The 104,529-nt window shown below is 43.1% G+C and overlaps 2 protein-coding genes across 7 annotated transcripts; both read right to left on the bottom strand.

The window, feature by feature from the left end:
* Positions 1-22,174: 22,174 nt before the first annotated feature.
* psmd3 (proteasome 26S subunit, non-ATPase 3) lies at positions 22,175-52,762 on the bottom strand. Its single transcript, XM_080213602.1, has 12 exons — positions 52,331-52,762; positions 43,694-43,884; positions 40,957-41,094; positions 38,732-38,868; positions 36,607-36,797; positions 35,429-35,532; positions 35,182-35,296; positions 32,659-32,778; positions 27,942-28,045; positions 26,025-26,180; positions 24,141-24,191; positions 22,175-22,552 (listed from the first exon to the last, which is right to left on the bottom strand). Exons 1-12 carry the CDS (start codon positions 52,506-52,508, stop codon positions 22,475-22,477), a joined length of 1,563 nt encoding a protein of 520 aa, XP_080069728.1. The 5' UTR covers positions 52,509-52,762; the 3' UTR covers positions 22,175-22,474.
* A 5,209-nt stretch (positions 52,763-57,971) lies between these two features.
* LOC145358978 (ORM1-like protein 3) lies at positions 57,972-104,308 on the bottom strand. Of its 6 annotated transcripts, none has more exons than XM_080213333.1 (4): positions 104,221-104,308; positions 72,295-72,486; positions 62,627-62,778; positions 57,972-61,627 (listed from the first exon to the last, which is right to left on the bottom strand). In XM_080213333.1, the coding sequence occupies exons 2-4, from the start codon at positions 72,466-72,468 to the stop codon at positions 61,492-61,494; spliced, it is 462 nt and encodes a 153-aa protein (XP_080069459.1). In that variant the 5' UTR covers positions 72,469-72,486; positions 104,221-104,308; the 3' UTR covers positions 57,972-61,491. The 6 variants fall into 6 exon arrangements, with proteins under 6 accessions (XP_080069459.1, XP_080069462.1, XP_080069461.1 ...); XM_080213336.1 differs by lacking the exon at positions 104,221-104,308 and adding an exon at positions 103,044-103,251; XM_080213335.1 differs by lacking the exon at positions 104,221-104,308 and adding an exon at positions 95,162-95,219.
* Between the last annotated feature and the right edge of the window lie 221 nt (positions 104,309-104,529).

Genomic DNA, 104,529 nt, shown 5'->3' on the forward strand with positions numbered 1-104,529 from the left:
GAGCAGAGGTGTTGCTGCTGCTGCAAAGTATCTCTTCTGGTTACTTTTTATTTTGTTACAATTTCACTCAGCTGTCTGAAAAGGCAACACTTTCGCACACTCTGCGTTCCTCAAGAGCTGGGGAGACTTTTGATGGGGGGTGGGATTGGAGATTTTACCCCTTGCGGGTGGAAGAATTGGAGATTTTACCCCAAAGGGGGAGGAATAGGAGATTTTACCCTTTTGGGGGAATTGGAGATTTTACCCTTTTGGGGGAATTGGAGATTTTACCCTTTGGGGGGAATTGGAGATTTTACACTTTTGGGGGAATTGGAGATTTTACACTTTTGGGGGATTGGAGATTTTACCCCGGAGGAATTGGAGATTTTACCCCAAAGGGGGAGGAATAGGAGATTTTACCCTTTTGGGGGAATTGGAGATTTTACCCTTTTGGGGGAATTGGAGATTTTACCCTTTGGGGGGAATTGGAGATTTTACCCTTTTGGGGGGAATTGGAGATTTTACCCTTTGGGGGGAATTGGAGATTTTACCCTTTGGGGGGAATTGGAGATTTTACCCTTTTGGGGGCAATTGGAGATTTTACACTTTGGGGGAATTGGAGATTTGACTCTTTGGGAGAATTGGAGATTTTATTCTGAAGTGGGGGGGAATTGGAGATTTTACCCTTTGGGGGAATTGGAGATTTTACCCCAGGGGACTTGGAGATTTTTCCCTTTGGGGGGAATTGGAGATTTTTCCCTTTGGGGGAATTGGAGATTTGACTCTTTGGGGGGTATTGGAGATTTTACCCTTTGGGGGAATTGGAGAATTCACCCTTTGGGGGAATTGGAGATTTTATTCCAAAGGGGGAGGGAATTGGAGATTTGACTCTTTGGGGGGAATTTAGATTTTACCCTTTGGGGGATTTGGAGATTTTACCCTTTGGGGAGAATTAGAGATTTTACCCTTTATGGCATTCACCAGGCAGTTTTCAGTCTCCACCTGATACTGATATATGGGGAGGTGATAGCTGAATGGTATTTATCACCAGACTATTAATCTGGAAACTCCGCTAATGTTGTGGAGACCCAGGTTTGAATCCCACCACGGCAGAAGGTGGAATTTGAAATGAATAAAAAATATCTGGAATTAAGGAAAAACCCATCTGATTCACTAATGTCCCTTTAGGGAAGGAAATCTACTATCCTTACATGGTCTGGCCCATGTGTGACTCCAGACCCACAGCAATGTGGTTGACTCTCAACTGCCTGCCAAAGGGATGGGCAGTAAATATTGGCCAGCTTGCGATGCTCATGTCCCAAAAATGAATAATAAAAGAAATTTTGGTTGTGTTAAGAGTTCAGCTTGAGTTGCACATTTTATTTTGTTTTGGAATTCTTACCATCTGATATTTTTAGTGCAAATTTCCAATGCTTTATCAACTTTTTATTTTCTTTAAGAGTGGGTGCCACTCGTTTAAAATGACAACAGGCAACAAAATCATCTTGCGTTTATGTAAAACATCCACGAAGCATTATAAATCAAAATTTGACTGAGACACATAAGGAGATATTTGGACGGATGGGTTTTAAGGAGCATCTTGAAGTAGGAAAGCAAGGTAGAGAGGCAGGTTTTCGGAGTGTATTCCAGAACTTATGGTCCAGTGGAGTGATTAAAATCGGTGATGCTCAAGAGGCTGGAATTTGAGGGACACAGTTATCTTGGAGGTTGAGGGGCAGGAGGAGATTGCAGAGATAGAGAGACATTAGACCATGGAAGCATTTGGAAGCTGGGATAATTTTAAAGTTGAGGAGGGAACCGAGTGTAGGGTGTCGAAATTTGCTGATGACACCAAGATTGGGGGAAAGGCAAATTGTGCGGAGGGTGTGGAGAGTCTGCAGAAGGATCTGGATAGGCTGGGCGAATGGGCCAGGAAATGGCAAATGGAATTTAATGTTGGCAAGTGTGAGGTGGTCCACTTTGATAGGAAGAATGGTAGGAAGGACTATTACTTACGTGGCGAAAAACTGCAGCAGGCGACGGTGCAGAGGGACCTCGGGGTCCTTGTGCATGGGTTGCAAAAACCCAGCCTGCAGGTGCAGCAGGTAGTCAGGAAGGCGAATGGGATGCTGGCCTTCATAGCGAGGGGGATTGAATATAAAAGTAGGGAGGTCTTGCTGCAGCTGTATAGGGCATTGGTGAGGCCGCAGCTGGAGTACTGTGTGCAGTTTTGGGCGCCGCACCTGCGCAAGGATATTTTGGCCTTGGAGGGAGTGCAGAGGAGGTTTACTAGGCTGATACCGGAGTTGAGGGGGTTGAGCTATGAGGAGAGGCTGAATAAACTAGGCTTGTACTCGTTAGAGTTTAGAAGAATGAGGGGAGATCTCATTGAGACGTATAAGATGATGAATGGGATGGATAGGATAGAGGTGGAGAGACTCTTCCCGCTCAAAAAAGACAGTAGGACTAGGGGGCACAGCCTCAAGATAAAGGGGGGGCGGTTTAGAACGGAGTTGAGGAGGAACTTCTTCACTCAAAGGGTGGTGAATATCTGGAATTCTCTGCCCGTTGAAGTGGTGGAGGCTGCCTCGCTAAATATTTTTAAGAAGCGGGTTGATGGGTTTTTGATAAGAGAGGGGATTAAGGGTTATGGGGAAAGGGCGGGAAAGTGGAACTGAGCCACGACAGATCAGCCATGATCTTATTGAATGGCGGGGCAGGCTCGAAGGGCCAGATGGCCTACTCCTGCTCCTATTTCTTATGTTCTTATGTTCTTATGTTCTTAACCAGGAGCCAGTTTAGGACAGCAAGCAAAGGGGTGAATGGGATTTGATGCAAGTTAGTGTGTTAACCGGTGACCATTTCCATTGCTCCCAGCGATAAACTAGGCAGTGGCATCTGCATGTGGGTTCTGTCCCGAGATGTAAAAAAAAACTGAGCAAGTCCTCAAGGGTTGCTAACTGTGATTGAATATATTCCCAGAGGTTTCATCATGTGACTTGCCCGCACACTCCAGCCACTAGTTGGCTAACACAGCCACCCTTGTGATGTACGGCCTCCCTATGCCAATTGCAAAGCAAAAAGGTTCATCACTCAACTGGATGATGCTTGATTGTGAGCGAAACAACTTATTTTTTCAATTGTCAATACTTTAAATCTGGTAAAGATTAATAGCGTAGAATTCTCTACAGTGCAGAAGGAAGCCATTCAACCAATCGAGCCTGCTCCGACTCTCTGTCAGAATATCATATCCAGACTCTCTCCCCTGCTCTATCTCCATAATCCCACATATTTACCAGAGCCAATCCACCTGACCCACACACCTTTGGATTGTGGATGGAAACCAGAGCACCCAGAGGGAACCCACAGAGAGAACATGCAGACTCCGTACAGACAGTCACTCAAGGCTGGAGTCGAATCTGGGGGTCGCTGGCACTGCGAGGCAGCAGTGCTAACCACCGTGCAGCCCTTTAATTCAAAGAAAATAACAATATTTTATAATGTCCCAGTGATTTTTCTCCAGGGTCGCACACAGCAGTGACCTGGGGGTTAATCTTTAATTCCTGGAGACTCCAGGCTAATCCTGGAGGGTTGGCAACCCTAGCCTGAGCAGTAACCTGTGCTTGCGAGTGTGTGTGATTTAAAAATACAATGAAGATCCAGGGACAGAGATTATTTGTTCTCTTACAGCATTTAACTTGTTTGTAGGGTTGCAGCAGTTTTAATGATTTGCATGTAAAAAATGTAAACTTTAGTAAAAGCACAAAATGCTGCAGGTATTTAGTAGGTTGGGCAGCGTCTGTGGAGAGAGAAACAAGAGTTGACATTTCAGGTCTGTGATCTTGAGTATTTTCAGCACTTTTTTCCCTTTTCTTTTCAGATTTCCAGCATACGGTAGCACAGTGGTTAGCACTGCTGCCTCTCAGTACCCAGGAACCTGGGTTCGATTCAGCTTGGGTCACTCAATATGCAGAGTCTGCACATTCTCCCCATTTCCACGTGGGTTTCCTACAAGTGTTCTGTTTTCATCCCACAGTAAGAAAGACGTGCTGGTTAGGTGCATTGACCCGAACAGGCACTGGATTGTGGCGACTAGGGGAATTTCACAGTAACTTCATTGCAGTGTTAATGTAAGCCTTACTTGTGACCAATAAATAAACGTTATCTGCAGTATTTTGCTGTTGCAATACCAACGCAGAAACTTTATTTTAGACGTTAAGTGACGTGCAGTTGTATTACCAGCATGTTCGCTGTTTAAAAAAAAGCAAACTGGGATGTGACTGTGAAGAAATGGCCTTCAACTTGTCTCAGTACAATCCCGGGGATCTTGCTTTTAAAATCCTTGTGGAAATCTGTGTGTAAATATGTATGCAATTGATTTATTATGTCTGGAGTAACTTGGGTTGCTTTAAAATGCTGTGGCAATCTATTTTTTCCCCCAAATTGTGCTTTATTCATAAAATATCTGCAAGAACATTACAAATATTCCAAAATAGACATCACACAAAATGCAATAATAATATTTAGGGGTTTTTTTTACGTACATTAAGTAACACTGTTGAGATGATTCAGCACAGTAAGGGAAACGTCTCAGATATTTTATAATGGTCTTGAAAATGTTGTGTCAATCTCAAGTTCATAAAGGGATTGGATTGCGTTGAATACGGTGCCTTCAAGTTTCATGGACTTCCTTAAGAGGCTTTTTCCCCACCCCCTGAATGGTTTTGCATAGAGTCTGAGAGATAGTGACGCGTTTCCCTCAGGCTGGGTGGGGGAGGAACAGAATGAGTACAGACCCAGAGAGAGAGAGAGGGAGAGAAAGAGAGACAATCAGGCCACAGACAATGTAAGCATGTCTGAGTCAGGGAGGCTGAGAGTGAGGGGGCAGAGAGAGAAAAACACAAAAATACACACACACACACACACACACACACAGCCAGGTCATACACAGACAGATCTGTAAGTTTCCATTACAGCCTCGGAGACAAGAGCAGCAATGAATGTGTGTCTATGTGTGTGTGTGTGTCTGTGTGCTTGGTAGACATCATGAATCAATGGCAGTGTTTAAATTCACTGCAGGGAGGGGGAGGCGAACAGCGCAGTGAATCATAGAGCAAGCAGTTGTGCAAAGGAGAAAGATTTACAAGGACTTAATTTTTTTTTAAAAAATCGGTATCAAATCCTGTTCAGATGAATGCACCGTCTGAAACAAAGTGAGGCAAACAGTGGCAGTCATTTGGAAGTAAGGGAGAACTGACAGCGGCTGTATCAGAAAATAAAGCAGCCAAGTTGCAGCTTTCGTTTTGAGCTAATTGGAAACATATTTCCCAACGCGATGATTTTATCAGACACACCCAGTTTGTAATTTTTAATTCGTTTGTTGTTCTACTTATTGTGTTTTTTTTTGTCCCTCCCAAAATTTCTCTCCCCCCAACTTTTTGATGGACAGGAAGTAACAGTCCACCCCCTGGACTCTTTATAATACAGGACCACTATTAATCTGTAGGGACTGAGGTGGTGTCACTCTATTGGCAGTGATGGGGAGTCTAGGCTAGTGAGTGGCCCTTCTTCATCTCAGTGGGTCACAAGATTAGAACAGTACAGCACAGTACAGGCCCTTCGGCCCTCTATGTTGTGCTGAGCTATGTCTGAACCCAAGATCAAGCTGTCCCACTCCCTAAAATTGAAATCATAGAATCCCCACAATGCAGAAGGAGGCTATTTGGCCCATTGAGTCTGCGCCAACCACAATCCCACCCAGGCCCTATCCCCGTAACCCTGTGCATTTATCCTGACTAGCCCCTCCACCTCCCCCGCACTCCTCGACACTAAGGGGCATGGCCAATCAACCTAACCCACACATCTTTGGACTGTGGGAGGAAACCGTAGCACCTGGACGAAACCCACGCAGACACGAGGAGAATGTGCAAACTCCACACAGACGGTGACTCAAGCCAGGAACCGAACCCGGATCCCTGGGTTCTAACCACTGCTACCCACTGTGCCACTGAGCACCACCCCCCACCCCCCCGCCCCACATCAGGCTTGTTCACTAACCACGACCCCACGAATAAGATTAAATATATGTAATACACACCCAATTCTTCATAACAAGTTGTACAAAATGCTTAATCATTTATATAGTAACAACACTATCAATGTTGAACAATAAAAACAAAATGAATATTTGCACTTTGGACACAGAGAGAGCGCACAGTTCTCACAGTCAATGTTGTGAACAATCGGAACACACTTGCCCTTGCTTTACACGCGTATCGCTTGAATCATCCTGGTAGAAAGGAAAAGACACGGACAGAAATCAGCAGAATGCGAGGGCAACAGTCAACAAAATGTCTAGTGAGTCACACTCAAAACCCAGATGGATCCACATCTGCACCCCCCACCCCCAGGCTCTCTGGTGCCCACCACTGCTCTGTGGTCGGTCTCCCTCTGTGTCGCAGAGCTGTACACTCCATTCTTAAAGCCAGTGCTCAGAGTGAACTGGGCAAACCCCAATCCATTCCTTGCTTGCTCCGAAAACCAAATTCAAATTCCAACTGAATCCAATTCAAGGCCCCCACAAGGGAGAGAAACAAGATCCAAGCTGACAATGTCAGGCATTGATCTGACTCTTGATCATTCCAAGGAAGCACTCTCGAGTGTGAACCAAGAATGGGAGTCAAGTCCTAGGAGGTGAGAGAGTACATCACAACTGGCTGCTGTGCAGGAGACTTGGAATCTTACAATGTTGTCTCTCTCTTACCATTCAAGTCATGGAATCACTCTCTGCCATCCCCTCATCACCGGCACTTTGATTGTGAAGGTATTTACTCCTTGGGAGCAGAGCACCCTGATTCTGGTGGTTCAATGGAATACTCAGCTCTTTTGAGTCAAAATGTTGTTGCTTGGAATCCCACTGCAGGGGCTGAGCACAGATTCCACCCCAACACCCTGTGCCCCATTGAGGAAGTGCTGCACTGTCAGGGGTGCTGTAATTTCAGACGAAATGTGAAAACCTAAGCCCCACTGGCTCTCTCAAGTCAGACGTGAAAGATCCCTTGGTACCAGTTAGAAAAAGAGCGGAGGCATTAAGATTACTGAAATGGATATCTAGTTATTGTCGCGTTGCTGTATGTCGGAGCTTGCTGTGCACAAATTGGCTGCTGTGTTTGATGTACAGTGGCATGGTGGTTAGCACTTCTGCCTCACAGCACCAGGGACGCAGGTTCAATTCCAGTCTTGGGTGACTGTCTGTGTGGAGTTTGCAGTTTCTCCCAGTGTCTGCATGGGTTTCCTCCGGATGCTCCGGTTTCCTCCCCACAGTCCAAGTTAGGTTGATTGGTCATGCTAAATTAACCATTGTGTCGGGGGGATTGGTAGAGTAAGTGTGTGTGGTTGCAGAAATGGGGCCTGGGTAGAATTGTGGTCGGTGTAGACTCAATGGGCTGAATGGCCTCCTTCTGTACTGTAGGGATTGTATGAAAAGAGACTACACTTCAAAGACTGCTTTATTTACCATAAGATTGTGTAAAGTGCTATGTAAAGTTTTCCTTATCCTGGTGACATCAATCCTTAAATTCGATTGCCATCTGTAATATATGAGCCGCACCCAACAGTTACCTGCTATTATACACATTAGGAATGTGTGCTGGATGTGGACACTTCATTTAGGTGATGGGGCAATTTTCCGACCTTGCCACGCCTGCCACAGGGCGTACTGATCCCGGTAAATAATGTATGGGCTTAAAAATCAGTTTCACGCCCGGTGCTAAACGGTTTGCAATCGGCCCGGTCACTTTCTAATAGATCACACCCAGTCAGAGCACAAGGCTGATTAACATATTTAAAGTGATATTTAAATATGCACAGCCAGTTTGATGCCAGATTCTCCCGACATTTGGACACGAGACTGGCGAGAATCACTACTGGTCTCTACAAGTGGAGGTCAGGCGCAGTAGCCACACCAGAGGCTTCTGGTGTGGTTGGGGACGAGGCTGAGCAGTGCACATCTGGCAGCATCTATCTGGCAGTGCACACCTAGAACATACAACATAGAACATTACAGCGCAGTACAGGCCCTTCGGCTCTCGATGTTGCGCCGACCAGTGGAACCGATCTAGTGACCCTCTAACCTAAACTATTCCAACGTTATCCATATGCCTATCCACTGACCATCTGAACGCCCTTAAAGTTGGCGAGTCCACAACTGCTGCAGGCAGGGCATTCCACGACCTTACTACCCTCTGAGTAAAGAACCTACCTCTGACATCCGTCCTATAATTACCACCCCTTAATTTAAAGCTATGTCCCCTCGTGTTAGCCATCACCATCCGAGGTAAAAGGCTCTCACTGTCCACCCTATCCAATCCTTTGATCATCTTATATGCCTCAATCAGGTCACCTCGTAACCTTCTTCTCTCCAATGAAAATAACCTCAAGTCCCTCAGCCTTTCCTCATAAGACCTTCCCACCATACCAGGCAACATCCTGGTAAACTTCCTCTGCACCCTTTCCAATGCCTCCACATCTTTCTTACAATGCGGCGACCAGAACTGTACGCAATACTCCAAGTGCGGCCGCACCTGGCAGCATCCATCTGGCAGTGCACATCTGGCAGCATCCATCTGGCAGTGCACATCTGGCAGCAACCATCTGGCAGTGCCCATCTGGCACACTCTCAGTGTCCACCTTGTACATGTCAGCTTTTTGAAAGAGCTTACCAATTAACTCCATTCCCCTACAGTTTCCCCATAGCCCTGTATAATGGACAGGAGGCAGATGGTGTGATGTTTTTCCCTTCTTTCTACCTCTCGACTGTCCAAAGCTTTAAAATAAAAGTATTCTAATCCCCTGAGTGCTGTAACTCTCAAGAACAGACAAATGACATTGTAGAGTGGGATTTTACAGCCTTGCTCTTCCCGAAACTGTAAAATCCCACCCGAGGATAAGGGACCTTTCCATGGTCCACCCCTTGCCTGCTCCAATTCCCATGGATTCCGTCCGTATTCTCATAGAGTTTTTTTCAAAAAGAAGATAAATGTCCCCTGTTCAATGACCAAAATGTATTCAAAACATCATCCACTCAGATAGACACACCAAACAAAATGATTGCAAAACAGGTAGCATGCACTTAGTCTTTAAAAGTCCAAACAATCACTGTGGCACTTGAATTACTGAGATGAGGTCTTGAAGCCTCTGTCTGTGTGGAGTCTGCACGTTGTCCCTGTGTCTGCATGGGTTTCCTCCCACAATCCAAAACACGTGCTGGTTAGGTGCATTGGTCGTGCTAAATTCTCCCTTAATGTACCCGAACAGGCACCAGAGTGTGGCAACTAGGGGATTTTCACAGTAACTTCACTGCAATGTTAATATTAAGTCATAGAAGTTTACAGCCAGCGATGACCACATCCCGTGAACATGTAGAAAATAATGCTGATTAAACTATTATATCGCCCTGATAACGCCTCATAGAGGATGCAGAAGTGATTTACTAGAATGGTAGCAAGGACAAAAGACTCCAGTTACATGGAGATACTTGAGGAATCTGGGGTTATTCTCCTTAGCTCAGAGGGTATTAGATTGGGTGATTAGAATCATAGAATCCCTACAGTACAAAAGGATGCCATTCGGCCCATTGAGCCCGTGCCGGCAACAATACCACCCTATCCCCACATAAATACCCTGCTAATCCCTCCAAAACTAGGGTCAATTCAGCACGGCCAAACAACTTAAGCTGCACATCTTTGGACTGTGGGAGGAAACTGGAGCACCCGGAGGAAACCCATGGGGTGAATGTGCAAACGCCACACAGTTAGTCACCCCAAGGCTGGAATTGAACCCAGATCCTTGTGCTGTGAGGTAGCAGGGCTAACCACTGTGCCACTGTGTCCCTATTGAAAACCCCAAAGAGTTTTGATTGGATTCTAGTGACCTAAGAGTAGGTTATTTAACTTAATTGGCAAAAACCAGAAGCTATATCGTCAACTTCAGGAAACATAGTGGAGATCATGCCCCTGTCTACATCAATAAGAATGGAGTGAAGATGATCAAGAGTTTCAAGTTTTTAGGTGTCCAGATCATCGACAACCTGGTGCCTCTACAGTGACACTATTGTTAAGAAAGTCCACCAATGCTTCTACTTTCTCAGGAGGCTAAGGAAATTCCGCATGTCCACTACAAACCTCACCAATTTTTACACGTGCACCATAGAAAGCATCCTTTCTGGTTATATAGCTTGGTATGGCTCCTGCTCTGACCAAGAACCCAAGGGACGACAAAGGGTTGTGAACGTAGTCAAGTCCATTACGCAAATCAGCCTCTTGTCCATTGACTCCCTCCACACTTCCCATAGCCTTGGAAAAGCAGCCAACATAAGCAAGGACCCCATGCATCCTGAATATTCTGTCTTTCACCCCCTTCCGTCTGGAAAAAGTTACAAAAGTCTAAGATCACGCACTGACCGACTCAAAACCAGCTTCTCCCCTGCTGCCATCAGACTGTTGAAAGGGTCTATCATTTATTAAGTTGATGTTTCTCTACACCCTAGCTATGAGTGTAACAATACATTCTGTACCCTCTCCTTTTCTTCTCCCCTATGTACTCTTATGAACGGTATGCCTTGTCGGTGTAACGCGCAAGAAACAATACTTTTCGCTGTATGTTAATACATATGACAATAATAAATCAAATCTACATGAGAAAGAAACATTTTAGGCGATGAGTTAATATAATGCTGTGCCTGAAAGGGTGGAGGAAACAGATGTGGAGTAACATTAAAAAGAGGATAAGATAAATACTTGAAGAGGGAAAGAAAAACATGAATATTGGGAAGGAGCGGGGCGGGTGGGATTAACTGAACAGCTCTTTCAAAGAGCTAGCAGAGGCACAATGGCCTTTCTTCAACTTCTCCACAATTCTGTGATTCAGACTGAGAAGTGGGGGGTGGAAGGGGGGGGGGGGGGAGCCAGCGGAGGTGTCACCCCGGGAAAAGGAGGGGAGAGAAAATTTATAAGAAATGTAGTCATCGTGTCCAGCGAACGCGTCTTGAGGCGGAATCTATAATGCGCCCGTGAATTGTCAGGGGTTGAAGGAGGAACCGGCTTGTTCGATCCCTGTTGGGGCACAAAGGGAGAGACAGACACCCAGGCTAATGACTGTGACTCCGAGCAGTCGGCAGCACTTGGATCTGTGCCAGTGCTTTGTGGGGGAGGGGAATAAGCCCCAGATAGAGCTGATACAGTGGGGGTGTGATTGGGTATGTGTGTGTGTGGGGTGGGGTGGGGAATGTGCTGTGGGAGAGGGAGGAGAGCAGACACAACCCCTTACGCCCTCAGTGACTGAGAGAACAGCTGAGGTTTCAGCTTGGTGGTGAGACACAGGCAAAGCTTCGCCGCGGGACTGGCCTCCCGCATGAGTAATTCCCCCACCCGTCATACCGTCCTTTGCACAGTGAGTGATCGGAGACAGTGTGATGCTCTGCCCACTCCCTCCCCCGCTGCATATTCCACCTGGTCATCTTGTTTAGTCAGCTGTACACCCGGGGGTGGGAGGGGAGGTGGGTGCGTGGGAGAGGGAGCAATGACCCAGGGATGAATCAGAGATGAGAAATATTTCATTTAAACTCCAAGTGATACAAGAGTTTTTTTTTTCTCAGTGGGGGTGGAGAGGCAGGATCCCAGCCAGGGTAAGAGTCGGGGTTATTCTGCAATTATAAATAAAAGGCCACCACACCCTGGGAGAAATCAATCTCCATTTTAAAACAAAATAACCTCACACCATGGCGTGGTGGCACAGTGGTTGGCACGGCTGCCTCACAGCGCAGGTGGACCCGGGTTCAATTCCAGCTTCAGGTGACTGTGTGGAGCCTGCACGTTCCCCCCCACCCCGTGTCTGCGTGGGTTTCCTCCGGGTGCTCCGGTTTCCTCCCACAGTCCAAAGATGTGCAGGTTAGGTTGATTGGCCATGCTGAAAAAGTTGCCCCTTAGCGTCCTGAGATGCGTAGATTAGCAGGTAAAATATGTAGAGATTTGGGGTAGGGCCTGGGTGGAACATAAGAACATAAGAAATAGAAGCAGGAGTAGGCCATCCAGCCCTTCCAGCCTGCCCCGCCGTTCAATAAGATCATGGCTGATCTGTCGCTGCTCAGTTCCACATTCCCGCCCTCTCCCCATAACCCTTAATCCCCTCTCTTATCAAAAACCCATCAACCCGCGTCTTAAAAATATTGAGCGAGGCAGCCTCCACCACTTCAACGGGCAGAGAGTTCTGGGATTGTGGTCCGTGCAGACTCGATGGGCCAAAGGCCTCTTTCTGCATTGTAGGGGTTCTATGTGTCTGGGTGGAGTTTGCACTCGGGGTGGAGTTCTCCCTGTGTCTGTGTGGGTTCCCTCCGGGTGCTCCAGTTTCCTGCCACAGTCCGAGGATGTGCGGGCTAGGTTGATTGACCATGTTAAATTGCCCCTTTTAGTATCCAGGGGATTCACAGGATAAACACATAGGGCGTGGGTGGGATTGTGGTCAGTGCAGAGTCAGTGGGCCTCCTTCTGCACTGTGGGGACTCTATGATTCTATTTGCCCTAATAACTTCCACTTTGTGTGCTAGTGAGACAGGGTGTGTGATAATTCCACCTTTAAGGTAACCTTTAGTAAGCGTGTGTTTCAGGAAGTGCTGCAGTGTGATCCCTACTGCACTCTCTGTGACCCAAGTCGCTGTTTTTCATTTCTGAACGTAGAAAGTGAGTGTCGGCGGCTGTTCGACCGTGGAGTCCGTCACAGAGGGCTCAATCCTCCTCACCCAGTGCTTGCTCGTGTATTAGGAATCGCTGTACAGCAGTCAAGACCGAGAGAACACCCACAATGTTTTCAACCGTGTAATTTAGTTTAATTGTGGAGTCCTCCCACTGCACTGGCTGAGATCAGCTGACCCAACACAAACCTTTCAATCGGGGCTTATAGAATCGTAAAATGGTTACCATGGAGGAGGCCATTCGGCCTGGCAAGTCTGTTCCAGCTCTCTGCAAGAGCAGCTCAGCCAGTCCCGCTCCTCTGGCTTTTCTGTGTAGTCCCTGTACATATTTCAGGGAATTATCCAGTCCCCCCTTCGTAAGCCTTGATTGAATCTGCCTCCCCCACACACCCAGGCACTGCATTCCAGAGCTTAACTGAACTGTGTGTAAAAATACTTCCCCTATTTCATCTTTGGTTCTTTCAACATTCGCCTTAAATCAGTATTTTCCTGCTCTTGACCTGTCTGCCACTGGGAAACGCAACTTGATTCGCGGCATCACATCCCGCTCACCGACAGGAAGGGGAATCTGAAGCCAGTGCGACTTGCCTCGACCTAGTGACATAAGCAGGTGCTTTGTATCAATTTGAACAGTTTAAGGCTAAAGTAAATGCGGAGAGATGTCTGACTGACTGATTGATATACTTCTCTTAAAAATATAAGGAATCGGAGTAATCAGCAATTAGAATCCTACAGTGCAGAAGGAGGCCATTCGGCCCATCAAGTCTGCACTGACCTCCGAAACTGCACCTTACCCATCACCACATTTACTGTGGCCAATCCACCTAACCTACACATGTTTGGACTGTGTGAGGAAACTGGAGTACCATTCAACCCATCCAGCCTGCATTGACAACAGTCCCACCAGCCCTTAGTCCCATAACCTCATGTATTTACCCTGCTAATCCCCCTGACACTAAAGGCAATTTATCATGGCCAATCTGCCTAACTCGGACATCACCGGCATGGTGGTTAACACTGCTGCCTCACAATGTCAGGGACCCAGGTACAATTCCCGGCTTGGGTCAGTATCTGTGTGGAGTTTGCAGTTCTCCCCGTATCTGCATGGTTTCCTCCGGGTGCTCCGGTTTCTTCCCACTGTCCGAAAGATGTGCTGGTTAGGTGCATTGGCCGTGCTAAGTTAACCCTCAGTGTACCCGAACAGGTGCCGGAGTGTGGTGACTAGGGGATTTTCACAGTAACTTCATGCAGTGTTAATGTAAGCCTACTTGTGACTCTAATAAACAAACTTACTTAAACTTAAAAAACACTTATCTTTGGATTGTGGGAGGAAACCGGAGCATGCGGAAGAAACCCACACAGAGACGTGGAGAACATGCAAACTCCACGCAGACCGTGACCCAAGGCTGGAGTTGAATCCAGGTCCCTGGCACCGAGTGGCAGCAGTGTTAACCAAAGTTCCACCCTTATATCACAGTTGCAATGTGTATTTGTGTCAGCTTGCAGACACAGGGAGAATGTGCAGACTTCACACTGACGATGAACCCGGGTCCCTGGCCCTGTGAGGCAGCTGTGCTAACCACTGTGTCACTGTGCCACCCATACATTGACTCTGTTAAACTTCTCGCTGCCTCAGAAAAGCAGCCAGCATATTCAAGGATTCCAACACATCCCGGACATTCTCTCTACCATCTTCTTCCGCCAGGAAAAAAATACAAAAGCCTGAAGTCACGTATCAACCGACTCAAGAACAGCTTTTTCCCTGCTGCCATCAGACATTTGAATGGACCTACCTTGCACTAAGTTGATCTTTCTCTACACCCTAGCTATGACTGTAACACTACATTCTGCACTCTCTTCTTTCCTCCTTTATGAACAGTATGCTCTGTCTTTACAGCATGCAAGAAACAATACTGTTCACCGCATACTAATACATGTGACAACAATAAATCAAATTAAATCAAACAATTTGACATTCGGCAACAAAAGGAGATATTAGGGCAGGTGACCAAAAGCCGGAGGTTTTAAGATGCACATGAAAGACAATCAGAGGGGCTATGGAGAAATTTGAGAGCTTAGGGCCCAGTCAGCTAATAGTGCTGTAATCAATAGGAGAGCAAATAAAATTGGGGTCACCTTAGAGACCAGAACTGGAGAAGCACAGATATCACTGAAGAAATAAAAAATTGAATAAATGCTTAAAAAAAAGCCAACACAACTGATCAATTCTTAAAAAGTAAATAGTTCAAATATTTGTACGTTTTGGAGTTTGCATGTTCTCCCGGTGTCTGCATGGGTTTCCTCCGAGTGCTCTGGATTTCTCCCACAGTCCAATGATGTGCGGATTAGGTGGATTGGCCATGCTAAATTGCCTCTTAGTGTCCCAAGATGTGCAGGTTAGGAAGATTAGCCATGGTAAATGTGGGAGTTACAGGGATAGGATGGTGGAGAGGAACTGGATATGATACTCTGTCAGAGAGTCTGTGCAATTCAATTGCGCCTTTGTGTCCCAAGATGTGTAGGTTAGGGGGAATTAGCTGGGTGAATATATGGGGTTATGGGGATAGGGCCTAGGAGGGATGTTCCATTGCAGTCGGTGCACTCGCTGGGCCAAATGGCCTCCCTCTGCACTGGAGGGATTTGAAATAGTTTTAAATAGTTGTTTCTCATTTCTTTTTTTTTGACCCTCACCACAGGGATTCTGCAGGCATTGCCAAAAGAACACTTGTTGATCGAAAAGAATGTGAGACCCGAGTGCCAGCAACAATTGTATGGAACTGCTGATTACTGTCCCCTTATATTGCTTTCTAAGAGATTTACTTCCAATTATGTGCTGAGCTGGGCTCAGGTGGTAGTGGTCTCACCTTGGTTTGAGAAGGTTATGGGATGTTGCAGGAATTTCAGCATGTCAGCTAGACTAACACGTATACCTCAGGGATGCTGCCTTTCAGAATGCCAAACCCAGGCATCTGTGACATCTGCCTGTCCAGGTGGGTGTAAAATATTTATTTAAACAGAGCTGGTGGCCGATGTCTTTTCTTCAGCCAGTTTCTAAAACAGATTATCGGATCATTGCTGTTTGTGGAATCTTGCTGTGCACAAATTGACTGCAGCATTTTTGACATTAGCAGGGCCTTCATTATAGCTGTCAAGTGTTTTGGGGACATCCTTGAGTTTTAAGTGTAAGTTTATTTATTAGTTTCACAAGTCAGCTTACATTAATACTGCAATGAACTTACTGTGAAAATCCCCCAGTCGCCATACTGCGGCGCCTGTTCGGGTACACCGAGGGAGAATTTAGCAAGATTGATGCACATAATCAACACGTCCTTCAGACTGTGGGAGGACCAGAGCACCCAGAGGAAACCCATGCAGACAAAGGGAGAACGTACAGATCAGTGACCCAAGCCAGGAATCGAACCCGGGTCCCTGACGCTGTGAGGCAGCAGTGCTAACCACTGTGCCGCCTCTTAAGTTGTGAACTGGCTGCTATAGAAATGCAAGTCTTCCTTTTCATTAACAATGATATGGTTAGTCCTTCACGCAATTTCTTCACTGCAGCCCTGGTGCAGTTTCCAAATTCCCTTAACCCTCCCTACTTGTTCCCATATACTGTTCCAGAAACAGGCAGCAGGCAGCTCCTCTCCTTCTCTGGGCCATCTTTTCCCAGGTCTACACTTGCACCTCTGTGAGACAACTGTTCAAAACTCAAGAGTGTCCCAGAGAGAGTGACTGCCTGTCCAATTTCAGAGCTCCACAACTGTGTAGAGCAGACAATGGCTAATTTACTGTTAAAACCATGCCCTTTATGTTTCACAAATGGCATCTGCACTCTGAAAACTGATGACTCAATCGAGAACAGATGGCAATACAAATAAAAGGTGGAATTCCCCAGTGATAGTTCATGATGGAATTGTTTGGTGTCATGCTGAGCCATTCCAGAATGTTCCAGATTTGAACCCTAGCTGGTGCTGAATAAGATACTCTGGGCTGGGAGATAATAATTGCAGCACCATCAATTGCAGCACCATCACCCTAGCCAAGGAAGGAGAAAGGCAGCCAAAGCCCCTACTGGTTATGTGTCTGCTGACCCCTACTGGAAAGAGCTTGTCAGCAGCACATTGCCTCACTTGTTATGGATGCCACAGGCATCATCCAGGACTCTGTTTCTTTAATTGGATTTATCCAAACACATCCACAACATTGTGACCATTCCTTTGTATCGCCTGATCATCCCTTTAGCACATTTTAGCAGCAGAGATTAAAGTCCTCATCAAAGACATGAACAGTACTCCGTTACACTAGTACATTCGCTCCATCATCACTTATAAAACTTCAGAAATTAACTCTCAGTTACAGCACAGTGGTTAGCACTGCTGCCTCAAAGCTCCAGGAACCCGGGTTCAATTCCTGGATTGGGTCACTGTTTGTGTGGAGTTTGCGTGTTCTCCCTGTGTCTGTGTGGGTTCCCTTTGGGTGCTCCGGTTTCCTCCCACAATCTGAAAGACGTGCTGGTTAGGTGCATTAACCTGAACAGATGCTGGACTGTGGTGACTAGGGGGTTTTCACAGTAACTTCATTGCAGTGTTAATGTAAGCCTTACTTGTGACACTAATAAATAAACGTTAAACTTAAGACAGTTCATCTCCCGCAACATATGTTAATCTTGAGAACTTCAAAAACTGATAAAAAAAATTTAAGGAACCACTCCATGAGTGAGCCTAAACTAAATGCTCAAACAGAGACAGTGACAACTACATTTGAACTTGAGGATCGACTGATTAATTGAGGCAGTGATCGTTAAAAGTTTTAAAAAGTTTAAGAACTTTATTTGTTAGTTATAGAAGTAAGCTTACATTAATACTGCAATGAAGTTACTGTGAAAATCCCCTGGTCGCCACACTCTGACCCCTGTTTGGGTATACAGAGGGAGAATTGAGCCAACGTGCCCAACCAGCATTTCTTTCAGACTGTGGGAGGAAACTGGAGCACTCGGAAGAAACCCATGAAGACATGGGGAGAACATGCAAGCTCCGCACAGACCCAAGCTGGGAATCAAACCTGGATCCCTGATGCTGTGAGGCAGCAGTGCTATCCATAGAATCTCTACAGCAGTGCAGAAGGCTGCCATTTGGCTCTTCGACTCTGCACTGAACACAATCTCCATAACCCCACACATTTACCCTGCTAATAACCCTGGCACTAAGCGTCAACTTATCATGACCAATCCGCTAACCTGTACAACTTTGGAGTGCGGGAGGAAATTGGATCACCCAGAGGAAACCCACACAGACATGGGGAGAATGTACAATCTCCACACAGTCACCTGAGGCAGAATTGAATGCGGATCCCTGGCGCTTTGAGGCAGCAGTACTAACCACTCTGCCACACGTAGTACTGTACAATTGTCGTCTTTATCATACTTTATTATTTGGGACAAGTATCTAACTTCACTTTTCTCCACACCCCCACTATCAATTTTTGCCCACCCTATCCCCCTTGTTTCTGTTATATATATTCTGCTCGTGTTTTCCAACTTTTAAGACTTGCCAGATACTCTGGTTCTGTAAATCATTGAAAATATGGGAATACTTCAATAGCACTAAAGCTCAAACATCAGAGATGGTTTTTTAACTGCACATATTAACCCTAAAGATCTCCAAAAAAAAACATACATTAAAATTAAAAATATTCCTATACTATTCTCTCCCCAAGCTATTACTTCAAATGTTATTTTGTTCCATTCAGTTTGACCTTGTGTTCTTAAGTTTAGATTAAAAAAGACACTTTTCTTACCACTCGCATGGAGTATTTCAGAGATGTGAGTTCCAATTTTTCTTGAATGTCACCAATGCTCCCATAAGTTCAGCCGATTTAAACGAATGGCCAAGCCTTGCAGAACAGGAAGATCCCAGGACAATCCCAGTTTTGTGGCGAAAGATGCAATTTCATCCGAAGTGGTAACGGTCACACTACAATTGGTGTTCAGCAATGGCCTAGTGGGTATTACCATGAGACTATTAATCCAAAAACTCACCTAATGCTCTGGGGACCAGGGTTCGAATCCCGCCACGGCAGATGGTGAAATTTGAATTCACTAAAAAATATCTGGAATTAAGAACCTACTGATGACCACGAAACTATTGTCGATTGTCGGAAAGACCCATCTGGTTCACTAACGTCCTTTAGGGAAGGAAATCTGCAGTCCTTACCTGGTCTAGCGTGCATGTGACCTTAGAGCCTCAGCAATGTGGTTGATTCTTAACTGCCCTCTGAAATAGTTTGGCAAGCCACTCGGTTTCAAGGGCAACTAGGGATGGGCAATAAATGGTGGCCAGCCAGTGATGCCCATGTCCCATTAACGAATAACAAAAAGTGCATCAAGATTTGGATGTCAGTGTGGGTATCATGAAAAGATGACAGGGAGAGTGCCTGACCTCAGCAGAAACCTCCAATAGATCAGCAAGTAGGAAAGGAAATAAAAAGGAGTTGACTGGAGTTCAAAGGCCCATGCGCTACTAATGAATAGAGTTTCAGAGCCATTATGGCACAGAAGGCCGTTTGGCCCATCAAATATCTACCAGCAAAATAATTGCTAATGTATTTTGCCCTAATGTTGAAACCCTTGCAGCATGGCTAAACCAGATTCTGCAGTCTGATCCTTATTGAAGTTGATCTTTGGCTCATTAACTCCATTGCAAGTTTTGTGTGAGCTTTGCTCTTCACATTTTCCATCTGCATTAGATATTCTCAGGACAGTAAAATACGAGCTAGATTCAGCGTCTATCAATCCTTGGTATGGTTTAAGTTTATTTATTAGTGTCACAAGTATGCTTACATTAACACTGCATTGAAGTTACTGTGAAAATCACCTAGTCGCCACAGTGCGGCGCCTGTTCGGGTATACTGAGGACGAATTTAGCATGGTCAATGCACCTAACTAACACATCTTTCGGACTGTGGGAGGAAACTGGAGCACCCGGGGGGAAACCCATGCAGACATAGGGAGAACGTGCAGTCCCCAGACAGTGACCCAAGCTGGGAGTCGAACCTGGGCCCCTGGTGCTGTGAGGCATCACTGTGCCACCCATAGTACTGTACCATTGTCATCTTTATCATACTTCATTATTTGGGTTTAGTATCTAATTTCATTCCCCTCCCCCCGGCCCTGAGAGTCTCCAGGATGGTACCCTCAACATGTAAGCTACTTCCCTTTCCCAAGCAAACATTCTCTGTCCATCTATTTATACTTACTGCCAAATTACAGATCCTGATAGTCATTGGGAAGTCACTGTATACAGAACCCTGAAAGGAAAAGCCTTTTATTCCTTCTCGATTCAAACCAGAGTCCCAGTGACAAAAGAACAACATTCTTACACATGGTGTCATCAAAACTCCAAGATAAAAGCGAATAAGAGAAAAAAATAGTTTTACATTCTCTAGATCATTGTCAAAAGCAATTTGCAGAGAGCTAGAACCTTGCAGAAGGTTTCCTTGCCATCACATCAAGTCATTGCACTTGAGAAGTAATTCACAGCATCAAACATTTGAGCTATTGACAAGAGAAGGCACTTTCTAAATACAAATAGTATTATTTGTGTGTGAGCAGAGAATCAAGGTTTGGAAGTGTCAGTGGAAGGATGCATTCACGATTCTCTTTGCTTCATTCACAGGCTTTTGTATTACAGATCAGAGTTCATTCCAAACTCTAAACGTCATGTATTTTTTTTATGAAGAGTTGAAATGCAAACTAGTACAAAGTACATGGACCCGGGGTGGGAATGTCTCACTGTTTCTAAATGTTCAAGTCACCCCCCACCCCCTTCCTATAACTCAATGGTTTAACCAATGAGCAGTCAAACAAGGAAAGTCCTCATTCCTAAAATAAAAGCAACACGCAGAGGCTAGAAATCTTAAATAAAAACACAAAATGCTCAATCAAATCAGAGCGATCATATTCAACTCAAAATGTTAACTGCTTCTTTCTTCACAGATGCGGTGAGACCAATTGAGTTTTTTCAGCACTTTTTGCTGAAAATTTTTCATTTTTAATCAAGTCCTTTGTCCTGGTCTGTGCTGATAGCAAATCTTAGCTGGGCAACAATAGAGGTTTTGTAACTGGTCTTACAGGGGCAACATGGTAGCACAATGGTTAGCACTACTGGCTCACAGCGCCAGGGGCCTGGATTCAATTCCTGGCTTGGATCACTGTCTGTGTGGAGTCTGCACATTCTCCCTGTGTCTGCATGAGGTTCCTCTGGGTGCTCCAATTTCATCCCACAATCCAAAAGACATGCTAATTAGGTGCATCAGCTATGCCAAATTCTCCCTCCGTGTACCCGAACAGGCACCAGAGTGTGGCGACTAGAGGATTTTTCAAAGTGACTTCATCGCAGTGTTAAGCCTACTTGTGACTAATAAATAAATAAACTTAACATTACTGAGAGGTAGGAAGGAAGCGAAAATCTCAATTCCAATCACTGATCACAATCAACGTTGACAGTGTCTTCAGACAGCAGGATTCATGTTCCAACATCAAATACAGATCCCGCTTGAAGCTGTCAAGTGGGTTTAACATCTTCATCTGAACACACTGCTCCTCACTGTTAAACAGTGAGTACTGACAGCCAAAACCAAACCAAACGTAATTCAATGATACGCACACACCTGCATTTTCAACACTGGATAATGGTTTGGTGCAAGTTTCATTCCTAGGTGAAAAACTCTCAGGCCAATAGTGCTAACAATCATGAGGCAGCACAGTGGTTAGCACTGCTACCTCACAGCAGCAGGGACTGTGGTCCATTCCAGCTTTGGGTGGAGTTTGCACATTCTCCCTGTCTGTGTGGGTTTCCTTCGGATGCTCTGGTTTCCTTCCACACTCCAAAGATGTGCAGGTTAGGTGGATTAGCCATGGTAAATACAGGTGGTTATGGGGTGTGGACTTGGGTAAGATGCTCTTTTAGAGAGCTGGTGCAGACACATTGGGCCAAATGGCCTCTTTCGGGACTGTAGAGATTCTATGGTTGTAATAGTAGCAAGCCCTACTATCACCACAGCTGAATCAGCACAGACTAGAAATTAAATCTTAAAGCTTTTTTTGTGTGGCTTTTGCTTCTGGCCGTCTTTCTCCATTGACATACAGTCTTACTATTTCTGATACCTCCAGCACACAGGTTAGAAAGTTTATGGAAAAGTAATGTCAATGCTATATTATCAGTTAATAAATATGGTTCATTGGTAAACATTAACCTTGAGTCAGGCTGTGTGTGGTCGAAGTGTTTGTCAGCAATTCTCAAAAAGCGCTCAGTGTTGATGATTCTCTTCTGTTCAAACCGTTCAGAACACAACATACAGCTGAAGATGCTGAACTCTGGCCTGACTGGACTCCGTGGAACTCTCTCTCATTTGAGTAGCTCACGTAAGGAGAAATAATGTAAAAATCACAAATATTTGTAAATGGTTTTATTGACCATATATTTACCATCAGTAAGGTATTGTTTACAAGGTTTAAAGGGACATAGGTTGCTATTCCTAGATAAACATCAGTGAATGAAAAGAAATAAAAGCGGGGTAAACACATATCAAACCTGGACAGAGTATAACAATCCCATTCTCAAACATGCGGACAGATTTGAGTCTATTAAAGGGTTTCCACCATATTTTAATGTCACGATTCTGGCTTTATTTATCTTTACTGATTGCAGTTACAGTATTCCAAGTATTTCAGAATCAATATCCCACATGGGTTCATGGGAATCCATCATCATCATCCTCAGCCATTTCTTTTGCAAACTCCAGGTCTTGCTGTTCCCGCTCTCGCCGCTCCTGTGAAGCAGAGAGGCATTTCAAATCTGTGCAATATATTCACTTTTATTCTACAGAGTTAGAGATCTGAATCATAGGCCATAAATTCCAAGCTCTCCACGATCGAATTTCGGATGGGTGGGGGGAGGGGGGTGGAGTGGAGCAAGGATTGGCGGAGGAAATCCCTCTTGGAACCTTACAGGTCAGAATCTGCACAGCAATTGTCAATGGGTTTGAATTTCCTCTGGCAATTGTGCTGCACTGGGAACCACATGAAAATGCAACTTAAAAACTCAACTTTTAAGCTCTGCCAGGGTTACACCAACATTAACTCTGAAAAAGTTAGAAGAATTAGAAGTTTTTCTAACTTGAACAACTATTGTGAAGATGCAGACTGATCCTTCAACAGGAAAACCCCAAAGTTGATCAAACTTCCTATTTTCATTTAACACCCTTCATTTTAAATTGCTTCCCTGAATCCCATGCCACCAGAACGTTCCCGAATTCAATTCATGCCACGGCTGCAAAATCTCCACAATCTCCAATAAGTCTTGCTCAGTTATAGCGTGATAGCCAGGGAATGCAGCATGGTCAGGAGTTAACGTTATAGCTATCTTTGATAGTCCCAACAGTAATTCCACACCTTGCTTGTAAGACAGAATACCCAAATTAAATACATTCATGCAGCTTTGGCTATAACAAGGTCAGATACAACTTTATGAAGATCAATCTTACAAGTCACACATTTAGCCGTATGTCCCAGTATTCTATTTGTTTTATTTACTGCCTGCAAAATTGATTTTAGAAATTTATCCAATGAGTTTGCTGAAATCTCATTCCTCCACAGTCACAAAATGGTTACAGCACGAAAGAGGTCATTCAAGCCATCGTGGCTCCACCAATCCTCTAAAAGCAGCTTAGTCAGTCCTACTCCCACCTTGTCCTTCAGTTCTGCATATTTCTCCTCTAATAATCACCCCACAATCAAATCAAACTCTCCGACAGTGAGTTCCAGATGATTGCCTAACACTCACTTCTATGCTCCCACATAATTTCATGACTTTGACCATAACACTTTGAACTCCATCTGCCATCTCTCTGCCCATGGATCTTGTTTGCCCAAATCCATTTGAGTGATCCCATATTGTCATTACTAATTGCTGCATCCAATTTGGTGACATTGCAAGCATAGGCACGCTGGAAATCATCTGCCCTCTAATTTAGACTAAACAAAAAATCCCAACATTACCCCGATTAATGGCACCACCAATTCGTTCCAACATGCCACCTTTCTGCATTGTACCAACTTTTCAGTTATGCATCAATCTAGCCTATTGCTTTGCAGCTATCTCACGGGAACACATATTGCGAATCTTCTCCCTATAATCACATTGTTAGTTCCATGAAGTTATATGGACCAGCCATTATAAACATTGTGGCTACAAGAGCAGGTCAGAGATGGGGAATTTTGAGGCAAGTAACTCACCCCTGACTCCCCAAAGCCGGCTACAAAGATCACAAAAACAAATAGGCTTGAGCATCAGATGCTGGCCTAGCCAGAGCCATCCACATCCTATGAAAGAATAAAACTAAACAATGGCAATCTCACCTCGGCTGACTCCAGGTCTTTGTTGTATGATTTGGGTGGGAATCGCATTGCCTGTAAAGCAGAAATGAAGATTTGAGATTTCTAGTTGTTAAAGGTTCTAAACGATAAATCCATCTTTATATTCTGATACAACAGAATTGTCTTGTGGCACATCCTGTTGGTGCTAGGATCAAAGTACTAAACCCTTTCTCCAGCCAGATCTGAATATTTTCCATTACAAAGCTTCACCGATTCCAAAATGTGTTAAAGACAGTCAGGTACTTTGTGGCTACAAAGATCTCTCACTTCAAGGCCAATACTCCCAGCACTGCCGCACAATGCTAGCCTTCGAATAAGATAACTTATAAAGAAAGTGGCATCAGCTGTTGCAAAATAACCTTGTCAAACAATCCTGTTGGTGAATAGGAATATTTTTGCGAACCAGACATTAGAAGTTGTCAGAGAATCAGATTCGCTTGGATGGGCAATTCAGTCTCAATTCTGTCGTCATGGGGAACAATAGCACACGACAATGTTACTGGGCTGTTCCTGCTGAGGCAGACATATGAGTTCATGTCCGATCAAGGCAGCTAGGGAATTTAAATATAATTAATTAAATCTGGAAAGTAATAAACTAGTAGTCTATTAGTAATGGTGATCATGTAACTAGCAGGTTGTCACACAAAGATATATAGTTCACGAATATCCCATAGAAAAATAAATGTGCCGTTCTACCCAATCTGATCTAAATGATTTCAGACTCACAGCAACGTAGGTGACTCTTAACTGCCTTCTGAAGTGGCCTAGCAAACCACTCAACTGTCAACATGGATGCTCACCTTCTCAAGGGCAACTACGGATGACTAACAAATGCTGGCCTTGCCAGCAACACATACACACATAGCCAATAAATAGAAACAGGTGGGACTGTGGCACAGTGATTAGCACTGCTGCCTCTCAGCACCAGGGACCCGGGTTCAATTGATCACTGTCTTGGATCACTGTCTGGGTACAGTTTGCACGTTCTCCTCTTGTTTGTGTGTTTCCTCTGGATGCTCCGGTTTCTTCTCACAATCCAAAGATGTGTGGGTTAGGTGGATTGGCCATGCTAAATTGCCCCTTGAGGTTAGGAGAACTAGAAGGGCAAATGCATGGGGTTGTGAGGATAGGGCTTGGGTGGGACTGTAGTTGGTGCAGACTCGATGGGCTGAATGGCCTCCTTCTGTACTGTTCGGGATTCTATGATAATTCCATGTTTTCACTCCCTTGCACAAATTCTGCACAGGCTTCAGGTGTATAAGCAGAAACGGCAGTGGAAAAAACATGGGAGAGCACTTTTTGCTGAGAAGAGAACTTGGTTTAAACGAACAACAACCCAAACTTCTAAATGAGATACTGAGATAACCAATGCAAGTTTAAGAAAGGCTGAATCACGCATCCCTCCAATCTGTAACTATGTATCAAATTTCCCGCTGCCTCAGAAAAGCAGCCAGCATAATCAAGGACCCTACGCACCCCAGACATTCTCTCTTCCACCTTCTTCCATTGGGGAAAAGATACAAAAGTCTGAGGTCACGTACCAACCGACTCAAGAACAGCTCCTTCCCTGCTGCCATTGGACTTTTGAATGGACCTAATTTATATTAAGCTGATCTTACTCTGCACCCTAGCTATGACTGTAACACTCTATTCTGCACCCTCTTCTTTCTTTCTCCCCTATGTACTCTATGAATGGTACGTTTTGTCTATATAGTGCAAAATAATACTTTTCACTATATCCTAATATATTTGACAATAATAATTCAAAAATAATTCTATATTTATGCTAATCTTAGTTGTTCATTTCTCATCCTAGAAATTCAATTCAATCAACTATAGAAAGAGCTGGGTGTGTTTCTGCCTTACTTTGACAGACATGTTGTGGATATCCAGACAGAAGGAGATTCTCTGGTGAAATGCCAGTTGAGGTTCTCTTGTCCCGTAAATGTCGATGGTCTCTTTAGACTGCACGTATCCCCTCTCATGGTTAATGGAGGCTTCAATCACTCCATCGCGAATGGCCTGGTTGAAAAATAAAATTAGAATGACTCTTTCCCCCTCCCCTCCCACCAACACCTTTCTTCATTTCCTATTCTGAAGGTCCTGTCTCTTGTTAGGTTTGGCAAATGTCAGCAGCCCCCTCACTTTCTGACTTAAGCAGGCACCCTTAGCGTGGGAGGCTAGAAAGCGAATGTTACCAGAGGGTTCAAGAATGCCAGGCCACCACTAAGGCCAGTTCTAATGGACTCAAAGTATACAGTAGGAGTTACTGGATACTAATTGGATGATTTCCTCCACTTGTAACACAATTGCTGACAGGCGGATGTAGAATCACTCAAAACACTCCTCCTCATCAGACTTTCTTCTCCATCGACCCTGTTCATTTTGATCACAACTTGCCTCCTGGACTTTTAATTCAGGGTTTCAGTATTTGGGCAACAACTTGGGCGGCACGGTAGCACAGTGGTTAGCACTGCTGCCTCACAGCTCCAGGGACCGGGATAGATTCCCAGCTTGGGTTACTCTCTGTGTGGAGTTTGCACATTTTCCCTGTGTCTGCATGAATTTCCTCTCACAGTCCAAAGAAGTGCGGATTAGGTTGATTTGACATGCTAAATTAACCTTTAGTGTCCTGGGATGTAATTGGTTAGAGGGATTAGCAGGGAACTAAGTGGGGATAGGAACTGGGTGAGATGGTGGTCGGTGTAGACTTGATGGGCTGAATGGCCTCCTTCTGCAATGCAGGGATTCTGTAAGTTGTTGCCTTAGCCAATGTAGAGGGAAAGCAAGCAAAACATAGAGAAGCTTCTGCCCTCTCTTGCTGATTAAACTCCACTCCGAAACTCTCATTAGGTGAAGCCCCCCCCATGTTATCTTCATTTTCCCATCACCCCTCCCTGAGTTTCAGTATCGCGTTTCATTCTCCAACCAACGGCTCATTTATAACTGGGAGCTGGGTGTTGTTAAGGCCAACCATTGCTAGGGAAGCTATTTCCCAACCCTGGAATAAATATAACGACAGAAAATGTTGGTTTAACTCAGTAGGTCGGACAGCATCTGTGAAGAGGAGCATGGTTAATGTTTCAAGTCTGTATAACATCTTCAGTTCTGAAGAGTCATACTGACTCTAAATGTTAACTCTATTTCTGTCTCCCCAGATGCTGTGGAGATGCCGGTGTTGGACTGGGATAAACACAGTAAGAAGTCTCACAGCACCAGGTTAAAGTCCAACAGGTTTATTTGGTAGTAAACGCTACTAGCTTTCAGAACGCTGTTCCTTCATCAGATGAGTGGAGAGTTCTCCACTCATCTGACGAAGGAACAGTGTTCCGAAAGCTAGTGGCGTTTACTACCAAATAAACCTGTTGGACTTTAACCTGGTGCTGTGAGGCTTTTTACTGTTTTTCCCAGATGCTGCCAGACAGGCTGCAATTTTCCAGCATTTTCTGCTTTTATTTCAGGTTTTCAGCATCCCAAGTATTTTGTTTTATTCAAAGAAACATTACCCTCTTGAAATTTCACCTCAAAATGTCAACCTATCAATTCACAAGACAGTGGCCTTCTAATCCATAACCACATGTATAATATTCAACCAGAGAGATACTGTGGGTTTGAAGGAAATTCTAAAACCCTTCAGAGTTAAAAATAAAAAGTGTATAACCAACCTGAAATGTGAATCTATATGTTTCAGATACTGACTTATCTACTGTCCACCTGCAGCACTTGTTTTTCATTTCAGAGTTCTACCAAACTTTCTTTTTTAACCCCTCCTATTGAAGTTACCTTGGCAACTATAAATTCAGCATCTTCAGGACTGTCCAACTGCAGTTTCTGTGCTATGTCAGTGAGAGAGATGCGGGAATAAGATAAACTAATCATCCTCACACCTGTAGGGGAAAGAGAAGAGATTTTAAAAGTTGCGTGTGATTTTTTAGATATTATCAAGCATTGGCAAAACACACTAAAGGCATCAAGGTTTTTATTTTGAGGGGCAGTGCATTAAATAGAGGAAGACAGCCTTCTAACTGATTCATTTCAGCAGATAATCCTATAGTTCTGCCTCCCATTCTACTGCTTCCAACTCTCAGGCTCTCAATCTCAATCAATAAGAGAATCCGGTGAACTGATGCAGTGACGACAATCTCTCCCTCAATGTCGATAAAACAAAGAGATTGTCATTGACTGCAGGAAGCGTAGAGGAGAACATGCCCCTGTCTACATCAACAGGGACGAAGTAGAGAGGGTCAAGAGCTTCCAGTTTTTAGGTGTCCAGTTAAGAAAGCACACCAACGCCTCTACTTTCTCAAAAGACTAAGGAAATTCGGCATGTCCACTACGACTCTCACCAACTCTTACAGATGCACCATAGAAAGCATTCTTTCTGGTTGTATCACAGCTTGGTATGGCTCCTGCTCTGCCCAAGATTGCAACAAGCTACAAAAGGTTGTGAATGTAGCCCAATCCATCACACAGACCAGTCTACCATCCATGACTCCGTCTACACTTCCCGCTGCCTCAGCAAAGCAGGCAGCATAACTAAGGACTCCACGCACCCCATTCATTTGCTCTTCCACCTTCTTCCGTCAAGAAAAAGATACAAAAGTCTGAGGTCATGTACTAACCAACTCAAGAACAGCTTCTTCCCTGCTGCTGTCAAACTTTTATATGGACCTATCTCGCATTAAGTTGATCTTTCTCTACACCCCAGCTATGACTGTACATTCATAGTACATTCTGCACTCTCTTGTTTCTTTCCCTATGAACGTTATGCTTTGTCTAATAGCGTGCAAGAGACAACACTTTTCACTGTATGTTAATACATGCAACAATAATGAATCAAATCAATCTGCCACTGGCCTCTCTCAGTTCCAAATTCACTCCTGTACTTTTTAATTTTTGGATATTTAAAAATGCTGCCCCAAGTCTCTAAGGCTATCCTGTCTTAAAAGCTGCAACAATAGAAGAAAAGTTCCAGTTTCTATCTCTGTGCTGCAGTGACAGTGAATAAAGCACCAAGCACATATTAAAATCAAACTGTTTACATTCTGGGCAATTGCTGTGACTCCTGAAAAAGCTGCACATTAATTTTCCGACTGTCTCTCCTGCCACTGCTCACAAGAATCAGTGAGGCGATCAGAAACCAAATCTTAAATTTATTACTTTTTTATTCATTCATAGAATATGGGCATTGCTAGCTAGAACAGCATTTATTGTCCTTCCTTAATCACCCTTGAGAGCTGTCTTCTTCAAATGCTGCATTGTGTGAGACACAGGTACACCCAAAGTGCTGTCAGGAAGGCAGTCCCAGAATTTTGACGTGGTGACAGTGAAGGAATAGCGATATATTTCCAAGTCAGGATGGTGAGTGACTTGGAGGGAAACCTCCAGGTAGCAATGTCCCAATGTATCTGCTGCCCTTTGTCCTTCTAGATGGTCATGAGTTTGGAAGGTGCTGTCTAATGAGCGCTGGTGAGTTCCTGCTGTGCATCTTGTAGATGGTAAACAGTGATGCTAATGTGCATTGGTGGTGGTAGGAGTAAATGTTTGTGGATGGGGTGCCAATCAAACGGGCTGTTTTGGCCTGGATGACATCGAGCTTTTTGAGTGTTGTTGGAGCTGCACTCATCCAGGCAAGTGGAGAGCACCCCATCACCCTCCTGACTTGTGCCTTGTCAATGGTGGACAGGCTTTTGGGAGTCAGGAAGCAAGTTTCTCATTGCAGGATTCCTAGCCTCTGACCTGCACTTGCAGCCACGGCATTTATTTGGCTCGTTCGGTTTAGTTTTTGGTCAATGGTAACCCCCAGTCGATAGTGAGGGACTCGTGATGGTGATGTCATCGAATGTCAACAGGGCAATGGTTAAGATTCTCTCTTGCTGAAGGTCACTGCCCGTGTGACGTGAATGTTAGCTGCCACTTGTCAGCCCAAGACTGGATATTCTCCAGGTCTTGCTGAATTTTAATAAGGACTGTTTCAGTAACCAAGGAGTCACGAATGGTGGACGTTCTTCAATCATCAGCAAACATCCCCAATTCTGACCTGGAACAAAGGTCATTGATGAAGCAGCTAAAATTGGTTGGGGTTAGGACACTACCCTGTGAACTGCTGCAATGATACCCTGAAACTGAGAAGACAAGTATTTGATAACGACAACCATCTTCCTTTGAGCTAGGTATAACCAACCGATGGAGAGTCCCATCCCGTCCTGTCCGTTCCGTGTGTCTCCCCCCACGCCCCCCTTGATTCCCATAGGATTCCTTGATGCCACCCTCGGTCAAATGCAGCCATGATGTCAAGGGCTGTCACTCTCACCACACCCCTGGAGTTCAAGTCTTTTGTCCATGTTTGTACCAAGGCTGTAATGAGTCAGGAACTGAGTGATCCTGGCAGAACCAAAGCTGAGTGCCAGTGAACAAGTGGTTGCTAAGCAAGTGTCTCTTGATAGCACTGTTGAAGATGCCCTCCTGTCACTTTACTGATGACTGAGATTGATTGGGTAACCGGCCAGGTTGGATTTGTCCTATTTTTTGCGTACAGGACCTATCTGGGCAATTTTCTGTATTTCTGTACAGGAACAGCTTGGCTACGGATATACAAGTTCTGGAGACACGTTTTCTGTACTATTGCTGGAATAATGTTTGGGCCCATAGTCTTTTGCATTGATATGCTGGGCTCCCCCCCATCATTGAGGATGGGGATATCTTGGAGCATCCCCCTCCAGTGAGTTGTTTAATTATCCTTCCCCACTCATGGCTTGATGTGGCTGGACTAGAGTTTAGGTCTGATCTGCTAGTTGTGGAATCACTTAGCTCTTGTCTATTGCTTGCTGCTTATGCTGTTTGACATACAAGCAGTCCTGTGGTGTGGCTTCACCAGGTTGACACTTCATTCTTAGGTATGCCTAATGCTGTTCCTGACATGCCCTCCAGCACTCTTCATTAAACTAGGGTTGATTCCCTGGCTTAGTGATAATAATAGTGGGGATATGCCGGGCCATATGGTGGTCGAGCGCAATCAACTTGTAAGGATGGAGATGCAGAGGCAGACAACATGTTAATATTAACATAGAGAGAGAGATGAGCAGAGAGAGAAAGAAAGAGAGCAGACCAGAGGCTAGAGAGTCAATTACCACCCTAAACCATTATAATAAATATAAGCTTGTTCATTCTGACATTTCAGCCCTCACTATAAAGCTGGAAAATCATATGTTATTCAGTCATCTGCTGCTGTTTGAAGTTAAGGTTGCGAAACAGTTGAAATGTTGACCACCTTATACACCAGTCATTTATTTTTTTGGGGCTGTGAAGTAGAGAGGCTTATCTTACACTGGGTCATCTTACGTCTGAGTATAAAATAAACAATACCCTCTCCCAAGCTCTGACATTGGACCTTAGGCCTCAGATATATTATTCCACTCACAATTGTTCTATCTCCATACTATCAGTAACTACGTTCTCTGAATTATAAGGAGGGGCTGACAGACTGGGACATTTTTCTGTGGAACATAGGAGGCTGAGGAGTGATCTTATAGAGGTCCTCAAAATAATGAAGGGCACAGATCAGCTAGATAGTCAATATCTTTTCCTAATGGTAGGGGAGTCTAAAACTAGAGGGCATAGGTTTAAGGTGAGAGGGGAGAGATTCAAAAGTGTCCAGAGGAGCAATTTTTTCCAAACACTGGATGGTGAGTGTCTGAACAAGCCACGAGAGGTAATAATACAGGCAGGTACAATTTTTCTTTTAAAAAGCTTTTAGATAATTACATGGATAAAATGGGTATAGAGGGATATGGGTCAAATGAGGACCATTGGGATTAGCTTAGGGGTTTAAAAAAAGGGTGGTATGGACAAGTTGGGCTGAAAGGCCTGTTTCCATGCTGTAAACCTCTATGAATAAGGCTGTCAGTGCAATGCCAACTCACAGCCACTGCATTTTGGTCTCACATCCACATGGGTCTAGACTTTTATAACAAGCAAAACCTTAAATTTACTAACTGCAACCGTATATCAATCAAATGGACTGAGTGGACACTAGTGATTGGGACTAATGTATTTTATGCTGCTTTTACAGGTGCCCTTTTACCAGCCCTGAATTGTTGGTAGAAGCAGGAACTTTGGCTAATCTCTTCCCCTCCCAATGCAGGGACTGTTCCCAACTCCAAACCTAGCCAAGATCAAGCCAAAAGAGAAAATGCTGGAAAATCTCAGCAGATCTGGCAGCATCTGTAAGAAGGGAAAAGAGCTGACGTTTTGAGTCCAGATGACCCCTCGTCAAAGCCAAGATCAACATGGACTGAGAATCAAACTGGATCAGATTTGTGGTGTGTGTATGGCCTAGAGCTGAACCCACTCCAGGTGCTTCAAGCAAAATAACTGGAGCAAACCAATAATGAAAAAATGAATCTTCCAGATTCGAAAGTCAACTAAAATGATGCTTGCCTGGAGCAGGTTCTAGAGTAATGAAACAAGCGGTAGATAAATATTTTAACTGAATTCTGACCTGTTTTGATGACGTTGTGTCGCAGGCGGATGATCAGTGTATAGGTACCGTCAGTCTGAAACTTCTCACCAAACTGCTCCAAAACCTGGTTAAACTTGGCCAAGTTCCCAGTTCGGACAGCTGGTGGAAGAGAAGAGAGAAATGTGAAGCTATTTGTTGTCCTCATTGAGAACTGTGTGAGTGTACAACTCCTTCAGCACAAATGATAATGGATTTCAGTTTAAACGCAGCAGCTTTTGCCTGATTAAAAGACAAGCAGATGAAGGAAAAGACCCCATTAAACTAGAGGATAAAGAGGGTAAAAAAGCAAACCTTCTTACTACGAAACACCGCGGCAAATTCAGTGAAGAACACAAAAGAATAATACTAAGACCCAATAAAATAAGATTTGTTGCTGGTCATGATTGTGATCAAGCCTGAATTTCCAAGATCAAAGCTTTATACTACAGTAATTTTAGCATGAAATTCAACAAAGGTATCTATTTTGGCACCCAGTGCCATTCTAACGGACGGCACCTTAAAACTTCTGCGCCTCCTGCACTCTTCTACAACTAGGGTCGATTCCCTGGCTTAGTGAGAGTGGGAATATGCCAGGTCATGTGACTACAGATTGTGGTCGAGCGTAATCAACTTCTAAGGATGGAGATGTAGAGGCAACAACAAATTAATATGTTGGCTATTATCCAAGCCTTCTGGCTTTGTGGCCTCATGGTTAGGTGTCATGCAGCCTCAGAGGTCACAGCATCTAAGTCTATTTTCTCATAAACTGGTGTGTGTCTCAAGTTGCTGAGAGTAACAAGTAAGGTAACAACACCAAATCAGCCCCAGAAAATTCTCCACAAAATTCAGATGGGACCAATCAACAGATATGACCCAGAAGCACAAAAATGACAGAGCTGTCTACGCTTTAAGGATGCATTTCCAGGGTTGCATGGAGTCACAGACTGAACAACCTCAGCGCAGCAACCTCAGATCAGTCTTTAGTGACCACAAGGGGCATTCCTGTGCTGGCTCCGAGATCTCCTACCAAATCAGGGACAGTTTGCTTCACATTCAGTCTCGATTACCACAATTCTGGTCAAAAGTAATGGGAGTTTAATCTCATCAATTCAGGGTGTTTTGGTAATAGAAAAACTGCTGTTGTTTTAATTGACCAGCAGGTGGCCGTGTTCTGCCTGGCATTAAATGATTAATTGAATAGAAATGATGTGCAGAGGTACAGGGAAAGGACAGGGGAACGGCACTAAGCCATAATGCTCGTTTGGAGACCCAGTACAGACGCGATGGGCCAAATAGCTGCCTCCTGCAATGTACCAGTGCTGTGATTCTCAGTTGCTAATATAGTGGTGCGCAGGGACTAAAAGTAAACTTATAGATGTTAGTGGAATCAAGAGCCCATTTAACATCAACTGACAGGATTGCATCAAATTAATTTGAGTTAAACAGCTTGAATTTTAAAGTGCATTTCATAGAACGATTGAATCCTTACAGTGCAGAAGGAAGCCATTCTGGTCCATTGAGCCTGCACCGACAATAGGCCCTATCCTGATAACCTCAAGTATTTACCCTGCGACACTGTGGCACAGTGGTTAGCACTACTACCTCACAGTGGCAAGGACCTGGGTTCGATTCCCATCTTGGGTCACTGTCTGTGTGGAGTTTGCACGTTCTCCCTACATCTGCATAGGTATCCTCCGGGTGCTCTAGTTTCCCCTCACGGTCTGAAAGACGTGCTGATTAGGTGAATCGGCTTCGCTAAAATTTTCCCTCAGTGTACCCGAACACGTGCCAGAATGTGACGACTCGGGGATTTGCACATACATCATTGCAGTATGAATGTAAGCCTACTTGTGATTAATAAATAAACTTTAACTTTGCTAATCCCCCAACACCATCTTTACAGTGTGGGAGGAAACCGGAGCACTCGGAGGAAACCCATGCAGATGGGGAGAATGTGCGAACTCCACACAGTTACCTGAGGCCACAATTGAACCCGGGTGCATTGCACTATGAGGCAGCCGTGCTACCCATTGCACCCACTGTGCCACCTGTATTTGTTGGTGCAATACATTCATCATCTCAAAAGAGACAATGCAAAAGTCACAGACTCATTGTGGCACATGAAGCCATTTGGTCCATTAAGTTCACGTGAACCAAAAAGAAATTGTGATATAATTTTGCCTTTATGCTTAATTCCACAGCCTGTAATGTAGCTAAACTACTTCTATCCAGTCTTAATACTTCCTCCTCTCAGTGTCGTATAGTGTAATGTTGTGAAAAGTTGCATATTGACTGGTTTGGAGTGGCTGAAGGGATGGCCACACAAGGGGTGAAATGACTTACTTCAACTAGATGGCGCTATTGCATGCTTTGCAAAAAAGTGGCACAGGTACAGGTTCATACAAGGCAATCTTCACTTGCTTAATTCACGACAAAGTTTTAGGGTGACAGATGTTCTAAAGGAACAAAAAATTAAACCTGCTTTAAAGCCAAAATGCTCGTGTTCAGCTGTATTGTACTGACCTTGAGTGAGCAGGAAGTATGGCATCAGGGATCGCTTGAGCGATGGTTGTCGGAACTGTAGCCTGTCGGGAATCTCACCCAATAGCAACTCCACCACAATAAGCAACTTATGAACCTAGCAATGGAGTACACATTCCTCATAAAATTAGTTTTGTTAACGCATTTAAAGGAGGAAAACATCATCGTTAAAAATCACCTCAGTAAACTATAAACTATTTTGAAACAGGAGCTGTAGGATTTTACTCACTGTTTGCTTGAAGCCGACTGCGGTATGCTGTGGTGCCTTACGCAGAGCATTTGTCAGGGTTCTCCGTGCTTCTGAGTATTCTAACTGAATTGCTTTAATACGACCTGAAGGCAACAAACAAGAGGTTCTGTTTTTAGAAACGTAGAAACCCTACAGCACAGAAAGAGGCCATTCGGCCCATCGAGTTTGCAGCGACAACAATCCCTCTCAGGCCGTACCCCCATAACCCTACATATTTACCCAGTAATCTCTCTAAACTATGCATTTCAGGACACTAAGCGCAATTTTAGCATGGCCAATCAACCTAACCCGCACATCACAAAACCTATTTGGATAAACTAATAATATCCTATCAGCATCTATAAAGTGCGCAGTTACAGAAAAAAATTCAACACAGAAAATGAATTATTTACTAACTGACATTTTGTTGGAACTGTACAACATCTTTGTTACAGCAACTTGTAATCAAGCTGTGTATAATATAACGCACGACAGGAGTATTCACTGGCTATTTAGAGTGATGGGAGATCTGCCAACGTGGAAGGTAATTACCAGTAACACTTTAAAAGCTATGATTCACTCATAAAAAGAGAAAAGGCTATGTCGTGACTGAGGAATAACTGAATGGGCATTTCAGAAGACACGACATCTCACAAGTGTCTTTATTTTGCATTCATTCCCAAGTGATTGCATTCGCACAGTGACTCAGCTGGTAGCAGTCTCGCCTGAGTCAGAAGATTGTGGGTTCAAGCCTTGCTTCAGAAACCTTCAGCATAAAAATTAGTGTAGAGCTGACAGAGTGCCACGCATTCAGAGGTGCTGTCTTTTGATGAAAGGCTAAGCCGAGGTTATGACTGGTGTTTACAAAAGATTGAATGGCATTCTCCCAAAGAACAGCATGTTCCCTGGCCAATATTAATCCCACAATCAACATCATGAAGAAAATAGTTTATTGGATCATTATCACATTGCTGTATGTCGGAGCTTGCTGTTCACAAATTGTCTGCCATATTTTCTACATTACAGTAAGGACTACACTTTGAAAATACTTCACGGCTTTAAATTACTTTGGAATATCCTGAAGTTGTCAATGGCACTATATGTATGCAAGTCTTTCTTTTAAAAGTGCACAAATGTTTATCAGTTACTTCACATTGCAGGGTTGGTAAGAGCCTCACCAGTATAATACAGATATCTTGCCCATTCGTTGTTATTAGCTTGTTCTGGGAAAATGGATTTGGAGACTAGTTTCTCTGCCTGATCGTACAGGTTATACTGTAGGTAGTTTCTCAATAACAGATTCAGCAGAGTGGCCTGGCCATCAGCGTCGTGGCGAAGGGTGGCTGTCCTCAAACGTGCATGCAAGAAACTGAGAAATAACAGATTAGTTACTCACAAGGTTGTAAGGTTACACTGGGGCCAAATTGAAGATACCAGTCTTGTCTGTCACAGTACAGTACACACATGCATCTCTCTTTTCCTGAATTATTTCATAGGCATGATGTGGGCAGCACTGGCAAGGCCAACATTTATTGGCGATCCCTAATTGCTGCTTACCATGACCTTCTCAGGGGCAGTTCGGGATGGCCCACACCCCACAAGTGAAAGTCCTGGAACCTTGCCTGACACCCCCCACCCCACACAATGGTTCTCTTTCAAGTTATCCAAGCCAAGGAAAGGAAAGGACGCAAGCTTGATTCACGAGGACGCTGTCCTAGGAGACAGTTAATGAATAATCAGTTTGAATTCCCTGGAACAGAGATCGTTGAAGCAGTTAGAAAAGTTCAAGATTGCAAAAGGGGATTGAGAACATGAATTGTTAAAAAACATTATCCCCCCCCCCCCACCCAGTCTGTGAACGGAAGGCAAGTGGATATGGGTTTAGAATTAACACAAGAAGAAACTGGATGGAAGGTCAGGAGCTTTTTAATCTCACAAAGGATTATTAGCTCATGACACAGCGGCTACTGAAAGCAAATTGATCATTTAATTAAACACTAAATCCTGCAGCACATCAAGGTCAAAATCTGCAGTAATACCATCAAATTCTGTAGTAAGTCTACCAGCATTTGGGGACATTTTAGTCTTAATGAATTTTTTTTTAGGGAACTGCATATCCATCATCTTCAGCCTCTGCCACGTAATTATCTCCTCAGCCACTAACTCATCCCTCACCTCTTATCAACAGAAACACACCTTAGTGTTCAGTTTTTGAGTCTGAGCTGAGTTTTAAACTCCAAAGCTTATCCATCACCACGCTTGTTTACTCTCATCTCTACATCTCTCAACCACTATTTTTACAATCGGGGATTTAGTTTGAAAAACAAAGGAGAAGAAAATGGCAGGGGTAAATATACTCAGGCCTCAGAATCATTGATCTCTAGGGGTTCTGATTAAAAGGCACATGGAAGCAGAATTATATTACCTGGCTCTGATGAGGAACCAGCATATATGTGATAACTCAAATGGCTTTGAGCTGAAATTTCCATGATTCTATGTACCTTCTTGCACTCTAAGCAGGTAGCAAACAGGAATGGGGCAATGTCTAAATTTTTCTGTCTTATTGGTGACCTGAGCTCCAGTTGAGGTATTCCCACTATTAATACCAGCAAACACCGTACAAGAATTAAACTTAACACGTTTTTAAAACAGGAGATGAGGAGGAATTTCTTCAGTCAGAGAGTGGTGAAACTGTAGAACTCTTAGCGCAGAAGGCTGTGGAGCTCAGGTCACTGAGTGTCTTTAAGACTGAGATAGATAGATTCTTGATTAATAACGGGATCAGGGATTATGGGGAAAAGGCAGGAAAAATTGGAATGAGAAAAATATCAGCCATGATTGAATGGTACAGCAGACTCGATGGGCTGAGTGGCCTAATTCTGCTCCTGTGTCTTATCGTCCTCATCACTGTAGCTTAGTACCTATCATCTGGGATAGAATGTGGTAACATTTGCCAATGGGAGAGTATCAGGATATATCAAACTCCCAATATACCAATTCCTTCATTTTCAAATAGTCATTTGGTAGCACAGAACTTGAGCACTGCTGAAAAAAGACATTGTCAAAGCTTTTCAACATGCACTTATCAGGATAATTCACAAGAATACCAAATGTAAAGGGAACAACAATTTACACTTCATGAGAAAAGAGTGTTGATTGGTGGGAAAGTGGACTCGGATTGGTAGAAATATTACCATAATGAATGCACCAGTTAACTGCCAAACTTTAAGTTCAAACCAATCTTTGTCCTTCATTTTCATTATTGTTATATTTTAAAAGTCTAAAATGAAACAACTTTCTCACCTTCTGACTGCATCAAGTTTATTTAGAAATTCATAAACGCGAGCATGGTAATAATAGCACTTAGCCGCAACCAGGTCGAGAGCACGGCGATTCTGAGCAGCGATCTTTTGCATCAGATCATCTGAGCATTTCTGTGCCTGCATTAAAAAAAAGATAAGGCCGTGAGTATTGCATTTTCTTCAGTGCCAACTTCCACTCTATTCTGAAGATGCTAAACCCTATTACAGCTTCCAGTATCACCTGTAAGCCTGCATTTTTTTAAATGATAGAGTGAATAGCCAGGAGTGGCAAGCTTCAATCACTGTGGATATCACAGCTAAAACTGAACTGAAATCAACGTGCTCTTCTAATTCTGGCCTCTTGTGCATCCCCGTTTTCACTGATGCACTATTGATGGCCACGCCTTCAACTGGCTAAGCTGAGGTAGGTTCCCTTCCTAAACCTCTCCACCCATCTCTCCTAAATGTTGTTTCTTTGACCAAACCTTTGGTCCAGTTTCAATAGTTTCTTTATTGCAGCTCAGTTTCAGCACTCCTGTGAGGCCACATTACCACGTTAAAGTTGCTATATGAATGCAAATTGTTTTCTCTTGAATCTACACATGCATTCCAGCAGAGAGCAAGGGACAATATTTCCTGGCAGAGGGCAGTGAGGTCACACATTGTGTGGAAATTACCACATTTAACTCAACAAAGACTTTGAACCTAACCAAGGGCTCTCTGATCTAAGATCTATGATTTAGCGCTAAACCAGCAGTGCCTTTATCCAGCAGGCCTTCAGAAAATCTGGATTTTAAAAAGATTTCCTTCACAGGATGATGCCGCTGGTTTGGTCAGCATTTTTATTACCAGGTTCTACCTGCTCAAGTGATCGCACTACACTATCAAAGGTCAGGGAAGTTCTCTTGGCCTGGCTAGTATCAACCATCACAAATGACAGTCATGGCTCAGTTGGTAGCAAACTCACCTCTGAGTCACAAAGTTCCAGGATCAAACCTCACTCAAGGGTTTGAGTCAAAAGGAAAAATCAAAACGGACATTCCAGTGCAGTACTGGGGGAGCGCCTCGGTGCTGAGGGAGTGTTGTCTTTCAGTTCAGACATTGAACTGAGGCTCCATCTGCCTGATCAGATTGAGGTATAAGGTCCCATGGCACTGTTTTAAAGAAGAGGAGGGGAGTTACCCCTGGTGTCATGGCCATTATGTATCCCTCAACCACCATCACAAGAAGAAAGTTTATCTGGTCATTATTTCAGGGACATGGAAGTTTGCTGAGAGCATTTTGGCTCCTACGTTACTACAGAGATTACACTGCAACAACTATTTCATTGGCTATAAGGTGCTTTGAGATGTCCAGTGGTCATGAAATGCGAGTCTTCCCATAGATCATAAGACATAGGAGAAGGAGGGTGTTCAACCCATCAAGTCTGCTCCATCATTCGATGAGGTCATCACTGATCGCTTGTGATAATCCTCAACTCCACTTTCCCAGCTTATCCCCGTAACCATTGATTCTCTTACTGATTAAAAATCTGTATCTCAGCCACGAACATACTTAAGTAGCCTCTACAGCCAGCTGCGGTAAAGAATTCCACAGATGCATTATTCTCAGAGAGAAGAAATTATTCTGTCCTAATTGAGCGACCCTTACACTGAGATTATGTCCTCTGGTCCTAGACTCTCCCACAAAGGGAAACAACCTCTTGGCATCTACCCTGTCAGCCCCCTGAAAATCCAATAAAGTCGCCTCTATTTTTCTAACTCCAGTGAGTACAGGCCCAACCTACCCAGCTTCTCCTCACATGAAAATCCTTCCATACCCGGGATCAACCTGGTGGGCCTTCTCTGGACTGCCTCCAATGCCAGTATATCTGTCCTTAGCCAAAGAGACCAAAACTGCTCCCTGTATTTTTGATTTTCTTATTATTGAACATACTGTTTGATTATGTATTGCATTAATGATGTGTATAAAGCAGCTGTCACATTTCCCAACGAAACAGTAACAGCATTTCAAATGCATTTCGTTGGTTGTGAAAGAACTTGGGTTATCTAGAGTATGCAAAAGGCACTGTATAAATTTTCTTTAACTGTTACAAAAGGTATAAAATTACAAAACTAATCCTCAAGTGATTTACAAGTTAGTGGGACTCATGTCACTGCTCGTCTGAGGATCTGCAGCGTAAAAGTTTCTCCTGAATGACTATCTTTGAAGCTGAATCTCACTCACCTCAGTGTAGCGTTTGTTGTTTGTCAAGTAAATAACTAGTAAAAGCTGCAGATAGGCCTCTGCCTCAGGTAAAAGAGGCACCGTGGCTGCCTTCCCCGTTCGAGGGCGAAACTGCACATCTCCTTCTGTATCCATGGGCTAAAACAAGAATGATACACGTCATGTAATGTGTTATGCAGTCTTCAGTGTAGTTATTTTTAATTGATCATTTTCAAATATACTGGTTATGCAGGCCTCCTGAATCTCTTTTTGGTGATTTAACACATTGTGTGGTACTGCTTTTCTGAAGCATACCCTATCGGGTGAATCTAACAATACTCTACTGTGTCAGAATGTGAACACCAAGCTTCCAGATAAAGGTGAGGCAGCACTATTTTTTCGGTACTTTATTTCTAATCGAAAAAGCCAATTCAAATCAAGTCTGACTATGGTCCCCACGAGGGACAAACCAGATCCAACCTGACAAGACAAGACTTTGCATCCCACCTTGGGCTTGATCAAACAAGATCCAAACTGACAGGATGAGGCATTGCATCCCCACCAGGGCTTGATCTAACGCTCCATCTTAGCCAAAAGGCCGAGGTGGCTTTAAAAAATTGCATCAGGTAAAGCCTCAGTTTAAGCTCACTGGCTACCCTGATCCTTTACTCTACCCAAGCTGAGGGAAACCACAATCTCAGGCATCAGCACACCCCCAGTGCAATGGGCTAGCCGCGTCCCCTGCTTGATCATGATTTGACAGCTAAGAGTATTTCACCTACTCTGGTTAACAAAGACATGATTGCATCAATTCTTGAAACATTACTAACTAAGAGCATGTGGATTTTATTCAGTAGTTTAGCTATGCGATCTGTGTTAAGGGCTGGCACGGTGATTACACTGCTGCCTCACAACGCCAGGGACCCAGATTCAATTCGCAGCTTGGGTCACTGTCTGCGTGGAGGGTGCAAGTTCTCCTTGGGTCTGCGTGGGTTTCCTCCGGGTGCTCTGGTTTCCTCCCACAGTCTGAAAGACGTGCTAATTAGGTGCATCGGCCATACTAATTCCCTCAGTGTATCCAAACAAGTGTCGGAGTGTAGCGACTAAGGATTTTTCACAGTAACTTTATTGCAATGTGAATGCAAGCCTATTTATGACTAATAAATAAAAAATATACCAATCTGATATCTAAGGAGTTGAATCCTAATTTAGTCGTACTCATATCAATTTCAGACCACTGATCTCAATTGTAAAATCAGCAGTTAATACTGAAATTACACAACATAACTGAACTTCCTTTATTCCATCAATTCATCCTACTAGCTGGTTTAATACTTTTGATCTTTACATCAATAACTCTAAAGTCAATAAACAATTGTTAATTCATGTCTTTGATAATCAGTAATGAGGGTTTAATTAATTAATTCATTCATTCATCCTGTGCAGATCCTAAAAGCAGATTATTGCTGCAAATGTTAATATAGTCCAGACCGGTTGATGCAAGACAGCTTGACAAGTCAAATTTAGGTTTCAATGCTAAGCAGACAGAGTGGCAAATCCCAGATGATTCTTTGAGAAGGAATTCAGGTGAACTAGTTAAGGATTCCATTTTGGACACCATGGACAGTGGCACAGTGGTTAGCACTGCTGCCTCCCAGTACCAGGGACCTGGGTTCAATTCCGGCCACGGGTCACTGTCTGTGTGGAGCTTGCACGTTCTCCCCGTGTATGCGTGGGTTTCCTCCGAGTGCTCTGCTTTCCTCCCACAGTCCAACGATGTATGGGTTAGGCTGACTGGCCATGCTAAAGTGCCCCTTAGTGTCAGGGGGATTAGCAAGCTAAATACTTGGGGTTATGGGGATTAGGGTCTGGGTAGAATTGTTGTCAGCGCAGGCTTGATGGGCCGAACGGCCTCCTTCTGCACTGTAAGGATTCTATGGGAATCAAAGATATAGTGATAGGGAGGGAGAGAAAACAGAGTTTGAACAGAAGTTCAGCCATCTGGCAGGAATGAAACCATGGTCATGAAGGCTGTCTGCCCAGGATGAGGCACTTTAGGTGTGCTTACTTACACCTGTACCTGTATCCTTTCTTGAGAAAGGATATACTGGCACTTGAGGGGGTGCAGAGGAGATTCACTAGGTTGATTCCAGAGTTGAGAGGATTGGCTAATGAGGACAGACTGAGTAGACTGGGGCTATACTCATTGGAATTCAGAAGAATATGGGGAGATCTTATAGAAAAATACAAGATTATGGAGGGAATAGATAAGATAGAAGCAGGGAAGTTGTTTCCACTGGCAGGCGAAACTAGAACTAGGGGGCATGGCCTCAAAATAAGGGGAAGCAGATTTAGGACTGAGTTGAGGAGAAACCTTTTCACACAAACGGTTGTGAATCTGTGGAATTCCCTGCCCAATGAAGCAGTTGAAGTTACCTCCTTGAATGAGGAATTAAGGGTTGCGGTGAGCTGGTGGCTAAGTGGAGCCGAGTCCACGAAAAGATCAGCCATGATCTTATTGAATGGTGGAGCAAGTTCGAGGGGCCAGATGGCCTACTCCTGCTCCTAATTCTTATGTAAATGCGGAATACTCAACTACATTTTTTTTAAAGAACAGCATGTTCGAGGGGCCGAGTGGCCAACCTCTGCTCCTGATTCATCTGGTACTTTTGTTGAATTCCTTGTGCAACTGAATAATCCCCTCTGATTCACACATTTACAACTAGTAAAGCATCCACTTTTAGCACACAACACCAACCTCCTCAAGGAAAGCCAGCAGGAAATCCCGCATTGATGTGTTTGACACAAAAAAGCCATTGATGGCCTTGTAAAGAACGGTGGGGTTCAATCTGCGACAGGTTGGAGGAAGAGCTCGCAGAGCCCGCAGAACAAACCGTGGCTCTTTGCTCGACACAGCTTTCTCAATCTGCTTTACATGTTCTTTGATATCTGTGAAAAAAAAGCAAGCATTTGAAGGTGATCTGTTCCAACTACGTGGAATCGCATTAGCTTTCTTGTGGTTTTGACTTGATTTTGATTTGATTTATTATTGTCACATGTATTACGAAGTGAAAAGTAGTGTTTCTTGCGCACTATGCAGACAAAGCATACCGTACAGAGAGGAGGAAAGGAGTGGGTGCAGAACGTAGTGTTACAGTCATAGCTAGAAAGTAGAGAAAGATCAACTTATTGCAAGGTAGGTTCATTCAAAAGTCTGACAGCAGCAGGGAAGAAGCTGTTCTTGAGTTGGTTGGTACGTGACTTCAGGCTTTCATATCTCTTTCCCAATGGAAGAAGGTGGAACAGAGAATGTCCGGGGTGCGTAGGATTCTTAATTATGCTGCCTCCTTTGCCGAGGCAGTGGAAAGTGTAGACAGAGTCAATGGATGGTAGGCTGGTTTGCATGATGGACTGGGGTAAATTCAGGACCTTATGTAGTTACTTCGATTCCCACTATCTAGCTCCACAGCCCCTGGGACATCACTCACCCACACTTGGCTGCATCTTGCAAAGTTCCACCTCTGTATATTTCAACAGGGAGACAGAATCTTAAAAAAGGAATCAAGTTTACTTCTTTTAACATTCCCCCCATCACACTTTGTTGATAACACCCATATTGTTGCAAAACAGTGTATAAGCACCATGAACCACTCTATGGGCATCTAACACACTGCACAGGTCTGCCAGATATTGCAGAAAACTAATTTTCCTTCAGTCTCCACTCCTGCAGCATGGGTTCCATATTCGGGAACATTCCATACAGGCAGATTACATGGATCAAAATTCACTTAGTTCCCCAGTGTTCACAGAACATGAGAAGCAACAGCCTTAAATGTTCACTAGTCTCTGCAATACACAATGCTCTCTGTGTGCTCTGAAAATCTATCAATTCCAATCGATTACATCCACCATAAACGGAATCACTCTGATAGTATTCATTTCTAGGGCAAGTTCTTGTAATTTTTATTGCAAGCCTAGGAATGAAAAATATACTTGGTCATTCCAGAGGCATGTTATTAGCTGGCCATCAGATGTGTCCCAGAATGCAATGTGTTACACTTGAAGGTATCCTTCAGAAGACCAGCAGTAAACACCTCTGTGGGATCAAGTAACAAGGATGGGATTAATTACTCCTACATGAATATCTGAATTCTAAAACACTTAATCACGGAATCACAGAATTGGTACAGTGCAGAAAGAGGCCATTCAGCCAATGAGTCTGCACCAGCAACAATCCCACCCAGGCCCTACCCCCATAACACCATGTATTTACCCTGCTAATCTCCCGAGACTATGGGGCAATTTAGCATGGCCAATCTGCTGAACTAGCACATCTTTGGAGTGTGGGATGAAATTGGAGCACCCAGAGGAAACCCATGCAGACACGACAGGAACGTGCAAACTCCATGCAGACTGTCACCCAAGGCCAGAATTGAATCTGGGCCCTTGGTGCTGTGCCACCACTGCTGCAGGATTGTGCAGGAGTGTTTACCACGGTGCCACCAAACAAGGCTATTTTTAAACTAAGTTTCTAGAAATCGCAAGAAAACTGCCCTGTGCTTACACTGTCATTAAAACATAAATTGAATTGAATATGTTAATCCACAAATCTAAATTCCTTTGTGGTCTTGACCTCAGCCAGCAAACTCTGTAAGCTCACCTGGGCCTACAAACAGTCCTATGCCCCCTCCTATACCTCTGCCCCACCATTTGACATCTATGTTTTCAACTGACTGACAATCTCAGAGATTCTCTCCCAAAACCTCTCAGTTTCACCCCTACCTCAAAGGCCCCTTAAAACTGATTTATATAATCCTCCTGATGTCACCATCTTAGGTTTGGTGTCCATTTTCTTAATTATACACTGAAAGCTCAATAACATAACTAAATAAGTTATCGATGGGAACCAGATTATTTCCAGTTTTTTTCCTCCACATATCTTGTACAAACAACCATATTGGTAGAAATTAGATAGATATACAATGCAATGGTTCTGGGTATTAGAATAACCATCTAGAGATTGAGAATTCAAATGCCACCATTGCAAGTGTAAAACTGAAGTTATCAAATTTGTTAACCTGCAACAAAGATGAGGCATTTGCATGAGGTGGTGGTGAAGAGGAAACGTCCCAACTGACTCACTAAGAGAATTTGATCTTGCCTATAAACAGCAACCTAACTCAGAATGATTCAAAGTGGGATCTGCTGGATGCAAAAAGGTCACGGTTCATCTGAGAATGGAACTGTTGATGAATCACAGCGAACAACCTCCATCGTTAAGCGGCAGTGTACAAAAGACCCAGACATGACGGGAAGGAAACCTCAGTCATGGGGAGCTTTAAGATCCAAGGTCAAAAGTCAGCTGTTTCCCTAAGCTTACTACCATTTGGAGCAGCACGGTCGCACAGTGGTTAGCACTGCTGCCTGACAGTGCCAGGGACTCACGTTTGATTCTGGCCTTGAGTGAATGTCTGTATGGTGTTTGTACGTTCTCCCATGTGGGTTTCCCCTGGATGCTCCGATTTCCTCCTACAGTCTAAGATGTTGATTAGCCATGCTAAGTTCCCCTTTAGTGTCTAAAGATGTGCAGTTTAGACGGATTGGCCATGATACTGCAAAAAACTAGTATGTGCATAAAATTATCCCCAGATTATAGGGTGGAGGCGAGGGCCTGGGTGGGAAGCTCTTTTGGAGTCTGTGAGGACTCAATGGACTGAATGGCCTCTTTCTGCACTGTAGGCATTTTATGGTTTACCACATCTCGTCTCAAATTACTCATATGGCATATTCCAAAACCTTATTTTCTGAAAGATATCCATCTAAATTGGCACATTGCATAGGTAGATCAGAAGTTTCTGAACGATAGAATTGCCACACAAGATCATTATACTCTGCTACCATACAAAAATCCCAGAATAACATTACCAGTTGCAAACAGCTGCAGGTTTCACAGTGCAGTTACCACTTCCAACACAACATCCATGCTCAGTTTCCGAACAACTAAACAGCCAAATAAAAGGGAAGGCAGCAATACAACAACTCCAAAGCAAACAATTAGCAGGCAGACATACCAAGCAGTAATAGGTTTGAATGCTGATGCTGCTGTAATTCTAGCACATTGTGGGTCATTTGCCTGTCATTCCTTATCTAAAACTCGCATGGGAATCATAATGATTCAAGGCAGTGGCTCATCACCCTCTCAGGGCAGCTAGTGAGAAAAGGCAAAAAATGTGGTCTGGGCAGCATCATCCACTGAACAATTAAAAAAATCCACCTTTCACCATGCTGTTCTGACATATCATTTTTAATCAGTCACCAACAATCTGCTCAATTAGAGAACTGCATCAGATAAAATCCTGGAACTCCCTCATTAACAGCTGCAGTTCGAGAAGATATCATCACCTTCTCAGGAGCAATCAGAGATGGCAATAAATGGTAGCCTAGCCAGTCAGGCCCACAGAGAATCATCATAGAATCCCAACGGCGCAGAAGCAGGCCATTCGGCCCATTGAGCCTGCACCAGACATGATCCCATCCAGGCTCTATTCCCGTAACCCCACACGAATGTCCTGCTAATCCCCCCTGACATGAGGGGTCAATTTGGCAAAGGCAATCAACTTAGCCTGCACATCTTTGGAGTGTGGGAGGAAACCTATGCAGACATGATGAGAAGGTGCAAACACCACACAGCCAGCCACTTAAGGCTGGAATTGAACCCAGGTCCCTGGCAGAGTGATGCAGCAGTGCTAACCAGAGTCACCGTGCTGCCCAGTGGTAATACATTTGACCATCACCTGCCCCTAAATCCCGTGAATGAATTAAAAAGAACATTTTTGAAGTGGAAGGAAATATTGAATTGACATTAAAAATAAGTCATGTAGCTCTGTTGACCAGTTTCCTGCTCTCTTATTATGTATAATGTATCACAATGTACAATAAAGGGGTAAAAAGATGAGCACTTCCATCCTTCTTGAATTTGGATTGTGAACTAGTAACAAATCATTACAAGTGCTTGTCCTTGAGAACGAACATTTCCTTCCAGCCATATAGGGCACATCAGCAGTTAAGCTACAAATGGCCACTTTAGTTATCAGTTGTTGGAAAGCAATTCTGAATAAAATACATCCAGTTTCACTTATATGCATTAGGAAATAATAGGTGGCTGTAAGGACTTCAGCTTAACCTCAGAATTTCAGCTGAAATGGCAGCAACACAATGGTAGCCAGCTTACTCCACTGAGATAGTGTGTGTTAACCACAGTGCAGGATTGGGGAAGGTTTCTCAAATGGTAATAATAAAGCAATGCCTGTTAAAAATTGTTGAAACAGTCAGCCTTTGGATGAAATGTTAAATCGAGGCTCTCTCAGATGAATGTAAAGATTTCAAAGCACTATGTAGGGGAATTCTCAGTGTCCTATCCAACATCAGCCATGATCAAAATGAATGGCGGAGCAGGTTTGAAGGGCTGAATGGCCTACTCCTGCTTCTAGTTTGTTTCTATGTTATCCCTCGGTCAACATAAGTCAAAAATAATGATTTGGTCACTTTCTGCACTTTGTGAGCCCTTGCTGAGTTTAAATGTTTTGGCTACATTACAACAGTACCTACATTTCAAAAGAATTTAATTGGCTGTAAAGTCAGAACATCCCAAGATCCTGAAAGGCGCTACGGAAATACAATAAAAACAGAACTCAAGTTCTTCTTGAATATTACCAGTGCTTTGTTTTTATTTCAGATTTCCAGCATCCACTGTATTTTGTTTTTCTTTGCTGTGGAAATGCAAGTTTGTTTGTTCTTGTTTTCATCAGCTACTACTTTCTGTTCTTAAACCCGTTATAAAATCATAGAATCCTTATAGTGCCATTCAGCTCACCAGGCCTGCACCAACTCTCTGAGTATCTTACCCAGGCCCTCTCCCATGGCGCACAAAGGCAGTATAATTTCATTTATGTTAGAGGTGGAACATATACACAATTGGGTGGCATGGTGGCACAGTGGTTAGCACTGTTGCCTCACAGCGCCAGGGACCCAGTTTCAATTCTGGCCTTAGGTGGCTATGTGGAGTTTGCACATTCTCCTCGTGTCTGCGTGGGTTTCCTTCAGATGCTCCGATTTCTTCCCACAGTCTAAAGAGGTGCAGGTTAGGTGAGTTGGCCATGGTAAATTGTCCCCGAGTGTCCCAAGATGTGGAGGTTAGGGGAATTAGCCATATAAACGTGCAGGGTTACAGGAATAGGACAGAGGCGCGACGTGACTAAGATGCTCTGTCAGAGTCGGTGCATAACCAATGAACTAAATGACCTCCTTCTACACTGTAGGGAGTCTGTGATTACGCTCTATAAGCTTCGGATTCCAGTGACATTCCCAACATCAGGTATCAAGATACCAACAACTGCGCCAATCCACACAGTGGACTTTTGATTTTGATGCAATTGATAAATGTTTACTGACTGATAATTTGCAAAGGATTAACTGCCACAAACAACGCAGTTCTATAATATTTTAAAAAATTCTGTGCAGTGCTCTCTCTCGCCATAGATCTACTGCAAACCAGATTTATTCAAGGCTAGAATTAAAGTGTAGATATCTTGGAGGTTAGTAGGACTGGAGGTGATTACAGTAATAGGGAAAGGTGAAGTCATGGAGGCATTGGAAAAGTGAGAATTTTAAAATCAAGGCATTGCTTAACAGGGGGCCAATGTATGACAGTGAATGCAGTGATGATGGTGAATGAGAGCTGGCGTGAATTATGACACAGGCAGCAGAATTTATGGAAAATTATACATTTCATAGTGGACATTTTACCCATCAGGGTTAACAGAACCATTTCTCTGCAAACATTCTTACTACTTTCATTCATGACATTCCAGGTGATACTTTTATTAATTAAATGTTGGTTATAGTGTGTTTTTCTACCACTCATTCAAAGGGTATGGATAGCACTGGCAAGGCCAGCACTTACTAACCATATGGACGAAAAGGGATTGGTATAGGCTAGTGGGTCATTGTTTTTGTAACTGGTCGGCGCAACATCGTGGGCCGAAGGGCCTGTTCTGCGCTGTAATGTTCTATGTTCTATCCCCAATTACTCTTTAGGAAGGTATTAGTAACCTTTTTTTATGATTACAACTGAGTGTCATGGTAGGTCATATCAGAGGGCAGTTAAGGGTCAATCATCTTGTTAAGGGTCCATGTAAGCCAAACCAGGTAAGAATGGCGGATTTCCTTCCCTAATGGACATAAGTGAACTTGATGGGTCTTTACAATAATCTGGTAGTTTCATGCCCCCCATTAGTGATCATAGAATCCCCACAGTGCAGAAAGAGGCCATTCAGCCCATTGAGCTTGCAACAATCCCACCCAGACCCTATCCCCGTCAGCCCACGTATTTACCCTGCTAATCTCCCTGACACTGAGGGGCAATGTAATATGGCCAATCAATCAAACCTACACATTTTTGGACTGTGGGAGGAAACCGACGGAGACATGGGGAGAACTTGCAAACGCCCCACAGTCAGTGACCCAAGACCGGAATTGAACCTAAGTTCCTGGCGCTTTGAGGCAGCAGTGCTAACCACTGTGCTGCCATAATGTTAGCTTTTTTTTATTTCAAATTTGTTTAATTAACTGAATTGCCTTGGCGGGATTTGAACTCTAGGTCACTCTCCAGCAACTTAACCATTACACTATAAGTCCAACATTTGTATGTGTGATAAGTACCATTTTCTCCAAGTAAGACCACCCAGTTCTCTGGCACTAACTTATTAATATAAACTTTAGATGTCTATATTAATTTTTTGCCCATAATAATAATATTTTATACTGAGGGGATCAGATCCATCCAGACTTCTGCCCCTAGTTCCACATTTTATTACCACATTTTTTGTATCATTCAAGTTATGCATGATGATGAGCCTTATGAATGATGACCTGTCTATATTGTTGATGATGAACTACAGGTAGCTGATCAGCTTTCTGTCCCTAACTCTCACTATTTATCTGGGATATTTTACTTCAGTGGGGCTTTTATTTAATATGTGGGCTTTGGTGGCTAAGTCAGCATTTATTGCTGGTGTTTTACATTACACTAACTGTAATATTGTTTACCTTCCAATGTGGTCAGATGCATACACCTCACAACCCCACTAACTAAATGTTGAATTATCCCAGCCTAACTATCACTAAGATAATCTTGTGTAAGGGTCTATTTTACGGGTAGGGTGGCCACACTCTGTCCTCAAGCCCCACTGTTTAACTGGATATTTCAGGCTGGGGTTTGTACTTAGTGCATATTTAACCCTTCGGAGTGATGAGATCAGCTCTCAGTCCCACTCTGTTTAGACTGGCATTGTTAGGTTTATGATTTGTGGTTACTTATTCTTCAAGATTATCAGATTTAGTTCTCTGCCGGAATACCTAATATTTATCTGGAATCATTTAGTTTAATGAGTTTAAGCTGCACTGGTGCCAACATCCAGGGTGATCAGATCCATCACGCAAACCAGCCTCCCATCCATTGACTCTGTCTACACTTCCCACTGTCTCGGAAAAGCAGCCAGCATAATCAAGGACTACATGCACCCAGGACATTCTCTCTTCCACCTTTTTCAATCAGGAAAAAGATACGAAAGTCTGAGATCATGGATCAACTGATTCAAGAACAGCTTCTTCCCTACTGACACCAGATTTTTGAATGGACGTATCTTGCATTAAGTTGATCTTTCTACACCTTAGCTATGACTGTAACACTACATTCTGCACCCTCCCCTTTCCTTCTCTATGAATGGTATGCTTTGTCTGTATAGTGAGCAAGAAACAATACTGTATCCCAGTACATCAACAATAATAAATCAAATCAAAAAGATCCAGCTCTCTACTTCCAATGCCCCTATAGCCTAGCTGAGTCATTTTACATTGGGTTTATTAGACATTGTTATTTGAGGCTCTTTTACCTTTCACAGTATTATAGCTCTCTACCCCCAACCCCTCGCTGTTTTAACTGGGTTATTTTACTCTCCAGGGTGATCCAGTTATCTGCTGTCAGTCCCTCGTTAATGGGGTAATATATTTTGGGTTTACAATTTGAGATATTTAGCCTTCTAAGGTGATATACTTCTCTGTCCCCTAACCCCTCACATTTTAACTGGGTTATTTGGGATATTTTACCCTCAGAGCGATCCAGCTCTCTGTCCCTAGTCCCTGGTTAACTGGGTTATATATTTTGGGGTTTATAAGGTGTATATTCTACCTCAGGGTGATCCAGCTCCTTGTCCTCAGCCCTTGATTAAGTGGGTTATATATTTGGGGGTTTATAATGTGTATATTTTACAGCATATTTTATCCATCTCTCTGCCCCTAAGCCCTCAGTATAAGTGGGTTATTTGGGATATTTTACCCTCCAGGGTGATCAAGTCCAGCTCTTTCTGACTCTTCTCGCCGCTCTCCGGTTGCTCGCTCTCGGGCTCGACCGACACGTCTTTCATCTCCACATCGGGGGCCGGCGGCCCGGCAGCCAGCTTGGCCTTGTCCGGGGCCGGCTCCTTGGGCTTGTGCTTCCCGGCCGTGTCCTTCATGGCGGCGGCGGCGGCAGCTGGGGAAAGGCCGGGCTCTGGGCTGGGGAGGTGGGGGTGGTTCAAGCTGCGGCCTCGGGCTCTCCGGGGGGGAGGTGGGGGGGCTTCACCGGGCTCTCTGTGCGGCTTTACCGGGCTCTCTCACTCCGCACGATGACTGGGCACAACCCCCCCGACTAGGCCGCGCCACCAGTCACTCACAATCAACAGCAGCATCATCCAACGCAGCCCCAGCTCATCGAGTGCAGACTGATCAATAGCCCAGAGACTTGTCTCTATCTGGTCAGCACCACCCACAGGCAGGGGCAGTGGCGCAGGAAGAATGTACTGATCTGGGAGCCTGAAGACCTGGGTTCAAATCCCAGTGGGGCAAATTTCTGGTACTGTGCCACCCAGTCTTAAGAGTAGATTAGTCGCAAGCAGGCTTACACTAATGAAATCATCGAAACCCTACAGTACAGAAAGATGCCATTTGGCCCATTGAGTCTGCACTGACCACAATCCCACCCATGTCCTACCCCCATATTTGGGCACATTTTACCCACTAATCCTCTAACCTATGCATCTACAGCCAATTTAGTATGGCCAACCTAACCTGCACATCTTTGGACTGTGGGAGGAAACCAGAGCACCCGGAGGAAACCCATGCAGACATGAGGAGAATGTGCAAACTCCACACAGTGACCCCACCTGGAATCGAACCCAGGTCCCTGGAGCTGTGAAGCAGCAGGGCTAACCACTGTGCTACTGCGCCACCCACAGTAATGAGTTTACTGTGAAAATCCCCTCATCACCATTCTCCAGCGCGGAGAATTTAGCATGGCCAGCACATCTTTCGGACTGTAGAAGGAAACCCACACAGACATAGGGGGAAGAGTATGCAGACTCCATAGAGAATTGAACCCAGATCTCTGGTACTGTGCCACCCAGTCTTAAGAGTAGAGTCACATGTAGGCCAGACTGGCTAAGGCTGGCAGATAGTGAACCAGAGGGATGTCACAGCAGTTAGCATTTCACAGCATTAGGGGACCCAGTTTCAATTCTGTGCTTGAGTGTGTGTGTAGGTTGGACACTAAGGGGTAATTTAGCACGTCCAAAGATGTGTGAGTTAGATGGGATTAGTCACGGTACATGTGTGGGATGACAGGAAAAAGTGGGGGAAAAGATGGCCTGGGTAAAATACTCTTGATTACCTGTAAAGACTCACATTCCAACTATTATCTTGTAAATTGAGTTTGTGTGGTATATGCCCTGTTTGTGAACACAAGTCCCTGCTCACCTGATGAAGGTGCGAGACTCCGAAAGCTTGTGCTGCCAAATAAACCCATTGGACTTTAACCTGGTGTTGTAAGACTTCTTACTGTGCTTACCCCAGTCCAACACCAGCATCTCCATATCATAAAATACTCTTGTCAGAGTCGCAGTGCAAACTGAATGGACTCTTCTACATTAAGGGATTCTATGATTCTGTAAATCAATGATAATTTTGCAGTCACCATTACTGAGAGCAGCTTTCAATTCCCAGATTTTATTTATTAATTTTAAAATCCATCAGTCTGCCATGTTGGAATTTCAATCTATTTCCCCACAGCCCAGGCTTCTGGATTACTAGTCCACGAACATTACCTCAATGTCTCCCCCGCTCTGCCCCCCAAGTTTATGTTATATTTATGTTAACGGATTAGAGGATGCTGATCAATTATTTTATCTTCGCTCACGACTTTGAATTCAATACTTGAAAATAAGCTGTATAACCCTCATCACGCTTAAGCCAAAACAACACACTTAATCAGCATCCCATATGCTCAGATTTCTCAAAGTGCTTTGCAGCTAATGAAGTTTTTTTTTTAAGTATAGTCACTGTTTCAATACAGAAACCACACCTGCCAATATTCGGCGAGCAAACTCCCACAAAAAGCAGTCTGAGAATGTTAAGGGCATGGCTGATGGGACATAGGTTGTTCAAATCCCAGAACAGAAACTTGAAACAACTATCCAGTGTCTGCAATTTGTATAGTATGAGGAGAGGTTTGAAATACATAAATTATATCCTCGACTCATTATGATGATTTTGTAGTAAAGCAAATGTTTAGAGAAATAGAACTAAAAAGGTGCTCTCCAATAAGACGATGGCTTTACACAGTACCACTACTTTAGACAATTTGAACGATCTTAACTACTGAGCTAATTCTCCCCAATCTGTTCCACAACACCTCACAGACTTTAAGATCTATAAAAACCCAGCAACTTTTACCACATTCTGTTGGGGTTGCTTCTGAGGTTCAATCAGCAGTTTGCTTTTCAAGACTGGCCTTCTTCACTGTATGCTGTATAGCTAGCTACTCCTGCTGTTGGAGATCTTCAGCAGCCACTACATAGGATTCAGTGTCCCCTTAAATAAGTTTCCCCCTTAGTTTTGGACTGTGGGAGGAAACTGGAGCACCCAGAGGAAACCTATGCTGACATGGGCAGAACATGCAAACTCCATTGAGACGGGTAGTCACCCAAGGCCAGAATCAAATCCAGGTCCCTGGCACTGTAAGGCAGCAGTGCTAACCACTGTGCCACCATGCTGCCCATAAGTCTACATTAACTAAAGGACAGGGGAGTGGGATTAGCTGAGTTACTCATTGCAGAGAGTAGCATTGAGATAATGGGCTGAATGACCTCCTTCTCTGTTGTAACCATTTTATGATGTGGAGATGCCAGTGTTGGACTGGGGTAAACACAATAAGAAGTCTCACAACACCAGGTTAAAGTCCAACAAGTTTATTTGATAGTAAACCCACTAGCTTTTGGGGTCTGCCCCTTTGTCAGGTGAGAGTTCTGGTCACAAACAGAGCATATAAAGGTCATGAGCATTCAGCCTCTGATCTTCAGGTAAACGTTCTCCAGGGCAGCCTTCACGACATACAACAGCGCAGAGTCGCTGAGCAGAAACTGATAGCCAAGTTCCGCACACAAGGATGGCCTCAACCAGGATCTTGGGTTCATGTCACACTATCTGTAACCCCCATGACTTGCCTGGGCTTGCAACATCTCACTTACTATCCTGTCTGGAGACAATACACATCTCTTTAACCCATGCTTAATGCTATCTTCACTCACATTATCTGCACCTTTAAGAATTAATTAGCTGTAAAGACTTGCATTCTAATCAGTATTCTATAAACTGTGTATGCCTTTACATGCTCTGTTTGTGACCAGAATACTCCACTCACCTGACAAAGAGGCAGACCCCGAAAGCTCATGGGTTTACTATCAAATAAACTTGGTGCTGTGAGACTTCTTACTGTGTAACCATTTTATGCATAACAACTTTAGTTGCCAAGTTTTTTGGGATTTCTCTGTGCTCTCCCTCTTGCTTCTTGTTCTGTTAAACATGTTTGAAACTAATGCCAGAATTATCAGCATTCTTTAATCTTATCTTTCATTTTGCAAATCAGAAAGGTAGTCCAATAGTACAGAATTGCAGGTATAAATGATTAAGTTGATCAAGAATCTATCTAGATCCGCCGTAAAAAAAATTAAAAGATCGCTTCCAGTGCCTTTTGAGGAAGTGAGTTCCAGAGACTCTGACTGATTGCCTTAAATTTTTCCAAGTGCCCTGCTATAACATCTTTAGTAATGGCTTCTAACACTTCTTTGAAAATAAGTGTGTAAACTGCTTTTGCAAGTTATGTCTAACTACTGTCCTAACATGTCTTAGTCCCAAAATGTGGAACAGCATTGGTGCAAATATGATTTGCTTTGCCTTCAGCTCTGACAAAGGGCAATCCAGACTCAAAATGTTGGCTCTATTCTCTCTCCACAGAGATGGAATTTCTCCAGCATTTTCTGTTTTTGTGTTGGTACCAACATTTCCAGGCACACACACCCACCCATAAGGTTTTAGATTCTCCCAGCAAACAGCAAAAGGATACTTTTGTGCTACGGTGCCACAACCCACTTAGAATTTGATCAGACCTGCCCAACTTTCATTCATTACATAGAAATTTAGAAAACAGGAGCAGGAGGCGGCCATTTGGCCCTTCAAGCCTGTTCTGCCATTCATTACGATCATGGCTGATTGTCCAACTCTATAACCTAATCCTGCTTTCTCCCCATAAACTTTGATCTCATTTGCTCCAATGCTATATCCAGCTGCCTCTTGAATACATCCAATGTTTTGGTATCAACAACTTTGTGGTAACTAATTCCGCAGGCTCACCACTCTTTGGGTGAAGAAATGTCATCTCACCTCATCTCCATCCTAAATGTCTACCCCAAATTCTCAGACTGTGCACGCTGCATCTACCCTGTCTAGTCAAGTTAGAATCCTTACAGCCAGAAACTTTTGCCACAGTTTCATCCCCATAGGAAAGCAAAATACCATGGACACTGGAAATCAAATAAAAACTAAAAATAATGCAAATACACCAGTCAAGCAGTTTTGGTGGAGAAAGAAACTTGAGTTAAGGTTCAGATTGGTGACCTTTCCTGGCGGCAGATGTGACCAAGAAAACCAAATGTGAACAATATGATCTGATGAAAGGCTCTCAACCTCAACTGTTGGCTCTGGCTCTCTCTCTCTTTCCATTGTTGCTGTCTGACCTGGAGTATTTTTTCTGGTTCATACCCATATCAGAGATTAAACTACTTTACTCCATCTACTGAATTGGCAATCCTAACTGGGCAACAAGGAGTAACAAAGATTCACTGATAGAAACACAGGGCTGCTAGCAATCAGTACCTAAAATATGAATTAAAAATTTGCCACTCAAACTTGAATACATCACACCGTCCCTGAAGTCAGTCATTAGTCTCAATGGAAGTTATTATCCAGAAATCTCGATGCTAAATGATTAAGACTTTACAGAGAATCCTTTTGGTACTGAATTACTTCAATAAAAAGTAGTATTGGTGAAAATGACTTGCTAAGCTCACATCTTACCATGGCTAATGAGTGTGATAAGTTATCTGGAGAAAGTTAGGGATATTTCCAGTGCTAAATCTTCAAATACTTGAAACTAGCATCATAAACCACAAGAAAAGGAATTAAACAGGGTAAGTGATCAGATTTTGAACCTTCTGCACTTTTAATTAAGTTTTATAAGTTCGGCATTTACCGTAAAGGAATTGGAGTTAAAATGCTGCCATATCTTACAATAAAGTTGCAACTGTTAAATGAAACAAGCTTCAGTGATTAGGGGCACAGTGGCAATTACCATAGCTTTTTTTAAAACATTCTGCTTACAGCAATAGGTCATGCAACATGCTGGGGTTGTGGGGCTAAGGCATGATCTCTCACTTATGTTTCAGACTACTTTTGGATGTATATATTGGAAGGAGGGAGGGTTTGGGCAATCAGGCATCTCCAATCTTACACCCAACACACTCATCGTTGAAAGTTCCAGTGAACATCGTTGAATGCAACAGGTCGCATTCAACTGCGTTGTAATGCGAGAACAAAAGAGACTGCACAAGTTTACATGAATACTGACCTTTATTAAATATCAGAATACTGTACAAAGGAGTAATAAAAATATTATTCACACTTTCTTACAAAGATCTAGATGAAAAACATCTGCGTGCAGAAGGGCAGTTGGCTTACAGGACCCTTTTGCAACCAGATGCTAAATTAATTCTTATTTACAAGATGTTCAAATACACAAACACACTAGTCCCCAATGCAAATAATTCTTCAAATGGTTAATATCACAACTGATAGACTGGCATAAAATTCAAAGGCCCAGCCTGGCACATATTTAATTTAGATTCCACCAAAATAATTTTGGTATTCGTACCTCTTACAGCCACTATAAAAATAGTGCAGGTGTTTGACCTGGGTTGTCCTGAACTTGAATCACTCCATCAATTCCCACATTTGCTATGTTGAGGGGGCGGGGCGCATTAAGCACTGATACTGCATCAGCCCCAACCCATCACCCATTACTATTTAAGTTACGTACTGAAAGTGGAAGGAAGTTAAACAAAAAAAAATACTGTACTTTCACCACAAAGGTTTGCAAGTTTTTGACAATCCGGAACCCAAAATACTATAAAAACAGCCTTCCATGATGTCTTTATTTACCAGCATTCAAAAAACTATAAATTCAAAGCTTTAATCATCTTGTACAAGGCATCGGATTAGAATAGTCAAGCAATATTTTAAAATGTTTAACAATTCCTGATTACAGCAGATTAACCTTTTCACTGGTTCATCCTTGCACTGAGTTTGAACGACTTGACAAAATGCCTGCAAGCATTTTGCAAATAAAGATCAGCAGACAGACTTTAGCAACTTGCAAAAATAAATCAGAGGTTTACACACACACACACACACACACACACACGAGTCTGTGCTGCTGCAGGATCAAAGGTGACAGGGTTACCTGCTGCAAGTGTTAACTTGTTTGATAAGTAATGCTTCAGGTAGAATTACAATCGATTTGCAGAACATTGTTCAATTTCGCACAGGACTTTTTAAATGCGAGTCTGCAGTCCAATTGCTTTCCTCCTACTTTCCTTTTCACTGCAGAAAACTGGTGTCAGTTTGTAAACATTTTAAAAAGTGCAACTTTACCATTTCTTCTACAATTGAGTAATAGTGCAAGAGAGAGGATTATGATTAAATTCCAAGATTTAAAAATATGTAAACTTTCAATTATTGCCAATAATGTATTCTGCTCATTAGGTTATACTGGTAGACAATTCCACGTTGGCTCTCAACCCAAAACACCTCAGGATACTCTTCCCAGTGAGTATAACAACTTTTTAAAAGACAAATATATGGCAGATTTCTTTAGAAGCTCAGCATCATTCAAGGTCTAATTGAAAAGTAGTAACATATTTGCATGTGTACCTCAGCAGGGAAATACAGATGGTAATGGAAATTGGTTTACTTGCTCTCTAGCTTTCTCCTTTATGCCGCCAACACCATCAAGCCCTCACTGGCGTAGGGTTCCACACAGCAATAAGCTTTGTCCAAGGTGGAAGACACTATTCACGATTGTGCGTTATTTCAATCAATTCCTGTGTTTGTTCCTAGTTATTAATGCGTGGGTCTTCAGAGTTACTAGTTCAGTCATTAAAGGGACACTTTAGCAGCGTTCAATCATCTTGCCCAACATCCACACAAGCACATCTCCAGAAGAGGCTAGTTGCTGGACTCTGTTTATGAAGAGACTGTTTTCTCCTCTGTAAACTAGAGTCAATGAGACCAATTGTGGGTCTCTACCACTGCCCTAGCTAGTTAGCTGACACATTTAAAACAGGGCATGTCCCTGGCTTCTCCCTCCTTCCTGATCTATATGACTCAATTAATCGCGATGGAAACACACTGAACCAATGTGAGTGGCTGACAACTTTTTTGTCTAAAATCACTGGGGGAAAATAATACTTCACATCTCCTAAAGCACCCTGTACCAGTATCAGACAGTCAGATCAGGGATGGCACAAATCAGATGTTCACTGAAGTTGCAGCAATCTGTCTTAACCCCAACTACACTATTATCATAGCATTTCCCAGATCTGTTAACTTCATGGTCTTGACAGATTTTGCCAAATCAGACAGACAGTCTTAGGAACTGGGTTGAGAAGTCAAAATCTAACTTTTCTTTCCTCCCACCACGCGTTGGCTTCAAAGCCCAATTCCTAAAAGCAGAAGTTCAGCAGTCTAACTAACCCACTATATCCCACCCAGGCATAGTTTCAATCCCTTGCTGTGGTACGTCTCCATATGTTATTGCTTAAAACAATTCACAGTGCTATGATTTTTGTAGTCCTAGCAGACTGCAAGCAGGACCAGCAGAACGAGCCCGTACTTCAAGTATGCAGCAGGAATACCATAGAATATGAAAGTCATATACATTGCTACCATCCAGGGGGGAAAAATCAAATGAACTTCGTACATATTTCTTCAGCTGGTCAAATTACAACATACTTTGACAGAAGACAACCAAAATTACATTTTTGTTAAAAAAGGAACAAAAGTTAGGCAAGTGGCAAACTTACAGGAAAATTGCATGATTGCTGATGTTTTGCAGTATTCCAACAACTAACATCCTGATTTGGTTTTGAATGTCAAAATAAAAATCATATTGAGATTCCGTACAAACAGGTCCTGGGTAGACAAATTTAAGTATCCAGCCTCAATCACTGTCCTCATTTAAACACACAGGATCTAAATTATTTAACACTTCAGATGCTTTATAAAAAATCCAACAAACACCTCTTTAAATCAAACATTCATATGTTGTGCTTCAAAACACATCCTCACTAGTGTTTACATTCTCCCAAGTGAATTTTTCCACACACAACACTGAATGCATGAGATAGAGAAAAAAGAAAACAAAATAAATAAAAATTATCTGCAAAAGATGGTAATTAAAATGCACAGTAAGACCAGCACTGTCTCTTTAAAGAGGCTACTAAGCCATATAGACCATGTTTCCAAGTACCTTAACATCGTGAAGGACAGCTAATCCTGCCATATTGGAGCATACATATAAATGCATTGATTTTATAGCCTTCAGCAACTGCTTCCATTGTGACACTGAAAACAAATCTTCTGCAAATATCAAACAGCATATCTTCATAAATCTACTTTCATTACAGTATTTACATATTATACTTTTACATCCGTTTGGTCACAATAGACAGCAAAATTCGCACACCGTATCAACTAAATGTCTACCACACCCAAGTTTCCTCCACTTAATATGGCAATCAAGGCGTCAGAAATATTGTCTGGGAGAATAGGATCTACAGGCAGTAAACAAAAAAAAAAGCAGGCTTTCTACTCCGAGCACTGCAAATATTTAATATGCGATACCTGAGCAACCAACGTGAGCTGCTTCATTCACAAAGATACTACTCATAATTAAAACGTCCATGATAAGGGATTATAGGGTGCCAGGTATAAGTCCTAATATCTGAACATGATGTGTCCTTGCTGCTGATGGCTGTTCCAAAAGCGTTTTCTTTCACACTTGTATTGTCGCATTCAGTACTTGTTGATGCCAAAGATTCTGACTCCATGAAGTTGAGGCAGCTTCGGGATGAGGACACTCATCAGCGAAACTGTATTTATAACAAAATGTAACTTGTCGTATTTTGTGTAAAAACTGGTAAGAAAATACCTGTTTTTGAAATGAAAAGACAAAAATAAAGCATCAAAACCTTCCTGAAGACTTGGCAACATTTTCACAACAAAGCCCAAATCTAACACTGCAATAAAGTTACTGAGAAAATCCCCTAATTGCCACACTCCGGAGCCTGTTTGGGTACACTGAGGGAGAATTTAGCATGGCCAATGCACCTAACCGACATGTCTTCCGGACTGTGGGAGGAAAACAGAGCACACAAAAGGAACCCCACACAGACATGGGGAGAACATGCAGACTCCACACAGACAGTGACCCAAGCCAGGAAGTGAACCAAGGTCTTTGGTGCTGTGAGGCAGCAGTGCTAACCACTGTGCCACCTTGCTGCCCTATTTACAGATCTTTGAATTCAGATCATAAAGATTCTAAATTTTGATAACTCATTGATAAATTATTTGTTTCTTCTATTTTGTAGAAACATTTAAACATGACAAGAGCACAGCCAATAATGGAACAGCTTTCTTGAACTTTTTATCTCCCCTTATTTCTCATGAAGGCAGTGAGTTGTGTCGAAGTGTGTTGCTGTGGGTGATAAAAGTCCTCCAATTGTTCACCACCTTGAATACTAATAGCATTGTCAGACTATTTGATCTTGGAGGCCACTACAACCAAAAGGCCACTGTGTACCCTGACAAGGGAGTTCCAGATTTCATAGCTAACTAACAACAATGGGAATCCTGGCTGATGTCCAACCCTAGCCCCATCTCTTCTAGTTTTGATAAGAGTGTGTAAAGCAATTGTTGAAACCCCAGTGGTGCTCTGGTTGGACCAGAAGTTGGTAGTTTTCTGAAGTGTACAGCTCAGGATCAAAGGTTTTGTATAATCAGTGATGGAAAAGAAGGGAAGTTTTCTATTATTTTTCAGGGATGATGCATTACAAAGTCTATGCTTAAAAGGAAGATAAAATCACGAGTGCCAGATTGGTCACTGCTCCTTGGACTGACTCAGTCTTCAATAGTTACGTCTCAGACTCACAAGATAATAGGTGTGATTGTGAGGAATTTGCGCGAGGCTGTAAACTGCACTCCATAATCCATCTGCTCCCAGTGAGTCAACAGCCGTGCCTTTCCTTGGTCTGGAGTTTCAAATGGTGTTCCCTTTACGGTGTGCAGGAATATGTACATTCCCTGGAGGCAGAGAGGAAAAAGAGGATTACAGATACCTGGAATGCTGTAAACATGCCAATACATTCCTTCAATCCAGTTTACAGCAAAAATATTAAGATAGGTTTATCTCAAGATGACTGGTACTGACACCGATATGCAAGATATTAGTGTTTCAGTTCAAAGAAATATCCAGTACAAATCGCAAAAAGCTTCTCAAGTCTGTTGACCTCGACAGCTGTCATGTTTTACTAAGTGGTGGGTGCCATAGAATAATGAACTTATCTATAAATTTGGAAAATAAGGCCTCTTGAATTAGGGAAATTAATTCCATATTTTACCACAAAATATTTCAAATCCATCTTCATTGAATCTATCAGCATGGATCAGATCTGATATTGAATATGTTCAAGATGGAGTTAGACAAATTTTTGATTGACAAGAGTTCAGGGGTGGAGGGGGGGGTGGGAAGAGATGGCACGCAGAAAGGTGTTGTTAAGGCCTTAAATCAGATCAGTCAATTGGGCAGCACAGTGGTGAGCACTCTCAGCGCCAGGGACACTGGTTCAATTCCGGCCTTGGGTGACTGTCACTATGGAATTTGCACGCTCTCCCCATGTCTGCGTGGATTTCCAACGGGTGCTCCGATTTCCTCCCATGGTCTAAAGAGGTGCAGATTAGATTGATTGGCTATGCTAAATTACCCCTTAATGTCCCAAGGTATAGGTTAAGGCCAATTAGTAAGGCAAATATGTGGGGTTACGGAGATTAGAGCCCAGGCAAGAATCAATGCAGACTTGATGAGCTGAATGGTCTCACTGTCAGGATTCTATAACTCCATGAATGATCTTATTGAATGGAGAGCAGGCCCAATGGACTGAATGGCCTACACCTTCTATTACTTCTTATGCCCTTATACTTTGCAATGTATCTGGCCCAGTTGCTACATGGGTACTCACGTAGGATGCAATCTTTTCTCCCCTCAGGCAGAAAAAGGTTTATACTGGGGCACAGTTCAAATGCTCGTGGCAACCTGACATTCCACCCAGGTGATTATTCACCACTTACATGATGCATGAACATCTGCAGGCCATTTAACCAAAGCAGGCTAAAGATGTGACCTTGAGTTGAACTTTACTACCAGACTCACAATAATCTACTCAGTGTCTTTCCATCCTCCCTTTCATAAACCTGTTCTTTCATAATTCCACCGCCCGTTCCCAATCTTACTCCTCTATTGTAGATCTTTTGATCTGTCTCCCAACAGCTTAAATTTGATATTCTCATCTTAAGTGTTCAAATCCTTTCATGGCTTCACCCCTTCCTATTTCTGTAACCTCCGGTAGCTATACAGAGCCTCTCAAACTCTTGACTCTGACCTGTTATGCACCCTAACATTCCTTCACCCCACTTATCAGCCAAGTTTTGAAATTCCCTCGAGATTGTGCCATCTTCCCTTTTCCTTTTATGGCCTTTAATCTTAAACGTACTTTTGGTTACACATTATAATCTCTCTTCCTTTGACTCATCATCCATTGTTTCCTTGCATTTTTTAATTTGTTGTACACAAATTCTACATTAAAAGGCAGCAAAACACATGAAAGTAGTTGTTAACTAAATAGTCAGCCTACATTTACATTATCCATGCCTCTCACCATTCTGAAGATCCAGAACATAATGATTGTTAAACTCTTATTCAATCACTGATGTTTACTTGAGTCGCTTCCTGAACTACTGCCTCAAATCAGAGCCATTCTGATTACTTTCCTCCAAATTTTCTCCATGCATCCATGTTCTTTCACAGGGTGGAGTGGCTTGCATTAAACAGATCTCTTTGAACCCAAGGCCTTTCAGTCTACTTGACTGAACAGTGGACTACGCAGGCTTTTACTCACCAGGGCACCAGGTGGATTTTTAAAGAAATCTATTTGCACTCCAACAATCGAGTAATTCTCAGTAATTGATTATCCCTTTCAACATCTGGGCTTCACATTTACTATATACTTTGCGAATATCCTGCAAACACATCGACATTCTGTCTTGGTCAAGGAGCACTTCATTGTGTACACACTTCCATGCATGTAACATGCGAGCCATCTCTACCTACGTCCATCATTTAAGCACACTCACTTGTCTAGATCCTTTGAGGGGCACAATCTCCATTAGAGTCTTCACCTAGCCATAGCTTATTAGTTCATTTATTCTTACTGTACTTCATCTAATGTTCTGGAAACCTGGGTTTGAATCCCACTGTTGCAGATGGTGGAATTTGAATTCAATAAGAAATATATGGAATTAAGAATCTACTGATGACCATGAAACCATTGTCAATTGTTGGAAAAACCCATCTGGTTCACAAACACCCTTCAGGGAAGGAAACGTGCTGTCCTTTCCCAGTCTAGCCTACACGTAATCCCAGAGGCACATCAATGTGGTTGACTCTCAACTGCCCTCTGAAATGGCCTTGTGAACCACTCAGTTTAAGGGCAATTAGGGATGGGCTACCAGCTTCGCCCACGTCCCACAAATGAATTAAAAAAAAATCTCTTTGCCTCCACGTTCCAGATATTAGGTAGAGGTCTAAAAATCACCATAACCCTTCCTCCCCCAAGCTAAAGTCTTCTTCTATTTCCAGCTGCTCATTTGTACTGGTCAGCCAGTTTCCAATGTAGCTAAATCTGTCATTTACTCCACCAGTCTCAGTATTTAGGAGCTTCATTAACCAGGCTTCAAACATATTCCAAAAATCCAGATAAACTATCTCCATTAGATATCGCTTAACCACAATTTACCTCTTTTGTTAGAGTTGTAACTTATGAACTTGAGCTGTGTCAAACACATAAGTATGCTCATAGCAAGCATGATTTGCTCAAAAAACAAGGGGCAATTACAAGCAATCCACTTATTTTTTCAACATTCTACTACATAACATTGCAATCAACACACACTTCTTGCCCTGCAATGTTGACCTCCACACCTCTTCTTTCTCAGTAACCTGTCAAGTTTCAAAATCTTCCCCATCTTTCACCTCAGCTCTCACCATTGTGCTGTGCTATTCAATGTTGCTGTTATAGTTGTCTCAAATTTTCCAACCACTATCTTAATTTCATTCCTCGGTTCACACATATACTGTTACCCTGTTCTGTGCACATCTAGAAGACTACTACCTCACTTCATAAAATCCCACTTCAGAGTTTCAACTCAATGCCATTTACTCAGGGTGACACAGTGGTTAGCGTGACTACCTCGCAGCTCCAGGGACCCAGGTTCCATTCGGCCTTGGGTGACTGCATGGAGTTTGCACGTTCTCACCATGTCTGTGTGGGTTTCCTCTGAGGTGCTCCAGTTTCCTCCCACAGTCCAAAGGTGTGTGGGTTAGGTTGATTGGCCATGCTAAATTGCTCCTTAGTGTCCTTAACCCCTTAGGTGGATTATCTGTGTAAATGTGAGAGGTAAAAGGATAGGATGGGAGGGGGCCTGGGTAAGATACTCTGTCAGAGAGAAGGTGCAGACGCAATGGGCCGAATAACCTCTTCTGCACTGTAGGGATTCTATGATCAAAGCAGACAACTTTTCACCCTTGCTCACATTCCTTTCTGTAAGCAAATTGCCTAGTACACTTAAAAGGCTGTGCTTGCTGCCAACACTATGTACGTATGGCCACTATCTTTATAGAGGGCTACATGCAGCATGAACCTACTCTCATTTACTTGCAAGAATTATGTATCACGTCAAAATAAAGTGGCTGCCAGTACTTTGCAAAATCATATTTTGCTCAGCAATATCACTAATTCACTGACCCTTCCTAAACTGAAGAGATTTAAGAATGTAACAGAATACGAAGGCATTTTAAGGCAGGATTTTGCCCCTTCACTAAACTGCTGCAGAGTAACATTTTGTCCAAGTGTTAGTAAAATGCTGGTGAGCTAGGTGTTACAAGCAACCTGCCGACTAAGTGGTGTGTGGGAGCCGTATTGCAAGACCGAGTTAGAAAGCAAAATAAGTTGATGGTGAGCTGAGTAAACATGTGCATGTTACTGGATCTCATTGTGGACCAACCAGCATGGACAGGCAAGTGATCTTGTACAGCCAAGTCGTGGTGGCAGGAGATAGAAACTTAAAAATTGGTGCAACTTCACAGGGATCACATGTAACCATGTTGTTTTCCATCAGAATCTTCTCAAACAACATGACTGAAAAATCCTAAGCAAATGTCTCAAACTAACTGTTGCTAAGCTCTGATGAAGAGTCATCCAGATTTGAAATGTTGGCTCTATTCTCTTTCCTGGATGCTGTTGGACCTGCTGAGATTTTCCAGCATTTTCTGTTTGTTTCAGATTCCAGCATCCACAGTATTTTGCCTTGAGGTTGCTCAATGGCCCCTGATAATTAACTTGACAAACCAGTCTATAATTGAACGTGAAATTGCGATAACAAAGTCAAAAAGCTGCTTGAATAGATTTTTTACTAAAAAAATCTTCTTCAAAAGTATGTTCCAAATGTCATAATTGGGAAATAAAATGGAAGAGAATAGGCAACATTTTCTACATTTATTTGTTGTTCACTGTTAAAAGAATTCAAAGATCAAGGTCTGTTTCTAAGATTATCAAATTACCGCATTAGGGTCCAGTTAGGTACGTGTGTGGTAATCACGCTGAGCAATGTTTGTTTTCTGGATCAGAACACTTCAACATTTTTGGCACCGTATCAGCATTGAGAACTCTGAGGCTCAGCATAAAAGACAAACGCAATCAAGTAGAATCCACTTTTATTATTCATGTTAAAATGCTTAATCAGAACCTCAGAGGTGTCCCCTATTAGAGAAGTATGGAACTTCCACCACATGACCTCTGAGCAGAAATTCTAACTTATTACAGTGGATTTGCACGGATTAAAACTGGAGTTCGGATTGAATAGATTTGGGATCAGTGCTGAATATAGGCCAGATGTAAATGCTGCTGCTGCTGTTGGCAGCTCCTCCGGCCAGGAGATCTGCTGTCATGGTATTCACGTGGGTCTGTCTTGTATCATTCTCACATCCACTGCAACCGCTCTGCGAAGTCCATCTTCCAACTACCCCTAGGTCCACCCCTTGTTCTGCTGTCCTTCACTTTACTCTGTGGAAGAGATCTCTGTAGCTTTTTAGCTCTGATCAAATGCTGACATTTTCTTTTAAAGATGTTGCTTTTTTAAAGTTCTTTTTGCTCTTGTTATTTATTTGTCTGAGGGTCTGTATATGGAATTTTTAAGCATATGCCTCAGCATCTACATGTCTATTTTCTTCCATAGATCTTTATTATCCAGGTTTCTGAGGCAGATAGGAAAGTGGATGGAATGTTGCATCTTATGAGTTTTTCTCCTTGTTGCAAACGTAGGTTTTCTTGTTGTTAACACATCCTTTATCATCTCCATCTTTCTTCCAACTTTAGCACTGCATCTGCCATCTTCTGTTATCATTCGTCTTAAACAGACAAACTCAGCTGCTTGTAGGTGAATAATTTATTTAAAATGCAATGCATGCTTTTGGTGTGAAAGCACCATTGCACAGTATTAGGAGAAGACTAAAAAATATGGGAGATTAGGAATCCTGCAGCTAGTAACTCACCTCCTGATTTTAAAGCCTGTCCACCATCTACAAGGCAGAAGTCAGGAGCATGATGGAATATTCTCCCCTTGACCAGATGAGTGCAGCTCCAACACTCAAGAAGCTTGTCACCATCCAGAACAAAGCAGCCCACTTCATTAGCACCCCTTCTACAAATATTCACTCCCTCCACCCCTGATGCAGTGGCAGCACTGTGTATCATCTATATCTCACCAAGACTCAGTAGACAGTATCTTCGAAACCCATGAGTACACCTTCTAGAAGGAAGAGGGCAGCAGATACCTGGGTACACTACCACCTGCAAGTCACTCACCATCCTGACTCAGAACTACATTGCTATTCATTCAATGTTGCTGGGTCAAAACGCTGAAATTCCCTCCCTAACACAGTGGCTCTACCTACATGGAGTGCAGCGATTCAAGAAGGCAGCTCACCACCACCTTCTCAAGGACAATTAGGGATAGGCAATGAATGCTGGCTTAGACAGAGAAGTCCACATCCTTTGAACGATTAACAAAAGATGAGGGCCCACATCACCAGACACTGTTTAGCAATAGTTTATAAATAAGGCTTAAATTCATCCTAGTGTTAGTAAAATATGCTTGGCATGCCAAAACCACATGACTGCAGAAACCCAACACCTGCTCAGCCAACCAAGGATAAAGGCTCAGCAACATCCACTTCTGAACATTTCTTCAGAAGCCATAATAAACCACCTGACAGACTTGATGTTTAGGAAGGACAAGTTGTAACTGACGTGCACACGCATGGACTCCCCCACCAATCTCCGGTCATGTACCTATCAGTTTGCCTCTCAGCATTATGTGGTTCCCAAGATGGTTTTCCTGCAGTGGTTGCTGAAAATAATTGCATGAAAAGTGTAAGAAGGAAAAAGTACCAACAGCAGCAAGCTGGATTTGTGGATGCCGTTTGCGAGGGTTAGCAGGCACATGCTGAGCATGAATTTTCGACAGTGAATCAGACCAATGCCTCCTACTTAAGAGCCAATCTTTATCGGTGAAATTGGAGAATTGCTCAATGTTAAATTTCGCTGATAGATTGCATTTGGGCAGCCACAAAGGTTGACACCGCTAGAGTCTGGAAACGTGACTGTCAAAAATGTACTGCTGGAAAAGTATAACTCAAATGAGAGAGATTCTCTCAGTGACAGTGGGAGAAGAATAATAGCTGCGTGTTCTGGGCTGTGCAGTGTTCAGCCCAGTGGGAGAGGCAGTCAGGCCAAACATTCCAACACCTTAACACTCAAAAAGTGCAGTATCCTTGGGCTAACATGGGCACAGTATAAAGAGGTTGTGAATGAAAAGAACAAACAAACAAACAATGCAGAGATTCAAAGTTCATGAGTGGATAAGAGTAAAATTGTACTTAAATAACATCTTTCACAAATTCAAGATAAAATAAATCATGGAGGTGTAACAAAAATCAGGAAGCCAGGAATAAGGGCGGCACCTGTGGCACAGCGGTTAGCACTGCTGCCTCGCAGTGCCAGAGACCCATGTTCAATTCCTGGCTTGGGTCATTGTGCAAACTCCACACAGACATTTTCCCCATGGGCTTCCTCTGGGTGCTCCAGTTTCATCCCACAGTCCAAAGATGTGTGGGTTAGGTTGACTGGTCATGAGAAATTGTCCCTTAGTGTTAGGAGTATTAGCAGGGCAAATGTGTGGAGTTACAGGGATAGGGTCTGGATGGGATTGTTGTTAGTGCAAACTCCATGGGGCAAATGGTCTCTTTCTGCACTGTAGGTATTCCATGATTCTATGGAACCTATCATAAACCAATGCCATTAGAATCTTGAAGATAACTCCAGATTTTGGAAATTGACACAAGATGATACATTCACAGAACAACTGATCAGAGTCAGCAAATATTCACACTGAATTATTTTAGAAGTTCCAATGGTACAGTGGTCAGCACTGCTGCCTCTCAGTGCCAGAGAGCCAGGTTTGATTCCAGCCTGGAGTGACTGTCTGTATGGAGTTTGCACGTTCTCCCTGTGTCCATGTGGGTTCTGTCCAGGTGCTCCTGCATCCTCCCACTGTTCAGGTTAGGTGGATTGGCCATGATAAATGCCCCTTAGTGTCCTAAGACGTGTAAATTAGGGGGATTAGTGGGATAACTATGTGGGGTAACAAGGATAGGGTGGGGGAAGAGGGGCTGGGTAAGATACTCTATCAGACAGCTAGTGCAGATTTTATGGGCTGCATGGCCTCCATTTGCACTGTAGGGGATTCTATGGTTATACATCACAATAGCAATGACTGATCTACTTAATAGTTACCTTGATTCAAGTAACTAAAAAATGATTTAGTTGAATTATCAGCAACATTAGCTGTTACACTTCATCTTTGTTTAAGTTGGAGGGGTGGAATTCGTGGGAAAATTCGAAGCTAACCAGCATTGATCAATGAAGGCATTAACTCAATAGATAGACAAATGACTAGCCCAATTTGCACTGCACCAGCTCTGATGAAGGGTCATCTAGACTTGAAACATTGGGTCTATTCTCTCCCCACATATGCTGTCAGACCTGCTGAGATTTTCCAGCATTTGCTTCTTTTGCTTTAGCTTGCATTCATATGCACGAGATGGCAATAACTTTGTAGATGTACAAGTGACTGCCTCGTGCATATTAATACAAGCTGAGTAAGTCAGTTCAGCTATTTCAGACAGAACAGAAACCTAGGAACAGAAGTAGGTCATTCAGCCACTCCAGTCTGCTCTGCTGCTGAACAGATTAAAGTGGATTTGTATTTTAACTCCATTTCGCTGCCTTGGTTCCATATCCTGAAATAGATTTTTGTTGGAAAAAAGTATCATAAGCAGTTTTAAAATAGTGTCGGCTTTTTTTTGGGAGGAACAGAGTTTCAGATTTCAGTCCCTTTTGTGTGAAGGAGGGTTTCCTCACATCATTCCTGAACAACACAGTTGTAATTTTGAGGTTAAGCCCCCATGTTCTGGATTTGTCCTCCACAGGAAATGGTTTCCCTCTATCTACCTAAACAAAGCATTTAAGCATCTTAGAAACTTCAACTAGATTACTCCTTAATCTTCTATAGTCAAGGGAATGCCAGCTCAGTCCACGCAATCTGTCCTCATAAATTTAACACTATTAGCTCTGGTACGATTCAGTTGAATGTGTGCGGCAGCCTCTCTGAGGCCACTAACTATCCTGAAGGATGGTGCATGGAATTAAATAGAGTACTCCTTGATTATAAAACACTCTATTCCATCACAAAGCAACTTCTCCAGTCAGGTGTCCCATCTTGCAGCAAGTTGGGAAAACAAAGCTGAGAAGCCTATACAATTGCATATAAGCCCGGGAATTCTTGGGTACTGCAGGCTGATTTTAAAGCTTTCCATCTTCATGTTTTATTGTGCTTACCCTCTGCCTTTTTAAAACTTAAACTTTATGGCAACTGACTTAGAGGAGGAGAAAAAAATTAAATCTAAAAGAAATCAAAATGCAAAATAAAGAACGAAACCAGGGGGACAAAATAGCAGAGTGTAGAATCCCTACAGTACAGGAGGCCATTTGGCTCATCGAGCCTGCAATGACAACAATCCCACCCAGGCCCTATCCTCATAACCCCACATATTTACCCTGCTAGTCCCTGACACTAAAAGGACAATTTAGCATGTCCAATCCACCTAACCTGCACATCTTTGGAGTGTGGGAGGCAACTGGAGCACCTGGAGGAAACCCATGCAGACACAGGGAGAATGTGCAAATTTCACACAGACAGTGACCCGAGGTTAGAATTGAACCAGCGTCCTTGGTGCTGAGGCATCAGTGCTAACCACTGTGCTGCCCCAGAGTATCATCTTAGCACACCTAAATAAAAGTACCTAAAACAGTCAGAAAAATGTCACTGCATCTTTATCAACGATCTGCTTTTTTCAACCAGTCTTACCAAATTGTGAATTACGTTAGTGAGCGTCCATACTACCGGCACACTGAAGAAAGGGATGCTCAAGAGAATGATATGAAGCAAACCGATGCCCAGGATATAAGACAGCCAGATCCCACGGCTGTTCATAACCCGGGTATTTGGATTGACTTCACTGTGAGCGGTGCCCACATTCATGGTTTGTTTCTTTACAACCTAAGGGGGAGAGAGAAATACAGAATTAACAATTCTTGAATGAAAAACAGCAACGTCTGTTGTTCCAAGGGACATAAACAGGCCGCGCAACATTACTGACTACAGAAATGATAAAAAACAAATAGGAATCCCACTCCATCCCATCTAAAAATAAAATGGACGAAGAGGAAATTTTTATGACTCTTGCAATGTACATGCATTGCCGTCTTGCAATTCTAGTCTTTGCTATTATTTAACTCAATTGTTTTTGTCAAAAAGATTGCGTCATCTACCCATTGGCTGTAAGCTCCCTTTAATGGTTCAGTGACTGGGTTTGACAGATCGATTTGTGTTTCTTGGACAATAATTATCTATTATTAAGAATTATCATGGATATTTATTATATTCCTATCAAGCTGACAGCAGCCACTGGAAGGCACAATGGCACCAATAATCAGGGTCACTGAAGAAGTGGCAGAATAAGTCACTGTCTGGTTTCCATTGCATGGAATTCCAGATTTTTAAAACTGTGCTTTGAGAACCAAACGTCACATTTCCTGCATCTTTTTTCCTCCTGAAAACCACTCCGTTAGCAGCCACCCCAATAAAATTAGACTTTTCTTCCTTCACTTCCCCAAAATGCTGACAATATCAACAAACTGCTTAAGAATCTAAACCAGTCTTTTACTGCAGATTTTTTTTGGGAAGTGATGGGGGAAGAGAAATAGGGAAAGGCATGAATATATATATTTCTATTATGCAACAAATAGTCTTACCTGTGCAAGTTTGGCTACTGCAGAATTGGCTTCAACTTATTCTGAACTATAATCCTGGTTATATTACCATGGTTCATAATCACAAGCTTTGCTCTTTGCATTCTTAATAAGCAAGAAAGCTAAAGTCAATAACCAGTGGCACCGCCCAGTTGACAGTTAAAAGTTTTGTAGCGTTGGGAAAAACTTCAACAATCCAATACACAGAGCTCCTCGACTTTCAGAGCCTGCAGTTACATTGACTCAGCAAAAATGAAGGCATATGGAAAATAGATATTCTTGACGGTTTGAAAATAGATAAGTCCCCTGGGCCAGATGGGATTTACCCTAGGATTCTCTGGGAGGCAAGAGAGCCTCTGACTCTGATCTTCAGGTCATCGTTGGTCACGGGTATAGTGCCAGAAGACTGGAGGATAGCGAATGTTGTCCCATTGTTTAAGAAGGGGAATAGACACTTCCCTGGGAATTATAGACTGGTGAGTCTTACTTCTGTTGTGGGCAAAGTATTAGAAAAAATTATTAGGGATAGGATTTATAGTTATTTAGAGAGTAATGAATTGATTGGAGATAGTCAGCACGGTTTTGTGAAGGGTAGGTCATGCCTTACTAACCTTATTGAGTTTTTTGAAAAAGTGGCCAAAGAGGTGGATGGGGGTAAGGAAGTTGACGTGGTATATATGGACTTTAGTAAGGCGTTTGATAAGGTTCACCATGGAAGGCTTCTGCAGAAAATGCAGATGTATGGGATTGAAGGTGATTTAGTTAATTGGATCAGGAATTGGCTAGCTGATAGAAGACAGAGGGTGGTGGTTGATGGGAAGTATTCGTCATGGAGTTCGGTTACAAGTGGTGTGCCTCAGGGATCTGTTTTGGGGCCACTGCTGTTTGTAATTTTTATAAATGATCTGGATGAGGGTATAGAAGGGTGGATTACTAAATTTGCTGATGACACCAAAGTCGGAGGAGTGGTAGATAGTGAAGAGGGGTATCATAGTTTACAGAGAGACTTGGACAAGTTGCAGAGCTGGGCCAAGAGGTGGCGGATGGAGTTTAATGTGGAAAAGTGTGAGGTAATTCACTTTGGCAGGAATAACAGATGTGTAGAGTATAGGGCTAACGGTAGGACTCTGAATAGTGTTGATGAACAGAGGGATCTAGGTGTATATGTGCACAGATCCCTGAAAGTTGGAAATCAAGTCGATAAGGTTGTTAGGAAGGCATACGGTGTCTTGGCGTTTATTGGTAGGGGGATTGAATTTAGGAGCCGCAACGTCATGTTGCAACTGTACAAAACTCTGGTGCGGCCGCACTTGGAGTATTGTGTACAGTTCTGGTCCCCACATTATAGGAAGGATGTGAAGGCATTGGAGAGGGTGCAGAGGAGGTTTACCAGGATGTTGCCTGGTATGGAGGGAAGGTCCTATGAGGAGAGACTGAGGGATTTGGGGCTGTTTTCGTTGGAAAGAAGGCGGCTAAGAGGAGACCTTATTGAAACATACAAGATGATTAGAGGTATAGATAGGGTGGATAGTGATAGCCTTTTTCCTCCGATGGAGAAAGCTAGCACGAGGGGACATAGCTTTAAATTAAGGGGTGGTAGTTATAGGACGGATGTCAGAGGTAGATTCTTTACCCAGAGGGTGGTGGGGGAATGGAATGCCCTGCCTGCTGCAGTTGTAGATGCGCCTAGTTTGGGGGCGTTTAAGAGGTCCGTGGATAGGTTTATGGATGGAAAGGGATTGGTTTAGGTTAGAGGGTCATTGCTTTTCTCTTAATTGGTCGGCGCAACATCGTGGGCCGAAGGGCCTGTTCTGCGCTGTAATGTTCAATGTTCTACGTTCTATATCAACAAGTTAATTTACAATGGTATGTGCTCACAAAGGCAGGCTCATGAAGAAAGGTGTGCACGGGGCAAAAAGAAAAACAAAGTTTTTGTGGATGAACTCAAAATGAGCCACTGAAATTGACTAGCATTCTTTTTAATTTTACCAGCGTCAAGTAGGCTGACATTAACAGTGCAATGAAGTTACTGTAAAAATCCCCTAGTTGCCACAATCTGGCACCTATTTGGGTACACTGAGGGAGAATTTAGCACAGCCAATGCACCTAACCAGAACATATTTCGTACTGTCGGAGGAAACCCACGCAGATATGGGGAGAACATGCAGACTCTGCACAGACTGTGACCCAAGCCGGGAATGGAACCTGGGTCTCTGGCACTGAGACACAACAGTGTTAACCATTATGCCATTGTCTCTCCCAATAAACAACGTTTTATCTCATTTTACATAAAAATAAAATTCACAACACAAAAACGTCTTTTTTCCTGAAACCTGTAAATAAAGCCCTTTGAAGTTAAATACTTCTCCATATTTAACAGCTTCCCGATTCTTTTGGAGATACACCTAACTTTGAAATGTGCTGTAATATTCGAGGGCAAGATATTTTGGTCACGCCTTCATTGAACCCTGCTCAAATTTTTTAAAAAAGGAGTTGGAACCAACTGCATACCAATATATCTTTCTGGGAGAGGTGGTGGTGGTGGAATGTTAAGGCGGGCGCCTCTGTTCTCCCCACCCAGTCCTTCACTGATTTCACATGACGGCCACAATTCTCCCAAAACAATTCTAAGTGTTGAATTCACTTGGAAACTGGAGGAATTCATTGTTTTTTTCAGTGGGAGTTTAGAGAAAAACTTTCTACATTGCATGCACTGCAGAGGCCACCAACGTGAATATTAAAAGCTAGGGGAAGTGCCCGTTCTGAAATCAGTGGGCTACCGTGCATACACCGATCTGTCAGTGCTGAGATCGGCGCGTGCGCAGTGGCCCTGCACTGATGGCCTCCTGATTATTGGCCAGCTCAACCCCTACAACGACCCCGATAACACCGGCTTCCTGCCCCCCCCACAGCCCAATCGCTGGCCCCTTGACCATTTCCGGTCCCATGCCTGACACCAGCACTCCCCCCACCACCCCCCTTCCTGGGCCACGCCAATCTCCAGTCCCCCAACTCCCACAGACCCACTCCCCCTCTTATCCCCCTACCAGCTCAACCCGGTCACTGACCTCCCTCTGCCCCTTATGAAACCCTTTGCAATGGGACTCCCCCCACCGCTCCCATTAGGTACCTCATGTGTCCTGCCCCATTGGCACTGCCTGATGCCTGAAGGGCAGTGCTAAGGTGCCCCCCCAGGCATTGGCACCAGAGTGCCAATGTGCAGGGGCACTCCTTGCCACTGACCCCCTGGGGGCATCCCCCAATTGCCCCTCGTTCACTCTAGTGAGGCTGGGCCACCAGTTCCCTATCAGTGGGGAGCCACTTTAAACCCTGGACCTTGACTGAATGGCTGGCTTCACGTAAAACATTAAGATATGCGCTTATCTCTTATCAACTGGGTGAAGTTGTCATGCAAACACAGATAACTAAATTACTAAGTTCACATGCTGCATCTGAAAACAAAAATATTCTCTACAAATTTTCTTTCTTTTCCCACTTTCCATCCCTTCTCAAAGCAGTGATTTGTGAATCATCTCCCCCCCAACTCCCAAAAACAAAAGGTTGTGTATGGGATAACGTATCAACATGGATAGAGGATTGGTTAGCTAACAGAATAGGCATAAATAGGTAACTTTCGGACTGGCAACGTATAAAATCGCAAGACATAGGAACAAAATTAGGCCACTCAGCCCATTGAATGGCAGAGCAGACTCAATCACAGCTGGTATTTTTCGCATCCTTAACAGCCTCAGAACCAGAGTGCCGCCACAGGACTCAGTCTAGAGTCTTGACCATTCGCAATTTGACTTGGATGAAGGGACAGAAAAAAGAACAAAGAACAAAAACAGCCCTGGAAACAGGCCCTTCGGCCCAACAAGCCCACGCTGCCATTTTAACATTACCAGTTCCCCCCTCCACCCATGACCCTTAACTATTGTTTATAGCATTCCAGAAAGTCAGCTGGGAAGAGGATATAAAGGAGCCTGCAAAAGGGATACAGATAGGTGAAATGAGTGGACAAAAGTTTGGTAGATGGAGTGTAATGTGGGAAAATGAGACCTTATCCACTTCAGAAGAAAACTAGAAAAACAGCATGTTATCTAAATGAGGAGAGAATACAGAACTTGGGTGGCACGGGAGCATAGTGGTTAGCACTGCTGCTACACAGCTTCAGGGACCTAGGTTCGATTTCCATCTTGGGTCACTGTCTGTGTGGAGTTGCATATTCTCCTCGTGTCTGCATGGGTTTCCTCCCACAGTCCAAAGATGTGCGGGTTAGGTTGATTGGCCATGCTAAAATTGCCCCTTAGAGTCTAGAGATGCGTACGTTAGTAGGATTAGCGAGTAAGTGTGTAGGGATATGGGGCTGGGGTCTGGGTGGGATTGTGGTTGGTGCAGACTCAATGGGCCAGTGGCCTCTTTCTGCACTGTAAGGTTTCTGTGATTCTATGAACTTGAGGTTAAGACGGATCTGGGAATCCTAGTGCATGACTCACAAAATAAGTATGCAGGTACAAGTGATTAGGAAGGCAAATGAAATATTGCCAGTTATGGCAAAGGGGAATGCAATGTAGGGATGTTTTGTTGCAGCTTTAGAGGGTGTTGGTATGTCCATATCTGGAGTGCTGTGTAATAAGGGTATAAACGTATTAGAAGCATTTCCGAGAAGGTTGACTCAGCTGGTCCTGGATGGGGCAGTTATTCTATGATGAAAGGCTGTAAAGGCGGAGCCTGCATACGTTGGAGTTCAGAAGAATAAAGAGGTGATCTCATCAGAGACATACAAGATTTTGAGGGGGCTCCATAGGGTGGATGGTGAAAGAATGTTTTCCCTTGAAGGAGAAACAAGAACTAGGAAAGAGAGTTTAAAAAGGAGTCTCCCATTTAGGACAAAGGTGAGAAGAAAGTTTCTCTCTCAGAAGGTTGAGTTTTTGGAATTCACGTCCCCGGAGAGCAGTGGAAGCTGGTCATTGAATATTTTCAAGAGGTAGACTGATTCTTGAACTAACAAGGGAATCAAAGGTTACCGGGTGGAACGTGGAGTCAGGTCAAACATAAGAACATAAGAACTAGGAGCAGGAGTAGGCCATCTGGCCCCTCGAGCCTGCTCCGCCATTCAATAAGATCACGGCTGATTTTTTCTGGCCTCAGCTCCACTTACCTGACCACTCACCATAACCATTGACTCCTTTACTGTTCAAAAATTTATCTATCCTTGCCTTAAAAACATTCAATGAGGTAGCCTCAACTGCTTCACTGGGCAGGGAATTCCACAGATTCACAATCCTTTGAGTTGAGGAGGGACTTCTTCACATAGTCCTAAATCTGCCCCCCCCCCCACTTACTTTGAGGCTATGCCCCCTGGTTCTAGTTTTACCCGCCAGTGGAAACAACTTCCCTGCTTCTATCGTATCTATTCCCTTCATAATCTTATGTTTCTATAACATCTCCCTCATTCTTCTGAATTCTAATCAGTACAGCCCCAGTCTACTCACTAAACATGATCTTAATGAAATAGGCTCGAAGGACCAAATGGCCTACTCATACGTCCCTATTCATACGTTTGTATCTTCAAACTAGCCCTTCAATCGCGTTTAGGCAGTGATGATCAGCAAGGGTCTGACCAGCCACCTACTACTGACTCAGCATGTACAAACAAACAGAGAGGGATCATTGGAGTGACCAAGTACAGAAACCCTTTGTCCTCACTAGCCCAAGGATCTTGAAATTAATCACAATTTTAAAACTCAACATCATTACTGTAAAATATAGTGCAGAGCTCATACTTGGCTGTCTTGTAATCTTCATATCAGACAATCATAGAATCTCTACAGTGCAGGAGGCCATTCGGCCTATTGAGTCTGCACCAGCTGCACAATCCTACCCAGGCCCTATCCCCATAACCCCAAACCCCACATATTGTCAGGGGGACTAAGGGGCAATTTAGCATGGTCAATCCATCTAACCTACACATCTTTGGATTACACGCGTTGGACATTTTGTCAGTTATTCAGCCATACTGTAGTGCAATATACACCAGTTAGGAATGATTAAAGATAGAGTTACATACAACATAGCAGTTTCTTGGTTAGTCTACTTGACAAATGTGAATCACGTGGTCTTTTTCATTCATGGAATAAGCAAATTCATCACTTTTCGCAGATTTTTGAGCTTCATTTTTCATTGTCACTGGAAGGCCTTGGATACTTTCAATCGGATATCAAGGACTGCTCAACAGTAATGCATGTGTATCTCATTTAACACATCCAAGATTGAGAACTCACTTATGGATAACTTGAATATAAATCTTCTTCAGTGACACAATGGTTAGCACTGCTGCCTTGTAGTGCCAGGGACCCGGGTTTGATTCCCCGCTTGGATCACTGTCTGTGTGGAGTCTGCACTCTCTCCCTGTGAGTGCTTCCTCCCACAGTCTGAAAGATTGGCTGGTTACGTCTATTGGCCATACTAAATTCTCCTTCCATGTACCCTGACAGGTGCTGGGGTGTGGCGACTAAGTGATTTTCACAGTAACTTCATTGCAGTGTTAATGTAAGCCTATTTGTGATGAATAAATAAATTTTAAACGGAACATGAATGTTGTCAATCTGTGTACACCCACACAAAAAAATTGGAACTAAATTTGTTTTCAAACAATTTTAAGTTTAGGTGAGATTTGCAGCCTTTAAAAGCACTTTAATAAATATTCATGTTTGCTGCATGTCACCAACAGAATTATCCTCTTAAAAAATCTCAAAGGGCTTCTTTCTGCAAGAATACTTTCCAATGGAATGCCACAAAACAGCATGCCAAACAAAATTTACCACTGGTCTTGTGCAGAGAAATAGACTATTAAATCCTGCAGAACAGTCTACAAATAGCATCAACGAAGTTAAGTGGCAGAATAGAATAGAGTTCCCCTGAACAAAAAAAAAACGCCTGTACTAACATGCTCTGTACTATCGAGATAAAGTTGAATTCATAATACCAGCACAATAGACTTATTAAGTCAATTTTACGTAACAGGAAAGGAATTATAACTTTAACCTTGACAAAGTTGACCAAGGAAAAGAAATTAACTGTCTTGGTGAAAAGTAATTGTGATGCCTTTGTTCCCATCATTTGGGGTGGAACGGGCTAGTCTGCTTTCCTTATCTTTGAATTAAATATTGTTGTTATAAATGTTAAAAAAAAACTTACTTCTAACGTTTACTTGCAAGTAACTCTTCCCACACAATACTTTACATACAAGATTAAATTTATGTTACAATATAAAGTTATGTCACACAGCAATGTCTGAATGTAACAATTGGCAGTTTCTGTTGTCACAATCACAAACGTAGATAATAACTGCTTTGCATTAAATTATGCATTTAAATCGTGCAGATCCCCAAAAACAATATGGAGATGCCAGCGTAGGACTGGGGTGGGCACAGTAAGGAATCTCACAACACCAGGTTAAAGTCCAACAGGTTTATATGGAATCACAAGCTTTTGGAGCACTGCTCCTGCATCAGGTGCGTCTCTCACCTGATGAAGGAGCTGCGCTCCGAAAGCTCATGATTCCAAATCAATCTTTTGGACTTTAACCTGGTGTTGTGAGACCTCTTATTGTGCACAAATATAATGCAGAGATGCCCAAATTATGACTGGTTACGCCATGTAGAGATATCCGGTCTCATAAATCCCCAATGATTTCCTGGCCTCCAGCATCAACAAATCCCAATTACAACAATTAGGAAGCTCTTGTGCAAACAAAGTGTAAAACACTTCATAACACTAACTGAAAATATCCTAGAATTCCAATTAATTATGTTAACACCGTAGCTCAAACTGATAGCACTTTCACCTCTGAGCCATGAAATTCAACTCCTCACTCCAGGGTTTCAACATAAAAATCAAGGCTGACACGCCAGTACTGTGCCAGTGGAGCACTGCACTGTCAGAGATGCCATATTTCAAGTGAGATGTTAAACTGAGACCAAGGCCGATCTGTCTGCTCAGGTCAATGCAAAACATTCCATGACCTTATTCCAAAGAAGAGCAGAGGAATTCTCCCCAGTGTCCTGGTCAATACTTATTCTTCAATCTATAATCAACAAAAAAAAAAGACGGTGTGGTTGTTATAACATTGTTGTTTGTGGGAGTCAGCACTTCTTACATTACAACAGTGACTTGATTAGCTGTAAAGCACTGAGACATCCAGCAGTTCTGAAAAGTGGTGTACAATAATCTGGGGCAACATGGTGGCATAGTGGTTAGCACAGCTACCTCTCAGCACCAGGGATCTGGGTTTGATTCCCAGCTCAGGTCACTATCTGTGTAGAGTCTGCACACTCTCCCCATGCCTGCGTGGGTGTCCTCTGGGTGGTCTGGCTTCCTCCTACAGTCTGAAAGACATGCTGGTTAAGTGCTGTGCTAAATTGATCCTCAGTGTACCCAAACAGGCACCACAGTGTGGTGACTAGGGGATTTTCTGCAGTAACTTCATGGTAGTGTTAATTTGTAGTAATAGTTTGTAAGCCGACTTCTGACACTAATAAATAAACTTGTGACTTAATTGGTTGTAAAGCACTTTTAGACATCCAGTGGTCCTAAAAAGCACTATACAAATGAAAGTCTTCACTTACTTCAAATGATCTGGTTATTCAATTTTCTAAGCACTAAATTCCCTCTATGATGTTTTATTTGCATTCTTTAATTAAAAGAATGGGATAATTCCAATTTTTTTCAGTGCAAAAAAAACTTTAAAATATCAGAAAGCTGCAGGAGTAACTCTCAGCTAACACTGTTCGCCAGCATGCTCTTCACAAGATAACAGCAAGTACGCAACAGGGGAGGGAAGCCTCCCTTTATGGCTTTCAATCTCACCGCAGCTGCCTGGTCTCCCTCTCAGTATCTTATATCAATGCAAAGATCACCAGCTCTTCACAAAAGAAAAGTTGAGCCTGTAGCCTTGTGATCATTCAGATTTAATGGCTGACCTATATGCAAAGCATATTTAATTGTATCGTGATACTTAAATGATGCCTCAATTGTTTTTACGGACTTATCAATGCAGAGTTTCTAACACTTTACAAACACTTTCTCAATATTTTTATCATGTATTTTATAGGAAGACTGTTTTGATAAGTTAGATTTGCACTTTATTACACCATGCATCATAGCAGCATCAAGGGCAAATTAGGCCACCTATCCATTGGACTCTGACAGTCTCGCCGTGTGACTGGTTGCTAAGAGGCACACAAAAATGGCCCAGCTCATATATCCTCTTATGTTTAATTTCTTACAGGGAAAGCATCTGGTGTCTGCTTGGTGCCTTCCAGATAATTGAGATCAATGTTAGAATGGTGGCTAAATGTTTAGATCACGTTAAGGGTAAGAGTTTCGAAAATCTGAAAACACAAAAGGGAAATCTTCGAGGTACAAAGACATGAAACATTAAATGTCTTTTTTTCAAATGTTGGCAATCTTGCAGAACTCTCAGCATTCTCCAAAAAGCACATGTCCCGAAGCAACTTATTTTGTTGTTTAGTGGTTGAAGAAGAGAGTCTGAAGCAAGGTCTTCCCTTCTCTGTAACACTGGAAAATGAAATCGTGAGCAAGTCCAATCCGTTCAATATATGATGCTTGACCAAAAGGTCAAAACCCCCATCTAAAGTAATCCAAAATTTCCAAGTGCAGCAAGTCACAAAAAACAATTTCCTCCAGTTATTTCTGTCATAAGCATGCTATAAAGTATCACCTATGTCTAATTATAACTTACAAGTGCAACTATTTCCTTTGGCTAGGAATGGCATGAAAATTTGCCATTAATCTATGTTCCCTCACCTGAAAACCATTAAAGTTAATGAAGCCCACATACATCCATTATTTTGCACTGGATTCACCATTGAGGCTGAAAATATGTTGTCCAATCTTACTTATTTAAAAAATCTCTGAAAGAAATTTAGTTTACAGTCTATCTTCATATTTTAGATTCGAGTCCAAAATCAGCCATGCCTATATCCTTTCAACCCACTGACATCTTTGAACCCGACAGTGGTTTTGCTGCCCACTTAAATTCAATGACTGAATGTTATACTCAGAGGTTACAAACAAGGAGGATGAGGGAACGAAAAATAAAACTTTCCACATTCAGCCACTCTGGTGGTTGGATGCAAATTAAGTCCCTGCCAAAAAAGCCCAGACACTTTTTGGTAAATCACAATCTAGCCAGATCTCACCTGCTGTACGATTTCAATTTTCCACATCCAATGCTGTGTTGGCCTTGGACTAGTTTCAAGTATTTAGAACTGGACTATGTACATGACACAGGGATCTTGCAGCCAGCAAACTTTTATCACGCTGACCTGGGCTGAGTTCAAACAAGCAGCAACCATTCTAATTCTCTGCCATAAGGCAGCTTTAGAAAAAGCTACAGATAAAAAGCACAAGGTTTCCGTGGAAGCCTAGTACCGTGTACAGGGAGGGACAAGTATCACATGTTTGCATGCAAACAAAAAAACTTCAAAATTACATCATTGGCTGGAAAGCATATTTGAGATAACCTGTTATCACGAAAGGAACAGAGGCTTTTTTTTTATATTCTGAACATACAAGCTGTGACATGCCCCATATACTCATGGCTTCAAAGTCAACCTCAGATAGGTTCACTGGATTAGAACTCTAGTCTACAATATATTCAGTGCAAGTGCAGAAATTTAGACCAAAAATAGTCATGGTCCATGATAATAACAGCTACAGAATGCTCTTATAAGCTAGGAATGTCTTCAAGATTTTAGTTCTCAAAGAACTGCATTCCTTATTTAGAAGTAAATTTTGCCAAATTAAAACAAATCACCATCTACAAAATGATTTGCAAAACTTACAAGTGAAACTGCATTTCATTCCAATAACAGCCACCATTTTAAGATCCAGTTTCACAGACAACAGTAGTGTCAGATTTCATTCTTAAAAAAACTAGAATACAACTCAGTGCTTTCTCTTCCGAAATCTGTATTTCACAACCTGTAATACCGAGAATTGTGTCCGATACATGAATAAAAAAGATGGCAAGAGCAACTCAGCTACTGTTCGAGTCCAAAACTGCTTACAGAGTTAAATAATCTCAAAGAACTTTTAAATAATCCTCATGTTAAATATTACGCATCCAGCACAAACTTGAAAACTAAGCCACAAATGTGGAAAATAAACCAAAAAGATACAACCGGTGGATACTTCACCCTATAAAACAAACTGTCTGGTTGGCTCCGGAAATGGATTAATACCAGACCTACACAACGCTAAGTAGCGGGCAGACATTTCTTACACAGGAATCATTCTTCTGAAACTCTCAGGAATCTGCTCTATTGTAAAAGTTCACAGTCGACTCCCATGCCAGCCATTACCTTGGATACTCTGTGAAAAGAGTTGCTGCTTTGTAAGCAGCTCTTGGTTTCCAAATCCAAAATTCCTAAAGACAATGTGCCCATACAACCGTAAGAGGGAAAAGGGGAGACACAGCAGTGCTGCGCAGCAGCAACCTGAGATTGGAACTGCTGAGAACATACAAGCTTTCAGAATGGAGCAGGTTGCTTTAGAAATCAGCATTGATCTTACACCAAAAAAAACTCACCCCTAGCATTGAATTCTAATGCACAAAATCGTTATGCTGAATTGTCTCCTGATGCAGTAACAACTGAATGAGTTTATAATCTGAGATTAACCGTCACACTCTCAGCTCTTCCAGTTGTTTCCTTGAATGCACTAAGTACAGGATTGACTATCATGATCTATCCCAGTATCCAAATCAGATACGAAAGACCAGCGACATTAAAAAAAAATTAGAATATAAAGAGAGAAGGAAAGCAATTTTTGTTTTCCCAGTACACTGGGCAACAAGGCTCACTGAAGTATCATCGCTATGGCAGGCACATGGCGACGTGCCAGTGTTAACTCACGTCACCCACTGATGCTTTCTGAGGATAAACTGGATTAGTTATCTGGTCTGGATCCCTTTAGGAAACAGCCTTAGCCAAGGTCTGAGACCACATAATCTGCACAGAAGTGGCAACAGGCCTCGCCATTGCAGTGAGAGAGGAGAAAATGAGGAGGGAGAGATGAAGTTTTTACACAAAGAAAACTGTAGCATCATTATAAATAAACATGTCAGAAAAATCCTTCACACATCAATAATTTTTTGCAACAGTATTTTTTAAAGTGTTACGTGCAACAGAATTTCTGCTTTTTTAAAAAAAAATTCAGAATGAAGAAAAAGCAGGAACGATAGAAGGGAAAGTCCATCAACAGCCATACTATTCCACTGAAGCCGACAGAGTCACATTAGAACTGAGAAAATGTTTTCCCCAAACTTCCAGTATCCCTTGCAACAAAGGCCATGTGCAGTTTTGGGCGCCGCACCTGCGCAAAGATATTTTGGCCCTGGAGGGAGTGCAGAGGAGGTTTACTAGGCTGATACCGGAGTTGAGGGGGTTGAGCTATGAGGAGAGGCTGAATAAACTGGGCTTGTACTCGTTAGAGTTTAGAAGAATGAGGGGAGATCTCATTGAGACGTATAAGATGATGAATGGGATGGATAGGATAGAGGTGGAAAGACTCTTCCCACTCAAAAAAGACAGTAGGACTAGGGGACACAGCCTCAAGATAAAAGGGGGGCGGTTTAGAACGGAGTTGAGGAGGAACTTCTTCACTCAAAGGGTGGTGAATCTCTGGAATTCTCTGCCCGTTGAAGTGGTGGAGGCTGCCTCGCTAAATATTTTTAAGACGCGGGTTGATGGGTTTTTGATAAGAGAGGGGATTAAAGGTTATGGGGAGAGGGCGGGAAAGTGGAACTGAGCAGCGACAGATCAGCCATGATCTTATTGAATGGCGGGGCAGGCTCGAAGGGCTAGATGGCCTACTCCTGCTCCTATTTCTTATGTTCTTATGTTATAAATGCCTCATCGGCATCTACAGAAAGGATCAGGCTACACTCCTCTGACACAATTAAAGACAATGGGAAATCAGGGGACACTCTCCACTGGCTAGTCATACCTCATACAAAACTCATCAGCTGTGGTTGAAGGCGGCCAACCAGTTCAGTCTCGGGACACCACTGCAGGAGTTCCTCAGCATAGTGTTCTAGGCCCAACCATCTTCAGCTACTTCATCAATGACCTTCTCCATCACAAGGTAGAGATGGGGATTTTTTTTTGATGCACGCATGGTGTATAATTCCATTCGCAACTCACCAGATACAGAAGCAATGAATATCCACATACAGCAAGGTCTGTCCAATACTCAGGCTTGGATTAAATGGCAAGTAAGATTTAAAGCAAAGTTCATTTACTAGTCACAAGTAGGTTTATATTAATACTGCAATGAAATTTGTGCAACACAAGCACCAGGCTATGACTGACTATGTCCAACAGGGAAGTGTCTGATCACGTCCTCTTGACATTCAATATCCTTACAATCATCAAAATGCAGGGGGTCTCCACCGACCAGGAACTTAAAATGGACAAGCCATCTAAGTACTCTGGCTGCAAGACCAAGTAAGAAGTCTCACGACACCAGGTTAAAGTCCAACAGGTTTATTTGTAGCAAACACCACTAGCTTTCGGAACTGGCTGTTCCTTTGTCAGATGGGTGGGAATTCTTCGTCAGGTGGGCGAGAACTCCCACTCTCCAAACTGCACTGCACAACCAAAGTTTGACTTAATTCCTTAAAGCCATAAAATTATTTAACTTCTTACTCCTCAAGAATACAATGTTTACAACCTTTTGCCCTGTTAAGCAACACCCTTACATAAAGTTCAACACACGTGCACTGCTTTAAGGTGGGGATCAAGATAGCAAATGAGGCTGCATGACGCCTCCCTGATCAAAACATATCGTGCAAGGGAGAAATTGAGTTACATTTGGATTACTTCAAAGGGTTGCAGGATACATGGCAAAACAACCAGCACCTATCAGTGTTTTGTATGTAGAAAAACGTCAACATATTTCACTAAGACTAATTAGAAAAAATGCACTTTTTATTAAGTGCCCACTTTATTAGTTTTCATAAACGTCAGCAAAATTTTTAAACAAGTTTTATATAAAGTTTATTTCTTAGTGTCACATTAACTGACATTAACATTGCAATGAAGTTACTGTCCCTTAGTCTCAACACTCTGGCACCTGTTTCGGTAGACTGAGGGAAAATTTAGCATGGCCAATGCACCTAACCAGCAGTTTTTAAGACTGTGGGAGGGAACCGGACCAACGGGAGGAAAGCCAAGCAGACATAGGGACGACGCATGGCAGGATGGTGGAATTTGAATTCAATAATAAAAAAAAACGTGAATTAAGAACCTACTGATGATCACGAAACCATTGTTGATTTTCGGAAAAACCCATCTGGTTCACTAATGCCCTTTCAGGAAGGAAATCTGCTGTCTTTACCTGGTCTGGCCTACATGTGATTGACTCTCAACTGCCCCTTGGGCAACTAGTGACTGGCCAGCCAGTGATGGACATGACACATAAATGAATGAAAGAGAAGCCCTCTTAGTTGGATCGTTGATTTAATAGTGAATATTTTGTGCGTCAGCAGCAAAATGTTAACTGTGCCCTTGGCCCAAGAGTCATTACCTTTAGCATGGGATTTAATTGTGTGAAAGAAGTCCGCAATGATTCATACAGTTTTCTCAAACATCCTTAATGTATGCAGCTGAACTATGAAAACTTCAATTAGGATCATTAAAGAACTCCTGCCAGCGTCATGCTTCTCCTAGGCCAGGAAATATGATGAAGGGAGTCTGCAAGATGTCTCACCATATGATTTTCCCCTCTGAGAATAACAGAGTGGTCACAATGCGGAATCCATTGTCAGCACTCCGCACAAGCAACTCAGCTGGTCACATTCCCTTACACTTTTTCCACAGCCCTGCAAATTTTTTCTATTCAGCTGACTATTCAATTTCCTTCCGAATGCCACAATTAGGGGCGACACGGTGGCATAGTGGCTAGCTAGCACTGCTACCTCATAGTCCAGGCTTGGGTCACTGTCTGTGCTAAGTCTACACATTTTCCCCAGGTTTTCTCCGGGTACCCCAGTTTTCCTCCCACAGTGCTAAAAAAAACGTGATTAGGTGCATGGGCCATGATAAATTCTCCCTCAGGTGCACTCGAATGTACAGAGTGTTGTGACCAGGGGATTTTCACAGTAACTTCATTGCAATGTTAATGTAAGCCTACTTGAGACTTAATAAATAAACTCTCTTCCACCTTCTTCCGTCATGAAAAAGATACAAAAATTGGAGGTCATGTACCAACCCGAATCAAGAACAGCTTCTTCCCTGCTGCCATCAGACTTTTGAATGGGCCTATCGCACATTAAGTTGATCTTTGTCTACACCTTAGCTGTGACTGTAACACTACATTCTGCACTCTCTCCTTTCCTGCTCTATGAATGGTATACTTTGTATAGCGTGCAAGAAACAATACTTTTCACTGCATACTAATGCATGTGACAATAAACCAAATCAAATTATCCATGTACAGCACCTTGTCGTGGTTTTTGTTCGAATCGGATTTAAAAGGGTAATTGATACATAATCCTTTAATAACTAAACAATGGTCAAAAAATGAAGCTTCTTAGAATATAACGGAATTCTGAAACTAGCTTGCTAACTGTCTATTAAGTTGATTCATCAAATGTGAATTTGTATATTTCAGTAGCAAAGGGAAGCAAAGTAAAGGATTTTGCAACAACTAGAACATTCTGCTCTAGGAAACTGTATCCGTTTTCTTGACCCACTGAAGAAGTTCGGTTAGTTGGTATTTTATGCTCAAATGCATCCTGACACTTCATATAGCTAGTAAGAGGAAAGAATGAATTCCTGAAGCTGATAGCTAAACAAGAAACATCTAAACTTTCAACCTTTTGCTTTTTAAAGCTCTTCTTGCTACCACTGATCCCGCTCCCCCCACCTTTTAAAAAAATGACTTCTTGCAGCCGAATGATTTGTTGGCACTATTCATCCCCTGCTGCTTTGCCCTCCTATCCATTCTTCCTTTCAGATGGCAGGCAAGATATTTAATTACACCGAGTATGAAGTCCGGCCCAATGGGTGGAATCCTCCACATCAATTCCAAGTGTCGAATTTACATGAAAACTGCAGTAATTCACGCTGGTTTTTTTTTCAGTGGGAATTCAGGAGAAGAATCTCCCACATTGTGTGCACTGCAGAGGCCATCAGCGCGAATATCATTAGATTCCAAGGGGCAGGGCTATTCCCCACCGGTGAGGCTGAAATCAGCATGCTGAGTGGGCCACTGCACGTGCATCTGTCAGCACTGAGATTGGTGAATGCACCGTGGCCCTGCACTGATGGCCTCTTGATTACTGGCCAGTTCGTTTGCTGCCCACCTTACCGATCATCCCTGGGCTGAGCCCCAACTGTGCACCCTCCCCATCCCTGGACTCCCCCAATCTCAGCAACCCCCATTACCAATTCTGCCACCCCTAGTTACCTCACTTGCAGTGCCAACCCAATCGCTGACCCCCTCGTCTCCAGCTGCCCCAATCACAGCCCTGCCTCATTCCCCCACTGATCCCTATGCAGAGTGGCAATGGGACCTCCCCACCAATCGGACCCTAGGCCCTGCCCCCATATGCCCTGCCCTCTTGGAGCTGCCCCATACCCGATGGGCAGTGTCAAGGTGCCCTTGGACAGCTGCACTTTATCCCAAAGTCCCAGGCCCGCTAATCTCATTTAAATGAGATTAAAATAACCACGTTTATAGTCTTTCTGCCTCCCCACCAAATTCCAGCGTGGAGCAGATGCCACCACAAAGCCAGCGCTGGGAGATGCTATTGTGGCACAAACCCCGCGAATCAGCCAACGCAACAATCTCCTGCCCCGCCGTGCTAAAGGTTTGGGGAGCAGGATGGGAACATCGTGGTCAATGCGCCTGAACCAAATCTACATAGATACACAGAGGTCAACAGATAGTGTTTAGGAGCATCAGCTGTGTGTGGCCTTTCCCTAGCTACCCAAGGGGCCAAGAAATGGGTGAGAGAGATTCCCAGTCGCAGCAGACTGGGAATGGAAACTGGGACCAAGCTACATCTCACACAGACACAAACCAACCCCCACAATGCCTTGTCAAACAACACTCTTCTTTTCCTGTTCCCACCAAAGGAACAATGAAATAACCAGACTGCTTACAGCAAAATATAAACAAATGCTCAAAATACTCATCAGAGCATGCAGCATTTGTGGAGAGTTAGCTTGTGTTAGGACCTTTCATAAGAACTTGAAGTTAGCCATGTAACAAATTTTAAGCTGGTACAGAGGCAGCGAGTGGGGTAGTGGAAGGGTTAGAGGTAGGGCAAGGAGGGGAAGATATGTTTGGCACACAAACGTAAGAGGATGTTTCAACACACTTTGCTGGGTGCGCTTTCTATTGTGGCTCTGAACATAGACATGACTGAACATGCCAGAATCCCAAATATACTGGCTGCTATTTTTACATTATTTTCAAAATAAATAAAAACCAGGAATGCACAGCATGACGACAGGTGATCTATTATAACAGTCTGAAAGATAAAAGCACTTGCTATTTTCACACGGATCATTAGTTTTCGTTATGCAAAGCTGTGGTAGTCAGGCCACAAATCATATTAAGAGGGTGAATATTTGCATGGTGCCATCCAAAATCATTTGCCCTTGTGATAGTTTGAACTTCTAATACCCGAGCAGATCAAGATAGTTGCTAGTGAGAAGCCAGAGCAAACCGCAACAGGGACCCGGGTTCGATTCCTGGCTTGGGTCACTGTGTCGAATTTGCATGTTCTCCCCGTGTCTGCGTAGGTTTCCTCCAACAGTCTAAGACGTGTGCTGGTTAGCTGCATTGACCTGAACAGGTGCCAGAGTGTGGTGACTGGGGTATTTTCACAGTAACATCATTGCAGTGTTAATATATGCCTTACTTGTGACTAATAAATAAACTTTAAAAATGAAACAAAAGTAAATTTCATATTTTCCTAGAGAGTAAAGACCCGAACAATTTGGAGGTTAACACAGGAAGAGAGCTTCCAACTGGTGGATTTAATGTATGGCCATTTTCCACCTCTAGTAACAACCAAGGCATCAGAAAAGATAACGGAGGCAAAATTTTGGCATGTCATGTTTAAGCTCTTCCACGTTCTATGCCAGAATCAGGATGTGGGTTTGGTTTGCAGTTCCACAGAATAATACTACTTCAACAAAATATAGATCTTCCAAAAAAAGGAAGGAAAACATTGAAATAAAAATTAGCATGCCATTTACTAGTGGTTAGACTAAGATATATAATTCAGGGTTTTAGATTTTGGTGATGGGATGCAGAGAGAGAAAATAATGAAATAATAAATCTATTTAGAAAAAAACAAGATGCTACAACAACTGACCTGTTTGCGAATCTCAGGATGGCAATAACCAGTCACATCATTAAAAGTGTGATTGAATCAGCTGGAAAGTACATAGTAGGGGTGGTGATGGCATAAATGGTATTGTCGCTGGACTAGTGATCCTGAAACCCAGGGTAATGTTCTGGGGACCCGGGTTCAAATCCCACCACAGCAGGAGTGAAATCTGAATTCAATTAAAAATAAAATCTAGAATCAAAAAGTCTAACGATGACCATGAAACTAACTAATATCGTTTAGGGAAGGAAGTCTGCCATCTTTACCGGATCTGGCTTACATGTGCCTCCAGAGCCACATCAATGTGGTTGACTCAAATGCCCAATCAGCAATGCTCTCATTCCACGAATAAAGAAAAGGAACTTAATTGAGCTTTTCTGTAAGGTTGTGTGTGAGAGATAGAGTAGGAAAAGAGGTATCTGGCAATGGTCATCAATTCCAGCAATTCTCCTCGGAGATTACCCTTCAGCAGCTGAAGAAAATGCCCCTTCTCGGGTGATTCTGTTGACTGATTTTCTGACCAGCCTAGTCTCAGCTATCTAGACTCCAACCATAGTTCCTGTCACGTCAGAGAAACCTGAGGCATTGCCATTGGTTCTTATTCCAGATCTAGATTCAGGTCCTGATCTAAATCCAGATCAAAATCGGCATCCAGAAAGGATTCTAAGACACGGTCACAATCAAGATCATGCAGCCATTCAAGACCCAGGTCTATATCGAAATCCAGGTCACCGAGTGACCACAAATCTGATAGTCACCAGGAAGACTGAAGCAATGGATGGTCATCGACTTGCAGCTCCCATTTGTGCTTTCTCTTTTTTTGTTTTTTGGGGGTCTTGTAGTTGTTAAGAGAAAGTGGGTACTGTTTTACGAGTACAGGAAAAGTTAGTGTGCAAGACTAATTTGTTGATGGTGCTTGAAGGATTCGTACCATGATTTTAAAATGGAATGATGCAGTAACTACAACTGACCGGTTAATAAGATTCAAAGTGTCATTAACATAAATGTTAGTCATTGGTTCATTGAAAGTCAAATTGTTCACTTTGATTTTAGGCAAATTCAGAAAAGTATATTTGATCCATGGATATGTTGTTGTTAGTGGGGTTTTTTTTATATACAGTGTCCTCTATGCTGATTGTCCAAAACTATACTAAATTGTTTTCCCAGTTTGATATTCTGATGGATTAATAAAGCTGCTGGCAGAAATCAAAAAAGAGAGACTTGAGTTGTCCAGTTGGGAACAAAAGCACTTAAGAGGTGCTTTTTTGGGTTGTCACAAGATATATATGATTTGGAGGCTAACAGCAATTGAAAGGGAATAGCTTGGATTTTACTCATGTACAAGATTGTGGAATCTCATAAGAATCAGAAGAAAGCAACCTACGTTGACTTTTAACAAAGTTGATGAAAGCAGTTTATTTATTTGTCAACAGCCAGGCTTACATTAACACTGCACTGAAGTTACTGTGAAATTCCCCTAGTCGCCACAATCCAGCGCCTGTTCGGATCAATGTGCCTAACCAGTACGTTTTTTAGTCTGTGGGAGGAAATCCATGCATATACAGGGAGAATGTGCAAACTCCACACAGATAGAAGCCCAAACTGGGAACTGAACCTGGGTCCCTGGCACTGGTGAGGCAGCAGTGCTAGCCACTTTGCACTGTGCCGCCCCATGGTGAGGTTAAAATCTGCCACTCAAGGCAGCTCCCCAGTTATGTTGGAAACCATAAAAAACATGGCAAATCTTGGATCCTCTTTAAAATTTACTGCAGCTTCAACTTCTGTGGCACAATAGATGGGAAACTTGCTGGCATCTTCATTGAGAGAGGCACAGCTTTGCATTATCACCCACCCTATTTGAAATCTTCACTGATGTAATGGATGATACAGGAGGGGCAGCCCCCAAGAGGCCTTGACAGTACCTTCAGCAGAAGACACTGTGGGGTTGGCAGACTCCCCTGTTCATCTAGTGAGGTCAGTTCACCATCGTGAACAGACAAGCCACCAAGATTTGACAATGGGTGTCCATGAGGGCAATATTATCTTTTTGCACAGTTCAGAAAAGTTATTGACTAGAAGATACCAGGGACATTATCACAGCATATGTGGCTCTGGTGGATGCCAATGTTAGCTTGAAATACAAGCTTTGCTCTTTCTTCAAAGAAGTTGGGCTCATGTAGTGAATACGCAATGGCACAGTGGTTAGCACTGCTACTTCACAGGGACCCGAGTTCAATTCCTGGCTTGCGTCACTGTCTGTGTGGAGTTTGCACATTCTCCCGTGTCTGCGTGGGTTTCCTCCGGGTGCTCCAGTTTCCTCCCACATTCTGAAAGACATACTAATTAGGTGCATTGACCTGAGAAGACTCTGACCGGATTGTGGTGACTAGGAGAATTTCACGATAACTTCATTACATAAGAACATAACATAAGAAATAGGAGCAGGAGTAGGCCAACTAGCCCTTCGAGCCTGCCCCACCATTCAATAAGATCATGGCTGATCTGTCTTGGCTCAGCTCCACATTCCCGCCCTCTCCCCATAACCCTTAATCCCCTCGCTTATCAAAAACCCATCAACCCGCGTCTTAAAAATATTTAGCGAGGTAGCCTCCACCACTTCAACGGGCAGAGAATTCCAGAGATTCACCACCCTTTGAGTGAAGAAGTTCCTCCTCAACTCCGTTCTAAACCGCACCCCCCCCGCCTTTATCTTGAGGCTGTGCCCCCTAGTCCTACTATCCTTTCTGAGCGGGAAGAGTCTCTCCACCTCTATCCTATCCATCCCATTCATCACCTTATACATCTCAATGAGATCTCCCCTCATTCTTCTAAACTCTAACGAGTACAAGCCTAATTTATTCAGCCTCTCCTCATAGCTCAACCCCCTCAACTCCGGCATCAGCCTAGTAAACCTCCTCTGCACTCCCTCCAAGGCCAAAATATCCAAAATAAGAGATTGGTGGATAGGTTTATGGACGAAAAGGGATTGGTTTAGATTAGTGGGTCAATGTTTTTTTTTAAAAATAAGACTGGTCGGCGCAACATTGTGGGCCGAAGGGCCTGTTCCGCGCTGTAATGTTCTATGTTCTATCCTTACAGTGTTAATGTAAGCCTTACTTGTGACTAATAAACTTTACTCATGCAGTGGAATTTAGCTCAGTTCCAGACAATCTTACAAGCTAGTGGGTACAGCAATTCTTGTAAAAGCAGCAATTCACTACATGGTAAGCTACAGCTAGTTCAATTCCAGCAGTACAACTTTCTTGCTAGCTACTTTTGCTGAATTTAATTAGGACAACTTTTACTGGCAAAGATGTACTTTATATTCAGAAAATGCAATCATGTGAATTTCTCTGCAGGATTCATTGGAGACTTTTATGCAAAGTGCTGAGTTTCCACAAATGCCAGCCATCCAAACAACCAAACAAAATAGCCTGCTGACATGGGCTGTTTCAGTTCACAAGTGGAAAATGGAAGAACAGCTTACCTTATTCAGTTGCACAGAATGCCAGTTGTGACTTTGAGAAGACCCTATGTTTCACTACTATGGCAACGGCAAAAAAACCTGATTGGAGAAATTCAAATATGGAGTTTTGGATCATGTACCAATCGAGCTTCTTCCCTGCTGCCATCAGGCTTTTGAACAGATCTACCACATATTAAACTGATCTTACTCTACACCTTAGCTATGACTGTAACACTCTGCACCTCTCTCCTCTCCTTCTCCCCTATGTACTCTGAACGGTATGTTTTGTCTGCATAGTGCACAAGAAACAACACTTTTCATTGTATCCCAGTACACGTGGCGATGATAAATCAAATTAATTTGGGAGGACAGCTATTTGAAACGTGAGGGGCACAAGATATGGAGAATTTACAATGATGGCATTGTCACAGGGGCTTTGAGGAGAAAGATGATGGCTGAAGGAGGAGGGAGATAGGACTGTATCCGAGAATGATAAGTCATCGCATCAAGAGATAACATATCAGTACTTGTTCTGTTAATTACAATATGTGGCAATCCAACTTGATTCTAGAAGACTGAAGGACATCCTGCAATTCTGTAATAAGGTCAATGAAAGTTTAGATTTTTGGTGACAAAATCTCATTTACTTCATGGAGTCACTGACCACATCAAAAACTCTATGCTGCTTTTGTAATGTAGCACAGTATTTCAAATTGCAGAGTCCATTCTTTTTTGTCAGTACATCCAAGTGTTTAAACAGCAATTGAGTGGAAACAAGGAAACAAGTGGAAAACATTAGTTTGCAGTGCAACTGGTTTCATTCACAAGCACTACACATTCAATTTCAAACATTCGGCATGAATGAAGCTTTTTTGAAACCTCAAACATTAAATCAGAAGATTGCTGCTGTAGTGCACAATCTGGCATTTGTTGCAAACTAGTAAATTCCTGTTTCTTCTTCCATTAATCTAGGGATTTGGGTCACAACACCATTAGCACAGTGGTTAGCACTGGTGCCTCAGAGCACCAGGGACCTAGGTTCGATTCCCAGTTTGGCTCGCTGTCTGTATGGAGTTTGCATGTTCTCCCCATGCTGGTGTAGGTTTCCTCCGGGTGCTCCAGCTTCCTCCCACATTCTGAAAGATGTGCTAGTTAGCTGCATTGACCTGAACAGGTGCCTGAGTGTGGCAAGTAAGGGAATTTCACAGCAACTTCATTGCAGTGTTAACGTAAGCCTGATTTGTGACTAATAAATAATACACAATTGTTAAGAAGCATTGTTCTCATTAAACTCTATCAACCATCTTTTCTCTATCTTGAATTCATACACTGGAACTAATAATTATTTCCAGTTGGTGGAATTTAAGCTCAACTCAAAGCTAATCTCATTGATGGTGATTAAACTTTCAGTGATTGTCAGAAAAGTCCATCTGGTTCACTAGTGTCTGTCGGGGAAGGAAATCTGTTGGTCCTTACCTGGTCTGGCCTACGTGATTCCAGGTCCGCAGCAACATGCTCTCTGAAATAGCCCAGCAAGTCATTCTGTTCAACAGCAAGTAAGGATCAGCATCAAATGCTGGCCTCGCCAATAAATCCACATCATTTAAAGCATAAAGAGTTCCACCTGAGGACTTGATGGTGAAGGAAAGTGCATTTATAACATGGTCAAACAGTTTGAAGATCGACTTGTCAATCCTTCCAACACATGTCAATGGCAGCTGGTAAGAGAAGAGATTCCTGGCCAGCCAAGTGGAAGGAGAATTGGTGCCTCTACCAGCACTATTCACAGCTCCAGACTACAAACTTGCGTAGAAAAGTGCATGTTGAACTGCCGTACCTCGGCTGGAGCTGGGCAAGAAACCATTAGCTTAGGTTAGAAGGGACAAGGAGTTTCAGCACTCAAATCAGAAGTGCTTAGTTGAATGAGACACAGACTCAGGTCAGGAAAAGTCTCAGGGTTAACTGTCTCATTCTCACCAAAATCTGCCCTCAATTGGTGATAGTCCGACAGTCCTTCAGTTGAGGAGAGAGAAAAATGCTCAGCCATGGTTCCCAGCTTGGACAACTCTGAGCCACTAGCTGCAAATATCTGCATGGTCATCTGGTGACAGCATGATTCTTTTTCTTTATTCATTCACAGGATATGGGTGTTATTGGGCAGGTAACCACTTATTACCCATCCCTAGTTGCCCTTGAGTAAATGATGGTGAGCTGCCTTCTTGAATTGCCGCAGTCCATGTGGTGTAGGTATAACCACAGTGCTGTTAGGAAGGGCGTTTCAGGATTTTGACCCAATGATAGTGAAAATCCAGCAATAGTTAAGATGGTGAGAGACTTGGGAAGGAACTTGCTGATGATGGTGTTCCCGTGCCTCTGCTGGCATGGCTCTTCGAAGTGGCAGAGGTCGCCATTTTGGAAGGTGCTGTCGAAGGAGCCTTTATGAATTGCTGCAATGCATCTCGTAAATGGCACAAATTGCATAAATTCTGTATAAAAAGTAAAGGGGGTTGCGGGGGGCAAAAAACGGAGATTCAAGGTGATAGGTGGGGTGTCAACTAAATGGGCTGGTGTTGAGCTTCTTGACTGCCATTGGAGTTACACTCATCCAGATAAGTAGAGAATATTCATCGCATTCCTGACTCATGCCTTGTAGATGGTGGACAGGCTTTGAGGAGTCAGAAATCCCAGCCTCTGACCTGCTCGTGACCAATATATTTGTATCGTGCAGTTTGGTTTGTGATCAAAAATAGTGGGGCATTTAGCGACGGTAATGCCATTGAATGTCAAAGGGGGATGGGTAAAATTTTCACTGGTTGAAGATGATAACTGTCTGGAATATGCGTGGCATTTATGTTGTTATCTACCATTTATTGGCTCAAGTACGAATATTGCCCAGGTCTTGTTGCATATGGACAAGGACTGCTTCAGTATCCGAAATGTTGCAAGTAGTACAATCATCAGCATGCATCCCCAGTTTGGACTTATAATGAAAGGTAGGTCACTGATTAAGCAATTAAGATGATTGGACCTATGACACTACGCGGAGGAACTCCTGCAGCGACAAGCTGGAACTGAAATGACTGCAGAGCTCAGGCTTTCCTCATGCTCGGTGCCACGATGCATCCTCAATTTCCACCTTCATCCTCACAAACGAAGGATGGTCACTTGGAAAACGCAGAAGGAAAACTGATTCCAGTGAAACTGGCCCAGTAAGGATTCTACATGCTCAATAAAAGCAGCTGAGAAAGGAATAAAATTGGTGATCATTTGAACAATGCCTTAGTTCCTAACCGAATTGCTGTACTCACACAGAATCAGAGATAGAATTTCTGAAGTGAGGAACATGATGAATACGTCCTCACTGTGCTAACTAAAATCAGGACACAGAAAAAGGAACTGTGAAGCATCCAGCTGACACCACTCGTGAGGAGGATACTATAGCTGAAGTCGCAAAGGCACCTTAGGCTGAACAGATTTTAATGACTCTACTTATTACTCAGGAATGCTGATGCTGATTCATGTGTCATATTATGCAATTTATTCTGTATCCATGAGCTCCAACTTATAACATTAAACTGCAAACTGCAGATAGTCAAAGTATCTGGGTAAGGTAAACAAAAAAGTGTATAACTGTGCTCATTCTATTACAAGGTAATTTATTCCTTGTAGGGGGTGTCATGCTGGCACAGTGCTGCCTCACAGCACCAGGGACCTGGGTGCTATCCAAGCTTGGGTCACTGTCTGTGTGAAGTTTTGCACGTTCTCCCATGTCTGAGTGGGTTTCCTCTGGGTGCTCCGGTTTCCTCCCGCAATTCGAAAGATGCGCCGGTTAGGTGCATTGGCCAGGCTAAATTCTCCGAACAGGCACCGAGTGTGATGTCTAGGGGATTTTCACAGGAACTTCATTGCAGTGTTAACTTAAGCTTTACTTATGACTAATAAATAAACTTCAGCATTGTCACTTTCTCTCATTAGGACCTCAAATAAGAGTAACCCAAGGTAAACAGACGACCGAGAGCCTCAAGCAAGTGTCTTCCTAAACAACAATGAAACAATGCACAACAGCTGCCAAACATGCTGCAGCAGCGACCTTCGATGCTAGCCACTGCAATGAAGATGACAAGAAATTGCAGAACACACTGAAATAGCATCCCCCACTAATAACTCTCAGTACCAGACTAAGGAATAAATGAATGATTAAAATTGACCCGAAGGACAAAGCCTTTAGTGCATCAACAACTGTGAATTCTCTGGCAGCGATGGACAGTCTTCTCTTACTGCTGTTTACAAATCGATAAATGAGCTGGGAGAATTTGAGAATCACCAATGTGAAGGAGTGCACGTGACTCCTATCATTATGGGGCTTCATGTTGGTACAAAAGCCCTCAAAATGAGTTCAGCAACCAGAGGAGCATTCAAAGACGAAGACTCAGAGGCGAGTCACCAGGGTCAGATGCAGCACAGTCATGCATCACGGAGTCCCGGCACTGTCAATACATTCAGACTATTGCAAACTATTCCCCTCCCCCCAGCCAGCCTTTGTGTCGGTACTTTATCTGATTCAAAGTAAATGGAAGCATATCGCTGGGAGTGAACGAGACATTCTGACCAGATTAATAGGAAAATGTGCTGTGTGTGCAATCTTATTATCATTGAGGAAAGTGCTCACACAAGCACAATCTGGTCTCGAGGGAGGGAGGGGGGGAAATAAACTTCTGCTGGCATATTTGTTGAAAACGTTCCCAGGATCTCAGAACTGTGGAACTCTTTACTGCCTTCAAACTCTCCTTCACAAAGTGCAGAGGTTTTGAAAGTCCGAGTGTGTATCAATTTACGTCATGAGCTTTCCTATTCATTTCAACCTTGTCTCGGACTACACTCCTTCTTCATAGCATGCACGGAAACAAGAAACTCTTGAGTCGTCACACTGACCTGCTTAAAAAAAATACAAACAACCCAAAAAATGAAACACACAGCTAAAAAAAAGACCAAAGTAGAAAAGATAAACAACGCTGAATTTCCTTGGTGCATGGATTGACACTGAAATATGGGCAAACAGAAGTTCACTAAGAACTATCACCAGTAAAACTCCATGTTAATTGAATTTTGGTGCCTGTTTTTTTTTTCACATTACACCCAGCTCATTTCCAATGACAGTCCATTACGATGTGTGCAGCCAATAGGGTATACTTATGGACCATAACCATATTGATTGGACATGGGCCCAATGCCAATTTAGGCCAGGTGAAACAGCAACAAAAAGAGACTTCATACTTGGCAGAAGAAAAATAGAAAAAACAAGGATCTGAACAGCAAACGGGGCCCACAAGATCTCGCCTCCTCTTCTCCCATTACCCTGTTTGCCTCCTTTGCCTGCCCTAAGGAAATGGAATGTTCTTTCATGCAGACTAAATAAATGAAGCTTTCTACTCTCTCCTTCCCTGGCCCCAAACCACAGCAGCCAGAACGCTCAGCAAAATCCCATCCTTCTCCAGGCAGCTTATGGCCCTGACCCTAAACAACCTTGATTTTATAAATCAAGACCACAAGAAGCTACATGGGGATCGTGAACGAAGCCCAGTCCATCACGCAAACTAGCCTCCCATCCATTGACTGCCTACACTTCCTACTGCCTCAGAAAAGCAGCCAGCATAATCAAGGACGCCAAGCACTCTGGACTTTCTCTCTTCCACCTTCTTCCGTGCTGCTTTCGGACTTTGGAACGGACCTACCTCGCACTAAGACGATCTTTCTCTACACCCCAGCTATGACTGTAACACAATATACTGCATGCACTCCTTTCTTTCTCTATGCTCTGTCTGCATCGTGCGCAAGAAACAGTACTTTTCACCGTATCCTAATATGTGCGGCAATAATAAATCAAATGACCAACCTCAAGGTTGGAGACAGCAAAAAGGAGAGTGTATTTTAAGTACTTAAGAAATTAATCTGCAAAAGGGAAGAGAAACACAGGCAGATATTTCAGAGTAGAATGGACTGACAAACAAGGATGAGCAAGACTCCAACAGAAAAGTTGGAAATAAGACACAGCTCATCAAGAATTATTTTTAACATATCCTACGCAGGAGTGCAAGATAGATACGTGAAGAAGCTGCCAGAGATAGGAACAGCATTTGATATTTGCACAGATTTCACTACGTGTTACTGAATGATGAGTGGAAACTGAGAAAAGCAACGGCCAGTTTCTCGAGAGCAAATTTAAAAATAGAAGAGATGTGAGAGTGCCACTTGAAGTCAAGGGAGATAATTATATCAATGTCAATAGATAACAGACTAAGTAAAATATAGTTCTATGGCTGCCAGTAGCTGACTGACATTTTCCACAAGTCATTCTTTATTACTGAGCCGAGACAGTCTGTGTCAATAGACAATTCTATCATTTAGACATCATAGTCAAGCTTAAGCCTGCCCTGACCCAACATCCATATAGACAAATTTTCTGGCAGGTTAAATTCAGAGGCTTTGCAGCGATTGACGCACTACAATCTCTCAGGTACAGGACAACCTGTTATAGATCTCATTCCTGATCGCCAACCCATGCTATGGTCCTTGATGCAAAACAAAATTGTCTAGCTTAGCCACGATGTTTTTTATTATCAACTCTACTGTCAACTCAAAAACAGAAACTGCTGTAACGTCTTAGCAGGTCTGACATCTGTTGAGAGATAGATAAGAGCCAACGTTGAATCTGGATGACTCTTTGTCAGAGTTATGACGAAGGGTCATTCAGACTCAAAACACTGGCTCTATTCTCTCTCTGCAGATGCGATCAGACCTGCTGAGATTTTCCAAAATTTTTGGTTTTTGTTTCAGATTCCAACACCTGCAGTATTTTGTCTTTATCTTGCTGTCACAGCACAATCTGGTTGCAACGTGAAACAGCACCAGTGGAAACCTACCCCCTTGAATCAGCATCTTCAGCAGAGCAGCCATGGCAAGGAAAAAATTACATATTCTCAGTTCTCTAACCAAAATATTTAGGAGAAACAATCTGTGATTGAGGTTCTCTCTCAACCTTAAGATGTCACAACAGCATTCTAAATTGCGAGCTTACTCAACCGAACACTACTGATTCAGTCATTAGCGCAGTTCAGAAACCCTACAACACACCAAAAGTCACCACAATATCCCAACCAAACAAGGACCGTCACCCAAGATAGAAACCTCAAAACCCCAAGTGCAAGGCATGCAAAGCCAATCTCTGAGCTGTCATCAACCTCTGTTCAGAGTCTGTGTGCCTGCTTGAAAATATTCTCTTCCTGATTGTTTAAAAAGAAGCAACACAAGGGCGATAGAAATATACAGCAAGGGACAGCACAGTGCTTAGCACTGCTGCCTCACAATGCCAGGGACCGGGTTCAATTCCCAGCTTGGGTCACTGTCTGTGCAGAGTTTGCATGTTCTCTCCGTGTCAGCTTGGGTTTCCTCTGGGTGCTCCGGTTTCCTCCCACAATCTGAAAGACGTGCTGGTTAGGTGCATCCACCGGAGCAAGCACCAGAGTGTGGCGACTAGGAGAATTTTCACAGTAACTTCATTGCAGTGTTAATGTAAGCCTCACTTGTGAGTAATAAATAAGCTTTTTAATAGTGACCTGGAACATGTTGTCTGAAAAGGTGATGGAAGCAGATTCAACAACAGCTTTCAAAAGCAAAAAGACTGCAACATTACAGGGAAAGAACAGAAAGAGGGACTAATCAGAGTTTGCACATTCTCCCTGTGTCTGCGTGCGTTTCCTCCAGGTGCCCCAGTTTCCCCCCACAGTGCTAAATTCTCCTTCAGTGTACCCAAACAGGCACTGGAGTGCGGCGACAAGGAGATTTTCACAATAACTTTGTTGCAGTATGAATGTAAGCCTATTTGTTACTAGTAAATAAACTTTACCTTAGATTGGATAGTTCTTTCAATCAGCTGGAACACACAGGATGGTCCAAATGGCCTCTTTCAGTGCTGTACCAGTGGATGATTCTATAATAAGTCTGTCTCTTCGTGTCTACAGTATTTCTCAACAATTCAGACTGCTGACATGAACCATCTCCCTTTCAGGAGGATTCAGTGGTCTTCTCAATGTCACATCCAGACAAAGGCTTAACTACCTAATACTTGGCAATCGTAGGCACAATTTCATTTTCATTCACTCAATTGAGAAGCTAATGCTTTTAGTTCTGGTTGGAAGCAAGACAGTATTTTGGGATGCAACCAAAATTCACCACTTATCTGCAATCCAATTCCTGAATTAGAAATTTCAGCTGCAACAAGCAGTGACTAACCTGAATGAGGGCCATGAGATAAACAACTTGCAATGTCCTCTCGTAATTTTTTTTTTTCAAAAGAAAACCAATAAATGGCCATCAATATTACCAAACATGATGCGAGGTACAAACTATATATAATCTCATGGTTTTTCCAGTAAGACTATCTATCCCTCACATTGTTAATTCACTTTCTACAAAGCTGGCAATACTTTTTGACATTTTTTTAAAAAAAACAGAAAATAACGAAGCTAATCAGACCATCCTCTATATTCCTCCTCGGTCTGATAAGCTCCTTCTCACCATTCCTACACCAGAGACCTCACTAAACTGGGATCACTATTTAAAGCACTAGGTTTGCACGGACCCAGCTCCAAACTACCCACACTACTGCCTCTTGACCATTCAACTATCTCCATTCCCCCTTCCTGGCCTCCATTCCTCCTAAACCCATTCCCTACCCAACACTCCCACCCCAGCCCTGACTACCTTATCCCCCATTGTCACTCCCCCTTCGCCACCATCCCACTCTTCCTTCCCCAGAATCCCACTCTCCCATCTTCTCAACCCCTCCCCCAAATCACCCCTTTACCCTCACTCCCTGCCCAATTCCTCCCCAAATCACCCATGCACACCACTGTCCTCCGCAGGCCCTCCACAATCGCTCCCTGTCACCAGCTCCCCCCACCTCCTCCCCTAAATACCCCCTCCCCCCAATCCCCCTCCCCCCTTTCCCCAAATCCCCCTCCACTCAATCCACCCTCCCTCAATCCTCGAACGGGCGGCGGGCAGCTCCCTCCGTCTCTTACCTGGAGAGGGGCTGCAATTGTCTTTAACACGGGAAACCCAGAGGCCCTTAGCTTCTCTCCGCCACTTGTTCAACTTCACTCCCTCTGCCAGCCCCGCCCCCACCTCTCTGTGACGTCAGCGCGCCATGACGCCATCTCAGAAGGCAGTCAGCCAGCACACACTGCCCTCCGCTGGTGGGAGGTCAGCCAGCTCTCCTTCGCCCCGCCCCGGCCCCCGCCCCGGCCCCCGCCCCCGCCCCGTGGGGGCCGGCTAGCCGGCTCGCACTGCCCTCAGGTTGGTGGAGGTCAGCCAGCTCACACTGCCCTCAG

This window comes from Carcharhinus amblyrhynchos, chromosome 27 (genome assembly GCF_965287045.1).
Source record: "Carcharhinus amblyrhynchos chromosome 27, sCarAmb.v2.hapA, whole genome shotgun sequence".
Taxonomy (NCBI): Eukaryota; Metazoa; Chordata; class Chondrichthyes; order Carcharhiniformes; family Carcharhinidae; genus Carcharhinus; species Carcharhinus amblyrhynchos.

Bases quoted from the DNA above. Each gene is read 5' to 3' on its own strand.
- psmd3 (XM_080213602.1), bottom strand. From the start codon at position 52,508: ATGAAGGACACGGCCGGGAAGCACAAGCCCAAGGAGCCGGCCCCGGAC. The intron at 26,181-27,941 runs GTAACTTCAATA...TTTTTCAACCAG, and splicing joins CTGAATTTATAGTTGCCAAG to GCCATTCGCGATGGAGTGAT. The intron at 22,553-24,140 runs GTGAGATTGCCA...TCTGCTTCACAG, and splicing joins AAGACCTGGAGTCAGCCGAG to GAGCGGCGAGAGCGGGAACA.
- LOC145358978 (XM_080213330.1), bottom strand. From the start codon at position 84,712: ATGGGCACATTGTCTTTAGGAATTTTGGATTTGGAAACCAAGAGCTGC. The intron at 72,487-84,628 runs GTAATGGCTGGC...TCTCCCCCTTAG, and splicing joins CTTTTCACAGAGTATCCAAG to GTTGTAAAGAAACAAACCAT. The intron at 61,628-62,626 runs GTGAGTCTGAGA...TTTCAAAAACAG, and splicing joins ACAATCACACCTATTATCTT to GTATTTTCTTACCAGTTTTT.